The sequence below is a fragment of the Saccopteryx leptura genome, chromosome 2 (genome assembly GCF_036850995.1).
Source record: "Saccopteryx leptura isolate mSacLep1 chromosome 2, mSacLep1_pri_phased_curated, whole genome shotgun sequence".
NCBI classification, from domain to species: Eukaryota; Metazoa; Chordata; class Mammalia; order Chiroptera; family Emballonuridae; genus Saccopteryx; species Saccopteryx leptura.
Window position 1 is genome coordinate 278,141,789 of NC_089504.1, and position 141,780 is coordinate 278,283,568.

General features: G+C 49.6%; 2 protein-coding genes and 1 non-coding gene across 13 annotated transcripts; 1 reads left to right on the forward strand and 2 right to left on the reverse strand.

Annotated features, from left to right (window-relative positions):
- Positions 1-5,085: 5,085 nt before the first annotated feature.
- On the reverse strand, positions 5,086-31,223 carry CDK18 (cyclin dependent kinase 18). 9 transcript variants are annotated; one of them, XM_066361936.1, is made up of 16 exons: positions 31,017-31,223; positions 14,267-14,416; positions 13,968-14,107; positions 13,297-13,422; positions 12,464-12,520; positions 11,549-11,663; positions 11,268-11,362; positions 10,957-11,019; positions 10,146-10,269; positions 9,924-10,044; positions 9,064-9,161; positions 8,732-8,837; positions 8,569-8,611; positions 7,786-7,876; positions 7,354-7,431; positions 5,086-6,706 (listed from the first exon to the last, which is right to left on the reverse strand). In XM_066361936.1, exons 2-16 carry the CDS (start codon positions 14,388-14,390, stop codon positions 6,672-6,674), a joined length of 1,416 nt encoding a protein of 471 aa, XP_066218033.1. In that variant the 5' UTR covers positions 14,391-14,416; positions 31,017-31,223; the 3' UTR covers positions 5,086-6,671. The 9 variants fall into 9 exon arrangements, 4 of the variants coding, with proteins under 4 accessions (XP_066218033.1, XP_066218030.1, XP_066218029.1 ...); XM_066361933.1 differs by lacking the exon at positions 31,017-31,223 and adding an exon at positions 14,970-15,186 and having other exon boundaries at positions 13,968-14,044; XM_066361932.1 differs by lacking the exon at positions 31,017-31,223 and adding an exon at positions 14,970-15,186.
- A 31,491-nt stretch (positions 31,224-62,714) lies between these two features.
- LOC136396503 (U6 spliceosomal RNA) lies at positions 62,715-62,820 on the reverse strand. Its single transcript, XR_010749788.1, has one exon. It is a non-coding gene; the product is annotated as a U6 spliceosomal RNA (small nuclear RNA).
- A 22,678-nt stretch (positions 62,821-85,498) lies between these two features.
- On the forward strand, positions 85,499-106,997 carry BLACAT1 (BLACAT1 overlapping LEMD1 locus). 3 transcript variants are annotated; one of them, XR_010748785.1, is made up of 3 exons: positions 95,595-95,701; positions 100,468-100,726; positions 106,921-106,997. XR_010748785.1 is itself a non-coding variant. In XM_066361937.1 (2 exons), the coding sequence occupies exon 2, from the start codon at positions 100,503-100,505 to the stop codon at positions 100,602-100,604; it is 102 nt and encodes a 33-aa protein (XP_066218034.1). In that variant the 5' UTR covers positions 85,499-85,576; positions 100,468-100,502; the 3' UTR covers positions 100,605-105,116. The 3 variants fall into 3 exon arrangements, 2 of the variants coding, with proteins under 2 accessions (XP_066218034.1, XP_066218035.1); XM_066361937.1 differs by lacking the exons at positions 95,595-95,701; positions 106,921-106,997 and adding an exon at positions 85,499-85,576 and having other exon boundaries at positions 100,468-105,116; XM_066361938.1 differs by lacking the exons at positions 95,595-95,701; positions 106,921-106,997 and adding an exon at positions 96,624-96,762 and having other exon boundaries at positions 100,468-105,116.
- Positions 106,998-141,780: the final 34,783 nt, after the last annotated feature.

The following is a 141,780-nucleotide window of genomic DNA, read 5'->3' on the forward strand; positions in this document are numbered from 1 at the left end:
TGTGCTAACTCACTTAATATCTACGTTAATTCTATGCTCACCTCATTTTCCAGAAGGAGAAACTAAGGCATGTTGTTGCATAACTAGGAGGTGGTGGGGCCAGGATTCAGGCCGAGGCAACCTGGCCCTGGTGATTCTCTGGACCACACAGTGCACTGCCTCTATTGCTTGCGGATCCCAACCCTCCCCCTCCTCTGGTACCGGGAAGCTGGGCAGCCAATTCCATTGCCAAGCGCAGCACTTGCCTGGAGGTGTGGGTCACAGGTGGCTGAGCATAACCTTGCACCTGCCCAAGGTAAGCAGGAAAGAGAATTGGGCCTTAACCCCTGGGCCCAACCCCTCTTCCCCTAAGTAGCCCTCCCTTCCTCATCAGCTCCAGCTGTAGGAATCCCAGGTTAGTTCATTTCTTCACCCTAGTCAGTCCCAGGTCTTGAAAAGCCAATGTAGCCTGATTGCCAAGTGAGCGGCCAGAGCCGGAAGATGCCAGGCATCTGGGACCCAGGGGGAGGGTGTCTGCAAGCCCAGGAGCCCATCCCTCTCGGCTTCTCTGAGGAGCACTTCTTTCCTGTGAGTCATACCCTCCTGCCCTTTTGACAAAGTACAGACCCAAGAAATGGGGTCAGACCAGGTGCAAATGGGGCCGACCTCAAGCAAGCCCCTTTTTCAAAACCTGGAAAGGATCCGCAGTGGCAGTGCAGGCTCCTGGGTTCCCATCAAGTGGTCTCCCAGCCTCTGCTCGAACGTCCCCAGGGACGGAGTGCTCACTGTCTCAGAAGGCAGCAGATACGCTTTGAGTGACACCAGTGACCCAATGCTTTTTATCGTCGACTCTCCATGTTTACTTCCCCGGCTATACTGAAAGTTTTCTGGAGGCAAAACTCTGGGTCAAGGTCATCTTATAGTCTTACAATATCTTATAGTTAGAATATGCTTAATACATTTTTGCTAATTGAGATCTTATCAAGGGTGAAGAAAGCAAGAAAAGAAAAAGACAATTTTAATGCCAGGACTGGGACCCTGGCGAAGCTGGAATTCCCGCCGGTGGAGGAAGGGGTGGGCACATGCAGGGAGATGGGAGGGACCACTTCCTGAGAACGCTGTGGCATGAGCCCTCATATCCCTGTGTGAAAGGTGTTGTCACTGTCTTCACTGTAAATAGAAGGAAGCGGAGGCATGGAGAGCTGAAGTCACATGCTGGGCTGGGATCTGAATCCAGGCCCGTGTGTTCTGGGGCCCTGGATATGCAGGGCTCCTTCCCAGGAACCCAGGACCCGCCAATGCCCCCTCCTGGGAAAACATGGCTGCCGTAAAGAAGGTTTTTTTTTGTGTCTGATTTTTTTCTTTCAAAAAAAATTGGTAAATTTTAAAAGAATGACTAATGGACAGTTCCCTTTCCCCCAAGTAACCAAGTCCTCATGAAAGGAAGTGAGGCCCACGTTGTAACTGACTCTCAGCTCCTGCGAGGAGGGTCTGAGTCAGTCATGTTTGTACTTCAGGCGCGGGCATCAGAGCCTGGCATGGAATCAGGGGTCCCCAGAGAATGGTGAGTGAATGAGGAGGGGAGGAGCCAGGAGAGGGGCGGGTGGGGAACTGGGCCAGGAGCTCCCAGCAGGGAGGAATGCTGACTGCCTCTGGGAGGGCAGAGCCCTTGATCTGCCACAGGCTACTGCCACAGCATCCTAGGAAATGGACCAGATGCAGGAGAGAGGAACGATGCTTGACAAGAGAGCTCTTCCAGGATTTGCGGCTTGGGGTGGACAGGGAGGAGAGGCTGCCAAGTCTTCCACCATAGAAAGAGGCCAGGTGAGCTGACTGATCTCAGGGCTTTGGGGTTACTCAGGGCCACTCAGGGGAGAGGAAGGAGGGGAGGGGCAGAAAAGGGGGGTAACAGTGGGAAAGGCGCAGAGAGACGTAGAGAGGGATGGAGGGTGGGAGGGAGAGGAGGAAAGGTTGGTGAGAAATACAAGGCAATGACCAAACGGCACCTGGCACTCGACCGGAGCTGCCCTCCTCCCCGTCCATCCTGGCTGAGAGAGCTGGTATGCTTTCACCGACGCTGGGCCCTGACCATCAGAAAGGACACCAGCCACAGCATGGACCAGGAACCAGGGCCTCCAGCGCCCAGAGCTGCCCTCCTCCCCGTCCATCCTGGCTGAGAGAGCTGGTATGCTTTCACCGACGCTGGGCCCTGACCATCAGAAAGGACACCAGCCACAGCATGGACCAGGAACCAGGGCCTCCAGCGCCCAGAGCTTCCCTTTGAGTTGGTGGATGGTGGGATGGCTTAGACTCTAGAGGCAGGGGCTGAGTGATGCCAGGGGGCACATTGTGGGGTAAGGGCACAGTGACTTTTGGCTAACCCTCTGGCTGCCTGTCAGCCATGCTTGAAGGAGGGTGAGGGTGCTGCTCCCAGTGCCCAGGAATCCAGCCAACAGTGAGCTGGAGCCTCCTATGCCAGCCACCCATACCTACCTGGAGGCAGGTGGTATAGAAGGCACTGCTCAGGTAGGCAGACCTGGGTTCGAATTCTTACAGTCCCCCTTCCTCTGTGTGGCCAGGCAAGGTACCTCACGCCAGGGCCTCAGTCCCTCACCCGGGAAATGGGACCCTATAGTATCACCCATGAGTGGAGGTGCCTCCCTCTTTCCTTGGCTCCTGGACAGAGCCTCCTCCTAGTGTCTGTAGGGGAGGGGGTCCTCACCCCTTCTCCCAGCACTCTCCTCCAGGGGGCTGACATCTGTCAGCCTCTGAGCCTCTAAAACCAGAAGTCAGCGGCCTCTCATCTCAGAAAGAAATCTGGAGCCCCTCCCAGGCCCACCCCCTAGGCCCCACCTGAGTGGTTCTCAACCCTGGCAACACATTAGGGTCATCTGGGGAGCTTTAAAAACTACTGATGTCTGGTTTTCGCAGCAGAAAACCTGAGCGAATGGATCTGAGCTGGAGCCGGGCATCAGCTCTTCCTAAACGCTCCCGCCCGGGGAGATGAGCCAGCCCTCCTGCCGCCCCTGCCTCCACGGCACTCCGCGTCACTGACTCTTCAAACATGCTCCCCTCTGGGCCTTCCTTGTGACACTCCGTCCTTGGGGGGCCACATGACTCCCCCAATCTCATCAGAGAAGCCAAAGCCCCTTACCCCACGTATCACATCTCCCCTGACACTGCTTGGTTTTGCTTCATCACACTTGGCCCCTGGATAGACCACATGCTCATTTGGGTGGTGTCAGCTCTGTGAGAGTGAGGACATGGCAGGCTTACTCACTGCTCCATCCTAGGTGCCTAGATTTTGAATACTAACCACTATACATCGTGAGCCTGTCTAGCTAAGACCCCTCCTCCTGCCCCCGCCCAGGCTTTCTAGGGCAGACTCTAGAGTGCTTCTGAAGTCCCCCAACCCACGTGAGCTTTCACAAAAGGCCTGAAGCTGAAGCAGCAAGATCAGCTGCCCACCCCTCACCTCAGGAAGACCCGTAAAGGGGCAGAAACCTCTGTAAACTGGTAGGCAGAGACTGTCACTCAGTGGTGGTCTTGCAAGGTGTTCCAGCAAAGCAGCATCTGCCTCCCCACTCCATATCCTTTCAGTTTGTTTCCTTGGCTCCTGGGGCTCCACAGTCTACACCTCCCTTTCTCCAATCCTACTCCTCCTTGAAGCCCAGTAGCTGGAGTGGCTGTGGGAGACTGCAAGTGGCAAAGCCTTTGTAAGTTCCAGGCTTAGCAAAAGGCTAAATCTCCCCCCCACACCATATTAGCTATAAAGCTGAGTATTTGCACTCATCCCAACACCCCATTTTACTTGCTTGCTTAAGTTGCTAGAAGCAATTTACATGCCCTTTCTCTCACCCTTTGTTTGTCCAGATGTTGGTTGATTTCAGTTATGCATGGTGGGGGGATTAAATGGATTCCTGTTTATGCCTAAAATATGTGACTTTGTATCAGAGACTTCCTTATTTGCATATGGCTATATAATAAAGCAAACTGGGGGGCTGTTTTGCTCTGTCTTGCCATCAGATTGCAGAGGCCTCTGGATCCCATCCTATTTCTCTTTAAGTCTATTTTCATTCCCTATCGTTCTCCCTCAGGACCTGGAATTACTAGCTGCATTGGTTCGCAGCAGGTGGCAGACAGACCTGGAATTCTAATTTGCTATGTGACCCTGGACAAGTCTTTTAACCCTGGGAACCTCACTGTTCTCATCTGCAAAATGGGGAGAAATGGGATTGTTGTGAGGATCAAAAGACACTTCCACACAGCGTCTGGTACATAGTAGGGAGCTTAATAAACATTAAGTCCTATCTAGTCTCTTTCCAAACTCAGCTTAAAAGGCCTGATTCCCAGCAATGCGTTTCCTGGCCCCTGCCCTACAGTTTGGTGACTGGCTGTCTGCAAAGGGGTGAGTTCTATACTGGTGAACCGGTGAACTGAGAATCAAGTCCTGGTCCACTTCTTCCTTCCAGGACCTTGGGAGACTTCCCCAACCTCTAAATATCAGCTTCCTCTCTGGAAAGCAGCTGCCACCCCCTCAAACATAACAGCAAACCAGAAAGTTCTTACGGCCAGACAGGAATCCACTGGACAGGGGAGGTCAGGAGGGATGATTTAGGAGCCTCATACTCTGCGTGGTCTTGGGAGAATAAACCAAGACACTGAACTGTAAAACAGAGCAGGATGCTGAGAACTTTGCAAGAGGTGTGTGATAACAAGTGGTACACAGACCCCAGGTAAGAGGCAATCTGGGCAGCAGGAGGTGGTGTCAAGGTTTGTAATAACTACTGCTGGGCCAGCATTACTGTGAGGTTTGCTCCTTAGCCTTGGCCGTCCCCCATGTCAACCCTTTTGAATCTTCCTCCCCCCAAGAGGTCAGGGATCCATTTGGCTGGGAGGGCACAAGGGTTGCCCTTCGCTCTCCTGGCTGGCCCCACTGCTCAGGCCAGACCTGGGCCAAGGACGGATGCAGGCCTCCTCCGTGCCCACTCACAATGCCTAGACGTGACTTCTGGCCCTAAACGCAGCAGCATCCAGAATTAGAGCAGGGAGGGTGCAGGGCACACCTCCTATGGCCCAGGTGGGTTGAGAAACACACACAAACCATACTCCTTCTCCACTTTATATACACATACACACACAGACACACATAGACACATACATAAAACATACACACAAGCCCACCCGCGCTCCTGAGACCGGGAGAAGGCCTCCACCATCTTTGGCATCAATCTGTCAAATTTAGCTTTTCTGCATAAGACTGCTTGCTCCTTTCTGTACATGAATTAAAAATACGTCATCTGTCTGTGCTCAGTCACAGGACATTCACAGTACCGTGGGGGAGGAGTAGAGGGCCTCCAGGGAGGCAAAGACCCTCCGGGGCTGCTCCTCAGGTTGAGGGGGTTGGGATGGGCAGGGGCTGGTATAGAATGGTTGGGACTGGCCTCCCTTGGCTTTCCTATTCAAGATTCAGCCAAGTGTTGAAGTGCCCTTGGGCATACAACAGGCACGCTCTGAAAGGGTGCTGAGGAGTGCCTTCTTCAGGGTCCAAGGTCCCTCACACTCCCAGCCCCCTGGGGCAGGGCTCTCAGGAGCAAAGCCTGTCCCGTCCCATCCCACCTTCCTCTACCTCAGACTGTGACATTTATACCCGTCTTCTTGTGACTATCCTTTGGGGTGGCTGGTGCCAGGATCGAGTAGAGCAAGGACAGGGCCGCAAGTGCTTGGAAGGAGGGAACAGGGGGGGCTGTGCCAGCCCCAAGGAGCCAAGTCCAGCCTGGCACCAGCGTCAGGGTGACCCTGCATATCTGGGTGCCGTCTTCGGGACCCTGACCCAGGGCTGGCTTATCGGCACTCAGACGTGATAAGCATGAGCCACTCTCGAGAAAGGGGGGACAGGTAGGAACTTGGGTCAGAGCTCCAAGGGCAGTAAGTGCTCCACCACCTACCAACTTAAGGCAACGCCATTCAGATGAGGGAGATGGGCGGGGCCAACAAAGGAGCAGGCGTGCAGCTGGAGGTAGGAGGCCACCCCCAACTCAGCCGGGCATCCAGCAGCATATGGGGCCTCTGGGGAGGAGGGGCGATGGGTGGGCTGATGGCTGGAAGTGGGGATGGGGCTACTCTTTCCCCTGTTGCTTTGGGGACACCTGCCCTTCAGGTGGGGGGTGGACTTTGGCACACACACTGGCACTCAGGATTCCAGGGTCCTGGAAAAGGTGCCAGGTCGATTCCGGCTCTCAGAGGGGAAGAAGGTGAAAGATGTGCAGGCTCCAAGGAGCCCATAAAGGGCTCTCTCAAACTGGTGAGATGGCAGGCCCCTGGGGAAGGCATGGGGGCGCCCGTGTCCAGGGCACAGCGCTCACAGTCCAGCTGCTGGATTCTCCTGTCCTGGTGGGTCCCACACTGGTGCCTGAGGACTCTGGGGTGGGTAAGTGTCTGAGGACCCTCCCTGCCCCCTCACCTCGTCTCAGGGCAGGTGATGGAGGAGTTGGTGTCTGGGCCAAGGCCACCGGGGAGACATATGGGGAACAGGGTTAGGGCCCAGCTGTGGCCAGCAGGGCTGCAGGTGTCTTCCAGGCCAGCCTGAGCCCTCATTCCTTAGTCCTCCGAGGGCCACATAAGCCCCATCCTGCCTGCAGTTGTGCTCAGTGTGACTTCTCTTCCCCTGGCCACAGCAGAGTGGGCTCAGCTCAGAAGATGCTCTGTCTCCGGCTCTTCCCTCGTCCTGGAGAAGAGAGGGGAAGAGGGGGACTGCAGGGAGGGGATGGGCGGGAGGAAAGGGCACGCTCCACAACTGCAGACAGAGCGAGCAAGAGCATGCATGTGGGTGCCGGTCGGTCCTGGGTTCAAATCCTGTCTCTGCTCCTTAGGAGCTGCATGAAATTGTGTCTTAACATCTTCACAGCTTCGCCTCAGTTTCGCTGACTGAGAAGCATTAGGGAAGCATTAATAGTACCAACTTCAAGATGCTTTATGGGTTAAATGAGATAATGCATAGGAAGTGCCTATCACTTCCAAGGCCATCAGCTGTCTTGGAGACAGTATAGCTCTCCAGGGTAGAGGCTCCATAGTGGGCTCAGAGCTTGCAGAGAGGGCATGGAGAGAGCATGGCATGCACCCTCATCAGGGCTTTGTCAGATGCAGCCCAGCCCTGTCTGGGGTGGGGGTGGAGGAGGGAGACACTGACAGAGGAGGAAGCCTGGGCCAGAGATAGGGAAACCAGCCCCTCGCCTGTTCCCCATGGGCCCCCGGAAGCGAGGCCAATGTCAAGGAGACCATGCTGACTTCCCATCACCAGAGGGGCTGCTAGGCCCCATCTCTGTTCCTCGAGAGGGAGGAACAGCCTGCCCTGGGGGAGGCACAAGCCCCTACCTGGCTGCTGAAAGGCCAGGCCCCGGTAGCCTGGGTCCTTCTGGAGTTGGATCTCCTTCAGAGAGAAGATGGAGGCAGCTGGAGTGAGAAAGGAGGAAGACAATGAGAAAACTGAGCGGAGCCACCCTGTTCCGTGAGCCAGTGGCCCTCACACCCACTGAGGGCATGGAGCTGGGAGCACCCCTGGCTGGGGAATCCCTCCAGGTAGGACTGGCCCAAGAGCACCTAACTGGGCCTCTCAGGCAGAGTCTCAGACCATGGTTTGGCCCATCCACACATGAGAACCCAAGGAGGAGAAGCCATGTGCCTGAGGCTGCTCAGCTGGACCAAGGGCTTCTGGCCTTTTGTTACAACTCTTTCGCCCATACCTGCTGCCCCTTTTCCTGGTTCTAGGATGGCCCTTCCTCCTCCCCCAACCTCCCTGACACTCACTGTCTTCAAGCTGGTGCACGCGCTCCCCCAGAGACCGGAAGTAGGGGTGATTCAGGGCTGCCTCCGCGGATATGCGACTCTTCGACTCATACTGAAAAGCACAGGGGTCTGTCTATTGGTTCTGGCTGGAGAACTGCAGGGACCCCTTTGAGAAGTGGCACTCCTGTCTTAAGTTACATGGCCAGGACGGGAGGGGGCCTGAGTCTAAGCTGCGAAGTCCCTGGAGTCAACTGCTAGCTCCCACCTCCAACCGAACCCAAGGGAGTCTCGGGGCTCCGGCTCCCACCAGGAGAAAACCAGAAATAGGACTTGGGGAGAGTGACCTCTCGGGAGAGAAATGCAGATGTGAGAGCAACCGCGATCATAACGTTAATAATAGTAATCTCAATATATAATACCAACAAGCACCCTCTATTGTGTGCTTACTTCAAGACGTGCAACTTATTTAGTGTGCTCCATAATGTTAATTTGCCCTCATGGCCATTTTATAAACTGTGAAGGATTAATTCCGTTTTGCCTTTGAGGAAACTGAAGGCCAGCAAAGTTCAGTAACTTTTCCAAGCTACACAGCTAGGAAGCGGGTTTGAATCGCAGTTTGAGTTAAGAGTACGCTCACTCCAAGTCAGTGGGGAAACTGAGCCCCCCTCTGGCTTGGGGGGGGGGGGAGAGTGCTGGGGGAAGGGGCAGTTCAGACTTATGGGCAATGCAGAGGTGGGCCGAGGGTGGCATGGGGTCTCGGGTCTTTGGCTGCCTGTTCCTGGCCCCAGCTGAGGGCACACTCACCAGGAGAAGGCTGGTCAGGAGGTGGATGCCATCAGAGTCCAACCTGCAGGAGGAAGGAGCTGGCACAGGCCTGGCCTGGGCGGGGTGGGGAAGGGGGGGTATGTGACCTCCAGGAGGAACAGTCAGGACCACAAGCAGGAGAGGAGTTGGGAGGCAGGGCTACCTGGGAGCCTGGCTGATCAGCGGCTGCGGGAGGTACCGGGGGAAGCTGTAGGCGCGGAACTCAGAGAGGGCTGTCACTCCAGGCCATGTCTCCTCTGTAGGGGTCCCTGGAGAGACAGAAGGGGGGTGGGGAGGGCATGGTGAGGAGCCAGAGCCAAGGACCACTTGGAGGGGTGCGATGTAGGGGTGGAGGCAGAAAATGGCCAAGGCCACCGGGGTCCTCGCCCTGCTGTGAGCAGGCGCAGACACTCTCCCCAGTCCCTTTATGCGCTCAGGCTGGACAGAGTTCTGCCGCCCCCTGGTGGTTGTATTGGGGGAGCGCAGGAGACTGACCGAGGAGTCGAAAGATGAGGTGCAGCTCCTCCTTGACTGTGGAGCCGGGGAAGAGGGGCCTCCCTGTGGCCATCTCGTAGTGAATGCAGCCCACGCCCCTGCGGGGAGCAATGGGCAGGGGCGCGTCAGGCTGGGCCTCCTCTCGCCCACCCTTCCGTGGGCTGCTCATGGCACCCTGCCCCACGATGGCTCAGATAGGTCCTGGTACTGTGGCCTATCCAGGACGTTGGAGGCTCCTGGCAGAGCACAGTCCCCCACTACAGCCTCTCTCTGGGGTCGTCTCTGGGCTCTAGGACACTCTGACCTCTTCCCTTTCATGCTCTAGGATTTGAGTCTGCAGTCAGCACCCATGTGACAGTTGTTTAAGCAGTGTTGTCTCAAACTATGTCCATGTTGTGTGCCCCCACTGGATGACAGAAGTCATAAATCTGTTCTCTTAAAGAACCCCAGGGCACAGAGCACAGTGGCCATTCACTGGAAACCTGTGTTTTAGTTTTAGTTTTAAAATTCATCTTACAACAAACAATACCCATGTTAATTTTTAAAATATTCTTTCCAAATTTTCCAGTAGAACTGATGCTTGGGAAAGAATCATCACATTCACTGTGGGGCCCTCCTGCACCTTCTGGTAACCCCCTGGGGACTCCTGGGGGACTATTTCAGAAGCATGGCTTGGAGGGTCTATTCAGAGCCAGGAAACCCCAACGTGGCTCAGATTTCATCCTTTAACATCCAGTTCAACAGGGTGCCACATGGCTTCTAATCAGAGGAGGCTCAGCAGTTCAGAGGAACCTGGGGCAGCAAAAGGGAGTCTGGAGGTGGAAGGTGCCCCCGCCCCAGGTCCTGTGACATTCACTCACCACATATCAATGGGGGTGGAGTACTCTGTGGACCCCAGCAGCACGTCAGGTGGCCTGTACCACAGGGTCACCACCTCATTGGAGTAGGTCTTTGTGGGTACCGACTTAGCCCGGGCCAATCCTAGGGACAGACATATCAATGAACCTCTCCCCCTACCGCAGCCACAGTCTGAGGAGACTGTCAAGATCCCCCCCACTGGCCCTGGGGGCTCCGGTTCTCACCAAAGTCAGCCAGCTTCAGCTCCCCCCTCTCGTTGATGAGCAGGTTCTGGGGTTTCAGGTCCCGGTGCAGGATCTTGCGGCGGTGGCAATAGGCAAGGCCCCGGAGCAGCTGGAACATGAAAATCTGGGGCGGGGGGGGGGGGCAGACAGCAGTGAAAAGTAGGAACCTGTCCCATCTGGGAGACCCTGGACCTCTGCCCCATGGCTGGGACCAGGATGGGGACAAGGACCAGGCAGGGGTGAGGTAACTGGAGAGCTACCTGGCTCTCCTGACCACACTGCAGCCCCCTCCTCGCCCAGCCACTCCAGGCAACCTCATCCGGAGGGCAAGGCACCAGGTGTGCGGAGGAAGCAGGAGGAAGGGGGAGGCCAGACACTTCTCTCGCTTGGGAGCTGAGGGGGCCACGAAGGGCCAGGAAGCCCACTATGTGGGGATGTGTGCACTTGCTTCTCTGACGAGCAATGGAAGAGCTCGTTCATCTCTGAGCTTCCCTAGAAGCTTCCCTTCAGCCTGGCAGGTAACTCATGCGTCCATCTTACAGATGGGAAAACTGATGCTCAGAGTTGGGGGTGGGGGTTTTATATTCACAGCGAGATGGTAGCAGAGCGTATGCGTCTGTAAGGTGGGGTTACGGCGCTCAGCACAGTTCCTGGTCCTCTCTGAATGGCACTGCCCCTGCCCTCCATCCTACATTTGAAGGTCTGGGCAACCTCAGCAGCTGTGGCCCTGGCGGTGAGATGCGTTCCCTTGCTGGGCTTGAGAACAGGAGGGTGAAGAAGGACAGGAGCCTGAGTGTGGGGTCCCTCTCACCTTGACATTGTGCATGCTCATGAGGTTCCCACAGTGGTCCAGGTATTGTTTCAGGTCACTGTCCTGGAACACAGAGCCTGGCTCAGCCCCACCCTGTCCTGATCCCTGGCTAAAAACCCCTCCCTAGGTAGGGCCCACAGGAATGGGACAGGTCCCCGGCTCCAAGCTGCCCCTAGGCTGGGGCCTTCGCCCACTCCTCCCTGGGAATATCTGAGAACCTGATTCTAGAACAAGCCTTGGGGCACACACCCTCCTCATGTCGTCCCCCCCCCTTCTTCTCCTCCCACAAGGGGAAGAAACTCCCAACTCACCAGGTACTCAAACACGAGGGTGAGGGACCGCTCCGTATGGATGAGGTCATGCAGGGTGACAATGTTGGCGTGCTTCAGGTTCTTCAGCAGAGATACTGTGGGGAGACAGGCCCGTCTGGGTCCCCGAGGCCCCACGTGGCCCACACCCGCTTGTCTTGAGACCAGCCCCACGAGGCCCCACTCCTGCCGTGAGCCTCCGCCCTCAGGCTCCCACCGAGCTCAGGTGCATGAAGCCCCCCTCCCAGGAGTCTTCAGGGGTCCAGGCCCCGAGGATGCTATACCCTCTCGGATGGCGGTGCAGGGCGCCCCCTCCTCATGCTCCAGCCGGATCTCCTTCAGGGCCACGAGGTTCTCCGTCAGTTTGCTGCGTCCTTTGAAGACTGTGGCATAGGTACCCTGGGAGAAAGAAGCCCAGCAGCCCCAGCAACACTCAGGCCCTGCTCTCCTCTGTCCAGGGCCCCTCTCTGCACCTCTTTTGGGGCTGTGACTGTGGGTGGAGTGCCCTCCTTGCTTCTCCTCTCATGTCTCTGTGATGCTGTCCCTAATGTCTCCAGGTCAGGGTGACCTGTCCTTCCTCGAGCTCCCGGCAGGCCAAGTGCCCCTCTGTTATAACGCAAGTTTGCTCTCCCTGCTGTTGCTGCTTATGTGTAGATCTCTGGGTTTCTGCAGGGAAAGCACCAACTTCTTCCTCTCGGTACCAGCCTTGGACATAAAGCCTGGTACAGTGATAACAGAAATAGCTGACAGTAGTTAACTACATGTGGGCATTGTCTAAGTGCTATGAAAAAAGCTTATTTTAGTAACCTCTTCACTTCTCACAACAACCCTGTAAGGCAGAACAGTTACGATCTCCATTTGACAGAGGAAGAAACTGAGGCACAGAGGCCACATAACATGCCCAAGGCCACAGAGCTAGTAGAGTTGGGATCCAAATCCAGACAAGAAATACTTGCAGGAAAAAAAAAAAATTACTGGATCCTGCCCCAAACCCATGGGCAGCGCCATCCTCACACCCTCCTCCAGGACCTGGGCCCTCCTCAGCAGCTGCCGATGGCGGAGCCTGACTGCCCAGCCAAGATCACGCATCCCTGTGGGGCAGGCGCAGGGGGCGGGCAGCTCAGAGGGGGCGGGGGAAGACGTCGTCCCTCCTCCTTCCCATCCTGCCTGGCTGCCCTGAGATCCAACCAGCCTCTTACCTCCCCCAGTTTGTCCAGTTTCACATACGTTTCCAGTTTCCCAAAGCCGATATCTGACTGAGAGGAAGAGACACAGAATCCTGTGAGCTTGAGGCTCCAGCAGTCCTGAGACCCTACCTCCCCGGCTCCAGCTTCCAGAGGGAAAGGTGATGATGAGACCCCATCGAGATGAGAGAACAACTGAGGCGAGCAGGGGTGAGGTCAAGATAGCCACAGATCCTTCCTCTCCTTTTCTTTCCTGGGGTCGTCTTGGCATACCTCCCTCACCTGTCCGTCTTTGTCTTGCTCAGACCACTATCTCCAGGAACTATGCCCTTTTCTCCACTGCACCTCAGATGTCCAGTTCAGAACCCATCACCTCAACAGCCTCTCTCATCAACACATTTTCTCTAGCTCAGTACTGTCTTACCCAACCCTTAACACAGACTGCTGGGCTCCAGCACCCAGAGTCTGATTCTGTCGGTATCTGAAGTGGGAACCAGAGTCTGTGCTTTGGAAGGTGCTCCCGAGGAAATCTGATAGGCAGCCAGGATTGGAAAGCATTTACCAGCTGTTCTATTGATGTCACCTGGGTGGAGACCCTGAGGCCCAGAGGAGGCTCAGGGCTCAGCCCCAGCCCTCGTGGGACCCTCCTATGGAGTGAATGTTTCCCTGGGACGTAGGTCTCCATGAATCTGCTATGACCAGCAGATGGCACCAAAGGCTCAGGAACAACCCTGGAAACTGCTTCAGGCCTCAGCCAGAATGAGCCAGACCAGGTCTGATGTGTGTGTTTGTCCCCGTTTGGGAGATGGTATTCCATCTTGGTCATCTCTGAGCCTCTTAGGACTCACCAGGGATGCTCGGCGGGACATACGGCTGAGCGGTTTGGGCAGGTCTGGGCTCTCCAGCTGTAGCTTCTGTAGGAATTCCTGAGGCAGGCGGATGTCCATGGGCAGAGAGAGCCTCTTACTGATGTCCTGCAGTGGCCGGGGAGAGACGTGGACACCAATGTTTGCTCTGGGGTAGTTAGTGCTGTGGGACCCTCGCTTCTCACCCTGGGTCTGACTTTCCCTGTAGAGCAACCCTGGCTGCTTCATTGATGTACTCTGAGACATACGCTGCTGTGTGACCTTGGGTCCCTTCCTGTCTCTGGGCCAGTATCACCACCTGGAAACTGAGATCCCTGCAGACACTACGATTCTGTAAGCATATTTTTCGTGTACTTGGGTACCTGTATATGGCTCATAAGAACAACAGTCAAGTTGTCTAGCCCTTGCTATGTACCAGGAATGTTCTAAGCACTTGGCATATATTAATTCATCTAATCTTCACGCTACCCGTTTTAACACAAGGAGACTGTGGTATACAGAGGTTGAGAAACTTGTTCAAGGTCACAGAGCTAAGCAATGGCAGGGCTGGAATGTGAACCCATGAGGCCTGGCTCCAAGGCTATCACTCTCCTGGGCACACATTAGCGCATGTGTCCTGCCACGCCCACAGGATAAAGTCCGGCGCCGCTCACCTCCATGGAGAAGCGGCGCTGGTTCTGCCGCCGGTACTGCATGCCAGGGGACTGCTGCCCGGGCTCCTCCCCACTGTCTGTGGGGGAGAAGGTGCTGGACTCTGGCTGGGGGTCTCTGCCAAGAGGACCAAGCTGCAGGTCTGAGAGGGAGAGGCATCAGCTCCCCTCCCTGCCTCTGCCCCGGGGGAGGAGGGAGAGGAGTCCTGTCCTCCCCCCAGGGCTGGCAGTGAAGGTGTGGTCACGGGGGGCAGGGAGGGCTTTGGGGAAACGCTGGGGTGGGGAGGCCCCAGACCCCTCACCCTCATTGCGCTGGTTGTGGAGCTGGTTGAGCTGCTCCGTGAACTCAGTCAAGGACTCCTCGATGGTCTCGGTGCGCGGCACAGACAGAGAGAAGCGGCGCTTGAAGTTCTTCATCTTATTCATGATCAGCAGGGACCAGGCAGCAGGTCCTGAGACGGGAGAGGCGAGAAGAACCAGCCGTGAGAACAAGGCAACGGGGCCAGTCAACACCGAAAGTGAATTCCGGGTCTTGCTCTTCGTCTTCCCATCAAGCTCGACCGTCCTGCACGGGGAGCCCGAGTTGAGTCTTCTCCACCGAAGTTCAAGCTCCTGGAGGAGAGGTCCCAACCCCCTTCCTCCCTGTGAGCCCCCCCCAGGAGTCCCTGTCCCTGGGGAAATACACTACGGATGAGTTAAAACCATGAAGTATTGTTCAAAGAGCAGCACAATGTACCAAGAGGATCCTGGAGGCCTCTCCAGGGCCAGAGGTAACCTTTTAGCTGCCAGAGGTCTTGACAGTTCCAGAGGAAGGCTGTGCGGCAGGGAGAACACCAGAGCCTGGTGGGCTTCAGGCCGGCAGCTCTTCAACAACGTGTGTATAAGAGCTTGGCATGTCAGCAGCCATAAGCCTCGCTGATTGATGCCTATAAGCTAAGTACCAGCCTGGCTTACACCCTTGTGACAGAGTCTGGTCCAAACCCCATTTCATCCTAATAACAATACCTGGAGGTCCCTCTCTGGCTTGTCCTGGGTCCCCAGGAGGCAGGAAAAGAGAAGAAAAAGACAAGGAGGTGTGTGCATCTGAGCTGGCCCCATCTCTCCAGCTGAAAGGTGGGAGGTCAGGAGCAGCTGAGGGTCTTGGGAAACACAGAAGTCCCCCTGCAAAGGGGTCCCCCGAGGAGCCCCAAGTAGGAAGAGTGTCCATTCAGGAACACAGTGGGGGAGGGGAGGGCCAGTCTGCTAACCCTCAGAGCCTGTCCCCAGGTAGCAGGGGTTCCCTCCCTGCAGCCCCTCAGTCCTCTTGCCCCGGGTGAAGGGACACCTTGCTGGCCTCCCAAGGAGACTTATGCAAATGCTTCTTCCTGCAGACCCTTCTTTCTGTCCTGCCTTAAAAACCCAGAGTGGGGCTGTCCCTCCTCCCCTCCTCCCCTCCATGGTTTTGTAAGTTCCCAGTGTGGCTGCCCCCTCATCCTGCTCTGCCCACATCTTCCTCGGCTGCACGGGGCTGGGACCAAGAGTTCCCACAAGGGCCCCCACCCATCCTGCCAAGAAGGCATCGGGGCCAGTCCTGTGATGGGAGGGGCCACACTGCACCCTCTCCCAGCTTTTACCCAGGCACCAGGCACAGCTCTTTCCTGGAGGATGCTCTCAGTCCTGTCACTGGCCACTACCCAGTTGCCAAGGCAACCAGGACCTTCCTTGAATCCTCCTGGTTTAAAAGATTATGGGTCAGTAACATTTTCGCTTTGCTTAATGACCACATCCTTTGTCCTCCCTGGGCCTGAATGTTCCTGGCTGCCCCCAAGTGCACCTAAGGTTGGCCCCCAGCTGCCCTGAACCCTGAGACTGGGAGAAGCCAGGCTCCCTTCCTCAGGCTTGTGCCTCCCTGGATTCAGGCTGTGGGTGTGTACTGCCAGCTAAGCCTCCCTCCCTCCATCAGTGTGCCCTGGAGTCTTGCTCAGTTCAGCTCAACAAGTGAGGACTGAGTGCCTGCCATATGCCAGGCATTGTGTTAGGCACTGGAGCTACCGTGGTGAGTCAAGTGTGGTCCCTGTTCTCAGGGAACTCAAGCTGGTGAGGCCTCCTCTGATGACAGCTCTTCTTTTCCAGCTGCTCGGCCACTCCCACTGGCCGTGGACTTCCTGACCCTCGAGCCCCAAGCTCACCCTCGCCAGCCAACCTCAGCCGCTCCTCGGTGGCTCTGCCGTGTCACAGGCCTGCCCTCTGCAAGTGTCTCAGACAGGAAGCTCCCCGAGGGCAGCCACCCGCCTCACACTCGGTGTGCAGCCAGCCCAGGGGGACTTACAACGGGGGGGGGGGGGCATATGGGTTCCAGTGACAAGACGACCTACACGTACGCTGCTCCCGTTCCCAGCAGGACAGAAGAGTGGAGGGGCCTCCATTATATGGAGCAATTGTTTACAACATTGGCTGAACTTCAGCATTGCCAGGAAGTTCTGTAAAAAGTTCGGATTACTGGGTCTCACCCTCACATTCTGGAACCGAGGCTCTGAGAATGGCAACAGGCACACTGCAGTTTTAAAAACCATCCCCATTGGTCTGGACATGGAGCCATGGTGGAGAAGCCTTTGAGGTCCAGGGGAGGGAGAGCAACCTGCCCAGGTTTCCAGACTGCCCGACTGGCTGAGGTGGGGGCTGCCGGAGCTGGGGAGGAGCAGGAGGGTAGAGGGCTCAATCCTTGGCTCCCCAAGGTCTGAGCTCTGCCAAGAGGGGCTAGCCACACCCCCTTCTAAAAACAGGGAACTCCCATAAAGCCATTCTGCAGTCTGTGATTTGTAGGATGGAGTGATGGGTTTGTGGTTCTGGAATCTACCAATAACCACATGAAATCTCATGGTCTTGCTCTTTCTTGTCTGTGTAGGAGTGGAAAGGGGGCTCATTAAAAGCCTTTTGGGCCTGACCAGGAATAGAGCAGTGGATAGAACATCGGACTAGGATGCTGAGGACCCAGGTTTGAAACCTTGAAGTTGCCAGCTGGAGCATGGAATCATAGACATGACCCCATGGTTGCTGGCATGAGCCCAGAGGTCGCTGGCTTGAGCCCAAAGGTCACTGGCTTGAGCCCAAAGGTCGCTGGCTTGAGCAAGGGGTCACTGGCTCTGCTGTAGTCCCCCAGTCAAGGCACATATGAGAAAGCAATCAATGAACAACTAAGGTGCCTCAACGAAGAATTGATGCTTCTCATTATGTTCCCTTTCTATCTGTCTTGTCCCTATCTGTCCCTTGACACACACACACACACACACACACACACACACACACATCTTTTGGGAGAAAGGCCCCCAATTTCTACAAGATAAAGGAGACCTATCCCTGAATCATACCTGCTCTCCTCATGTTCAGTTAGAAGCAAGAAGCCACCAGCCTGGGTTGGGGGCAACAGGAAAGGCGGGACAAGGAGCCTGAGGGAGGGTGAAACTGGGGACAGCCAACTCCAGCGGGAATGTGAAGCCAAGCATTGCGGAGGGATGGGGACCAGCTGTTCTCCACTGGCCTGAGAAGAGACCGAGAGGAAGTGGCTGTCATGGCTGCAGGAGCGATGGAGGTCAAATGTAGGGATGAACTTCCAGATGCTGACAGGGGAGCAGGTGGCAGGGGTGGTGACCATAGCAGAGAGGGGCTGCCTATCTCTGTTGGGGACAATCGGGGCATTGAACCCAGCAGTCTTGGGTGTGACACTGCAGAACGGGCAGTGAATGGTCTGTTGTTCCCTAGCTCAAGACACAAGATGCCTCTGTCACTTTTCCCTTGGGAGAGTCAGCTCTTCAGATTTGGGGGGTCGAGGGGGAAGGGAGACAGGAAAATGGCCTGTCACCTTGTGCTGTCTGCTCCTACCCCCATATGGGGACAGAAAGGCTCAGTGTGACCCAGCCTGAGGTCAGCCCAGGGTGGAGCACAGTGTGGCCTTTGTCCCCAGGCCAGGGAGCCATCTGGGGCTGTCCTCGTGCAACTGGTGCCAGGGGAAGAGGGTGACAGGCATCCAGGGATGCTAGTCTGGTTGGGGTGGCATGAGGGACAGTGAAGAAAAGAGCCCTCTGGGGGGCTGCAGGGGTGGGTAGGCAGACTACCCAGCAGGCCTTCCTGCCTGCCCCCCACCCCCGGCCCAGGCGAGTCCTGAAAAGTTCTCAGCCTCTTGCCTGTCACTCCTTCCTGGGCACACATCAGCCAGCTCAGACTTCCCGCTGGTGCCGGAGAAGCGGATGGCACAGGAGGAAGGAGGAGTCCGGCCAGGAGGAGGGTGACACTTGCCCAGAGGCCAGTGTGCACCTAGTGAGAGAGGGCTGCAGTCCTGGAGCCTTGGCAGAAGGCACTTACAGATCCACCACTCCCGCCCCTCGCTGGCCCATGATGACTGGTGTCGCCAAGTGCACATACTCTGAGACCACATCGCTCCCTTCCTCTCCTAACTGGATTGCTCCCCATGTGCCCCCGCCCTTCGGCCAAGGCTGTAAGTGTCCTTTCCTCCTCCAGGTTTCCTCCACCCCGACCCTGAATTAAAACCCAGCCAAGCCCAGGTTTAATTCTGGTGTTACCACTAGCAGGCTGTATGATGGCAATTAAGTCATATACTCTCTCTTCGCTTTGGCTCTGGTCATTCATTTGACAATTATTTATCAAACATACCAGGAATTGTTATTGACCCTGAGATTCTTGTGAACAAAACAGACAGTGGTTCTTGCCTTCATGGTACTTCCGTTCTAATGGAGATGGGGAAGGGGAGCATGGACAATAAAATACATAAAATACACTGAATGTTAGATGGTGAGAAGTGGGAGGAAAGGAAGCAGGAAGGAGGAATGGGGCGTGAGAGGTGGGGGCGTGGCAATTTAAAATAGGGTACTTAGGAAGGCCTCCCAGAGAAAGTGACATCTTGGAAAAGTTCCAAGAAGGCATGGGGAGGAAGCTAGTCGTGCAGAATCTGGGGAAGCAGGTCAGCCAGAGAATGGCAGGAGCAAAGGTCCTGAGGCAGAAGTGCAGAACTGGAGAGGAGGCCAGAAGACAGCCCTGAGCAGAGCAGAGCACAACATGTTGGGGATCCTTGGGACTTGGGGAGCGTTTAAGCGGATTGAGTGATGAGATCCCACTTAGAATTTAAACGGCCCCTCTGGCTGTGGTGTTGAGAACAGACTGAGCGGGCGGCTGGCTACTCAGAGATCCAGAGAGAGATTGTGCTGTCTTGGGCCAGCGTGGGAGCAGCGAGTGGGGAGAGGTGGTAGGTCCTGGAGGTGTCTGCAAGGTGGAGCAAAGGGACTTGCAGAAGGGCTGTATACGGGCCGTGAGAAAGCAGTCAAGCAGGCGCTGAGGGTTTCAGCCTGAGCACCGAGCACCGGGAGGGGCAGGGATGAGGAGCGCTGGAGGGGGGGCAGGCTGGCTGGGGGAGGAGTGGGGTCTGGGCAAGTGTCCGATGTCCAGAGACATCTGAATGGAGATGCTCAGTGAGCTGACATGACAAAGACACCCAGAAAATGTCTGCTTTCTCCTCCAGTTTTCCTTTCTCAAGCACCTGCTCAGACATGAAGGTCCCAGAAAAGAAGCTCATCAGACACAGACATCCTCACAGCCCACGGTGCTTTGAGACCTCAGCATGGAAGGGGGTGGGAAGCAGGGAACATGGTCAGCTATTGGCCGGCCGGAGCCCCCAAAGGGAAAGGCCAAGCAGCCAGGGTTCCCCAACTTAGACAGAGGTGGCTCAGCAAAGCCACACATTCAGGGGACCTGGCCTTCTAGCTGGCAGATCTCATCCTGTCCTTGGAGGGGAGAAGTCTCCACAGAGCAGCCCACGGGGCCACCGTCCGGGTAGTGCAAACACGGGCTGCTGTCCCCACTCCCAGGAGGACCTCTGCCAGGCCCCAGACCTAAGACCTGCACTGGGGCTGGGACACCGGAGGTCCTGACTAGGAGACCAGCGTCAGAGAAGGAGGTTGGCAGGACAGCCAGGGAAAGTGGGCAGCAGCCACCATCGCACAGAAGTTTGGCTGCACTGTGGTGAGTTGTGGGGATCAGCTTCACTTCCTAACCTCCAGGGAGCAGTCCTGGAGATTCCCCAGCAAACCCTCATGAGGAGCCCCTTCGCCTTTCTCCTGAATAAAGCCCCAATTCCCGGCTCTTAAGAGTTCAAGACCAGGCCCCCTCCTCTTTGGCTGTGCTCTGCTCCAGGCCACAGCCTTGCATGCACTTCAGGTCTCAGGTCTTCAGAAGTTCCCTGCAGCTCCGGGACCACTGGGTGCCCCTCCCACAGGCATACTCCATCCAAGTACACGACCTCACGGGACTGCACTGGTCCCCCTGCCCCACGCGGGCGACATGCAGCAGGCACAGCTGTTTGTGTCACAGCCCATGGAGCACGAAAGATGTTCTGACGTTCTGGGCACACGTCAGACATTTCCCCAGGTCCTCTTTTTGTTTTGTTTTGTTTTGTTTTGTTTTAGATCTCAGTGCCTGTGGGCCCAGGGGCGGGGGCTGAAGGTTATAAATCCCATGGCCCACTTCCTGAAGCCCAGAGCGTCTGACCCTTAGTCCTGAAGGCTGGTCACCTGTCAGGACCATTATGGTACCCTCTGCTGCCCACTCCCTGTCCTCACCTCGTCACTCAGTCACACGGAGGCCTTTGGACAGGTTTCAAAAACTAGAGGCCATGGCTGACCAAGTCTGCAGACGTCAGGAGCTGAGACATCAGACAGTCCCTCCTCCCAGTGGGAACTGCGCCTGCAGGGAGCCTGCGGATAGCATCTCTTCCTTCATCCTCTAACTGACCCTGCCTCGCAAGGCTTGGGGCTGTAGTTTCCCAAGCTTGCTACGAACAGAACCTCGGGGAAACCCAGTTATGCCATGGCTTCCGGAGGCTGGGAAAAAAGGGCAGAAGCGGAAGCCCTGAGCCCTCCTCACTGACGCTGCCCGGGCTCAGCCCTGGCCGGGAGGAGACAGGCTGCCAGCCTGGGGCCGTCTGGGTGGCAAGGATCTAGGGAGACAGCTAGGCCTGCAGTCCTCTGCCAGGGAACAGATGCTCTGAACACAGTAACGGAACGCAGGTAAGACTCCCACAGCCTCTGTTCGCAGAGTGGGAAGCAGGCGGGGAGGCATCCAGGAGCAAGCGGGGCTGACCTTCAGGAAGCCTGGTCAGGAAGCAAGAGTCTGAGGCTCAGGGTCACCCCTGCAGCATCCTACCTGATGGAAGGGCCCACAGCGAGGGCCACATGCTGTACGGTCCAGGCTCGCTAGAAACCTCGGCTGTTTGGAGTCACGGAAGAAACCCCAGCTCTCCCACTTACTAGCACTGTGAGCTGGGCAGACACCCACACCTCAGTTTCCTTTTCTGCTAAGTGGGGATTAACCCCTAACCTCCCATCCAACTGCTACCAGTCTGCGAGACTTCACTTTCTCAGCAGCTTTCTGATGACATCACTCCCCGTTCAAAATCTGTCCGTATAACACTGACCTCAGGAAAGAGGCCATCTCGCAGAGGACACGACACCTGGGCCCCCAGCTCTGCGTGTGCCGCTCACTTGGCCTGGGACGCCCCTTCTCACCACCCCTTGGTAAAACCACTCCCAAACCCAACGCCTGTGTCCTTCCTCTGAGGAGCTGCACACAACACCACGTCTTTCCTTGAGGTAAAGTGAGATGCTTTACTCCTGTGGCTTCCAGAGCAGCCAGTACACGTTCACAACTAGACTGTGATGTCCTTCAGGGCAAGAGCGGTGAGGTTTGCTCCCGGGCGCTTACAGGGTGTCAGGAAGCTCCCAGGTGCTCAGTCATGCTTGTGGAACAAACGCACAGATGGCTGAGTTAGGCCTCAGCCACCGTATCATAATGACTTGTTTAAGCCTCTTTCCTCTACAGATGTATAAACATCAGGTCCATGGAGGCCAGACCCATATGTCGTCAGCTGAACCTTCAGGACAGCCCGCCTGCCTGTGTACAATAAATACTGGTTCCCTTCCTTGCACTTCGGGCCTACAAGGGACCCGTGTCTAGGCTTATCTTCTCATTGGGCTAACCTCACCCTTTAGATAGGCCTTGAGCACCGCTAGGGTGGGCCTGGCCCTGCCCTTTCCCTGGACACACTGCAGCAAGCCAACCAACCATCCTTAGACTCCCCGGGATGTGGTTCCGCCCAGTTCTCCTGGCTCTCCGTGGCAAGTGGGGATACCGATAGTGGGCCAGGGACTAGGGGAAAAAGCAGCGAAGTGCTCCCATCATCAACACTCAGTCTCCCTAGACACCTGCTCTGCTGCCCCTTGGGTTTTCTGCAGCCTGAAACCCCACTGGCCCCAGACAGCGGGCCCCCCCCCCCTCTGTGCGCCCACAGCATTTGGATATCCCCAAGCAGAGCCCTTAGCTCCCTGTCCAGTTCACTTGTCTATTTCCCTCGTTTACCTGTGAGCTTGCGAAGCGCAAGGACTGAGTCTGACTCATCATTACACCCCAGTGCTGAGGCAGGGCCCGGCATCGGGCGAACCCTCACGTGATCAGTGAGTGAGTGAGTACACGAAACCTGTGAATTCCTCGTAGCGGGAGCTGTTGGAGGCGAGAGAACTGACAGGAGACCATCAGCAGCTTTGAGTCATCAAAGCCTCAGCCGTTAGCCTAACCCTCCTCCAGCCAGCCCTTGGCCCCAGTGGCAGGGGGAGATGGTGGCCTGGGGCAGACAGAGCAGCTTCCTGCCTGGCAGCAACTTCCTAAGTGAGGCCTGCAGAGGTCTCTGGGCTGGCAGGTGCCACACCACAGTGAGGGGTGGACTAGGGATGGGAAAACTAATGAGAGATTCTAACCAAACATACATCAAGCTGAGGCCCCCAGGGCTCATGGGGAGGGAGGCTGGCAGGCCCCTGGGGCCTTCCTCACGGGCTCCCGTCCCTCAGGGCCAGATTCCCAGGGGCTCACGGGTCAGGCACACTCCTTTGGCCTTGACCCCTCCTGGCTCCCTCACTGCCCCACTTCTAGCCGCTCTTTGTGCTCCCCCCCCCCCCCTTCGGCCATGCTGATACTCACTCTGCTGGTCTCTTTGGCTTCCTAAGGCTCAAGAAATGGAGACACATCGATCATCTTCTAGTATTTCCTTTTTGACCTTTTTTGGAGTCCCAGCTAAAGCTGGTCTGCAATCATCGGGGAGGCTCTGGATTTCCAAATGACAAGATGGGACCAGGCGCCCTTCTGTCTGCTGTGGTCTTGACCATGCAGAACATTCGAGACCAGAGGCTGAAGCAAGACCTCCATCCCCAGGTCTTCATGCCTCCAGGCAAGGCTTGCCTCACCTCCTAGGCAGAGGAGACCCTTTCCCACTCCGTTTAGCAACCCCTATTAAGGACCCTCAAAAAAGGCCCTTCACCTACCACCCTGTGCTTTCAAAATCCCCAAGTCTGGAAACTGTTCTAAGGTCTTCCTTAAATCCCAAAGGGAAGAGCTCACATCTGTTTCCTCTCCGTCGGCCTCAGCACAGATGCTGATGCTCACCATCTTCTACAAATTAGTAGAAGGGGAGTAAAAAGAGCATCGGGTTCACCCACTCTTTGGCCTTCCCTCGACCAGAGATGAGAACCTGCCGTGGGGTCCTTGTTAATGTCTCTGGGTTTCTCACCACGCCCAACTTTAGCAACAGAACTGCTGGGGCTTTCGAGCACTGATGTCGCAGGGGACCCCTCAGTCTCAGGAGCAGGGAGGGCAGGAGGGGAGGGTTTCCCAGCATCTCTAGACTATATTCCTATTTATACTCCCCCCAGCCCCCACCCCTCAGTCTGGCCCACACTACCCCATGCCCGCGTTCCAGCAGCACCCACGGCCAACGTTCCCCAAGCTGCCTCCTCACTCTTGGTCCCTCCCACCAGGCTGGGCCCAGGCCACCGCCTCAGCCTGGGTCACCCCCTGCTCCCCTGTCTCTAAGGCACCCTCTGGGAAGCCTCTTGACGTCTCCCAGTTGCTCAACAGTTCTCTAATTGCCACGTCAGCGGCACCTGCCACCCGGAGCTCAGGCTTCTTGAAGGGAGGCGCTGGTGTCTTCTAGTCACTTTCTAATTCTACAAGTAGCTGCTTAGGCCCAGGCACTGTCCTAGACTCTACACCTTGTCCTCCCTTCGCTGGGCCTCCTGCTCCTCCTCCTACTTCTCTCTCCCTTTGCACCTATCTGGGGGACTCACTTCCTCTCCCTGTCCCTGTCCCTGAATGTCGCCACTGCCCAGAGTTCCCTCTTTGGCCCTTCGTTCCTCCCCCTCTGCACTCTCTTCCTGGTGACCTCATGTTCTCCAGTGCTGGAAACCACCACCCATGTGCTGATGACTCTGGCCCCCCTGACCCCTGAGTCTTACACAGGCAGGGACAACTGCCCACCAGGCACCTCTGGCTGGATGTCCCCCAAGGGTCTGAGATACCAGAATAACCTTACTGGGCCTAGGGCAGTCAGAGACAGCAAATAGTTTGATATGTGTTTTTAAGTAAAAATGGCAGATATGTACAACTTGTAAAAGCTTCATGTGTACACATGTACACACATGTCATACATATACACGTACCCAAGCAAACACTGCATATACAGTCCAGAAAAAGATGTCAGAATGCTAACAGTAGCTATGCCTGGGGAGAGGGGGGCAGAATTGTGGGTGATTTCAAGATCTTCTTTTTGCTTATTTGCATCATCTAATATTTCTTTTTTTACTTTTTTAGCAAGAGAGACAGAGACAGAGAGAGGGACAGACAGACAGGAAGGGAGAGAGATGAGAAGCATCCATTCTTCGTTGCGGCACTTTAGTTGTTCATTGATTGCTTTCTCATATGTGCCTTGACCAGGGGGCTCCAGCCAAGCCAGTGACCCCTTGCTCAAGCCAGAAGCCTTAGGCTCAAGCCAGCAACCTTGGGACTCAAGCCAGCGACCTTGGGCTTCAAGCCAGGGACTTTGGCCTCAAGCCAGCGACCAGAAGGTCATATCTATGATCGCACGCTCAAGCCAGCAACCCTGCACTCAAGCTGGCAACCTCGGAGTTTCGAACCTGGGTCCTCTGCATCCCAGGCCGATGCTCTATCCACTGTGCCAGCGCCTAGTCAGGCACTTCACCTAATATTTCTATAATAAACATTCACTGCTCATGTTAAAAGAAGTAACGCTTCTTTTGAAGTGAAGAGCAAGTATTTTTAGATTGAGATCCCAGAATTGTTTGGTGCAAGCCTTGGGCGAACTATACTTATCCGGAGAGGGGGTCGGCACGTGTTTCCTGTCACAGGCCAGACAGTCGGTATCTCAGGCTGTGCGGGCCCTTGGGTCTCGGCAGCAATCACACAGGGCTACTCTGCAGAAAGCGCCCCGGATGGACGGAAACAAACGAGCGTGGCTGCGCCCCAGCAAACTTTGACTCGTGGACACTACAATTTAAACTTTATACCACTTTCAAGTGTCACAAAATATTATTTTCTTCTGTGGAATTTTCCTGAGCTATTTAAAAATCATAAAAAAAACATCCTTAGCTCATGGGCCACACTAAGACAGGCTGGATGGGGACAAGAGCTGTGGTTGGCCCAGCCTTGCCTTTGAGCCCCAGTGCCTGCGTGGTGTCAGACTCCAGCAGCCACTCGTTTGGGAGGTGCTTTCCTCCTCTCATCTGTCTGCAGGGAGGCCTTCCAGGGTATCCCTGCCCATCTGAGCTGTGGCGGAGATCGGTGACCCGGGACTCAGCTGAGGGAAGAAGCCCCTGCATTCCAGTCTGGAGGAACAGAAGCTGGAGACCTCCCCAGGTCTGACAGCATAGCTCACCTTGTCAGCAGGATTGGCTAAAGTTAGAAGCGCAAACCAGCAGTCGTGGCTGGGGCTTTAGAAATCCTGTGTTCTTCACTCGTGTTTCAGGTGAAGGCGGGAAGACTCAGAAAGGGGAGTGACCTGCCAAAGGCCACTGGACTGACAGGGCAGAGCTGAGACCAGAACTGAGGGCTTGTGACTTCGGGTTCAGTGTTCCTTCTGCTCCCTCGGGGTTGGAGTGAGTCACAAGGACCTGCCCAGAGATAGCACTCCCTCCACCAGGCACTATTACCAGGGAAATCAGCAGCCCACTCGAGAGATGCCTTGCACAGAGAAGGAGCCATGTGAGGTCTGGCATCAGCTCAGAATGTGGCACCCAGCCCAGCGCGGCAGGGGGCTCCACACCAGGCACAGGGAGTGGCTCTGGGACCCCTTTCCTGGCCTCATCCCATGCCCTGCTGGCAGAGGTGGTCCGGAGACCCAGAAGTGATGTCAGGAGTGATACCCTTCAGCACATGACCTTCTGCCTACCTGCTAGCAGGTACTGCCAGGGCAAAGAGAAGGACAGCATGTCGCCCCTGGGCCTGGTCACCCAGCAAAGGTTAGGGCCGGAGGAGAGAAGCAGCCCTGGTTTCTGAGGGGACCCCAAAGGCAAGAAAGGGGAGGCTTCTTTAGGGAAGGTGTGAGGACAGATCATTCCAGTGCTTTGTCTTTGTCAGAATGTCTCATAATATATTATAATAAAATGCAAGGGTGCTCAGGGTGAGGGAGGGTAGAAGTGATCTGCGATTAGAGTTTTCTTCCCAATTTGGGGCCTGAGCCCTGGTTTCTCCTGGGATGGAGCAGAGGCCAGGGTACCGAGGACAGTCAAATGTGGCCACTAACTCCGTTTACTATCACCTGTCAATGATGACCTCAGGTCAGGCCAAAAGCTAGGAGTTTGGACATGACCTCACTGGAATCTGCACAATCCCATGAAGTAACACTGTTACTCTCCCCAACTGCCAAATGAGGAAACAAACATGGTGAGAGCAAGTTCCTTCATCTAGGCAACACTTCCAGGGTGGCAGAGACAGGGCCTGAACTGACCCCAAAGTCCAGACATGGCCTCCACCCGCGGTTGACGGGAGACACGTGTTCAACATGTGAAATATGAATGACTGCCCCAGCCAGTCACTCTAGAGTCATCTTGTCTACCCCCACCTCTCATTTTCAGGGAGGACTTTACTGTTGGTAGGGTAGGGCAGAAACACAGGGTGAGACCATCATCCAGAGTTCCAAGATGGGGGGGGGGGGTTGTTTCATCACTGTTCCTTCAAAGGTTCCGGCCAATGTCTCTGAGATCAGGGTGTCCTGTCTCATCAGGGCCACTCGTGATCAGAGAGCATCAAGACTCTTTTCAGTTCAAAGCCACCCCTCACGCTTGCCTCCCAATCCCTCCTCCTCTGCAGATGGAACCACCACAGAGATTTCAGCAACAGATGGGCTCTCCTCAAACAGGAGTCTGCCTGAGATGTGCCACAGCTCTCTCCCTAATTTGCTGCTGCACCACCGGCCAGCTTCTGCCCGGCCCAGGCTCTGGCTCTGGGTGACCCTGAGTCCGAGACCCTCTATGTCAGTGGTCCCCAACCCCCGGGCTGCGGACCGGTACCAGTCCGTGGGCCATTTGGTGCCGGTCCGCAGAGAAAGAATAAATAACTTACATTATTTCCATTTTACTTATATTTAAGTCTGAACAATGTTTTATTTTTAAAAAATGACCAGATTCCCTCTGTTAATCCGTCTAAGACTCACTCTTGATGCTTGTCTCGGTCACGTGATACATTTATCCGTCCCACCCTAAAGGCCGGTCCGTGAAAATATTTTCTGACATTAAACCAGTCCATGGCCCATAAAAGGTTGGGGACCACTGCTCTATGTGATCTACCATGAGCCAAGCCTTAGAGTGGGTTCTGTATGAGTGTCCACAGCTGTGGGGACCAGGACAAGACAAGACTACCTTTGGTCTGCTCCCACCCCCTGGAGAGGGGAAGTGCCCACTCAGCAGCTAATGGTAGGAGGGCGAAGGTGAAGGGTCCAGAGTGGGGGGGGAAGGGGTTATGGCGGGACACAGAGCTAAGGAAGAGAAATGTGACTCATTCCCAAAGAGTTCGTGAAGCTAATCAGGTGAGTCTGGAGGCAGGCCAGCCACTCCCTCATGGACAACAGAGCAGAACAGGGACTGCAATTAATTAAGTACTGGGGGAGGGGGGTCTTGTTACCCCGGGGAAAGGAGGCCCTGCCAGAGGTCCTTCAGCGGAGGAGGCTGTAGGTTTTCCAGCTCTCAGGGACTGCCTCGCTCATCCTGGAAACTAGAGAGTAGACTCCCCATAGCGTAGATTCCTGGTTCCGTCTTGCAGGTTTCCTTCTAACCTGGCCCCACCACCCTCATTCTCTTACACAGAGCCTTCCTCCCCACCCTGGAGGGGCAAGAAAGACACTGTCTAAGAGCCTGGCCCGATGGGTTTAGGAAAGCCTGCCTCGGTCGCTACCCCAGAGGCAGGCACGGAGCTGTAACTAGGAAGTCCTTTCCCAAATAGCCACCAATAGTCCAGCAGATACTGGTTATTTAGTATCTGCTGTGTGCTAGGCACTATGCATTAGTTCATTTAATTCATGTAACAACCCTCTCTATTATGATCTCTATTTCACAGAAGAGGAAACTGAGGCTGGGAGAAGTTCAGGAGTTTGCCGGGGAGAGGAGTCACATAGCTAGTGTGTGTTGGAGCTGGACTCCATCAAGGCCCTCCGTTTGGGTCTTGAACTCAGGGAAGGAAAAGAGAAATCGGGAGGGGCTAGGGATAGATGGAGTTGCTGGTCAAAAGCCCAAAATGGGGTGTCAGGCTCTGACCAGTTAGCTCAGTACGTTAGCATGTCGTCTGGAAACAGTAAGGTTGCAGGTTTGATCCTCAGTCAGGGTACATATGGGAAGTGGCCAATGAATGTACAACTAAGTGGAGCAACAAATGAATGCTTCTCTTCTCCCCCCCCCCCACCTCTTTCCCTTCCTTTCTCTGTCTCTCTAAAATCAAGCAATAATTTTTTTTTTAAATGCCTCTTCTGAGAGAGAGGCAAGGTGGGATAAGAGCTGGGAGGAGCCAAGCCAAGTTCCTCCCCACAGCATGGGGCCTGTGGGCCTGGGCACAGGCAGAGGACAGAGTCTGGCTCTACAGAGGAAACAAATGCAGCCATAAAGGCAGCTCCATCTCCTCGAGGGCCCAGGGGAGGCTTCCAAGGCAAGCAGCTGATCCCATGAGCTTTCAGACCAGGAACCTACCTTTCCTCAGATTTGGCGTCCTCTCTCCTGTGACCCATGGAAAAGCTGGCTCTGCCTGGCACAGGACAAACGGGAACCTCTCACTTGGAGCACCACCCCCATCTTTCCTTCTCCTGAGAGCCGAGGTGGAACCAGAGAACTCCACAGTGGGCTGGGATCTCCTTTGATGGAGCACGAACTGAGAGCAGGGGGCTGGGGTCAGATGGAAATGGGCTGGATCCCACCTCTGTGCAACTTTCGGAAAGTTGGTCTCCCAGAGCACCTCACCCATAATATGGAGATAGTAACACCTACTTCATAAAGCTGAATGACACACTGCTTGGCACCCAGCAGAGACTGAGTAAATGGTAGACACTAGACAATCAGAAATTAGATGTAACTTACTCAGGCCTACTATGGCTATGGACACCCTAGTAAGTTTGGGTAGAATGAAGACTCTATTTTCCTGGCAGGCTGTGGGCAGCAAGTGGGGAGACCCCCAGGAACCTCATGGGCAGTGAGATGGCAGTGGTGGAGGGAGGTCAGCCTCGCAGGCTCATCAGATACACAGGAGGAGGCTGAAGCAGGGTAACCCTAGACAGGAGCTTTGCTGTAGCAAGGTGACCCTCTCTCCAGCAGGCCTTCAGGATGCAGGAGCCATCCTCATCCTTCCCCCAACCTGAAGCCACTGCTGTCTCTGCTCCCTGCCAAGGCCAGGCTAAAGGAAGGGGACCTCTGAGGACTAGGATACCCTGTCGGCCAGACTTCCCAGGCATCCTCAGGGGTTCTGCTCCCTCGGGCCAGTGTCCAGGAATGTGCTGTGTGCCCAGCTCCAGGAGAAAAAGCCCACCTGAACATGCCTAACCTCACAGGATGCTGACACAGGAGGGGCAAGCCAGCGGTGTCCGTGAGTCGTCCAAGGGCCCGGCCACGGTTGGGGAACTGCTGAGGGCTGGGTTGAGGGTGCGGATAAGGTTCTAAGTTGCTGAGCCCCATTCCTCACTGCCCCAACTCTCCCACCCCTATGCCCAGAAGGGGTTCAGAGAGAACTAGAAAGAGATCACCAGTGCCCAGCAGGATGCTGACCCCACAGCTCAGAAAATCAGTCACTGTCTCAACAGCCTCCACAAAGCCAGCACAGTCCCCAACAGGGACACAACCGAGGTCCCAGACCATTTGGGATTCCCGGTCTCCCCACACACAGCCATCTCTTCAGCCAGCAGGCCACCCACCCTTTCCCGTGGTTGCATTAACCCTTTGCCAGTGGCTACCAGGGCATGGGGGCCTCTACCCCTCTGGACTCCTGGGTGGGCAGAGAGAGAAGAGGCAGCAATCCCCAGAGGCCCACACTCAACCCCTGCTCTCCCCCACCCCTCACTGCTGGAACCTGTAGGGCTTCAGAGGTGTCCTCCCACATTCACCCCAGGCCTCCCGCTCCCACCCCCAGGCTGGGGCTCTGCGAAGTTCACCAGAGCACGGAAAGCCCTTCGAGGCAGCGATCTGGCCCCACACTCTCGGTTCCCTCCTCATCCCCACACTCTCGGTTCTCTCCTCATCGGAGACTCCTGACCCTTGCCCTTCCCAGAAGGAAGGGCTCTTGGAAAGCGCCCGGTTTGCCACCGGGTGGAAAACTTTGCTTCCCAAGGTTCAGACAGGCGCCCGAGGGCCCAAGGGAGTACCGATTTAGACTTGGGGGGGGGGGGGGGAGGCGGTCGGAGAATGCAAAATCGCCCTGCCTCCCAAGCACCTGGGACTAAGGAGTGGCCTCTGCAGGGCATCACCCACCCACCCTCCGGCACACCTCGCGATCCCGTCTCCCACACCGCTCTGGCGGTCGCCTCCAACCCCTCGCCACTGCACCCCACCCACCAACATCCGAATGGCAAAAGCAGCGGCGCCTTTAAGAGCAGCCCGACTTACCTTTGCTCCGTTTAGCCGGCGCCACGGTGCCCCAGCTCCGACCTCCCCGCCTCCCCGGTCCCCTCCGCCCTGGTCCCCCTCCAGCGGGACTCACCGCGCGCGTCCAGGCGCCGCAGGGCTGGGCGCTGTGCCCTGCGCCCTGCCGGGTCCCTGCCCAGGCTCGGAGCGGCTTTCCCTGCTCCGGAAAGGTGAGCGGCTCCCTGGAGAAGCCGCAACCTGAGCTGGAGGAGGTGGTGAAGGAGGAGGTGGAAGAGGAGGAGGAGGAGGAGGAGGTAGAAGGGGAGGGGAGGGGAGGGGTGGAAGAAGGTGGGGAAGAGGAAGGAGGGGGAGGAGGAGGAGGAAGGGGGAAAGCCCGGCCCCCGTTGGAGTTTTTCACGTGTACAAGTTGACTCCTCCCCGTCCCTCCCGAGCTGCCCATAGCAGCTGCCAATCTCCACAGCTCCCTCCGCCTGGGTGCCCACCCCTTTCTTTCACTCTGGGAACCCTGGTGCAAGCACCTCTTCCGGTTTTGGTCCTAGGCCTGGCCTCTGCCAGCCCTCCTCTGGGGCTTGCCCTGAGAGCCTTGACTAAGGGGTGAGACCCTCTGAACTGGTGTACCCCAGCTTTGGGGCCAGGGCACTGGGGAGACTTGCTGAGAGGGCCTGTCTCTAAATGTAGCTCTCCCACCTTCTGACACCCCAGGAGCTAATGTTTACAGACAGGTCCTGTTGGTCATTTTTGCTTTTAGAGTTCTTGACAGCAATAGCTTGGGGCTCTTCCTTTGCCCTCTTCAACTTGGCACTTACCTTTAGGTACAAAGCTCCCGCCTGATTGGCCCCACCTTCGGGTGAATGAGCCCCACCAATAGCCAACACCCCCACTTCCTACCCTGAAGGCTAATTCATTTTGTCGTTTTAGAATGAAATCCTGCAGGCCAACTGAGAATCATCCAAGAATACTTACATACTAGCTAGGGCTGGTCCAGCTTTAATTTTACAGAAGGGGAAACTGAGGTCCAGAAAGGAGGTTGCTCTGGCTCCAACTCACATAAGGAGTTAGTGACAAGTCACCATTAGGACACACACTGACTTCAGGGCTCAAAGGAAAACTGGGAGGGGATGATGGGCCCAGTGGCCCTCTCTGGCCCCTCCCAGCCCTGCTTCCTCAGGAGGGCTGTGAGGGGGGGGTGGTGCCTCAGATCTGATGGGCACCAAATCAAGGATGTCTGTGCCCTCTGCCCTGCCAGTGGGCATGGCCTCTTTGACAGGGGGTGTCTCTTGAGGAGGGGTGGTCCACAGTGTAGATGTGTTTCTGCTTGAACCCTTCCCTAGGATTGAACTGAAGTGACCACCACCCTTTAGGTTCTAGGGGCATTTCCCTGGGGAAAAGGAGTTGTTAAGTAGAACGATTTCCTTTCTAGAAGCCATGGGCCTGAGATCTCACCCTCAGGCCAGCCATCTGCCCTCTAACATCAGCCTGTAGCACAAGACCTCTCTAGACTGTAGGGGATGGGCATGACAGAAAGAAGGAAGTAACTGGGCCTTGCAGGAGAGTGTCGTGTGGGTATTCCACAGGGGCTCCCCACCAAGGGCCTCCCAACACTGCTACTTCTGTCTTTTCTGCCAGGGCACGTAGATTTCCTGGGCACATACATTTTATAAAAATAAAACTGCTGACTGTTGAAGGGATGCAAAGAGGGATGGATTCAGAACCTACAGGTTTGGGAGAGAGGAAGCAACCTGCCTGGTTCCATAATCCATGTCTTTGATAAGAATACCGGAGGCAAGGAGGCCATGCAGGGGCAGGAAAGGGCAGAGAGAAGGGCTATGGCAAAGGAATTGTGTTTTAGAGGATTAGAGAGAATGGGGTCAAAGGGTAGAGTTTCAAGGAACCAGGGAGATGGATGAGGGCAAGAGATTTCAACAAGTTTTGTGAACCTTTCTTATATGCCAAGACAAGTGTCTGGGTTCAGAAGATGAATGAAACAGTTTCTACTCTTAGGGCGCTCACAGTCTAATGGGGCAACTAGGTAGACAGTTGTGATGCTGTAGGAGCGAGGTTAGAGCTGCAGCTGCCTGGAGGGGTCATTCTGCTGTTTGAGCTGAAGGTTGAGATGAGAGGACCATGCAGGAGAGGAAGGGTTTTTCTGTTTTTGTTTTTCCAGGAGGGCTAATACCATGTGCAAAGTGCAGGGACAGTTCTGTGAGGCCAGAGCTTAGAGGCGGTACGGTTGGCGGTGATGCCATAAAGGGAGGCAGGGGCTGGATTCTAAACACCCTTCTACTACATCATGGCTAAGAGCCAGGACCCTGCCTGAAAACATGGCAACATGAAGCACTTCAGGGGAAAGAGACATCACCAGTCTGTGATTTAGGATGAACTCTCTGGCAGCCAAGTGATGGATTGATGGTGGGGGCAAATCTGGAGATGAGAACCCCAATTTGGAGATAAATCCTGGTGAAAAATAAATTCTAGGCTTAGACTAGAGCAGTGGTAGGAAGGTGCAGAGGAGGGAACTTACATCGGAGATAGGAGATGGGGTCACAGCTTTATGCCTGTTTGAGTCTATATTAGAAGATAGGGAGAAAAGAATGTCGAAGTTGGAACCACTGGTATGATAAGCCAGACTGGGAGCTTCTTAAGGATGACTTAGTTCCTTGTATTGGCTCTGTGGCCTGTCCTTGGGCAAGTGACTTAACGTTTCTGGGTCTGGTTTTGCCATTTGTAAAACAGAGATACTAAAATTGATTTTGTGTAGTTGTGTGTGTGTGTGTGTTAAGTGAAAGAAGGGAAGATAGTGAGACAGACTACCACATGAACCCCAACTGGGATCCATGTTGCCACCCCAGTCTGGGGCCAATGCTCAGTACCGAGCTATTTTTAGATCCTGAGACTGACTCTCTCAGACCAACCCGAGCTATCCTCAGCACTTGGGGCAACACTCGAACCAATTTAGCCACTGGCTGTTGGAGGAGAAGAGGAAGAGAAGGGGGAGACGGAGGGGGAGAGAAGCAGATGGTTGCTTCTCCTGTGTGCCCAGACCAGGAATCGAACACAGGATGTCCATATGCCAGGCAGATACTATATCCACTGAGCCACCTGCCAGAGCCTAGTTGTGCATATTAAAAATAATTTATACCAGGGAAGTGGGGGAAGCCACCTGCCAGGAGCCACCTGCCAGAGCCTAGTAGTGTGTATTAAAAATAATTTATACCAGGGAAGCAGGTAAAGGGGGCCAAATATATGGTGATGGAAGATGGTTTGATTTTGGTTAATGGGCACACAACAAAATGTACATATCATGTACCATGGAAATGTATACCTGAAATGTAAATGATACTATTAACCAATGTCACCCCATTAAATTTAATAAAAATAAATATTTTTTAAATAAAAATAACTTACACCAGTCTGATCTGTGGTAGTGTGCAGTGGATAAAGTGTCTACCTGGAATGCTGAGCTCGCCATTTCAAAACCCCAGCGTTGTTCGGTCAAAGCACATATGACAAGCAACTATAAGTTGATGCTTCCCGCTCCTCCCTGCTCCCCTTTCTCTCTCTGTCTCTCTCCTCTCTCTAAAAGTCAATAAATAAAATTTTTGCCTGACCAAGTGGTGGCACAGTGGATAGAGCATTGACCTGATATGCTGAGGATCCAGGTTCAAAACCCCGAGGTCACCGGCTTGAGAGTGGGCTCACTAACTTGATTGCAGGATTGCTGGCTTGAGCATGGGATGATAGACATTACCCCACAGTCACTGGCTTGAGCCCAAGTTCCCTGGCTTGAGCAAGGGGTCACTAGCTCAGCTGGAGTCCCCCAGTCAAGGCACATATGAGAAGCAATCAATGAACAACTAAGGTGTCATAACTATAAGTTGATGCTTTTCATCTCTCTCCCTTCCTGTCTCTGATGTTCTCTCTCTCTCTCTCTCTCTCTCTCTATCGCTCTCTCTCTTGTGTGTGTGTGTGTGTGTGTGTGTGTGTGTGTGTGTGTGCATACATACACTAACTAACTAAATAAAATCTTTTAAAAAATTAATAATGGACACCAAAGCATAGGGCTTGGCTCATCATAAGAACTCAATAAATAATAGATATAATTACCATTGTTTGCCCATTCAGCAAACATTTATTGAGCACCTGCTATGTTCTGGGGCTTGTACTGGATCCTTGAGATATAGGACTGATTTTAAGTTTCCATCCTGTACTCAAGCAGGCCACCATCCAGTGGGAGAGGGACATACAAAGGAACAGGCACATAGCAAGGCAATGTGGCCTGGGGCAGAGGGAGAATCCCTTAACTGTGCCCAAGAGAATCACGGACAGTTTCACAGAGGAAAGATTACGGTATAAACAATGTAGGGCCAAACACCTGCTCAGAGACGACCACACGCTCCCCCCCCCCCCCCATGGGATTGTGTTTCAGACTCTCTGAAATCTTCAGTGTGGAAGGCATTATCTTGCTGCTTGGGGTCGGGGTAAGGGAATGGGCTGCAGATGGGTATCTGTATGGAGCCCAGAGAATAGCAGGTGAAACTTTGGCAGCCCTGGGAAGGGCGTGAACAGATGGATGGTAGAAAGCGGAACCAGGTAAGAATGCCTCTGGGCAGTTGGGCAGAGCTTACTTGCTGGATCGGGAGCCTACTCGTGCTCACTGTGTGAACCATCCTAATATTTCTCTCCCTATCTGTGCTCTTCTAAAACGTTCCCCTGATCCCTCCTCCTATGCCAACTTTTCCCCACACTTCTGTCAACAAGCCCAGCTTAGTAGATGCAGCACTGCCTGGGTCTTTCACTAAGGAGGGATTCCAGTCCTGCTGCCCCTGGAATCAAGATCTTGGACTTCAAAACCCCTTTAAAGCCATGTCGACTGTGTGACCTTGGGCAGCTACTCACATCTCTGGTTTCCTATCTGTAATGTGGAGGTGGTAATAATCCTGCTCTCGTGGGGCAGTGGTGAGGTTGCAGTGAGACGTTCACTTGGTGCCCAATCCACATTTGTTTCCCTTCTCTGCAGCCCAGTAACTGCATCCTGTCAGGGTCAACCAAGAGATGCTCAGCTGGGGGTTTCCCCTGAACCCCTGGCTCCTAGGGCCCCTCTTCTGCAAAACCTACAGGGTCCTCCCTTCTGCCAGCCTGTAGGGTCTGTGGCGTGCTGGGAAGGCTTGGTTCCCTAGCAGCAGGATGCTGGCAGGCCTGAGCAGCTTGACAACAGGGCCCAGCAGCAGCCCAGCCTACGTCCCCACTCTGATCTCGTTTGTCCTCCCCGCTGCCAGTGACAGGCTTAGTGGGGAAGCTGGAAACAGCTCTCGCTCACAGACTGTGTGGGTAGCATATTGGAATAGCTTCTGAAAAACCAAGTTCAAGCGCGCCCCAGTTTCTGTTGGGAGGCACAGCATCCAGACAGGGAGAGTTCAGCGAATACAGATCTCCTTTCTGCACATCGCAGCAGCCTCTCCTCCTTTCTGGCCCCGCCCACATCCTGCAGGGACACCTGGGAGGCCTAAGACCTGACTCTGCCCCTAAGGTGCAGGGTCATTTTGTTTACCTGGGCTTCAGTTTTCCTCCCCTGCAAAATGGGAACATCTGAATGCCTTCCTCTCAAGAGGGTTAAATAAAAGTATGAATATGAAAGTGTAAACCAGGGGTCCCCAAACTACGGCCCGCGGGCCACATGCGGCCCCCTGAGTCCATTTATCCGGCCCCCACCGCACTTCCTGAAGGGGCACCTCTTTCATTGGTGGTCAGTGAGAGGAGCATAGTTCCCATTGAAATACTGGTCAGTTTGTTGATTTAAATTTACTTGTTCTTTATTTTAAATATTGTATTTGCTCCCATTTTGTTTTTTTACTTTAAAATAAGATTTGTGCAGTGTGCATAGGGATTTGTTCATAGTTTTTTTTATAATCCGGCCCTCCCAACGGTCTGAGGGACAGTGAATTGGCCCCCTGTGTAAAAAGTTTGGGGACCCCTGGTGTAAACTGAAAGTGTAAGCTGTAGAAAGATCTGCATGTGTATGAGATTGTTAGTGTTATGTCAAAGGGCCCTTCTTAGGGTTCTAGGAGACAAGTAAAGACAGGAGAAATGGGAAACTAAGTAAGAATGGAGTGAAACTCTTTCCAGGGCAGGCATGTCCTTGGCAGGGAGGAGGGAAAATGGCAGCAGAGACCCGAGCGCATGGACTGACCCCCATGGCCAGGCTTCCTAGGGTGTACTAGTCAGCAGGAACAACAAGACTTGGTTGAACTCAGCCAGTTCTTACTCCTCCTCTGAATAAACCCAGGCATTGTTTTCCAGTGATTTATCACTGCATCAAGCATCATATCCTCTCTTCACTGTTTATGCTAAATGTACACACACACAAACCATGCACATCCACTCCAGGCTTCAGAGGGGGCAATAGCCTCATCCCCAGAGGGTTATGGGACAGGGTGGACATATAAACAGAGTTAGCCAATCACAGCCCTGTTGACCCTAGCAACCATCAAACCAATTAGAACCCTATCCTTGTGTCCAGCAGTGCCTCGCAAATCTATCACACACCATCCTTCAGGTTGCTGCATTGCTACAGCAAGGAAACCACCACACAGAGTAGAGAAAATGGGGCAGTGGCCCTTAGCAACAAGGCTGGACCAGTCACTGGGGTGAGGATGCAGGCAGCGCTGGCTGGGTTTAGGTCACTGACAGGGGACCCTTGTAGGCTGGAGGAGAAGAGTGAAAGCTGGCTCATTTGGGCTTTCTAAGTCCACTTTCTAGCCCTGGGTCTCAGTATGCTCGCCTGCAGATGGGGTCAAAGGCTATTGTATTATAGTATGTGCTGAGTATGTACTTTTCAACTAATAAGTAAGGATAAGAACTACAGATTTTCTTTTTAGAGAAAATTTTAAGAATTTTGAGACTTCTGGATAAAAAAGAGTTGATTGATCCCCAGAAAGATCTAAAATCAAAGCCTAAAATCCAGCTCCTAGTTCATTATATAGAGTGGGATAAATGTAGGGTTACAGTTGTTCATATGGAAAATAATACAATAATTAATAAGTAATGATAGAAGAATAAACTGTATTTCATGTACTCACAACTGCAAATCTACTTTTTCACCACCCTGTACAGGTGGACGTCAGTTCAACTTAAAAACATTAAAATAGACACTCAGACCAATGGAACGGAATAGAAAGCCCAGAAATAAAACGACATGTATATGGTCAAATAATTTATGATAAAGGGGCCAACAACACACAATGGAGAAAAGAAAGCCTCTTCAACAAATGGTGCTGGGAAAACTGGAAAACCACATGCAAAAGAATGAAACTCGACTACAGTTTGTCCTGTTGTACTAAAATTAATTCAAAATGGATCAAAGACCTAAATATAAAACCTGAAACAATAAATTACATAAAAGAAAACATAGGTACTAAACTCACGGACCTTGGTTACAAAGAGCACTTTATAAATTTGACTCCAAAGGCAAGGGAAGTGAAGGCAAAGATAAATGAATGGGACCACATCAGACTAAGAAACTTTTGCTCAGCAAAAGAAACTGACAACAAAACAAACAGACAGCCAACTAAATGGGAGATGATATTTTCAAACAACAACACAGATAAGGGCCTAATATCCAAAATATTCTTTGTATAGAACTCATAAAACTCAACAACAAACAAGCAAACAATCTAATAAAAAAATGGGAAGAGGACATGATCAGACACTTCTCCCAGGAAGAAATACAAATGGCCAACAGATATATGAAGAGATGCTCATCTTCATTAGCTATTAGAGAAATGCAAATCAAAACTACAATGAGATACCACCTCAGACCTGTTAGATTAGCTATTGATATTATCAACAAGACAGGTAATAATAAGTGTTGGAGAGGCTGTGGAGAAAAAGGAACTCTCATTCATTGTTGGTGGGAATGTAAAGTAGTACAACCACTATGAAAGAAAGTATGGTGGTTCCTCAAAAAATTAAAAATAGAACTACCATATGACCCAGCAATTTCTCTACTGGGAATATACCCCCATAACTCAAAAACACTGGTATGTAAAGACACATGCAGTCCCATGTTCATTGCAGCATTGTTCACAGTGGTCAAGACATGGAAACAACCAAAAAGCCCTTCAATAGATGATTGGATAAAGAAGATGTGGTACATATAATATATACTATGGAATACTACTCAGCCATAAGAAATAATGACATTTACAACAGGGGTCAGGAACCTATGGCTTGCGAGCCAGATGTGGCTCTTTTGATGGCTGCATCTGGCTTGCAGACCAATCTTTATTTAAAAAAATAATCATGTTAAAAATATAACACATTCTCTGCCTGACCTGTGGTGGCGCAGTGGATAAAGCGTCGACCTGGGAACACTGAGGTTGCCAGTTCAGAGCTCTGCACTTGTCTGGTCAAGGCATATATGGGAGTTGATGCTTCCTGCTCCTCTTTCCTCTCTTTCTCTCTCCCTCTCCCTCTCTCCTCTCTAAAATGAAGAAAAAAAAACAAAACAAAAATATAACACATTCTCATGTATTACAATCCATTCATTTCCTACCGTTCATGGTTGCGGTTGACTGGAGCCAATCACAGCTGTCCTCCAGGACAACACCAAATTTTTATTGAATAATATGTAACGTACACGGGTCGTTGTGAGGTCAGAAAGTAAACTTCCCTCCTTTTAATCAAGTAGTCAGCTAGCTAATTGCAGAAATCCTTTTGATGAAGTAGATGGCTAAAAGAAAAAAAGATGAAGAGTTTCGTACTTTTCAGTAGGAATGGACAGACGAATTAGCCTTTGTGGAGAGAGCAGGTTCTGCAGTGTGTCTAATATGCAATGATAAAATTGCATTGATGAAACGGTCAAATATAAAGCAGCACTTCGACACACGCCATACTACATTTGCATCGAAATATCCAGCGGGGGACAGCAGGAAGAAAGCATGTCAAGAGCTACTGTGCAGAGTGCAAGCTAGTTAGCAGCAACTTCGTGTTTGGACCCAACAAGGTGACTGGAATTCAGCTAGCTTTGCTGGTGCTTTAGCAATTGTGAGAAACTGAAAGCCATTCACAGATGGGGAGTATGCCAAAACATTCATGCTTGATATCGCCAATGAACTATTTGACAACTTTTCGAATAAAGACAAGATAATCAAATGAATAAAAGACATGCCTCTGTCGGCAAGAACTGTTCACGATCGTACCATCATGATGGCAAATCAAATTGAGGCAACATGAGTGAAGGACATAAATACAGCACCATTCTTTTCTCTCGCTTTGGATGAGTCAACAGACTTAAGCCATTTATTCCAGTTCAGCGTGATTGCAAGGTATGCTGTCGGTGACACACTACGTGAGGAAAGTCTTATTGTTTTGTCTTTGAAAGAGACAACAAGAGGGGAGGATTTATTCAAGTCTTTTACTGAGTTCGCTAAAGAAAAAAATCTACCGATGGATAAACTTATTTCGGTGTGTATTGATGGTGCTCTGTGCATGGTGAGGAAAAACAGGATTCGTAGCACTTCTTCGTGAACATGAAAAGAGACCCATCCTAAGTTTTCACTGCATCCTACATCAGGAGGCGCTATGTGCTCAGATGTGTGGTGAGCAGCCTTGTGAGATGATGTTGCTGGTCATTCGGGTGGTCAACTTTATTGTTGCCTGAGCTTTAAATGATCACCAGTTTAAAACACTGCTGGATGAAATTGGAAATAATTATCCTGGTCTGCTTCTGCACAGTAATGTGCATTGGTTGTCAAGAGGGAAGATGCTCAGCCGTTTCGCAGCTTGTCTGAGCGAAATCTGGACTTTTCTTGAAATGAAAAACGTCGAGCATCCTGAGTTAGCTAACACTGAGTGGCTCCTGAAGTTCTACTATCTCTTGGACATGACTGAACATCTGAACCAGCTCAATGTGAAAATGCAAGGCATTGGAAATACAGTCTTATCTCTTCAACAGCAGTGTTTGCCTTTGAAAACAAGCTGGAACTCTTCATCTCCGACATTGAAACAGGTTGTTTACTACACTTTGAAAAACTGGGAGAGGTTAAAGATACATGCAAAACAAGTGACCCTGCTCAACATCTTGATCTCCAGCAGCTAGCGAGCTTCACATCTAATCTCCTGCAGTCATTCAAAGCGCGCTTTGGAGAATTTCATGAGTGCACTCATCTTTTTAAGTTCATCACCCATCCACACCCACACAAGTGTGCATTGGACAACACCAACCTGAGTTACATCCCCGGTGTCTCTGTCAAAGATTTTGAGCTACAAGCTGCTGACCTGAAGGCCTCAGACATGTGGGTGAGTAAGTTCAAGTCACTGAATGAAGATTTGGAAAGACTTGCACAACAGCAAGCAGAGTTGGCAAGCAAGCACAAATGGGGAGAAATGAAAAAACTTCAACCCATGGACCAGCTGATTGTCAAAACTTGGAATGTGCTTCCTGTCATATACCACACACTGCAGCATGTGAGTATTGCTGTACTGACAATGTTTGGCTCTATGTATGCATGTGAGCAGACTTTCTCACATCTAAAGAACGATAAGACCAACCTACGATCACGTTTAACGGATGGAAGTCTCAACGCCTGCATGAAGTTTAACCTCACCATGTATCAACCAGACTACAAAGCCATCAGCAAAACCATGCAGCACCACAAGTCACATTAATAGTAAGAAGTACTTTATTCATCATTGGTTAGCAACAACATAACAACGTTATTAAAAAGAATTCAGAGACTTATTGTACTTTAAAACTATTGGTCTTGAGGCCCTAGCTGGTTGGCTCAGTGGTAGAGCGTCGGCCTGGAGTGCAGGAGTCCCAGGTTCAATTCCCGGCCAGGGCACACAGGAGAAGCACCCATCTGCTTCTCCACCCCTCCCCCTCTCCTTCCTCTCTGTCTCTCTCTTCCTCTCCTGCAGCCGATGGCTCCATGGCCTCTGCCTCAGGCGCTAGAATGGCTCTGGTCGCAGCAGAGTGACGCCCCAGATGGGCAAAGCATCGCCCCCTGGTGGGCATGCTGGGTGGATCCCAGTCGGGCGCATGCGGGAGTCTGTCTGACTACCTCCCCGTTTCCAACTTCAGAAAAAAAAATACAAAAAAAAAAACTATTGGTCTTACATAAAATGCACACATTTACTTGTATTTAGTGTTAAACATATTGTATGGCTGTCACGGAATTACATTTTAAAATATGTGGCGTTCATGGCTCTCTCAGCCAAAAAGGTTCCCGACCCCTGATTTACAACATGGATGAACTTTGATAACATTATACTGAGTGAAATAAGTAAATAAAAAAAAAGAAGAACTATATGATTCCATACATAGCTGGGACATAAAAATGAGACTCAGGGACATGGACAAGAGTGTGGTGGTTACTGGGAGTAGGGAGGGGAAGAGAGGGGGTGGGGGTGGGGAGGGGCACAAAGAAAACCAGATAGAAGGTGACAGAAGACTTTATGACTTTGGGTGATGGTATACAACGTAATCAAATGTCAAAATAGCCTGACCAGGTGGTGGTGCAGTGGATAGAGCATCAGACTGTGATGCAGAGGACCCGGGTTTGAGACCTCGAGGTCGCCAGCTTGAGTGCGGGCTCATCTGGTTTGAGGAAAAGCCCACCAGCTTGAACCCAGGGTCGCTGGCTCCAGCAAGGGGCTACTCGGTCTGCTGAAGGCCCGCGGTCAAGGCACATATGAGAAAGCAATCAATGAACAACTAAGGTGTTGCAACGCACAATGAAAAACTAATGATTGATGCTTCTCATCTCTCTCCATTCCTGTCTGTCCCTGTCTATCCCTCTCTCTGACTCACTCTGTCTCTGTAAAAAATAAAAAAATAAAAAATAAAAAAAAACAAAAACAAAACAAACAAACAAACAAAAGGTCAAAATAACCTGGAGATGTTTTCTCTGAACCTATGTACCCTGATTGATTAATGTCATCCCATTAAAATAAAATTTTAAAAAACCCCACAAATTCCTTGTGAACCTAAAAAAAACAAAAAACCAAAAAAAACATTTATATGGTTGGAGCATGTGCCTGGCACAGGTGCTGATTTCAGCGGTGGCCAGGCACACTTTGAAGGGCCTGTAGAACATGTTGGTGAAGTGTCTGCCGTTGTTCGGGAGGCCTGTTGAATGGGCCTGGAGGCCAGTGTGTTAGGGAAGGCAGACCACCTCGGGGAGACTTCACTCTGGGCCAAGGCAGAGAGCTGGAGCCTGAATCCTGCGGGCATCTGTAAACAAGCTCCTGGCTTCCTTACCGCATTATCCTCCCTTCAGTCAGCTGCCAGACAGCTCTTAATTAAAAATGAAAACCTGACAATGGGCTCCGCTGCCAGCGGCTTCTGGTAGCTCTCAAACCATGGGACTTTGGGACCTCAAGACATCCTTCAGAGTCTGAGGAAAACTGAGGTCCTCACTCACCAGTATACAAAGTATATTCAGGCCCTGGCAGATAGCTCAGTTGTTTAGAGCGTCATCCTGAAACGACAAGGTTGCAGGTTCAATCCCTGGTCAGGGCACTCACAGGAGACAACCAGTGAATGCACAACTAAGTGGAACAACAAATGAATGCTTACTTTCCCCTTCCCCTCTTTCTCCCTTCCTCTCTCTGTCCCTCTGAAAATCAATCAATAAAACATAAAAAATTAAGCCCAGGTTGGATAGCTCGATTGATTGGAGCGTCCTCCCAGAGTGCGGAGGTTGCCAGTTTGATCCCCACTCAGGGTACATACAGGAACGTCAGATGTTCCTGTCTCTCTATCTCTCTCTCTAAAAAATAATGATTATTATATATAATATATATATGCATATTACCCATTCGTTTTGGGACCTGTGGGCCTCTGGAAGCTCATTCATGGACTCACTTGTGGAGACAGGGCATATGAGGCCCTCAGAATCTGGTCTCTGCCTCCCTTGTCAGCCAAATCAAGCTACACGGACTTTCCTCATGCACACTACTATATTTCACTGCTTCATGCCTTTGCATATGTTATTCCTTCTCTCACCTGGTATCTAGTAAACTCCTATTCATTCTTCAAAGCCCAGTTCAGGAGTTACCACCTCTTTGTCCAAGTCCTCGCTGCTGTCTAGACATGCTTGAGCACGCTGCAATCCGGAGCACTTCTGTTCCAGCTACATAGTTCTCACTGTGTCTCTCAATAAACAGGGGCACCGTGTCTGTCTTCTTTATGGGGCTTTGAGTTTTCTGAGCCCAGAGACCACATCTTTAGCCTTGTAATCCCAGAACCCCTATAGAACCAAAATGGCAGATCTTAATCAGCAGAGGAAAGAAAGCTGAGAAAGGAGGAGGCCAATGAGCAAACTGGAAGACAGGACAGGAACCGGGAGAAGAGAAGGTGCCAAGAAACAAAGAAGCTGCAGGAGGACCCTAGCGGTCAAGATGAGAAGTGTCACCGAATTCGTCAACTAGAGCAGAGTGACCAATTGTCCTGGTTTTCCTGGGACTCCCACAATTCTCGAATTCAAAGCCCCAGGCAAATGAAGATGGTTGGTCACCTGAGATTGAGGACCTTAACAAGGGCACCTCTGGAGGTGAGGGTGGGGCAGAAGCCTGATTGTGGGGGGCTGAGGGGGAGGGGAAGGTGGCAGAGAGCAGCGGGGGTACTGGGGACCGCTGAGCTACTAGGGTGTGCTGGGAAGTGGCAGAGCAGGCAGGAGACTGGGGGTCATGCCAGCATCCCAGCCTGTCTCTCCTGCCCCTACCGCCCTGGAGAGAAAGCAAACAAAGCTGGCGTCAGGAACACAGTGTACACCTTGGTGACTTATTTCTGAAGGGCTCCAAGCCTGTCACTTCTGTCACCCGCCTGGTCCCCCCCCCCCCCAGCACCAGCAGCCTTTGTCCTCTGTGTATTTTGTTCAATAGGTATAGTGGGTTCTGCTTGGACTGGCAGAGGCTCTTCTCTTCTTCTAAGCTGTTATTTAAGTCTTTTTAGTTTGCATATCTTTTTCAACTAATTAGATTCTGAACACTTTTGTTTTAACAGGAAAGACAGAGACAGAGAGGGAGAGAATCAGGAAGAGAGAGAGATGAGAAGCATCAACTCATAGTGACCCTTTGCTCAAGCCAGCGACCATGGGATCATGTTGATGACCCTGTGCTCAAGCCGGTAAGCCTGCGCTCAAACTGGTTACCTCAGGGTTTTGAACCTGGGACCTCAACATTCCAGGTCAATGCGCTATGCACTGCACCACCACTGATCAGGCAGATTCTGAACTTCGTGAAGGTAGGGATCATTAATATCCTTCCTCCCTGTTTCCCTCTTTCCCTCACCTTCCTGTTTCTTCCTTCAGGAAACACTCATTTATCTAACTTCTTGCCCTCAGGTCTCTCAGGTCTGGCTTTGGACTTCCTAAGCCGGCGGGGGGCAGGGGGGGGGGATACCTCTGAGCAGGGGGAAGGCTTCGGTGAGTCTGTGAAGACCGATAACATTGCATGTCAATATTGATTCTGTGTGTGTGTGTGTGTGTGTGTGTGTGTGTGAGAGAGAGAGCGAGAGAGAGAGAGAGACTGCATGTTTCTAAAGAGAGAGTCTCTAGAAATAATCATGTTTGAGTGAAATCAATCTTCTGGATTCAAGTTCTATCTGTGTGATATAGGCAAAGTATTCACCACTCTGTACCTCGATTTCCTTTTTTTTTTTTTTGTACTTTTCTGAAGCTGGAAATGGGGAGGCAGTCAGACTCCCACACGCACCCCACCAGGATCTACCCGGCACGCCCACCAGGGGGCGATGCTCTGCCCACCTGGGGCGTTGCTCTGTCGCGACCAGAGCCACTCTAGCGCCTGAGGCAGAGGCCACAGAGCCATCCCCAGCGCCCAGGCAAACTTTGCTCCAATGGAGCCTTGGCTGCGGGAGGGGAAGAGAGAGACAGAGAGGAAGGAGATGGGGAGGGGTGGAGAAGCAGATGGGCGCCTCTCCTGTGTGCCCTGGCCGGGAATCGAACCCGGGATTTCCGCACACCAGGCCGACACTCTACCACTGAGCCAACCGGCCAGGGCCTGCCTTGATTTCTTAATCTATGAAACGGGGATAATATAGTACCTTTCTCATAGGGGCATGGTAAGGGTTAAATGCATGTAAGTAGCAGTACACTTCTTGGAACATAATCAAAGGACAATTAGTGTTAGCTATTATTCTTTTTGAAAGAGATAGAAGGAGAGATAGATGAACTTTTGTGAGGCTCTCAAAGAGTTCTATGATCCAGAAAAGATGAAGACTCAGTGGTCTGATGATTAGGACCAACCTGTATGCTGACCATGGTAGCGTGCTGTGACAGGTGTTACAGGGACATTAGTCTGAGGTGCAGTCAGGGCACCTTGAACTTTCTCTCTGCATCTCTCAAGCACCAAGCAGATCAGGACTCTGCTCTAAACAGATCACTCAGGGCACCTTGAACTTTCTCTCTGCATCTCTCAAGCACCAAGTGGATCAGGACTCGGCTCTAAACAGATCACTCAGGGCACCTTGAACTTTCTCTCTGCATCTCTCAAGCACCAAGCGGATCAGGACTCGGCTCTAAACAGATTACTCAGGGCACCTTGAACTTTCTCTCTGCATCTCTCAAGTGCCAAGCGGATCAGGACTCTGCTCTAAACAGGTCACTCAGGAGTAATGAGTGTTTGAATGGATGCCCCCCCCCCCCCCTGCCATTGACTAGCATGTCCAGGTTGGAACATCAAGTTAAGAGAGACCATTCCTTCTAGTTGGACAGATCAAAGGAAAAAAGGTGAGGGAAGAGAAGGAGGAGGAAGAGGAAAAAGAGGAGGAGGTGGAGGAGAAGACGGTTTTTGCTCCCGAACAGATTAAAAAGCAATAGCCTCCATGGCCATTAGGCACCCATAAATGACAGAGCCTGCCTTTGTCAGCTGGCCCTGCACCAGCTCATTAGCTAGGGTGCTGAGAGACACTGCGCCCTGCTGGGAGCTGCCTCATTGCCAAGTGCCTACTCTATAATTAAACACGAAATCCCAGTCTCTTCAAGGCACTGCCTGCCCCTCTTCGGGAGACCCGGTCTCAGTGGGGAGGGGCAGAGCAAAGATGAAGCCTTGCTCCAAGTCCTGCTGTGGGGGAACTAACGGGGTGTGATTGTGAGTGACCTCCCATGACCTTGGGAGGAGATTTGGGAAGTGCTCAGGAAAAGAAAGTGGAAGAGCATGGAATGAGAGGGCCCTGCCTTCTCCCTACCTGGACACCCAAGACCAACTGAGAGCAAACAGGCCGCATTGGCTTCTCCAGGACATTCTGAGCTGGGCTTCAGGAAGTGAGGTCCTGAAAGAAGCAGGTTAAGAAGCCTTTTCTTCAGGTTTGTCTGAGAACATCTAAGCAGCCCCCTCCTACACACACACCATTGTTTTGCAACTAGGTGGGAGCTAATCAGAGGGGGGGGGGGGTGCTGGCATGGGTGGGGGGACAAGACAGCTCCCAGAGGCTCTTGTAGCTACAGCTGGAGTAAGGGCTGGGCTAGCTGCCGGTGGAAATGTAAGACGATACGTGTAGGAGAAATCATTGGACAAGTCTCATAGCTCCCCTATGGCCGTGACTGCTCTAGTGACAGATGCTGGGGTTGGTTAAATAGCAGAGCTTTTGCTTTGCCGAATGGGAACACAAAAAAATCGGGAAGGCAAGAGGGGCCAAGGCCAGCCCCAGTAGTCCTCTGCCCACCCCCACCAAGCCCTTGGCCACTCTTCTAAATCCAATCTGAGCAAAGATATTAAAAAAAGATATCCTGCTGAAGAGTCGCCACGTGATTGGCCTGCCCTGGTTGCCCACGTCTGCAGCCAACCATGACCACTAGCCACAGGCTAGAGAAGATGCTCCTGGGCTTCTGCCTCCTACCTCACTGCTGCTGCCCGGGGCCCAGGGGCCCAGTGAGGGTGGGGCAGGAGGAGAGCGGGCAGAGGAGAGGCGGCACCGCCTGGGGCCTGGGGAGGTGCACGGAGCAGTCGGCATGTGCACGAGAACAGACTGTCCTGTAGAGCCGCCATACCAGTCCAGAGTTCTCTGGGACCCCCGGCCCTCCCCTCCCCTGAGCGGCCTGGGCTGGATGATGGTGCTGTGCTCTGAGCTCCCGCTCCAGCAGCCGGATCTTGATGGAGAAGGACAAAACCACAGGGAAAATCATGCAGCACAGACAAGGCAAGTTCACTGGGGGCAGAGACAGGGACACCTAGAGGCCACAGCCTCTAAAGCCAGGGCATGCATGGAAGAGGTGGATGCTGTTTGGCACACATTTGCAAGGCATTTTATGTTTACACTTTGCAGTGGGAGTAGTGGCCAGCGCCCAGCGAGAGCCCAGGGAACTAACTTTGCTGACAGAGTCAGGAAAGTGCACAGAAACCCCTGTGACTCCTGCCCTCTCCCCTGAGTTATGCTGGCTCTGACTGGCTCCAGGCCAATACTGCTCCCCCTCCAGTCTCCCCCAGTCGGGGCGGGAAGAGGACAGTCGGACCGCGGTGACTCAGTGCTGGCCCCTGAGGTTAGCACAGCCCACAGAAATGCCGAGCAGGCTGAGCTCCTCGCACCCTCTCTCTAAATCCCAGCTCTTCAGCAGCCCTCAGCCGGCTTGCGCATGTGTCCAGGGTGCAGGGAAGGCAGCTGTCCCTCTCCCCCCCAGCCTGGAGGATGCAGGTTCCCAGGCCCAGATCTATGGCCTTTGCCACCACATCTTGTGAACCCAACTCTGGGGACCATTGTTCCCTCGAGTCACAGCTAATTTCCTGGGGGCTCCTCCCAGACCAGCTTCCCCGTTTCCTGCCTCCTGGGAGGGGCTGGGACCCAGAGTAGCCAAGTGTTGTGGCCTGAATGATGGAAGTAGGGCCTGGCAGGTGGGAGGGCTCAGAAACCAGAAGCAATCTGAACAGGCCCAGGGATCGGGTCACATCTGGAGGCGTGAGGAAGAAGCAGGGGGTTATAGTCACAATCGCTTTTTCTCTGGGACGAGCCTAGGACCGGAGCACTGTGGAGCACCAGGGCTTCCAAGAAACACCTTGTCTGAATGATGGTGCAGATACCGGATCTGTTTAGCTCAAACACACCTGAATGATCAGCTAGGTACAGGGACCCCACACCTGAATGAACAGGTATGCCCAATCAAAATACCTCTGAACGTGCAGGTACGACCGGGCGAAAATGCACCCGAGTGTCCAGGCAATAGTGGTGAGTCTGTACAGGTGGGGCCAGGTACAATTCCTGAATACACCAGGCTGCCCCAAATCAGACCATCTTGCCAAATGAAAGCCCTGGCAAGAAAAACCCATTCCAGGGGACCAGCTGCTCCAGGTGAGCCCAGCCTCACAGGTTGGTGTCTGGCAGTGCCTGGTGCAGCTAGGGGAAGGGGAGGAACAGACCCCGGACCCCAGGTGTACTGTTTGCCCAGCGGGTTTGCCCAGGGTCCCTCTGGGGCGTTCATGCTGTTCAGCACTTCTTTCCTAGGATCTCAGCCTTTCAGGAACCCGCGACTTTGCTCTTAGTTAAACAGCTGGTGACTGAACCTGATCTAATATTTACTCCCCGAGAGAGGGCAAAGGGGCAGGCGTCACCCCGGCAGCCTGAGGCTGCGGTTGGCCGGTCTCTGGGGGAGGGAGAGCGAGGGGAGAAGTTGCACTCTTCTCTCTGATACCAGAGGGTTTCTCAGGCCTTCCTTACACCTCTGCGGAAATATCTACCTCCGCTTCCTGGCATGGGCTGGGAGGGACTGGAAGGGAACTTTGTTCCCAGGGAACTGTTCCTGAGAAGGGTGAAAGTGCACTAGAGGGACCTCAGTCAGGAGCCCTCAGAAACCCAGAACCCCGACTTGAGACAAGAAGGCACCAACCGGGTCCTGCCCAGGTGCCCCGGGGGAGGCTTCCAGGGGCGTGGCCTTCTGACAGGAAGGGGACAGCCTGCTCTTTCCTGAAGGGAAAAGTGGTGAGATCCCTCAGGAGTGAAAGCCCGTGGGGCGTGAGCATGAGCACCGGGTTAGCGGCTACACTTCAGAAAAGATTCACCCACATTGACTCTAAGAATTCAGAAACTTGGCCATTTCCCCACGTTTGACATTTTAATTCTCCCTGGGGGGATTAGTATTAAACCTTGACCCCCAATGTACCCTGCTTAGTTATTTGAAAGATAGGTTGCTGGGGGAAAAGCTCTGGGGAGAGAGTGAACTTGGGCTGCTTCAAAGGAGGGCGGAGAGTAGGTGCAGAGTGGGGCTTGCCAGAGACAGAACCTGTGGCCGGTGGGGTGGAAGCCAGTGTGTGTGAGAGTGAGAGAGACAAAGAGGGACAGACAGGAAGGGAGAGAGATGAGAAGCATCAATTCATAGTTGTGACACCTTAGTTGTTCACTGATTGCCTTTCCATTCGTGCCTTGACCTGGGGGCTCCAGGCAAACCCCTGCTCAAGACAGCAACCTTGGGCTTCAAGCCAGTGACCTTTGGGCTCAAACCAGCGACCATGGGGTCACATCTATGATCCCACGCTCAAGCCAGCGACCCGGTGCTCAAGCTGGTGAGCTTGCACCCAAGCTGGCAGCCTTGGGGTTTTTTGAACCTGGGTCCTCAGCATCCCAGGCCGACACTCTATCCATTGTGCCACTGCCTAGTCAGGCTGTTTTTCTGATAAGAATGGACTTTACTGGGTGCCTTCCATGTGTCGGATACTTTATGTAGGTCATAGTTAATCTTCATGATAAGATAAAGTAGATATGGTTATCCCATTTCACAGATGAGGAAGAGGAGGCTTAATGAGGTCAAGTGACTTTCCTAGTCACTTAGTGAGGCAGAGCTGAACGCAGTCCAGGGGGCTGTCTGAATCCAGATCATGTGTGGTTTTTTTAAAATTTTTATTATTTTTATTTTTTTTTTTTTTTGTATTTTTCTGAAGCTGGAAACGGGGAGGTAGTCAGACAGACTCCCGCATGCGCCCGACTGGGATCCACCCGGCACGCCCACCAGGGGGCGATGCTCTGCCCATCCAGGGCGTCGCTCTGTTGCGACCAGAGCCATTCTAGCACCTGAGGCAGAGGCCATGGAGCCATCCTCAGCGCCCAGGCCAACTTTGCTCCAATGGAGCCTTGGCTGCGGGAGGGGAAGAGAGAGAGAGAGAGAGAGAGGAAGGAGAGGGGGAGGGGTGGAGAAGCAGATGGGCGCTTCTCCTGTGTGCCCTGGCCGGGAATCGAACCCGGGACTTCCGCACGCCATGCCGACGCTCTACCAGTGAGTCAACCGGCCAGGGCCTCATGTGTGTTTTTGTATCACTTGGATGCTCAAGTGGTGCCAGGCCCCCTCCCTATGCCTGCAGCCCAGCATTGGGCAGGTCAGATGGGGAGGGAGTCTCTGCTACAACCTTAGAGTGTCCGCGCTCAGTTGCCATGCTTCCTGGTAGACCCTGGAGACCAGAGAACAGAGACAGCATCAATCAGAAGAACACAGGCATTGGCCTCAGAAGGCTCTGGCTTCAGATAGCACTCACTAGCACGTGTGACCTTGGGCAAGTGGTTTAATTACTCAAGGTTAGCTCATCCATAAAGAGAACCTAATAATGCCTACTTCATAAGGTTATTTGAGAATTTTTTTTTTAATCAAGTGAGAGAGGTAGGGAGGCGAGACAGACTCCTATATGTTCCTCGACCGGGATCCACCTGACACCCCCCATCTAGGGCTGATGTTCTGCCCACCTGGGGCCACTGCTCCGTTCCTTTGCAACTGAGCTATTTTAGTACCTGAGGCAAGGCCATGGAGCCATCCCCAGCACCCAGGGCCAACTCATTCTAATTGAGCCATGGCTGCAGGAGGTGAGAGAGAGAGAGAAAGAGAGAGAGAGAGAGAGAGAGAGAAGGGGGAGGGGAAGGGATGGAGAAGCAGATGGTCGCTTCTCCTGTGTGTGTGCCCTGACCAAGAATCAAACCCAGGATTTCCACACATGGGGCTGACACTCTACCAACTGAGCCAACCGGCCAGGGCCTGTTCGAGAATTAAATGAGATAATGCATATAACATGTCTAGCATGTCTAGCACATAGCAGGTGCTTAATAAATGATAGCTCTTGGCAGGGCTGGCTTCATGGGCATCTGATCATGCAGCCTCACAGGGCCCTGTGCTCGGAAGGGCCCTACGTTCAGAAGGTCCCACAGTTGGTTTAATGTTTTATTGTTGACTTCTTGAAATTCTGAATACTTCTTGAACAGGAATCCTGCATTTTCAGTTTGCTTTGGGTCACAAATTGCCTATTAGTTCAGGTTCCATTCCTGGACGAGAGAGGATGAGCAGCCACCGTGTCATCATTCCATGATGTTCTGTGCCCAGGAAGGTTTCCCTGCCCCTCCCCTCTGCCCCTGGCTGCTACCTACAGAAATCAGAGAGGGCAAGACAGAACCACATCTTTCTTTGGCTTCCAGCACCTGCACAGTGGCAGGGAAGGTCATACTGCTCATACTGAGGAGAGGTGCTTTGGGGGTAGAACTGTGAGTTCTGGCTCCTGGCAGTTGAGGGTGGTCTCCCTGGTGCCACCAGCCCCGTTAGGTTTTAACCACCCTTCCCGCCTCTCCCATACATTTGTTCCTTTGGGCCCATCTATGTCATGACGCCCCCTGCTCACCCATTAGGGCGAGGGCTGCAGGCCAGAGCAGAGACAGGGCTCTGAGCAATGAAGTCAGGTAACGGTGGCCAGGGCAGGCGCTCCAGAGGCTGCGTGTCCCGGGACTGGCACCGAGGCGACTGGATGCCACACCCCCTCCCATGCAGACTGTTCTCAGGCATCTGACCTCCACAGCTCTGCCCCTTTGCTATTTTTAGACACTAGTTCCCAGGGACTCGGTTGGCAGTCTGAACCCACCCACTGAATCCTGAGAAGCATCCTGTAGGCGGAGGAAATGAGAACTGATAGGCTGGGAGGCGGTCTGTCTTCTCTCATTCACTCTCAAAAGAAGACAACCCACATTTAGGTCTAAGAGCCTTTTCCTAGGAAGCTGGAGTGCCATGGGGGAGGATGAGGGAGGGGACAGTGGAGGGGGGGTCTGAGGTGGAGCAGCAGGACTGGCAGAGGAATCACAGCCCCGCCCAAAGACTAGGCAATATCAGAGCCACAAGGGACCTTTTTTTTATTTATTCATTTTAGAGAGGGGAAGGAGGGAAAGGAAGAGAGAGAGAAGGGGGGAGGAGCAGGAAGCATCAACTCCCATATGTGCCTTGACCGGGAAAGCCTGGGGTTTTGAACTGGCGACCTCAGTGTTCCAGGCCGATGCTTTATCCACTGCCACCACCACAGGTCAGGCCCAGAAGGTACCTTTATGGTCAGAGAGGGAACTAAGTCACTCAACCTCACATAGTCAGGACTGGAACCTGGGTTACCTAAAGCCCAGCCCAGAGGTCTTTCCATCTCATCATTTCAGTTCAGGATCAGAGACTAACTAGAGCAGAGGGAGAAGAGAGTCTCCCCCATCCCTCTCCACTTTTGAGCACGCATACAGAGTTGAGTCTGTTTTAGCTCTAATTCCTCCTGGAGACTGATAAAGGGAGAGGTTAGACCAGGGGTCCTCAAACTAAGGCCCCATGGGCCACATGCGGCCTCCTAAGGCCATTTATCCGGCCCCCACCGCACTTCCGGAAGGGACACTTCTTTCATTGGTAGTCAGTGAGAGGAGCATAGTTCTCATTGAAATATACTGGTCAGTTTGTTGATTTAAATTTACTTGTTCTTTATTTTAAATATTGTATTTGCTCCCGTTTTGTTTTTTTACTTTAAAATAAGATATGTGCAGTGTGCATAGGAATTTGTTCATAGTTTTTTTTATAGTCCGGCCCTCCAACGGTCTGAGGGACAGTGAACTGGCCCCCTGGGTAAAAAGTTTGGGGACCCCTGGGTTGGACCCCAGTCAGTTAAAAAGGGTATTAGGGTAAGGGGGTATGTGCCCTTTGACCCCAGTGATGGCATGGGCTCTGAAATCAGAGACTCTTGGGGTGGTATGCCATGTTATGCTTCTGCCAGGATACTTTTCCCAGTGGCTGATGGAACATGGCAGCTACCTTCCTGAGTCGCTGGTTGAGATCTTAAGGCCTCTTCCTGGGAAGGAGTAACCCGGAGGGTTTCCTGTTCAGTATGGGATCTTAACGATAATAGAATTAATTGCTAATATTTATTATGCATTTTCTACATGACAAGCACTGTATCAATTAATCTAATACTCACACAATCCTATGGAGACAAATATTATCATTGTCTCTATTTTATAGTTAAAGAAACTGAAACACAGAGAGGTTAAGTAACTTGCTTAAGGTCACACAGCTAGAAAACAGTAGAGCTGGGATTTGAACCTAGGCAGCCTGGGAGTAGGTAACCTGTACTCCTCTACTTTTCCTACATGAGTGCTACTCTTTGGGCTTCTAGTCCAATGCTCTTGGAACTATAACACCTTCTCGATCCCCATCCAGGGAGCTTTTAGTTGGAAAAAATCTGTGTATATCCCCATATACCCCCTGATTCAGCTCCCCTTTCCTCCCACATTTAGTGTCAAACACTGTTGCTTAAGCAGGAGGTTATTAAAAGTTTGAAGGTCCCACCTCTTTTCCCTGAGCCCCTCTTTCCTGCCCCTCAGAACACCCCCTAATGGCCTATGCTGCCACCTCCTGGCCACAGAGGGTTAAGACTGGCCCTGCAAGTGTCTTTCAGGATTCTTCCCTCCATACCCCTCTCTCATGGACGTTGTCCTCTCCAAGGGCTGTGTATGTGGTCATCTAAGTGCTGTTGATTCCCATATACACATTTTTGTTATTCTAGTTTTTTCCAGATTTATTTAGGTGTAACTGACATGTAACATTGTATAAATAGAAGGTGTACAATGTGATGATTTGAAATATGTATATATTGCAAAATGATCACAAAAAGTTTAGTTACATATTTATTACTTCATATAGTTGGGATATTTGGGGAGGGTGAGAAGTCTCTGCCTAAATCTTTTTTAAAAATTTTTAATTGTGAGGAGTAGAGATAGAGAGACAGAATCCCTCATGTACCCTGACCGGGATCCACTTGGCAACCTCTGTCTGGGAATGACACTCGAATCAACTGAGCTGTCCTTAGTGCCTGAGGCTGATGCTCAGACTGACCAAGCTATCTTCAGCACCCAGGGCGACACTCAAACCAATCAAACCGCTGGTTGTGAGAGGGGGAGAGAAGTAGATGGTCACTTCTCATGTGTGCCCTGACTGGGGATTGAACCTGGGACGTCTGCATGCTGGGCTGATGCTGTATCCACTGAGCCAACCAGCCAGGGCTCTGCCTAGGTCTTTATCTCTTCTGAGATCCAGGTCTGTGTATCCCGATGCAAATGGCTCTCGCTGCCCAGAACCCATCACTCCTGTCAGTTCAGAGCTGGAACCAGAGCCCGAGTGTCCTGGCTCCTAATTTAGTTTTCATGTCACAGCATTGCTGCTTTTCCACCAACACAGCATAGGGCAGGGGTAGTCACCCTTTTATGCCTACTGCCCACTTTTGTATCTCTGTTAGTAGTAAGATTCTCTAACTGCCCACCTGTTCCACAGTAATGGTGATTTAGAAAGTAGGGAAGTAACTTTACTTTATAAAATTTATAAAGCAGAGTTACAGCAAGTTAAAGCATATAATAATAATTACTTACCAAGTACTTTATGTCGGGTTTTCGCTAAGTTTGGCAGAATAAATCTTTATAAAACAACTTACTATAGTTAAATCTATCTTTTTATTTATACTTTGGTTGCTCTGCTACCGCCCACCATGAAAGCTGGAACGCCCACTAGTGGGCAGTAGGGACCAGGTTGACTACCACTGGCATAAAGCATGGACCAAATGAACGCCTGGAGAAAGACAAGATAGAAATCACATGCTGTCTGTGCCGGAATCAGGATTTAGACCCAAGTCAGAGTGGTGGCAACACAAGTAAGCTCTCTGGAACGTGCCATGTCCTTCTTGGGGCTGGGAGAAGGGAAATGGCTTCTAAAGCACACAGATAAGGCAATGTAAGACCAGGTGAAGGGCTCGTGAGCTGTCTGGGCGGCTGGACAAAGGCTTCGTGGCTGAGGAGTAGAGGAAGGGGAGAGGGCGCGTGCTGGGATACCCTGCGCGGGAGCAGAAGCGCTGTGTGAATGAGTGCCCACGAAGGAGAGGTGAAGAAAACAGAGAGCTGAGGGCAGGGCCTCAGGTTCCGGCCACATTAAGGGGCCTGGAAGAGGAACCAGTACAAGGGACAAAGAAGGATCAGCCAGAGAGAGGAGCTGAAGCCACAGCACTGTACAGACAGACTCCTACATCTAGAGGAAGGGTTGGCCTGTGGCAGCCCATTTGCCTGCCTCTTTTTGTGCTGTCCATAAGCTCAGAACAGTTTTCACATATTTTAAATGCTTGAAAAATTCAAAAGAATAGTATTTCATGACATCTGAAAATTATATGAAATTTAAATCTCAGCATCTATAACATTTTATGGGAACACAGCTATGGTCATTTGCGTATGTATTCGCTACTACCAATGCCTGCCACGATGGCAGGGTGGAGTTGTTGCATCAGAGACCATATGGCCCACAAAACTTAAAATATTTATTATCTGGCCCTTTGCAGAAAAGTTTGAAGACCGCTACCATAGAGGAACAGGGTCCTGGGCCACAGGCTCGTCCCGTGTTGGAGAAGAAGCAGCCTGGGGGAACTCTAAAGGAGCCCACGGGCCTGACCTGTGGTGGCGCAGTGGGATAAAGCGTCGATCTGGAACACTGAGGTCGCCGGTTTGAAACCCTGGGCTTGCCCGGTCAAGGAACATATGGGAGTTGATGCTTCCTGCTCCCCCCCTTCTCTCTCTCTCTCTCTCTCTCTCTCTCTCTCTCTCTCCCCTCTCTCTCCCTCTCTCCTCTCTGAAAATTGAATAAATAAAGTAAAAAAAAAAAAAAAAAAGAAGAAGAAGAAGAAGATAAAGGAGCCCACGGAGGGGATGGGCTCTCCAGAGGCCTTTGCCAGAGCCAGCTGCCCGGATTTTCCCATGACAAGACTGCCCCAACAATGAACCTACATCTTCCCAGCCCTGAACTAGCTTTGCAGGGGGATCCTTAAGGGACCTAAAACCCTGCACACAACCTCTGGCCTGGGAGTCCCAGTTCCACCGTTGTGAACTATGTGAGCATATGCAATTGCATAATCTCTAAACCTGAGGACCTCCATTTATAAGACAAGGATGCTATCACCAACCTGGAAAGACTGTTGAGAATTCTATAAGAGGACAAGTTTCATGGGTACCAGGCGGCATTCTGAAATCGCTAACCTTGTTGCTGTTACAGAAGTGGGTGCATCTCCTAACTGTGCCCACTAGAGGGCAGGAAGGATCTGCTAGCAACTACCAGGGTGTCAGATGGAGTTGGTCTACAGGTTCCCACCTGGGGAGAGATGCCGCCCTGCTGTTCACAACCCTGGCCTTTGTGATCAGCTCCTGTTGTCCCTGAAGCCTGCTGGGGGCCAGACTGGTGCACAGCTTCCCGCTGGAGGCTGGCCAGGCTTCCTTCTTACCCTTTGTCAGCCCAGAGACAAGCCAGACAGAGGCCAGGTCACCGGGCACATTCTCTTTCTCCAGTCTATTTGCACATCGTCTCAAGTCATCCTCCAGTGACTCTGGATACAGAGCAGAGCAGGTGGGATGGATAAAGCCTCTCATCTGGGTAAGGGAGCCACAGCCCAGAGAGGTTAAGTGATTTGTCCTAGGCTCTGCAGCTAGTTAGCAGGGTGTCTGGGATTGTAGCTTGTAGCCTGTCTTTTGCTACCAGGTGTAGCTCTTTCCTGGTCCTTTTGGTCCTTAACTGTCCTCAACAACCCCATCTCCCCAAGGCTCCACCTATCTTCCTAGCTGGTGAAACCCAAAACCACCCCTCTATCCCCACGAAACTCAGACTTTTCCAGGTGCTTCCACACACATGAGCTCATTTCTACCAAGAACAGGCTTCCCAGGATATCTAAAGACAGCGACTGTTCTGTACACACACACACACACACAGATGTGACAGGGACAAAGAGGTTGCCAGGTGGAAGTGGTCAGGGAAGGCTGCCGGGGATGGCCTTTGGGAGGCTGCAGGGAGGAGAGAGAAGAGGCAGGAATGCTCATGGCTTCTCAGGCACTGTCTACAAAACCAGACAGGGCTCTGCAACAGCAGAGCAGAGGGCAAAATGGGAGCCCGTGAAGGTAGGAGGCTCCTTCACAAGGAGCTTCGAATGCCAGCCTTTGGTCACGTGGGCAATGCGGAGACATGAGAAGCTTTTGAAGATGGGTGTGACAGGAAACAATGGAGTTTCAGCATGTCCCCAGAGAGGCTGCTATGAAAGTGATGAGGTGTGGATTGCAGCATGGGAAATATAGTCAGTATGTTGAGATACCTGGATATGGGACTGGGTGGATGTTTGGAGCAGTGTGTGGGGGGGCATTCTGTACATAGAGTGCATGGTTTTCTGGTCACTTTGCTATCCATTTGAAATTGGTGCAAATGGTATTGAATGTAAACTATGGTTGAAAAAAATTTTAATGTACATATTTTTATTTTTTAATGTATATCTTTTAAAGATTTTGGCCCTGGCTGGTTGGCTCAGTGGATAAAATATTGTGCAGACATCCCAGGTTTGATCCCCAGTCAGGGCACACAAGAGAAGTGACCATCTTCTTCTCTTCTCCTCCCTCTCTCCTTTCTCTCTTTCTTCTTCTCTGGTAGTCAGTGACTCGATTGGCCCAAATGTTGGTCCTAGGCGCTGAGGATAGCTGGGTTGATTTGAGCATTAGCCCCAGACAGGGGTTGCCAGGTGAATCCCTGTAGGACACACATGGGAGTTTGTTTCTCTATCTTTCCTCCTCTCACATAAAAAAAAAAAAGATTTTATTTATTGATTTTACAGCGAGAGGAGAGAGAGGGATGGGAATCAAGAAGCATTAACTCATAGTTGCTTCACTTTAGTTATTTATTGATTAATTCCTCGTCATATGTGCCTTGACCAGGCAAGCCCAGTGTTTTGAACCAGCGACCTCAGCGTTCTGGGTCAATGCTTTATCCACGGTGCCACCACAGGCCAAGCAAATGTACATATTTTTAAAATGACATATTTCCAACACACACAAAACTCATCCCCACACACAAAGAAAGTAATGAGGAAACAGAGCACATTGGGAAGGAAGCAGAGGGGGTTTCTGTGGTCCAGGCTTAGGGTAACTTTAGACACAATGGAGAAGGCCTGGGCTCTGGAGAACAGCAGGGTGTCGGGCCCAATGTGATGTGGGCAGGTGGGAGGAAAGGGCTAGCCCAAGCTGGGGACTAGCTGGAGAGTCCAGCAGCGTGCGTCTGTGTGAGGGGGAATGTCAGGCGAAAGATGACTATTCTTTTTACATGAGGATGAATTTGGAGACATCAAGTAGGAACGCTCTGCAAACACATCAGGGTACAGATGGGATGTTAGAAGAAAGTCAGGGTTTGGGACCCAAAAAAGGAAGGACTCAGCCACAAGGACCTGATCTCTGAAGCCGTGAGAGGGAGTGAAGATGTAAGGGGAGCTGTGTGGAGAGAGGCTGAGGAAGGGGAGGGCCCCTGGCAGGGGCCCCGGAGAAGGGTGTGCATAGGAGCCCCTCCAGCAGTCAAGCCCCTTCACCACCCAGCGCTCCCAGGGGGAGCATGTGGCACCCCCAGCAACATGATTGGTTGGGTGGGGGGCATTTGTCTTAAGTCAGGCCGATGAGAATTACAGCACTTACCACGGCCATGCTGGGGGAAAAGCTCTTTCCATCAGTAAGTGAACAAAGAGGCAGGGAGGGCTAAGAACCTTGATGCCCACCTGGGAGCCCACCTTAGGCTGAGGAAGACAGAGCAGGAGATGGCGAGAAACTTGGCCCTTGGTGACGTCCAAGTTGGTTCATCAATCCTGGCCTGAACCGGGGGTGAACAAATAGGTGGCCTTTATTGTTTAAGGCAGTTAGGTAGAGTTTTCTGTTTCTTGCAAATGTAAAAACTCCTGATTCATCCTGAGGAAAAGGCAGAACCTGAAGAATTTGGTAATTGAAGATTTCAAAATGGAGGGAGGGGTAAATGGTATCAAATGCTAAGAGTATCAGGCCAAAGGCTTTTTACTGAGCAAAAACTGTGACTGAAGAGGAAACTGGCACAGAGAGGTTCCCATAGTCAGACAGCCCCAAAGCCAGGAGTCAGTCAAATCCATTACTTCAAGGGGAAAGGGCAGCTGAGCCTTGGAGACCCTCACCCATGGCTCAGGTACAGCCTCCCCTCCCTCAGCCCCTCTCAACTCCATTCCAGAAAGTTCTGGAGGCTTAAGCCCTGCATGCCAAATCTCAACTCATCTTCTATCTCAGACAAGAAAATCTTTGAAAATGTTTTTTTGTTTGTTTGTTTTGTATTTTTCTAAAGTGAGAAGCTGGGAGGCAGACAGACAGACTCCCGCATATGCCCACCCGGCATGCCCACCAGGGGGCGATGCTCCAATGCAACTGGAGCCATTCTAGTGCCTGCGGCAGAGGCCATGGAGCCATCCTCAGCGCCCGAGCCAACTTTGCTCCAGTGGAGCCTTGACTGCAGGAGTGGAAGAGAGAGACAGAGAGGAAGGAGAGGGGGAGGGGTGGAGAAGCAGATGGGTGCTTCTCCTGTGTGCCCTGACCGGGAATTGAACCCGGGACTTCCACATGCTGGGCCGACGCTCTACCGCTGAGCCAACTTGCCAGGACCGAAAATGTTTAATATTTAAAAACTCTTTAGACAAAGAGAGACCACATTCTTCCTTACTTAACCACCCAACACTGGGATAGTTTTTCCTAGTATCTAACTTGATTCCTTTCCATTGAGAGTGACCTCTGTGCCCTCCCAGGGTCTGGTGCTGGTTGGTGGGCCTGTAAGCCATCTGGAGATGGCACACTGGGTGAGTGAGGGGGGCAAGCAGGTAGGGGTGGGCGCAGGGGCAGGCAGTGCCCTGCCCCAAACACAGCCCCTCAGGCTGAGGCAGGGCCAGGCTATCCCTGAGCAGATTACCTTTGTGATCTAAGTGCCTGAAGCTGCCGAGAATGCTATTGTAGCAAGAGGCTTATGGAAATGTAGACACCCAGCCCTGGCATGTCCCGACATACAGACGGAGAATGAGCAGAGTAAGCTCCCAGCACTAAGCCACTCTATTGTCCTGTTTGTTGCTAAAACACCTTGCTGAGCTTTCCGCCAAGTGCCCCTCTTCCTCCAGCACTGTACTCCCTGCACCCGGAGTGCGCACCCCCTCTCCTAATGCTACCATCAGGGGGTAAGGTCAAGCTCACAGCTGAGAACTCCTGTCATTCAGCTAAATGTTACAGAGGAGACCCATGCAAGCAGGTCAGTTGCCCAAGGTCACATGGCAAGTCAGCAGCAGGGCCAGGATTAGCCCTGCGGTCTCCTGATCCCCTGTGAAAGGTCACTCCTGTGCGCCTTGAGCCCCTCCCATCCCAAGCCACACCCAGTTCTCCCTCTCTCACCACACACACGTGGTGGTGGTGCTGCGCTCTGGGAACCTAAGGGGCTGCCTTGCAGCTCCTGTGTGTGGACTGGCACAGGGCCTTCTTCAGTTTGGTTCTGGTTTACTTATTGGGGGTAGAGTCACAGGTCATGTCACTGGAAAGGGACCAGGCCTGGAGTGGCTCTGCCTTGGGCCGGCATTAGTATGTGGGTTCTTGACTTCATGCAGGAAAGATGCCGCAGCATGAGTCCAGGTGGTTTTGAGAATATGTTTATTGAAGCTGAAACAAAGGAACGGCTTAGAGTAGAAGAAGCAACAGGAGAGAACCCAGGCGGGCTGCTTTGGCTCGCTCTCTAGGAACCTTACAGAAAAGAAGTGAGCCACAGTGGGGGTGCTGTTGCTCACTGAGGAGTCACAGAAAAAGGGGCTTTGGAGACAGTTTGGCGGGGTGGGGGTGGGGGTGGGGCTAGGCCAGGACTAGTGTGCTGCCTGCTGCTTCTCTGATTGCAGGTCTCGTGGGGACCCTTAGAGCTTAGGCAGAGGCAGGCTAAGGTTGGTTGAGGCCCCTGACACAAAAGAAAATATTGGGCCCCTTAAAAAAAGGAGGGAGACAGGGAAAATAAAAATACATGTTAACCATATTTTTATTTTATTATTATTTTTGATTAACTTTAATGGGCAGACATTGATAAATCAGGGTACATATGTTCAGAGAAAACATCTCTAGGTTATTTTGACATTTGCTTATGCTGCATTCCCATCACCCAAAGTCCAATTGTCTTTCGTCACCTTCTAACTGGTTTTCTTTGTGCCCCTCCCCTCCCCCAGCCCCCTCCCTTCCCTCCCCCCCACCCTGTAACCCCCACACTCTTGTCCATGTCTCTGAGTCTCATTTTTATGTCCCACCTATGTATGGAATCATATAGTTCTTAGGTTTTTCTGATTTACTTAATTTCGCTCAGTATAATGTTTTTAAATAAAAAATATTATGTACTATTCATGTTAAAAGTGCACATATGAAACCAAACTTGTTGTCATTAGAAAGAAATATAAAGTTGGGGTTTTGTGGGGCCCTTCAGAAGTTGGGGCCCAGGGCACACGCCCGGTGCGCCTGCCGTTAACCCGCCCTGAGTGTAGGAGAGAACAGAAAGACGCGCACCTGAGAGGGAAGAAAGGCGTGGGCGTGCCCACAGAGCCCGTGCCGAGCCTTTGTCTTAAGGGTTCTCATCTGTGTTCTATTTTCTTTTACTTATTTAGAAATTAAATTTAATGGGGTGACATTGATCAATAAGAGTACATAGCTTTCAGGTAAACATCTCTATCTGTTTTCTTTCTTCTTTTTTTTATAAATACAAAATGCTTCACAAATTTGCGCATCATCCTTGCAAGGGGACATGCTAATCTTCTCTGTATCATTCCAGTTTTAGTGTATGTGCTGCCCGAGGAAGCACTTTTTTCTGTTTTCTAAAGGTGGGAATTTTAGGGAAGATCTTTGGGGAGGCTCTCAATAGAATATTCACCAGGTTTATGCTGATGAGCCAAAGTGAGGGTTATTCCCCTGACTTCATCATCCTTGCGTGTGGCTGGCACAAACGGCACTAACTGGGTTTCTGCTGTCTCTCCCAAGTGGATGATTTAAGCTCTTTACTCTTCGATTGGGGAGCAGAAGTATAAACCAGTGGTTTTCAATCGCTGGTCTGCAGACCAGTGCTGGTCCTTCACAAGTTCTGTAGAGTCTGCAAAAGAGTTAACCACTGGTGTAAACCATTTACTCTTAAGCGTCCTTGATTAGGGAAGCTAGGATGTTGCGATTTACTAGATGGCTGTAAGCTGCCTGGCCGTTTAACTTTCCGTCTCAGTTTCGCTGTTGCACTTGTCCTGGCTTACCAGCCTGTCTCAATGCTGTGTCACACTGAAGAAGACACCTTTCCCACACCTAGCAGGGGAAACCAGAGCAGAAATGTCCCGTCCCCCCTTAAGGGCAGGCTGGAAGTGGGCAGGGTCTGTGATGGCCTCTCCCTAGGTGGCAGACCACTGCTGCTGGAGGGGACTGGGAATCCAGAATAAGCACTGGAACTCTCCAGAGGCTGGTGGCTCTGGGGTGAGTGTGGAAGACGGGCCCAGGTGGTGGTTAGCTGGGGAGAGGGAGGGTGGGCCGGGGGAAGGGGGACCCTGAGGGAGCAGTGCTGGGGGGCTCTTATGTAACTGCCACGCTTCTCTGTCTGGGTCCCATGGCACCACCAAGGCAACATGTTCCAACTCAAAGTCGGCATCACTCCTGACAGCGTATCTTGGCTGGTGAGAACTCCTAACCAGGCACTTAGTCAGATATCAGGAAGTCCTCCTTCATAACCCCTGTTTCCAACTAACTCTTTACATCTTGCCAGTCAGCACATTTTGACAAGTTTACCGCTTCAGTTTTTCTCAAACCCATCCCCTCCTCTCCAACCAGCTCACCTGGGTCTTCTCACCTGGGTCACAATAATAGCCTCCTAACAGTTCTCCTTGCCTTGCCCCTAAAACCCATCTTCCATGGGTGCTCCAGCTGGTCCTCCATGGGTCAGTCTGAGCAGCTGTCTCTCCCATTTAAACCATTAGGGTCTGCCCACCCCCGTGGGATCACCTTGGGCTCCTTAGCATGACCAGAAAGGTGGCTATGGGTTTCTCCTGCTTGCCAAGGTAGTGCAGTGTGTAATCTGAAGCACTCATGCTGGAGCCTGACTTCCTGGGTTCCCCAATCCTGCCTGTTACTTTCTTGCTGTGTGAACAAGAGCATGTGACTAAGCCTCTCTGTGCCACTGTTTCCTCATCTATAAAATCAGAATTTTTTCCTGGCAAGTTGACTCAGTGGTAGAGCATAGGACCAGCATGTGGAAATCCCAGATTTGATTCCCAGTCAGGGCACACAGGAGAAGTACCCATCTGCTTTCTCTTCACCTCCTGCAGCCATGGCTTGATTGGAGCAAGTTGGCCCTGGGCACTGATGATGGCTCCATGGCCTCCACCTCAGGCACTAAGAAGAGCTGGGTTGCTGAGCCACAGAGCAACTCCCCTGGTGGGCACAGTATCACCCCTAGTAGGCGTCCCGGTCGAGGTGCATGTGGGAGTCTGTCTCTCTGCCTCCCCTCTTCTCACTAAATAATAATAATAATAATAAAGCATACCTGCCTCATAGACTTGTGAGGATTAAAAGAGTTTTCTGTAAAAAGCAGTTAGAACTAGGATTGTTACTACCTTCCCTTCCTGCTTCCTCTCCCGCCCCTCCCTGCCTCACACATTTGCTTCAGCAGCTTGGCCTTCCTTGTGATTCCCCCACCCAACCTGTGCTGTTTCTCACCTAATTGTCTGGGCCTCTCAAAGTGGTAACTTCCTGTCTCCTCAGCTAGACTAAGAGCCCCGTGAGGGCAGGCCTGGGTCCCTGGTACTGAGAACTCTACATAGTACATGGCATGTACTCTATAATTATATGTTGAATGAATAAAGAATGAACAAATGAGAGTATTGGGTTGAGTCTTCATTGCAGTGGGTGTGCTTATGTGGAAGATTTTGTGGGTGTCACTATGGTTCCAAGGATACATGTTAATATTTGTGTCCCTTTCCTATGCACATGTCCAGTTCCCTACAATAAGCATCGAGAACACACACACACACACACACACACACACACACACACACACACACACAGAACACAGTGATGGCCAAACCAGAGGATGGGACTGGAACGTGCTATTGCAAGGGACCCACAGAGGGAGGAGGCAAAGAAAAGGAAAAGAGAACTTGGGTGGCGAGAAGTCTGCTGTTTCTTAACTTTCTTTGGGTCTTCAGTGATTCTTGTGACCTTGGGGCCCTGTCCCTAGTGTGAACCAACAAAGTTTCCTGGGCTGGAGTCAAAGCTCTCATAGCTGTGCCATGCCACTGCCCTGAGGCCGTAAGTGGGGATGATAACACCTCTTCTATCTTCCGTAAGTAATTGTAAGGCTCAGGCCTATCTACTTACCCATCAATCACCGATCATTCACCAATCCATCCATTCATTCAATAACTTTAGTGTTTCCATGTCAGGCATGGCACTGGTTGCAAGGGGCACAGCCTAGGTCTAGATACATGCAATCCCTGCTCCCAGGGGACTTGCAGAGACAGACAGACAATGAAACTGTGAAGTTGAAGTGAGGTGAGTTATGACCAAGTAAGTACAGAGTGCAATGGGAGTGAATGACATAAAGGGGAGACAGACCTCATTGGGACTCTGAGGGCTGCCCTCTGCTCATGCAGTCCAGGGGCCAAAAACATGGTGGTTAGTGGTCTCTCCTGCTCACAGATTCTTGGCACCATGACCCAACTCCCTCCTTGCCTTCCCAAGCCAACGACCTACATTACTGTCCTTAGGTACATGAAAGGGCTTTGGCTATTAAGGACTTAATACTGTGAGGCTTGAAGGCCCCTGCCAGTCCCTGGTGTTTAAAGCTGAGTTGAACATAGTTCATGGTGTCTGGGAAGAAAGCATGGATGGTCCAGCAACCTTTCACTCTCCCTCTGAGAAGCTGAGATGCCCTGGCCCTTGCATTTTTTTCTCCTGTACTCATGCGGAAGCAACCTATAATTCTTCCTTATCCCCTTCACTAGCTGGTTGACCTTGAACAAGTTACCTAGCTCTTTGAGCCTCAGCTTCTGTATTTGTTAATATCCATGCTATGGGGTTGTTGTGAAATTACATGACTTAATAGAAGTAAATTGCTTAAAATGGTAATTTCACAAAACCAAGCAAACGCACAATGATTGCATGTGGTGATCTCTGTGTTTTATGAGTACTGCCCTTGCTTTCATCACAATGTGTTATTGCTACCTCTTCCGAACTCCTTGAGGGCAGGAACTCTCCAACTTCCTAATTCATCTTGATATCCCCAGGGCTTGGCCCAGTGCCTGGCTCAGAGCAGACAGGCCAAAAATATTTGTTGAATGACGACTGGCTGCAACGTCAGTGGGAGCAGTGAGACTGGCGGGGGCAGACACTCTGTACGTAGGTGTAGGCGGGGCTTTCTGTTGGGGAGGGGTCTGAGAGAGGATGCCAGGGTTGCAGCAGGCACTGCCAGGGGATGCCTGGTCTGGATGCCATGCTTTTACTTTTCTTCTTGTAGCTCCCAAAGGCGCTGTGGCCATCTGCCGGGGGTGGGAAAGGCAGGTGCCCGGGGAGGGAGAGTCCAGGGCCAGCCGGAGGATTTCCTCTTCTGCCACTGAGCTCCTGGACTGGGAACAGCTAAAGGGAGAGTCCACATGGTCCTGCAGAGTGGAGGGAACAGCTGGCAGGTATCCCTGAAACTGCCGGGGTGTGAGAAAGGAGGGGTGGTCCTGGTGGCCAAAAGACAGAGGTGCTGTGAAGCTGTCCCATGTCAGAATGGAATGTCATCACACTAAGGAAACGGGGGAGAGGGAAGCGGGGAATACCTCCCAAGGGTTAGTGCAGGGCCAGGCTTCACACCGGTCACCAGTGTGTTTCCCCCCCTTGCACAGCCTCGCAGAACGCACGTGGGCCACTTGGATCCCAGCCCTTGAAGTTCAGCAGAGGCAGGGCCAGCAGGGCAGGGACGCTGCAGCCTCACACAGTTGAGTAAAATGATAAGTCAAGATAATCGAAGCACATTCTAACAGGAATTATGTTCTAAATCGATTAAGAACTGGTTTTATTGTTAGTGGACAAGAGAAGGTCTGGGATATTGGATGGTGGGAAAGGGGGCATCCCTCTGCTCTCTAAATCTGCTCAGAGTTTGGCTCCTTTTCTTCCTCAATCTTGTAGATGTCACCAGCCAAGCAATGAATGGCTGAGAGTGTTGGCCAACCTGCCACAAGTAGAAACATCTTGCAGAAGTAACAGTGATCTGCTACTGTAGAGACCCCAACAGTCAGGAACTCCAATAGGAGGGTCTTTGTGAGCAAAAGGGGACATGAAGGGGGCTGGGAAGATGCTGGTTGCTCTGAGATATCAGGAGACGGTCTACTGCTCAGGACTGCCCTCACCACCACCCGCAGTTCTGTTGTTAGGTTTCTGATGACTCCTGCATACCACACATGCATGCACACACACACACTCTCATATACCACACATGCAGACTCACACACACATTCGCATGCACAAATGCATACCCACCACTCACACATACAAATGTGCACATGCATGCACAAACACAAGCACACATGTATCCCTTCCCCGCCCTCACCATCTCCTTGACACACATATGCAAACCACCCTGCTCCCTTCATACTCTAAGACAGTTCCAGAGACACCTGTGAGATCTGGGATTTGTTTTCTTTTTTGTTTTTTGTTTTTTGTAATTTTTCTGAAGTTGGAAACGGGGATGCAGTTAAACAGACTTCCGCATGCGCCCGACCGGGATCCACCAGGCATGCCCACCAGTGGGCGATGCTCTGTCCATCTGGGGTGTTGCTCTGCCACAATCAGAGCCATTCTAACGCCTGAAGCAGAGGCCACAGAGCCATCAGCGCCCCAGCAAACTTTGCTCCAATGGAGCCTTGGCTGCAGGAGGGGAAGAGAGAGACAGAGAGGAAGGAGAGGGGGAGGGGTGGAGAAGCAGATGGGCGCTTCTCCTGTGTGCCCTGGCTGGGAATCAAACCCGAGACACCAGCATGCCAGGCCGACGCTCTACCACTGAGCCAACCGGCCAGGGCCTGGGATTTGTTTTCATTGAGGAATGAGGTGATGGTCGAGGACAAGCTTGGCCAATTGGTAGTTGTAGTTCTTTTTGAAGTTGTTTGTGTAAATATCATCAAGTCTATGTTTGTAGTTATTTTCCATTCATGTAGTCATTCAATATGTATTTCCATTTTGACGGAACACCTACTATGTGCTAGGCACAGCTCTAGGTTCTAGGGATCTTAGTTTGGGTTCCCCAAGAAGTAGATCTTGAGATAAAGGGCTTTAAAAAAATCAAAAGGCTTTATTGAGATATCACTCACATACCATACAATTCACCTATTCAAAATGTGTATTTCCAGGTTAGCATATCCACAGAGCTGGGCAGCATCCCCACCATCAGTTAGAACATTCGTATTGCCCCATAATGGAACCCATACTCGTTAGCAGTCAGTCTCAATTTTTCTCTCCCCTTGCCAACCAAAAGCCAGGAATCTACTTTTTGTCTATAGAATTCCCTGTTCTGGACATTTCTTATAAATAGAATTATACAATATGTAACCTTTTATGACTGGCTTCTCTCACTTAGCATGTTTTCAAGGTTCACCCATGTTGTAGCATATATCAGTACCTCATTCCTTTTTATGGCCGAATAGTCTGCCGGTGTATGGATATACCACATTCTGCTTACCCAGTGATCAACTGGTGGACATGGTGGTGTTTCCAATTTTTTACCATTATAAACTATGCTATTATACACATTTGTGTACCAGTTTTTGTGTGGACATATGTTTTCAATTCTTTTAGATATATACCTAGGATGGAATTGCTGGGTCACATGGTAACTCTGTGCTGAGCATTTAGAGCAGGGGTCCCCAAACTACGGCCCACTGGCCGCATGAGGCCCCCCGAGGCCATTTATCCGGCCCCCGCCGCACTTCCGGAAGGGGCACCTCTTTCATTGGTGGTCAGTGAGAGGAGCACATTGACCATCTTATTAGCCAAAAACAGGCCCATAGTTCCCATTGAAATACTGGTCAGTTTGTTGGTTTAAATTTACTTGTTCTTTATTTTAAATATTGTATTTGTTTTCATTTTGTTTTTTTACTTTAAAATAAGATATGTGCAGTGTGCCTAGGGATTTGTTCATAGTTTTCTTTATAGTCCAGCCCTCCAACGGTCTGAGGGGCAGTGAACCGGCCCCCTGTGTAAAAAGTTTGGGGACCTCTGCTTTAGAGAAACTGCTGCTGCCCCATTTTACGTCCCCACCAGCAGTGTGTGGGCTGTCCAAACTGAGGGGAGATTTTAACCATGAATTTGACTTGGGAAATGATCCCAGGAAACACCGGTAGGAGAATAGGGGAGGGAGAAAGAGAAGGGAAACAGCCAATAAAGAATCATTATTAAGCAAATTACCCTGAAGAGGAATTGAAGCTCAAGGCCATTTGTAACTCTGGGAGCCAGTACAGTATAGAACTTGCACTTCAGAATTAATCGCCCCCCCAAAGGAGCACGGGGGTGGGGGTTGTGGGGGTGGGGGTGGGGCTGGGGGATGTATACTCTGATTCCCAACAGTTGAATATGTGAATTTCCAGTTAAACAGCTGTCTCCTCCCCTTTTCTTTTTGCTTGAGGCAAATGCAAGCAAAGCTGGCACAGCAGGAGAAAGCCTTGTGCAGAGAAGGGTACAGGCTGGCTGCCAGGGTCCAGCCCGTGTGCACTGGCTACAGCCTGACAGAGGAGGTGAGCCATGCCAAGGCACCTGCTAGTCGGGGTGAACCAAAGTCCCTGCCCTCGCGGGGGCTCACACTCTAATGAGAGAGAGAAATATTTGTCTTAGATAACCAGGTAGCACCATGAGGAAGATAGAGCTGCGTGGGGGGCGGGGGCGACACGGAGGGTGCTGTGTGTGCTCAGGTGGTCAGGGCAAGCATCTGGGGGAGATGATTTCAGCTGAGGCCTGAATGAAGTGAGGGACAGGCTAGGGGAAGGCCAGCTGAGTGTCCCGTGGGGAGCGTTGGACTCTGGACTGTGGGAACGGGCAGTGCTGTGGCCCTGAGCAGGGACGGCTGTGGGGTGCTGGAGGAAAGGCAAGGGGCCCAGAGTGGCCTTAGGGATGACTGAAGCAGACGGCGCCAGAAAGAACAGAGACACAGCCAGAGCCCAGCCTGGAAATAAGTTTGGATTTTTGTTCTAAGGAGGCCACTGGACAGGTGCAAGCAGAGGCATTCCATCTGATTTCCCCTTCTATTTCTTGCTGTCTAAGCCATCGGGAACCGAACGCTTAGTGAGCCTATTAGGCTCCCAAAGGTGCTGGTACTTTGCTGCTGGGTCTCCCAGTCATTCACTCCACTTAGTCCCAGGCACTGGTCTAGGTTCTGGGTGTACAGTGTGAGCACATCAGACATAATGCCTGCACACGTGGAGTGTGTATTCTAACAGGAGACAAGAAAACAACATCAATATGAACTGTGGGCTATAAACATTATAACTCATATTAGAAAATGATCAGTGCTTCATATTAGAGAAAAGTGAAGTCAACACAGTAAGTATGGAGTGTTGGGGGGTGCTCAGAAATTTCAAATAGAGGGGTCAGGTGGCTTCTCAAAGGGGCTGACACCTCTCATCCTGGCTAGCTCCCGGAAGCCCCACCCCACCTCCAGGGAATGTAACCAGGAGCCCTGCAGCCAGAGAGGGGAGAGCAGGAACCCCAGACTGGAGGGCTGGGGGGCTCAACCTGGAAGAAAGAGGAGGAGAATGAGGAGAATGAGGAGAATGAGGAGGATGAGGAGGGGGTGGGGGCAGGGCTGGGTCTGCCAAGCCACAGGGGAATATTGATGAGTTTTCTGGCAAGAAGTGACGAAGGTGGTGGGGATGGTGTAATGAAGACAGATGACCCCAGACCAGCTCTGCTCACCTTCCTGGAGAAAAGTCACAACTGGGTGGGGTGCGGGGTGTGAGTGCTTGCCCAGGGCCTGGATGTCTTCTCCTGGTGCCATGGCTCTCCCGGGTGCCGCTGGCACCCCCCACACCCCCATCCTCTCCCCTTCTTCCCTGCCTCTCCTCCTCCCTCCTCTCACCTTAGGGCTCCCTCTTCCCTTCCTCCTGCCCTGCTTTCTCGGGACTGGGCCCTTTCCCCTTCCTCTGCCTCTGTCTTCTTTCTGCCCCGCCCCTCCCTTTGCTCATTTCTGTGGTCCTCCCTCTTCGTTTCTCTTTTTCTTTGCCCCTCTTCACCCCCAGCCATCCTGACTGTGACCTCTAGAGCAGTGTGCAGTCCTTCTGCTGGGGACTTCCTGTCCCCTGGCAACTCCTGAAACAACAGCCACACCCTGTTCTCATTCTCTCAACAAGTTACTGAGCGTACACGGTGGCATTGGCCATGCCAGCCTGTAGACTGCCTACAGCAGTAGGGACAGAATTTTTTTTCCTGAGTCTTTCTTTTTAATTGAGGTAAAATACACATAACATGAAGTTTACCGTCAGTGACGTTTGGTACACTCACAAGATTGTGCACCATTACCACTATTTAATTCTAAAACATTTCATCACCTCAAATGGAAAACCCATATTCATGAACAGTCACCTCCCCTCCCTAGCCCCTAGCAATCATCAATCTGCTTTCTGTGTCTATAGATCTACTTATTCTGGACATTTCATATAAATGAGGTCATACAATATATGGCTTTTTTTGTCTGGCTTGTTTCACTTAACGTAATGTTATAAAGGTTCATCCATGTTGTAGCATGTATCAGTACTTTATTCCTTTTGCTGGCTGAATAATATTCCTCTGTACTGCCTTGTGTTGATCCATTCATCAGCTGATAGGCCTTTGGTTAAGCACTGAACTTTGAAATAGAAGCCCTAGCATTAAGTCCCACACCACACTCCTACTTATGTGGCTTTGAGCAGCCAGATAATGTCTTTGAATCTTGACAATTTCACCTATAAAATGAAACTAGAAAAATTTTCATCTCTAGGGCCCTTTTAAAGCACAAGAAAAGTGAGCTGTGTTCACTCTTCTAGCTTGATAAACTGGAAACTGCATCTCACCTCCTCTTATTTCCTCTTCCCATTCGCTATTGAATTGGGCATAAACATTCAATGAAAAGATTCACATGCCAAAGCCGTTCACTGTCATTTTATACCATTTCACGCATTATTTTTCAGATTTTAATATCTTTGTAATTGGCATGCATTGTACAACTGGGGGTTGCATAGTAAGTAACAATGCGCTTTGTTTTCTTAGTGGTTGGGAAAATAATTGTGCTTATTACAACCAAAGATTTAAGTTTGGTGTCGTATGCTAGGCAGATAGTAGTGACTATCACTATGAACAATAAAAGAAATTAAAAAACTGACTCTGTCATGAAACAGTTTGGATGGTGGGATCATATAAATTAACTTATATCCTAGTAAGTAAACTCCCAGCTAAATGAGTTGGTTGAGGTGGAAAGACTGATTGACTCGAACTTATATAATAATGTCAACATCATTGTAAAAACCATGTGGGCACGTCTTGCTGGTACCAATAGTTCTAACTAAAATGCATGGTCACAGTCATAGTGTGGTGAAGTCAATGAGAAAATATGTGTGAATGGGTCTTGTGAACTGAGGTGCTTCATGAAAGTGTGAGGTGACATTATTACGCTCTCATTCTTCCCAGGAACTGCCACCCTGCCCTGTCCCCTCCAACCATCTTCAGCACAAAAGAAACCACCTGCAAATACTGAAATGTTTGCATTTATTAATACAGGTCGGGTATTGTAATTATGTCCTAGGGAGCAGAGAGCTGTATCTGAAGGGAGGAGGGGGAGGTGAATGAATGTCAGTTAGACATGCAGAATTCACGAGGGGCTGATTGAGCACCTCCACGGTGGAGCATATCCTCGCTGCTTGGGGAAGAAAAGCTGTGGCGGTTGTCCTCAACGCTTGCCTTCTCTCTCCATGAGCCTTCTCCAGCTGGGCCAGCCCTCCTCTGCACGCTCACGACCCACGGCATCCGTCAGCACCCTAGCACTGATCACTCCTGTGGGTGTCTTCTTTCTCTAGCTGGCCTGTAAACTATTTGAGGGCAGGGTACTTTACAAGTGTCTTATAGTCTCCCCCTTGGTCCAGGTGCATAGTAGGAATGTATAGAGGAGTCACAAACAAACCAGAAGAGTGCTTCTCAAAGTGTCTGCCCGGACTACCTGCACAAGCCGTCATCTGCTGGAACAGGTCACCAACGCCATTCCCAGCTATCCTAGCAATCTCTGCTATGCTATGGAGGATGCCTTGTTTGGATTATAATCTCTTATATGGATTGTATTTCAATGGGTCTGGGAAGGGGCCAGGAATCTGCATTTTAACAAGCTCCCTAAATAATTCTGCAGTCAATGTAGCTGGAAAACTACTGAGGCTAAAGATTAAACGAGGTGGTCTCATAGGTGCTTTCCAATCCCAACAGCCTGTAATAAACATTCTTGTCTTCCAAGCATTCAGTCTCCATCCTCCCAGTCATTAAAAGCCTACTACTGTGTGCCTCACTCAGTCTAAAAGGCTGAAGCTCAGCCAGGGATCAGGGAAATAGTCAAAGTGAAGACTAGCATTATTGTTCCTGCTCCCAGTCAGAAAGCAGAGAGGTGGAGGAGAGGCTGAGTGGGGCAGTGGCCTGGGGAGGGGGAGGGACCAGGGCAAGAAGGGGCTGAGTGTGCAAGTAGGAGGTATACTTATTGTTGGTAGTCACTGGGTCCCTGCTGGTCCCAGGCCTCCCACTGTTCTGCCCACCCAACCAGCCTGCGAGGGGAGAAGGGAGCATTGCCGCCTAGACACCTCTCCGCTTTGATCACCAAGAGGGCTCCATGAGCCACCGAGATGGGTGGACTGATAAGGTTTAGCAGGACTAATGTCAGAGCATGAGGAACAAGTCCCAGGGCCTTTGGATGCACTCACCTTCTCCACAAAGCTGGTGGCTCTAGACAGATTGATGACAGGGAGAGCCCTGTCATTACCCCTCCAGCATGTCTCTGATGATTCCCCTTGTCTGAGGTGACCATGCTCGGTGATTAATAATAGCTACTGCAACTAACATTTATTGTGTCCAGCCTTGAGCTAAGCACTAACTCGTTTATTCTTGATGCCAACTCTACTATGAAATCCTTTGGACAGACGAGAAAACCGATGTTGTCCTATATCACATAACCTGAGCAGGGTCACCTAGCTCTTTCAACTGGTGAATGTTTCACCTCTTCCCCAGATGCCTGTCTCAGTCCCAGATGTTCTCCTCTTTATTTTCTATAGCCTGTCCTGCCCTTCTCATAGCAAGTGCCCTGGTACTCAACCCAGCATGGCTGTCCCAGGGGACTCTCATCTCTCTGACTCAAGACACCACCTCTTGTTGATGCAGTTCTGTGGTGGGCTTTTCTGGAAACCTCACCACACAGGTGACTCAACCTGCGCTTGCTGTCAGGTGAAACCCCTGAAGTGATGCTTTTGGTCCTAACTTTCCCTCGTATTCTATGTAATGGGGATTCTGTGCCTAGCTACGGGAGTTGCCATTTATTCCTGGATATTTTCACCAGTGTGCTTTGTGCTTTTTGGTTCTATCTGCCACATCCCCTACAGAAAGACACATGCACTGCCACACACACACTCCTCTCCTCCAGAACACAGGTATACATTTTGGACAGTTCACTCCTCGGGAACCATCTGTGTTCCATCCCTTTCTTGCAAAGTGGAGAAACAGGAGTGGTGACATGCTTCGCTTCTTCCAGTGTTGTCCTCATCACATCTCCCAGCTTTGTGCCCAAGAGGAGAGGCTGCGGGCTAGAATTTGAGCCTGAGCACTTGGTTCTGTATCTTTGGGAAATTAGTTCAGCCTCTGTGCCTCAGTGTTCTCCCCTGTAAAATGGAGATAACTGTATCAACCGTACTCATTGTTCTGAGCATTCCATGTGATGGTGATCTGTCAGTGAATGTCTCTCCTCCTTTCTGCCTCCTCTTGGCTTCTCTGGGTCCCCCAATGCTGCTTTCCTGCCCTGATATTTCTTACATCTGCTACATCATGCTTGGCCTTAGTTACAAAGTGGAACCCAGAATTTTTGTGATGAAAGGCCCCAGACTCAGTCTAATCTGACCTCTTTGCTGTACAGATAAAAAGACAACCACAACCCGCAGTTCCCTCCCGCCATCCCTCCGTTGCTTCATTTTGTTCCAAAGCGGTTGTATTGGTTGTATTTCGGGCACTCTAGTTACCGCCGTTTCCCTCTCCAGCTCATACAGCAATCAGATCAGGCCGCTACTGCCCGGCTGTCAGGGAGCTCCCAGCCTCCAGCTGGCTGGATTTATGGCTCTCTGTCATCTAGCAGGGTCCACAGGGGTCTGTGCGGCTCGGGAGTTATGGGTGCACAGAGACGCGGCCTTCAGTGCACGTGGCCCAACTCGTCAGTCACCTCCAGGGGCCAGTTGCATGGAAATAAAAAACTAAAATACCAGGGTCCATATGCTGATCACATTTTTATCATCCTCATTCAGATCCCAAATTTTCCTCATGGGGCACACCGGGAATTATTCTGAGGAAAAGGCAGAGAGCATTCTAGAGCCGGCCAGGGAAGGGGGACCACAGGGAGGTTGCAGCGTGCCTGAGCAATTCAGTGGCCCCTCTCAGAAGGGGCTGTGTCTGTGGACCAGGACACTGCAACAGTGGAGGGTGGCTGGGCTGAGGCTCTCCTTCCTCCAAAATCTCCCTCAAGCCTTCCAGGCCAAAGTTAATATGTAGTTATGCAATCAGTTTCGCCTCAATTCCCCAACCTCTTCCTTCCAACCGAACCACCACCTTCGGCCTCGGTGGTGAGGGATTCCGGGGCCTGCCCTCCACTGGAGCAAGTGAGCAGCTGCCTGTTGGGATATTTGAGGCAGTTCTGTAACAGCGGAGATGGGGATGGATGTTGTGCAGTTAGCTTTCTTCCCGAGTGAGGAAAAAATACAACAATCATTTCTTTATTAAAGATAAAGGACAGCCTAACACTAGGAGAGAGGGAGAGGGAGAAGGAGAGAAGGAACAAAATGTCAGGCTGAATGAAGGACAATCCTTTAAACTGAACTAATTTTGCTTTATTAAAAATTCACTAGATTATCGTTGTGTTTGTTTTCTTGCAGCTGTGCAAGAAGCCATGGGCCCGGAGTTCAAAATTCAAGATTTAATTTGTGGTATGCCACTTAGCAGCGTGTGGCTTTGGGTAAATGAACCAGCAGACTTGGACATCAGAAGACTTGCTTTCAGCTTCTCCTCTGTAAAACAGGAACGATAACACTTACAGGGTGAGGGGAGAGAGGGGTGCAAGGAAGGAAACGAAACACGTCCTGAGCATCTATGAAAAGACAGACATGTGACACAGAACGTCTTGTTTAATTCTCAGGGCAATGTAATGAGGTAGGTGTCATCACGGCCATTTCACAGGTTAGAAAACAGATTCGGAAGTCCAAGGTCACTCACAGACCCAGGGTTGGCACCCACATCTGCCTGGATGCAAAGCCCACACTCTTTCCAGGAGGAAAGGCAGAGGGAGAAAGGGGGAGGAAAGAGGAGGAGGGCCAGTTCCTAGTCAAGCCTCAATTTTCTCTTGTGAAATAGAGAACAAGGTCATCTAACTGAGCTGAAGAGGAAGAGAAGCGTCAGAAGTGCTGTACATTTGGAGCTGCTTCTCTGGCTGGAGAGAGGGGCTTACCCGTCTGTAGAGAGCGTGTTGCTAAGAAGTTGTTGAAGAGCTGGTTATCTCTGTGACACGCTCTTCTCGGGGAGGGTTGCTGTCTGATGCACGAAGAAGGGACAGATTTTGGTTTTTGCTCATTGCTGAATCCCCAGACCCTAGCACAGTGTCTGGCATATAGCTGTGATTTGTTTATTTAATAAAATGCTGGACACCTACTATGTGCTGGCTCTGTTGTAGGTGCTGGGGATGAAGCAGTGACAAAGGCAGATTGTCAGTGCTTCACCCTTATGGTATTTGTGGTCTAATAGAAGAATCAGATTGTAAACACAGAAACAGATAAAGCCAACAAAACAATCTCAGATAGCATTAAGTTACAAATAGAAAAATAAGAGTAATGGAAGAGAGTGCGGGTTGCAGTGGGGGTTTTCTCAGGAGGTAACATCGAATGAGAGAACAAGTTATTCACACCAAGATGGGGAAAGGGTATTCCAGGCAAAAGGAGGGCAAATGCAAAGCCCGAGGCAAGAGCAAGCTCGGAGAATTCAAGGGAGACAGAAAGAAGGCGGTGCCACTGAAGATGAGGCGAGTGTGGGGAGAACTGCAGGAAATGAGGGGAGAGGGGTCTGATCATATAAAACCTCATAAGCCGAGTTAAGAAGCTTGGCTTTTTTTCTAATTCCAATAAGAAGTCTTTGGAAGGTTTTAAGCAGTGGGAGGGAATGTGATCTGATTTATGTACTGGCTTTTAGACAGAAAGCAGACTGTCGTCGGTAGGGTGAGTGGAGGCAGAGAGACCAGTTAGGAGGTTGGTGCAGAGAGAGGTGAGATTACGACTCAAGTGGTAGCAGGGGAGACAGGAAGAGGGGCTAGATTTGGGCAATGGGCCTTGCTGATAGATTCTATGTAGACAGTGAGGAAAAGAGGGGAATCAAGGATGTTCTCTAGGCTTCTGGAAAAAGCTGATGGTGCAGTTAACTAAGATGGGGAAAAAGGAGGAGAAACAGGTTAAGGGCAAGAGGTATAAAAATCAAGAATTCTATTAAGAACATGTTAAGTTTAAAATACCTAGTTAACATCTGTTATGAGCCAACTTGTGTTTTCTCTCAAAAAGGTATGTTGAAATCCTTATCCCCAATACCTATGAATGCAACCTTATTTGGAAATAGGGCTTTTGCAGATATAATCAAGTTAAGATGAAATCATTAGGGTGGCCCTAATCCAATATTACTAGTGTCCTTAAAAGAAGAGGAAAATTTGGGACACACTCTCAGAGAGAACACTGAGCGAAGACACAGAGACAGAGGGAAGCTGGCCACGTGAAGATGGAGGCAGAGAAAGGAGTGATGCTGCTACAAGCCAAGGAGCTCCTGGGGCTGCCAGACAGAAGAGGAAGCAAGGGAGGCTCCTCCCCTAGAGGGTTCAGTGGGAGTGTGGCCCTACCAATACCTTGTTTTTGGACTTCTGGCCTGCAGAATTATGAGACAATATATTTCTGTTGCTTCAAGCTATCCAGTTTGTGATATTTTGTCACATTAGCCCTAAGAAACTGATACAGTGACCTAGTGGAGAGGTCAAATGGGCATTTGAATAGCAGGCCCAGAGGTTGGTTTTTAAACCAACCCATAGGACTAGATGAGGTTGACTGGAGTGTGACTTAGAGAGAGTGCTGAGGAGAAGAGAAGCCATGGAGAGATGAGGGCATGGCCCATAAGGTGGGGGTGGGGAGGTTTTTCAAGGGAGGAGAGTGTTTCAGGAAGGAGATTAGTCATTTGTGTCAAACACTGATGATAGTTCAAATCAGACTGGCTTTGTTTGGCATTTGGATTTGGTATGAGGGAAGCTGTTAAAAAAAAAAAACAATGGAGGGAGGTTACCAAAGACCTTGACAAGACAGATGTCAGCAGGTGGTGGAGACAAATCAAACAGGAGTGAATTGAGGAGAGAATGTAGGTAAGGACATGTAGAATAATTACAGAGCACTGTTTTGAGTTTTGTTATAACGTGACAAAGAAATGGAGTCATATCTAAAAAAAAATGTGGAGGTCAAGGCATATTTTTATGTCAGTAGGTATGACCTAAAGAAAGACCAATAATTCAGGAGGGAGAAGAGAATTGCAAGGAGCAAAGTCATGGAAGAAGCAAAAGTGGGCCTAGTGCACATCTGGAGGAACTGGCCCCAGGTAAGAACAGAGCCTCTTCACCTGTTATAAGTGCAGGGATGGCAGAGAATATGAGTGGAGATGATGCAGATGGGTTGGTGGAGAGATGAAATCATTCCCAGTTGTTTGCATGTCTTCATATTTATGATATCAGTGAAGGATGAGGCAGAGCTATATGGAAGGATGGTGCTAGAGGTCTGAAGAAAGAGAGGGAAGGTATGAAACAGACCTTTGAGAGGAAGGGATGATGAACACACCATGGAAACATAGGTTTGCTGGGTAGATTTGAGGGCTCTTTTGAGATTTAAAGTCATTAGGTAAGAGTGAGACCCGTAGATAAGCGTGGTTGTGTGGTTTTTTCTTCAGTAATGTTCAGCTGCTTGGGTAGGTGGCTAGCTGGGTTTAAAGAGAATTGGGGTTTTGCCAGATAAATACAACAAAGGAAAAGAGAGACAAAGAAGATGAGGGTGTTTGTAAAAGAGATAGCATAGTAATAAAATATAAAAGATAAGCTAGAGAAGGGAAGAAGTGGTCCTCTGTAGGACATTGTGAACAAAACAACATGCTTACTGGATTCAGTCCCTCTGAGATCAAAGAATAGTTTGAATGGAGGTCTAGTAGAGAGTGAGTTGGAAGGGGAGAAAGCATCAGTGACTAAGATGCTCGAAAATGAGCTTATTGGAGGTACAGATGAATCTATTTAAATTTTTAAAAGTTTATTTATGGATTTTAGAGAGAGAGAGAGGAAGGGTGAGAGAGGGAGAGAGAGACAGGAACATCAATCTGTTCCTGTATGTGCCCTGACAGGGGACTGAACTCACAACTTTTGCTTATTGGGATGACGCTCTAACCAACTGAGCTATCTAGCCAAGGTGGTATGGATATTGGTAAGAACAAGATTTAGGGTATGAACATGTGAGTGGGTGGAGAAGATAGCAAAAAGTTAGCAAGTGATGAGATCTAATCCCATTGATATAAAAGATGTTACAGTTTTTGCAGAAGGAAGTAGTTTGGAAGCTCTTCTCCAGACCCTAAGTGTGTGGATCTTCACACTTGATCCTTGAATGTAGGCAGGTCCGGGGAGAAAGTGTCTTCAGGGGCCAGCCAGGTGTCATGGAGCATGTCAGTGATGGGAATGCTGTGGGGTAGGTTTAAGGATAGAAGAACATTGGCTGGTGGCAGACTGAGTTCCAAAGGATACAGTGGAAAGGTTTACAAGAATAGGGAGAGGTGGGAGATAAAATTCAATTAGTAGCTGGTTTGGGGATTCCAGTCTACAGGATTATAGATGCTGTGACACGATTTGTGATATGAGGCATGATGGGGCATGCCCTGACATTGCCATTGAGAAAGGTGGATGGTCAGTTCAAGCTGCATACAGTCCAGAGTATTTAGCTGGCAAGTGTGAGGACGCTACTGAATGAACAGACTAATGAAACGAATCCTGCCTGTATGCCCGAGTTGTCCAGTGCTGTGCCAGGCACATGGCATAATCATTGGTTAAAACTGCATCTATCTGATGCTCTGATAACTGTAATAGGAGCAGGCCATAACCCAGTGCACTGCATACAACAGATCTCACAATGTGTGATCGGGTGATGATAATCTCAAAGTACCTTTGATGCCTTGATATGAAAATAGTTTGCACTTTGTCCCCTCTGATGGTCATCTCTATGCTCAAGACTAACCAGGGGCTGGATTGTAGTTGTGTTCTTCCTTAATTAGGAATAGGAGGGCAGTAGGCAAAGGCGGGAGTCAGGAAGGTGACCTGTCGAAGGTTGAAACTGTAGAATGTCCTTGTGCCCCAGGCCCTGACCCAGATGAAAACTCCACACCCTCACCAGGCCCTCTTTAGAAACTTAGAGCAGAAAAAGGAGTGGCCACCTTAATCCCTTAGACCAAAAGGTGGCCATTCCAGCACTGGTCTTTAACTTAGCTTCTTTTTCTCCTTTAACTATTTATTGCTCTTCTAGAAGAAATGATTTCCATTTCTTTGGATTCCTATTTTTCTAGTCTTTCTGATCCTGTTTGCCCTACCGCTTGTTTCACTGAGGCTGGGGCCACTAGCTCCCTTTTTCTTCCCAGAATAAACCAGAAAATGCTTCCTTCCTGTCTCAGTCCCTCCCCCAATACCACTAGATGTGAGAGTCCAAAGCTTTTTTAAAGAGGCTCTAAAGTTCCCACTGATGTTATGCCCCAGTGTCTGGGGTGACCTGGCCTGGTCTCTGTGTGGCTGAGAGAGTGTCTCTTTGTGCTAGCTGATGAATGGCTGCCCTGTCCTGTCCAGGACCTCAATGCCTGGAGGGTAACAAGAGAAAGCCCACTCTCCTCCTTGGGCTTTGCACCTGCTGCTCTCAGCTTTCCTTAGGGGCCACGGAGTGCTCAGGCAGGTAGCTCACTTGCTAAGCCTTAGAAGACTGACACTAAGTGGGTCCAGGAGTCTTTCCTGCCCTATATTCTCTGGACAGAATGGGGCCTGCTGAGGGGCTGCCCAGACACCTGGCCTTTCCTCCCCGTCACCTCTGTTCCATCCCCATCTGTCTCATGTTACTTCCAGGAATCTGGTCTCTCAGTAGAACAATGAGCTTGCTGGGATGCTGTTACTCTCTGTGACAGTGGGTTTGAACTATAGAATTTCTGGGTTAGAAAATATCTCACCTGGTTGGACATCTCCACCTTTGCCTGTATACAGAGCAGTGTGCAATCTTCAGGCCAGGGGCACCTCTGAAGGAGACTGTGTGATTTTCTCATCTTACCCCAGTGCCCCATCCACTCAGATCCCCTTCCCAGTGGTAAATGCTATTACCAATGTGTTGTGCATATTTCCACAGATACTCCACACACGTATCATTTAACTTAAATCTTCTCAGGTGGGTACTGTGAATTCCACTCAGTAGATTAGAAAGTCTGTCTCAGAAAGGCTGGGTAAAGTGCACGGTGTGTTAGTAACAGCGACAGTTTCAGTCAAGGTGTAAATCCAAAGCCTTTGCAGTTTCTGCCATTGAATCATTTCCTTCCCTTCCATGACAGCCCCTCACTCAGCAGGGTTGGCTTGAGAGCCTGGGTGTGCAGGCCCTGTCCTAGGTGCTGAAGGTGCTCCTAGAGGAAGGGAATCCCTTAGTTCCTACCCTCATGGGGCTCCCCAGTGAGCTGGGGAGGCCAGCAACACCAGGAAGTCTGGAGGAGAGAAGGCAGGGAGCCACAAACTTGGTTTGGCCAAGGAATTTGTGTGTGGCACTGGGTAGGGCACTCCTCATTTCTGAATTTCAGTTTCCCCATCTGTCGGAGGGAGATAAACTTAACTCACAGGGTTGGTGTGCGAATCTAGGGATAATCAATGTGAAAATGCTTGGAAATTATACCATCCCAGCATGGGAAAGGAGTCTAGGCTGGTCCTTGGGACAGCTTCCCTGTGTGAGGACCAAGTGTCACTTAATGACGAGGTAAACAGAGTGATACAGCTGCTGGGAAGTGATAAGACGGAGCAGGAACGTCATCAGCTATATTCTTTGTTTTAGGGTTATCTTTAGCAGGCACTGAGTTAGTCTATTTGCAACAAACAGTGACTAGAAGTAAAATGGGGGTAGAGTGTGGGGTTAGCCTATAGTGACAGATAACACACAAGTGAGCCTCTTGCAAAATGTTTAACTGTAAGACCTGGAAAAGTCTGCCCTGGGTTATACTTGTAAATATTACTCTGGGTGCCTGACTGGTGGTGCAGTGGATAGAGCGATCACCTGGGATAGTGAGGGCCCAGCTTTGAAACCCCGAGGCTGCTGGCTTGAGCACAGGCTCATCTGGCTTGAGGGCAGGCTTGCCAGCTTGAGCATGGGGTCATCGGCTTGAGAGTGGGAACATGGAAATGGTCCTATGATCTCTGGCTTGAGCCCAAAGTTGCTGGCTTGATGAAAGGATCACTGGCTTGGCTTGACCCCACCCACCCAGGACAAGGATGTATGAGAAGCAATTATTGAACAACTAAAAAGTGATACAACTACGAGTTGATACTTCTTATGTATCTCTTTCCTCTCTCTCTCTCTCTCTCTCTCTCTCTCTCTCCCCCCCTCTCTCTGTCTCTCTCTTGTCTCTGTCTCTCCCACTTACACACACAAAATATACTACTCTGGGCATTTCTCTTAGTTCCCCTCCTGACAAGGGCATGGGCCTTCCCAGCCCTCCCTCCCTCCTTGCAAGGTGAATATTTACTTGCTTCTGAAGTCAGTTACCAGCAGCTCAAAGTCCTTTCTACAAGTTTCTTCTGCTCAGAGCTCTTCCCTTCCCTTCTCCAACCCATCTTCACCTAGCTATATCTTACCCATTTAGGCCTTCACTTAGATCTCATTTTCTCCAAGAAGCCTTTCTGGACTCCCCAGAGTAGCTTAAGAACCTCTCCTATTCACCATCACCCCTCCCCCTATGTCCACTGATTAGCTCATATCACACCAGTTAGTGCCCATCTTATCCACCAGACTGTCCACTTCAGGGGGGTGGGCACCATGCCCACCAGTTCAACTATGTATTCTTAATGCCCAACAAAGAGCCTGGCACTTAAGACATTCTAAATCATTTGTTGAATGAATGGCTAAGTTAGTCACCCCTACCCGAGTTCAAAACTTGCCTGTACCTTGGTGTAACACCTTTCACACAGTTGTAATTTTATTGTATATATTTTTGCATGACTGCTCATCTGAATCTTTTCCTTTCATATTCCTGGTGCCCAGCCCAGGTCCTGGCATGGGGAGGGGGGGTCCAGCATATTACTTACTTACTTGCTGAATGAATGAATGACTAAATAAATTCTTCACTGGGAACTGCTTTGAACCTGAAGGTATTAACTTTGCAGGCAGTTAATGAGCTGTCTTCCAGGTGGGCCATGGAAAGGCCCAGGATATAGGGAACGAGACTGGGCTGGAGCTGATGGAACTGGAGAAAGCAAAGAGCCTTAGTGTCATCTCCTCTTTGTCATTGCAACCTTGTGGAGGGCAGATGACCCAAAGGGAGGGGCCTTGGCCACTAAATGTATCACTTCCCTCTCAAGCCATCTCTAACTGAGGTGGGCTTGGCTCAGTGGACTGACCCCAGCTGCCCTCGCCTTTCTCCTTCTTGGCGAGGGGGTGAAACGAGAGGTACGGGGAGAGATTCTGAGATCTCCATCCTCTGGGCTTCTTTTTCCCAGTCTCTACGTTCCCAAGGCAGAATTGGAAGGGGCGAAGGGTCAGGCCGAGCCAGGCGGCAGGGGAGGGGTGGCGCGGACAGCCGGCTGGTGTCCTCTGGTGTCTGGAGCTAAGGCCCCGGGCTCTTGGCCCCCGCGAAGCTAGGCGAGCCGGAGCTGTGCGGTGAATGCAAAGAGCCGGGCGGGCTCCCAGCCCGGCGCCGCCGACGGCGGCTTCAGCCACAGCCCAATGAGAAGAGAGCAGATAATTTATTCTCTAATCCGGGTTCGGGTGCCCGGCACGGGCGAGTGGCTGGGCTGGGGGGTGGGTCTCTTCTTCTCCTCCCCCCTCCTGCCGGCGCCCCCTCCCCGCCCCCCGGCTCCCGGCGCGCACACACACATTTCCTGACAATTAGCGAGCACACCTTGGCCGCGCGGCCTCCGGCAGCGCCGCAGCTTTTGTCTCCCGCCCGCCGGGCTGCGTGGCGCGGGCGCCTGGGCGCGAAGTTGCCGCTCCGACGCGCTGCTCCGGAATGCCGCGGCCCGCCGCCGTCGCGGGGCGCGGAGGGCGGGGGGGGTGTGTGGGGCCGCGCACGCCGGCGCGGGGCTGGGGGGCTGCAAAAGAGAGGAGAAAGAAAAGTAAGGCAGCGCTGGCCCCTCTTCCTTTGTTACACCCTGAGTGTGTGCGGGCGCGAGCGCGCGCGGGAGTGTCTGTGCAGATATGTACGCGCGCGTGTGCAAATGCGTGATGTGTGCGCGCGCGCGTGTGCAAATGCGTGCATGTGTGTCGGGTCGGGACCGACCGGGGGCGGCGGGACCCTCAGGCGCCAGGCGTCTTGGCCCTCGGCGGAGTCGCGTCCCAGGTCCTTCTCGCTTTGCCCGGAACTCTGGCGCGCGGGCAGGTCGCGGTCCCGCTCTCGCCAGCTTCTCCAGGCACTGAGCTCGGAGTTTGTTCCCAGATAGGTACCATGCGAGGGTCGCGGTGGCTCTGGCCCCGCTTGCGGCATGGGAGCAGTGGAGGCGCCCGTTGAGGGTTTGCCCCGACCGCAGGGGGCGCGCGAGGGGTCTCTGGGTACAGAGCACTACGCGGAGGCCGCCGGCGCCCCCAGATACCCCCATAGGAGTTCGCGATGGCCACTGCCAGGCCGTGGAGGTGGCTTGTGAGGCTATGGAGGGAATGTGGTGTGTGTGTGTGCAGCGAGAAGTCTGTCTAAACGCCAAATCCCTGAAGTTCGGTGCATCGGTTGTCATTTCATACCTTAATGCATATTTATGCTGCGCCGAAATAGGCTTCGTAATTAACTCCCGGAATCATCCGCAGAGGTTAAAGGGACCCCGAAGATTTGTGCATTGATTGGGTACCACGGTGGGGTGTGTGTGTGTGCGCGCGCGTGTGTGCGTGCGCCCCGTGCGAACCCATTGAGAAGAATAATTATTTTTCTCCACTGGAAGCTACTGCAGAGACTCAGACAAGGAGGGAAGAGAGAGGGAGCTGAGAGAGGGAGAGAGAAAGAGACAAAGGAAGTGAGTGCGAGAGAGGAACCGTCTCAGCATCCGAACTGTGAGTACTGAGCGAAAACAAATAGGCAGAAAGTGCTGGGACTCGGGGGCCCCTCGGCCGGGTTAAGGGCCGGGAGCGGCCGAGGAGGGCTTGCCTCTCCGCGGGGGTTTTGGCTGGGCGGTGCGGGGTTCGTGAGACATTGGCGGACTCCAGGATGCGGTTCAGACACTCACCTGAAAGCCGGCGCTGACGGGCCCCGGGCTGCGTCAACCGCCGCCCCATGTCGGCCAAATGGACCGACCCCCATTGCCTTTGTTCCCTTTAAAGGTTTTTGCAGCTGGTGGAATTCACGGGGGAAGTGTGAGAGGGAGCTGGGGCCCTGGCTCAGGAGGTCTCCCAGTCTCGCACTCCTGGCAGGAGAGACTAGCTTTGGGTGCCTCCGCCCTTGCCTTCACCCCACGGTGTGGGTGGGAGGGTGGAAAGGGATATCTATGAGGCTGGGACCAGGACTCTGTGACACCTGTGCATGTGTTTGGCACTAAGAAGGGAAATGCAGAGGTGTCTGGTATCCCTGGGGCAGAGGTCCTCAGGGGACCCCAGCATGGGAGGCTAGGAGAAACCATTTTTCTGGGCAGAACCACCAACTTGTGGCCCTGGGCTGGCCTCCCATCTCCCTCCTCAAACCCAGGGCCCTGGTACACCTCAGAGGGGCTGGAGCTGCGGGTCAGCAGCAAGGCAGCAGACCCTGGCCAGGGTGGGGCCGGGAGGCTGCTCTGGACAGGGGAGCTGCTCCCTTTTCCTGAGAAAGGGTCCCTGACAGAGTGACCAGAGAGAACCTGGCTGGCCACCAGCCCCCTGCCTCTACCCAGCTGGTCAGGAGAGGGCGCCTGAGGGCCCAGGGGAGTGCCCCCCCTCCTGACGGACATTCTGCAGCCGTCCTTTGGAAGCACTAGAATCCTGCCCTCTTCCCCTCAACCCTCATTAACAAATTCTTCTTCAGGTTTGATTTTACTTTTTTCTGGTGATTTTCCAATGTACCTTCATCCGCCAGTGAACAGCTTAGCTCAACTTAAGCCTTGATAAGGGCTGACTTTGGAGGGAAATTTGGCTTGCTTGAGGCTGGGCTGGGAACCTCAAAATCAGAGAGCTCTGAATTGATTGTTTTCTAAGAAGTCCCCTTGGGGGGGGGCAGTTTTGGTGGCCTGAAAATCCTGCTTATATCCTATAGGAGGACACAGCTGAGGCCCAGGGCTGGGGACAGGGTCTATGTCTCTCCTTCAGTTCCAGCTCCCATTGCCCCATTGGGGCGGTCTCAGTCAGGAGAAAGAGGAAGATCTATCTCCCTTACACACACACACACACACACACACACACACACACACACACACACACACTCTAGCTGAGACAACTCATCTAAAGGCATGAAGAGGGAAAGAGAGGAGGGACCCTCAAGTAGGGGGGAGAGAAGTTCAGTTTAACCCCCCCCCCCAAGACAGCGTGAAGGCCCTAGGTGGTGGGGAAGACTAGGGGTAGGAATCAGGGTGCTAAAACTGCTCTGAATGCGATCATATGCCTATGGGCTTGTCTTCCCATCCTACTGCCTGCTTGGTGGCTGTGCCTTATTGAGTGCTGTCTCCTAGTGCCCCCAGCACAGTACCTGTAGCATTGTATGTGCTCAGTGCATGTTTACTTAATGAGTAGCTGCCCCTGCAGACCCTCTCCCTGCCCGCAATCCCCACATCTCTGCCTGCCTCCTCTGAGACATACTGCACTGGGGCTTGGGAGAGCCCAGCGTGTCATTCTTTAGGCTTGGCTACTATCGCCCAATGTGGGTTGAGGGAGGCACGGGAGGAAAGGAGTGGGGTTGGGGGAGGAATAGGGCCTGGGCCGTCATTGGAACATTTTGATATTCATGAATTGCTTAGGTTGAAATGCATGTGAGTTTGCCAATGACCCGTTATTGTATTTTTCTTTAACAGCTTGACTGCTCTGAAAGGCAAAACTGTGGCCAGGTCCTGTGCTTGGGGAGGCTGGATTCTGGTGACACAAGCACTTCCCTGTCTTCTCCCTCCCACAGTCCAGCCCTGGGAGCTTAGGAGAAATCAGATGCAGGGGCTGAAAGTGTCAGGGCTGTAAGCGCCCCCAACCTTCTGTCTGCTGGCTCTGTTCCCTGGTTTCTCTGCATTTACGGTATGAGGCTAGTCCAGGTCTCCCTTCTCTTCCCATCCCTATGAGCCCAGGGACCCTGCCAGGCTGGGAACTCACTCTGTTTGCCTGGGAAAGCTCAGAACTGAGGCTCCTGTGACAACTAAACAAAGCCCTTGGGAAAAAGAAAATTCATGCCTGACCGCTCTGTTTTCTTGCTCAGTGGAGAGCACCCTTCCCCTGGGGGGCTCTGAAGGCAGTGACTGGGAAGGCACCTGAGCTGATCTTGCTTTGGAGTAGAATGGAGCCGAGAAGCAATGGACGTTTGTGTCAGAGGGAAGGGGAAGGCTATTAGGGGTCCAGAGAGAGGGAGGTCACCTTGTTCTTGGTAGCAAGCTCACCGCTGGTGTGGGTCAGGTCTAGAGGACAATGTAGAGCAGATTGCCAGGTCTATCTGGAATTAGTCTCCTGGGTCAGTTCTGGACCAAGGACTCCTTCCACAGACCCATCCCAATGACAACTCCAAATCTGGAGGCCTGTTTGGGGCAGAGGCAGCAGAGTCAAACCCCTGGCATTTCTCCGAAGTGTCTGCAGTACTCCTCTTCCCCTCCCCCCCCCCCATGACGGGTGGAATCAGATACCCCTAATCACAGCCTGCTCCAGCACAGGGACTCTCTTCCCAGAGAGTACAGACCTGAGGAAGTCCAGGTGCACACCAAGCCTGAAATACAGGAGATCCTAGATCTTTGCGCTTGTTTCCAAGCTTCATCAGCCATTCATTCATTCATTCATTCATTCATTCAACAGATACATACCTATATCTTTCATCCAACATCCTTAGAATAATGTGGTATGCTTCCAGTTTAATCTCCATGTTAGGGTGTTGAGATTGTGAAAGAAAGTGCGTCACCTTCCTAATTCAGTATCTTTCTAATGTCCTGGTTTCCTGCCACCATGGGCAAGGAAGCAGGGCTGCTGGGCTCTAAGCCCCTCAAAAGGCACTTAAGTCTATGAAAAGCTTTGAGAAGTCAGCAACAATGAGACTCATGAAATCTTGGAGGTGATGGGACCTTAACGTTTGATTTGAGTTCCTTGCACATGCAGGAATCCCTTCTACACTAGCTTACCATTCATTGAGCACCCACTGTGTGCCTGGCACTAGTTCTGTACCCTGTGCTTGACTCTGATGCCAGGGAGCACACTGGCTCCTATAGGAGCACTTCTAGTTCTTCAGTCCTGTCCCTGGCTGAACCCAGTCTGTGCCCCTGGCCCCTTCTATGGCTTTCTCTCCTACAGAGGGTGAATGGCTCTCCCATTCCTCTCCTTGCAAAAGAGTGCTCTCCAATCTGACTTATTTTCAGGTGGAACCACCTCCAACCCCAGTGCTTAGATGTAGGCTGAGGGTTCAGGGTGACCGGGTGCCCTGGGAGGCAATGGTAGGACTGGGGCTGCTGAAAAAAGGAGTTGCTTCAGCCTTTCCTCTTTCTCCAGTGAAACTCACTTTGGTTTCCAGGTTGGGGCCTGGCTTCTCTAGCAGGTATGGGCACTAAGGGACTTATTACTGGAGAACGGATGGCACCGCAGGGCCCTTAGAGTGTGTGCTTTCTAGTGAGGCAGCTGGACCCTGAGGGGAATGGTAGGAGGTCAGGAATACCTCAAGTCCATGGCTATCCCCTCTCTCCTCCCCTCTGCCTCTTCCTGTTCTGTTCATTTCCCACATCATCAGCCCTCCTTCCTCGTTGTCATCATTCTTCCTTTAAAGGCTCTCTCCTTTCTCAAGCTGCCCCTGCCCCGCTCTATAAGCAGAACTGTCCACCAGCCTCTGTAAGCCTCCGTTTTCTCATCGACCACACGAGAGGAATAATAGTATTTGTGTTATTGAAGGGCCTAGCATTTGTATGACATAGTTTTTGCTCAATAAAATATTAGTTCTTTTCTCCCCTTCCCTTTTCTCCTATATAAGTTATCTTCAAGTCTCCCCAGTTCTGTCTCCTCCCCTCATCTGTTTTGTTTCCCACCTCCATTTACCTCCTCCTGATTGATTGTCCCCTGCCTCCCTCCCTCAACCTCTGCCACAGGCAGGTGGCTGGGCCCAGGCTCTGCTGACTGGAGCAGGGCGGGAAGGGCTGGGCTGTGACATCTCAGCTTCTCATTAGAGGCCCAAGAATGTGTGGAGTCATGAGGGACAATGAGAGCCAACTGCAGGAAGAATGGGGCCTCTGTCAGGGCAGAAGTTTCTCCAGTCCTCAGCTCAGCTGAATGGAGTACCTGGGGGCAGGGAGGGTAGAAGCCCGGAGGCGGGGCGGAGGCTACAGGTGGTGCACGGGGGAACTGGCAGGGCTCTTGCAGACTGCCATGGGAACTCAGAGCATCTGTTGGCATTTCTGGGGAGAGCCCAGATCTCAAAGGTGGCTGACTGTCTCTCTTCCCACACTGGCCTGCCCTGCCCTGGGGACAGGGCCAGGGAAGCCAGAGAGTATACACAGCTCCTTGAGCTGTCCCCTGCCCCGCCCAGTTCACTCCCAGCAGAGCTGCAGCAGCTTTGGGGGTGGCCGCAGCTTGAGGAGGGTGCCTTTCACTAGAAAGCAGATTCTCAGGGTTGGAGGAAGCAGGGCTTCCTTAGAAAAGGAGGTAAGACCTAGGTGACCTGCCTCCCCTTCCTCCACGGTCCAAGGAGGTCTGAACAGGCCGTCGCCTGAGACCTGGTAGCTGTTTCCCCCTCACTCCCTAGTGCTTCTTGGAAACACCTTGGAGAGGGACTGCCCCTTCTGGGGATTCCTGGGGGCTTGTCAGGTGAGCTGGGGCTGGCAGGCAGACCAGGGGCTGAGTATGTGCCCAGGGCAGGGAATCCATGATCTGAGAGAAGGACCGGGTGAGGGTGAGTGGAGGGGCTAGACGCGAGCTGGTCGGAGGATCTTTGAGCTAGGAGTACAGTACAGGAGTAGAGGCTGTGCAGGGACAGAGAGGCGGGTCTGGGTGAGGAGAGGAGCTAGGGCTGAGAGGTAGGGAGGGGCACTCGGGCAGGAGAGGGGCCTCTGGGCAGCTGCCTCGGGTCTTCTGCCAAAAATCAAACCATAAAAAAGCTGGAGGGGAGCTGCAGGGGCAGGAAGGAGAGAAAAGAGATGGGGAGAGAGGGAGGGGACAAAACAGCCCCTCCACACCAGTAGCCTGGCAGGGGGATGTGAGTAATACATGGCTGGTTCAGAGGGAGTGAGATCAAAAGCAAGCCAGATACAAGAGGTTTGTGCTTCACCGACCAGACAGCCAGAGGCTCAATGAAACCTTTGTTACCCAGGCCCAAGTCAGGGTTGAAGGAATACCTGACCTCCCTGCCTGCCCAGCACGCCCCCACACCCACCCACCACTGGGCTGGGGGAGGGGCGGGTCAGGTCTTCACAAGTGAGTCTAGATGTGTTGGGCACAGCACAGAATAGGCAGTGGGAGAGAGAAGGCCTGCCCGGGTTCCTGGGGTGTGGAGCTTCTGGGAGTGAGCAGAGCAGTGGCTGCCTGGAGGCAGGAAGTGGCTTTGCAGGAATTGTGAGGGCGAGGGCAAGAGGGTGCCTGCTGGGCCCACCAGGTGAGCAGCCCCTTGGACCCCAGCCCCTGGCTCTGTGCTTCTTGGGAGAGGACTTAGGCCATTCTGATTGGAGCGCACAAAGTTTGCAGGTCCTAAGTCTGGGATTTGGGGGCTTGTGGGAGAGAAAGGAAAAGCTTCAGCTGTTGGGACCAATGACCCAAAGTTCAGGTGGGAAGTTGGAGGGTGTCCAGTGTGGCCCTTAATATTGGGCAGGGTGTGGGTGTGGGTGTGGGTGCAAACCCACGAGAACACTGTCGGGGAGTGTGGGGAGCCAACTAGGGTCCTGCAGGGAGCCAGGGAGCCTCCCCTGAGTCTGGGAGTAGGGCTGAGGTGCAGGTCACCTGCTCCCTGGCAGAGACAGGGCCTGATCTGTGCCTAAGGCCTCTTACCATCCTATTTGGGGTCCCTGAGAGAGATCAAGGCCAAGCTTGGGGATCTGAATTCCCTGGATCCTTCCTGAACTCTCCTCCAAGGCTGATGCATGCGCACAACTGACCCATCACTGGAGAGGGAAGAGACTATCCTGTGTTTAAAACACATCTTTTCCAGGGTCCAGAGAGCTTGGTTTCCTTTGATTCAGCCCTTCCCCCTAGTCCTGCAGATGCCTGTGCCAGCTGCCACCTGCTGCCAGCGAGGGGGGCAGAGCACCATGCGACCCTCCGCGGCATCACCCAGGGGTTGCTCCAAGGCTAGCAGCCCTCCGTCAGGGGGGGTTTCAAGCTCTGGCCCTTTTCCTGCCTCCATCTAGGTCTGAAGACAGAGGTCCCACTTCCCTCTAAACCACACAAGAATGGGAACAGTTTGTAACTACCAGGACTAGTCTAGGAAGTGTGGGCTATCCCCCAACCTTGGGGGTGCCCAAGAAACTTGTTCATCCCTCTAAAGAAAGCAGGCGCTTGTCTACCCAGACCCTGTTACCCTCTCTGCTTCCTGTGGTTGGACTCGAAAGGGTTAAACTTTGTAAGGAGAGAGCCTAATAGGGGCTGATCCAGGGCACTGGCAGCCCTAGCATTGAAAAGATCCGGCCTTATTCTCTAGGAGAAGGAGTAGTTAAGGACCCTGGGCAGGGGGCTGGAGGCTAATTAAAGGAATTTGAGGAGGTCCTTTATGGCCAGGAAACCACCCCTCATACCAAGAGTGAGGCCCATTGTGTGGGGACTTTTGTGGAGCAAGAACTGGAAACTCATTACTGGGATGGCTTTAATGCTCTGGGCCCAGGTGGTGGGGGATGGTGAGAATGTGACCTGGGGGGCCCAGTACCTTGAAGGAGGCAGCGTGGGTGGATGGGGTTGGTGGGAAGGGACATGAGGGCACCCAGGTACCTTCAGCTCCCTGAGTCTTTTAGAGATTCCTGCTGCTGGACCCCCTCAGCTCTGCTGTGGCCTATGGCTTTTCATTCCTATGTGATTGCTGTTCCAAACTCATGTAGGGCTAAAAGCCATGGGCTACAGTGAGGGGCCTGCTCCTTCTCCTGCAGCACCTGCACCTCCCCTCAGGACCAGGCTGGGAGACAGCACGAAGGGGCACTGCGTGGGCGGCAGGGCATGCAGGGGGTCTGGGACTAGGCTGTGTGACCTTGGCCAAGTCACCTCCCCTCTCTGGTCTTTCACTCTGAGATAAAGAGGCTGGACACAGCTGATCCTAATAGGGAGTTTTCCTGAGGCTGGAAAGAGATAAGCAGGGGTGCTGGGGTCTCTGAGTCAGTTCCTCCCCCCTTGCCAAGTTACCGAGGCCTGGCCTGGGCTCAGGGGTGTGGGGGCAGGAGTCAGAAATGTTGTACTTGAACCTTTGCTCAGTAGCTCCAGGGCATCTGCGTATCAATCTCACTCACTTGTCTGTTGTCAGCTCAAATCATCAGCCTTTTTCTGTGTAAGAGAGACCTTGGGAGCTGTCAGTGCTTCCGCCAACCACTGGGGAAATGAGGTTCAGGAGAATGGAAGTCGGAAGGCAGCTACTCCCCACAGGCTGCTAGTTGGAGCCCAGGGTCCCAGCTCCTGGCTTGCTACCCTGTCTAGGCATTTCCTCCCTCCCTCTTTGGTCTATGACATACCTGCTCTCCCAATTCCCTCCAAGCCTGGTTCTCCATACCTCGTCCTCTCCCACAGTTTGCCTAACTCCATCCCAGCTATCCTGGAAGACTCCAGCGGATGGAAACAGTGCAGGAAGTCTGGCTGGAGCGGCAGAGGAAGCACCCCGCCTCCCCTCCCCTTCTAGCCCCCAGTCTGTGTAAGACAGACCACTGAAGAATCAGAGTACTGTATTTGGTGTTGAGAATCAGAAGGCAAGTTACTTATAACATCTCAAAGCTTTTAATTTTCCCAGCCAACATCTACCTAGTTCCTGCTAGGCATAATTCTATCCATCTTACCTGTACTAACTCCTTTAACCCTGGAAACAACCCTTGAAAAGGGTACTATTATTGTTCCACTTTGCTTATGGAAGATCTGAGACACAAGGGAGCGAAGATGCTGGCTCAAGTTTATATAGCTAGTGAGGGGCAGAGCTGGGATTTGAACCTGTGCCCTTACCACATCACGCTGGATTAAAGGTTGGGAGCAGCAACAAGCCAGCGCCTGGTGAAGTACTCCGAGAACTGGAAAGTGCTGTTTCCACCTGAGGAGTTCTTCTCACCATGTTCCTATTGTGTGCAAGTCTACAGATTGACCCCCACGGCCCAACTCGAACACTCTTTGTCTATCACTGATTTTCCTTTTGGTGGGCTGGATCAAAACAATAAGAGAAGCAAAGAGAAAACCCAAGCCAGCTGGGTTTTTGCAGAGACTAATCCAAGCCACTCCCCCTCTACCCCCAATTTAGGTGGTGCGGGTAAAAACAAGATAATTTGCCAGGGTTTTTCACTTGCCCTCTGAATTTTCTGGCCCACAGATCAGAGGTGGGAAGCACCTTCACCCACCTCCCTCCTTGTCCATCTGCCCTGGCTCAGAATCTACCTACCCTCTTCCCTACCTTGCCATGAGGACATGTGAGACCTGATTTGCCTCCCTTAACTCCTGATCTGGTTGAAAAGTAGGGTTGGGGCAGTACCCCTTCCTGCAACTGCAATCCTGTTGCACAGTTTGCCGAGAAGGCCCCAGCATGGGGACAGATGACTTTTCCAGGGATTAAAGCTCTAGTAAGGCAAGGCTCAGTAGGGGCTGTGAACCTGGAGAAAGGGAAAGGGGTAAAAGCAGTAAATTGCCCCAAGCAGGGACAAAGAGCAAGCCCACAGCTCAGCAAAACTCACCTGGGACAGTCCCACCTCGATGGGCCTGGGCAGCTTCTGGGGTCATAGAGTTGCAGCTTTTTCTGTTCTTTGTCTCGTGGCCACTGCCAGTGGGCAGACCTGGAGGAGATACACAATTTATTTCACATAATTGTTGAAGTGAATTGAATAGGCAGGCTGGCTGCATGCCCTCTCTTTCCCAACTCGTGGATCAGAGGGCTGCGTCTGTCCTGCTTGCAGACAGCTGAAACCTAACATTTTTCCGTCCTCAGAGACAGCCAGCAGAAGGCCTCCCTTGGGAAAGTGCATCCATGTTCAACACTGAGATTGAAGTGAATCTCTGGTTGTACTGGTCCCCTTTGTAGTGGAAATGGAGTTTGACTGCTAAAACTTCCCCTTTCTATGGAAAAAAGGTCTATCTTTAGAAAGGGGTGGCTCTAACATTTCACTTCTGGGGGCCCTTCTGGCCGACAGTTTGGACCACCAGGGGTTCCAAGCTGCCATTGCAGGTCAAGCTGATGCCCCCATGCTTGTGATGACTCTTAGGTGGGCCAGCCTCTGCCAAGCAGGCCTGGAAGACCCCGGGGGCTAGGGCATAAGGACATTTCAAGACTTTTGGTGTTCTGACACCTCCAGCTCCCACGGCCTTCAAGTCCCTCAGACCACCAGTCAATGGGTGGCTGCACTTGTAGTCATGATGGAGGGTGTGGGGAGCATCCCCTCTCTGCATAGGTGGGCAAGGAGGAAACAAGGAGGGCTTGCCCGGGGCAAGCCATGGAAGGCAGCAAGGACCCTGGCCACAGATCCCAGGGTGCTCAGCTAGCCAGAGGGTGAAACAGTCTCCAGCAGGCCAAGAAGGAGTTAATCTTTAAGGAGAAGTCGGGCTTCTCCCAGACTGGAGGCCTGTGCCCAGCTTTACCGCTGCCAACTTTAAGAAGAAGTCCTGGGATCTGTAGTTTGTGTCACCACCCACCCCTGGCCTGCCTGTTTATCAACACAGTGGTGGAGACTACAGTTCCCAGAAACCTACAGAGGCCAGGCTTTGGGGGAAGGGGTGGGGTGCGAGGCTGGGTGGCAGCGGGAGAGGGAGGGAGGAGGTGGGGAGAGAAAACCCAATTCACCCCCTTTCTAATTCTTCCTCCTGGTGTGTCTGCTCCAGCGCCCGAGTTAATCCCCCAAATCCGGTCTCCCGGGCCGCAGCTGCTTCCCTTCGCTGTGATGAATGGCTCGGGGAGGGAAGGTGAATTCATATTTTAATTACTGAGGCCCGGTGCTAAGGGGGTTGGGGAGGGGCGGAGGGCTCAGTATTGTTCTGGAAGCTGAGGTTGCCCCTCCTCACTGGGTCACTTCTCTTTGGCCCTTTACCTGGGGCAGGAGGTGGAGTAGATTGAAGATGGGGGGTGCCTTGCTGGAAGCTACTCTGCTTTTGCTTTGGGAGGTGAGGGGATGGGGGGTGGGAGGGACAATACCCTTTTCTTGTTTATCAGAATTCCTAGCATGTCCCCAACACTTGTAATTATCTTCCTACCCTTCCAACCCCCGCTGCCGCCCACTTTGATAGAGGACATGCCAAAATTTGAATCATCCACGAGTTTGTGAGCTGCAATCCTGGAGCCCTGGCTTTTTCCTCTTGGTGTCTAGCCTGTTCTGAGTCCCTTCTTCCTTTTCCTTCTTCCACGTGTGTAAGCGGTCTCTGACCCAGTGCCCCATTTTCCACTGGAGGTTCTAGGGCTGAAGGACCCCGGGAGGCTGTCTGGCAAAGAGAGGAGATGTGAGGGTGAGGGCCAAGGGAAGGGGCCGGCAGGGAGGCTTGGGAGTCTCCTGGTGGTTTGGGAGGACGCTCTGGGTTGGCAGCTCTTCTGCTTGACTCCCTCCAAGTCGGCTGGGCAGAGGATCCTCCATGCCCCACACCCCAGGCCCTCCTGGACCTGAGCTGGGAAAAGGCCAGAGAGGAGGCTGCGGGAGAAATCAGGAAACAACAGCTTGCAGTCAGATGCAGCCAACTGTAGGATAGCACGAGTTTATCCAGCGTCCACCTCCCCTTCCTCCCTCCTGTTTTTCCATCTCAGCCTCTGAAAATCGAGGTTGGAGGGGAAGTTTCTATCATGAGCACAGATGAGTTGGGAGTACACCTGGGCGCTGGTCCACTTGCTTCATTGAGACTCCCGGACTCTGTCCATTTCAACAGTTGGACCCCTTTCCCCTCAAGTAGACACAGCAAGAGAAAGTTGATCAGGACCTGACTTCCCCAGGGAGCCCTTCAGCTAGTGCTGGAACATCCTGCCAAGTGAAGGGACAAAGGTAGGAGGGCAAAGCAGAGAGGAGCAGAGACCACAGCCCTGGCAAAGGGGCTCCCCCGGTGCCTGCTGGTGGGGCCGAGGGATTCCGAGGGAGGAGACAGGGACCCACAGCACAGGAACTAAAATGGGATGGGGTCTTCTGCTCCAAGTCTCCCCACTTCCGGCACTGGCCAGGGCCTGTGAGCCACAGACAGCCCGGACTGCCTCCGGAGCGTGGAGTCCTGCCCCTTGCAGGGAAGACCTTGGCAGGCCCTGGCGGAGAAGGGAGAGGACACCCAGAGCGGTTTGGATCAAAGACCTGAGTGGAACAACCAGGCTCTCCTACTCTCTGTCCTTAGAAACTGTTAGAATTCATTGGAGTCCAAAAAGACCAGTGTAACAGGCTTTGTTGAAAGGAAGAAAGGAACCCTGCCGGGTTGACTCGGTTGCGCCAGGCACAGACTAGGACGTGCTTTTTTAAGGGTTTAGGGGAGGAGGAGTAGGAAGGGCTGTGGGGTTTTCAATCATCCGGGACTTCTTGGCTTGTGACGTCAGACATTCCTTTGCTGTTGGTCATCTGCTGCGAGCCCTGAAATGAGACTTACTGGCAGGTTAAAGAAACGAAACCTAAGAGAAACAAGGGTGCAGGAATCCCTGTGAGGCGGTCAGCTTTGGAGCCAGACTGCAGCCCCCCTTGGCTTAATGAACCTCTCTTTACCTGCTCTGTGGGTCCTGGGCTGCTCCTCCTCTTCCCCCAAACTTCCCTACAGTAAGTCAAAATCCTCAGATGTTCTCACCTTCCCAAAGGAGCCCCGTAAGAACTGTCACATAAGGAAGCACATTTTGCTGTTTTGAAGAAAGCTGACCGTGGAGGGGACATGGGGGGGGGGGTGTGGATCTCTGTACCCTGGGACCAGATGCCTTGAGCTGCCCTCGTTGGCAGTGGCAGCAGATATAGTGACAGGTGATAGACCAGTGGAGTCAGACCGGACCTTGGTTCATCAACCTCGGTACTTGAGTTCTAACTTAGAAAGAATTCAGACATAAGACTCAAAAAATAAGAGAATGTTTATTTAGAAAATCAGAGAGGTAGAAGTGAGCCGCAGAAGGAATGGGCTCAGGAAACAAGTTACTGAGGCAAAAGAAAGGGCCTTTGGCACTTGAGAGAGAAGGGTAAAGGTAACTCCTGGGGGGGACAGCAGAGGGGAGGGGTAAGGGGTTGGGTTCTCCACCCTAAGGGCTTTTAAGGGGGGAGATTTTAGGAGAGGTCCCAGGAAAGGAGCTAAATAGAATATGCATTAGCTTTCCAGGTGTCTCCAGGTTGTGGTCTCTACTGATTGGTCAGCACCAGGGTCATAAGTCAATGCAACTGATCACAGCTCTGGTTCTGCTGCTTTTCTGGGCTTGGAGCGGAAACAACTGAGGCCTAGATGTTATTCCTAGGGGTTCATGCTTAAGGGAGTGGTTGTGCCTGGGAGTTGCATGAAGCCACTCTTCCACCCCTTGTTTCTTCTCCAAGGGGGTCAACTGCATGACTAGTGATGACATGGGAGGAAATGTCGGGGGAACGTCCAAACTGCATGACCAGTGATATGCTAGGGGAGGAAAGGTTACCCTGGGGGCAAGGTCCTTAATTTCCCAGTTTCACCCATTGCTCTGAGCCTTGGGCTTTCTGCTCTGTGACCTTTTGCCCTTGGCCCATCGTCCTTGCTCTGATTTTGGCTGTCTACCACACTCTGAGCTCCCAGGGCGGGGTGCCTGTGAGTAGGGAGTGATGGTCTGAGCAGTTTGCCTGGCTTGTTTTGATACCAGTTCCTTCCCCTAATCTGCTTTGTTGATAGTGTCCTTGACACACATCTCCTGGCAAAGGAGTACAATCACTCATTACAAGGAAACCCACCTGTTCTCCTTTGCTTCTTCCTGATCAGGCGAGGATTCCCAGTGGGTTGGGGTCTAAGTGTTAAACCTTGATTAGCTGAACGCCCACAGGGATACAGCCACTTGCGCAGGGTGACATAGCATGCCAGTATCAGAGCCAAGAATAGAACCCAGGCCACCTAAGCCCCAGTTTAGATGCCTGTCTCTCTAGGTTTGTCGTGGAAGGGATCCAGAGATAGCTGCAGCAGACAGATCTAGAAATATTGTAGTTGTGTCTCAGCTCTGTCTATATATATCCTGCAGATTGCTCCTGCTCTCTATATATACTCCAGAAGAGTGGGTGTGTGGGTGGTGCTGGAAAGCGAGTGATTAAACCAGTCTACCCACCCGTGCTGACTCAAGCTGGGCCTCCTGCCCACCCAGCTGGCCATTGGAAATGCACTGCGCCTAAAAATTCCAGTCAATAGCTCTATGACCAGGTCCCTGAGAGGGTGAGGGGAAGAGAATCCTGACAGCACCTGTGGAACCAGCCTGCCCGCTGGGCCCTCTGCTGTACCTGAGAAACATGAAGGAAGTTTGTCCAAGGGAACTAGGTTGGCCAGGCCTGTGGAACTGTTCAGAGAGTCACGCCCTGGCCCATGAAAGGTTCCTCAAACATGGTGGGAGCACTTTGCAGGTGTGCCTAGCCTTTGGGGGCAAGGACATGCCTCATGCTTCTGTATTCCACAGCCCCCTGCCTCCCTCCATCCTCTCAGTATTTGACCTGCCTGCTGTGTTCTTCCTAGAGAGGAAGGTCATTCCAACCAGGACCAGGATGGATGCAGGCCTCAGGTCCACCCGCACAGAGGCTTTCCTTGGGTCTCTGCTGCTCTGCTTGAGCTGACAGAAGCCCTCTGCTCCCTCCGGGGCAGGCGGAAGGGCAGGGAAGTGAACTGGAGGAGGTGGTGGAGGCTGGGGAGACCTAAATGAGTGTTTGGAGAAAGGGATCCACTCACGGACTGGATCTCCTGAAGCCCTTCGTCTGGGACAGACTGCTGCAGACACGGGAGGGCCCCTGCCTCCGTGCTGAGAGCCATGTCAGCCAGAGGTGGGGGACAATGTACCCAGCTGGGGCAAACCCAGCATCAGCCTCTACCTCAGACTTACTTTGTGGCAAGGAAGAACCTATACTTTTACCCTTGGGGTCCCAGCTCCCAACCCTTTTTTCCAGTGTATGTGCTCAATAAAATAGCCTGTTGACCAAAAGAACACTGCTATCTGTTCTCTGCATGAGGATGGGGATATGTGCTGCCCTGAGTGGTCAAAGAAAGTACATTATGTTCCTTTCAGACTTCCCTATGGTATCAGACACAAGGGGGCTGCTAGGGAAGGGAGGAAGGCGAGACAGTTCCAGGTGTCAAGGTCCACAGAGTCCTGCATTTAGATCATCAGACCCTGTGAGCTAAAGGAGTGAATGTACCCCCCCCAACCTGTGTCCAATTGCATAAGCCAGAACTTATTTTGAGTCAGCCTGCTTTGTTCCCCAAACACAGGTGCATGGTGGAGAGGTGAGGCAGAGGGGGGCAGGCCAGGAACAAAAGGGTCAGCAGTCAGTTTCTCTTTCCTGACTCACCCAGGCTCCAACTTGATGAGTGACACCAGCCCCACACAGATCAGGAAACGGGTTTCAAAGCTGCAGTTGTTTGGTGGCATTACCCCTCCCCCAGCAGGTGTGACAGTCTAGCAGGGTCTGGGCAACCCCGGGAGTAGCCGTGACTGGCAAGACCTGGAGGTCTCTGAGAACATTAACCCCAGCTTGCTTCTCTCCCCTGCCTTTCTTCTGCCCCCTCGTCCCTGCCTTTCCCTGCAGATTTCTGGTGAGCAGCCCCCAGCCTGGCCTAGGGCATGCCCCAGTTCACTTTCGCCTGCTTCTGTGGCCTCCACGGCTTCTGCAAGATGAAGAGGAAGAAGGAGGAAGTTCACAGAAAGCGGGAGACGGCAGTGTGAGCAGGACCAAGGCCCCTTCTGCAGCCCCTAGCAGATGCCAGGCCTCGGGCACCCATTTCCAGCTGAGGCCTGGAGCAGGATTTGACCGCTGCTCTTCTCAGCTTGGCCTGACTGGACCTAACGTGAGGGCATCAGCCTTCTGTGTGCTTTGGCATCCTCATGCCCATGCCCTTGTGCCTCTAATCCCTGGAGAGAGGTCCCAAGCACCAGGGGAAGCCCAGGACCTGGCAAGAGGCCCCAGGAGTGAAACTTCTTTCCTGCCCCGAGGGCTTCAGGACCCTGCTCAGGGGAACTTCTCCGCTGAGAGACAGACACATTGCTGTTGCTAAATAAGAAACTACTGCCCCAGAGGCTCCCAGCAGCCCTGGGGGAGGCCAGCTCGCTGGGCCCACTGGAGGTAGAGACGAAGCCCTCCGAGCCCAGGATAGAGTTTCTCCTGGGACCCAAGACCCGAGGCAGGAGCCTCCGTGGTTCGGGGAGATGAGTCCTTTCCCATCCTCCCCAGCGTCCCCATGGGCCAGGTGGAGCTAGGTCTGTGGGGGCGGGCTGGCTCGGACAGGATGGCCGAGTGTGGACAGTGCCAAACAGGTGGCCCGCTGTGTCTCCCTGTACCCCACTGCCCCCACACACCGCAGAACAGCCTCCCCTCTGGCCAGGCCTCTCCCACCCACTCCCTTCCTTCATGCTCCTCGGCAGCAGCACAGATGGGGGGGGTGCTGCTCCCCAGGCCCTGACTCCCCTCCTCAGGGACTGTCCTTTCGGAGCCAGACTGAGAGGCCCTTTCTTGGGCTGAGCTGTGCCCTTCCTTAATTCTGGCCCCTTGTCTCCCCCACCTGCTTCCCTCTCGGGAGCCATGGAGGGGGGGATGCTTCTATGTGGTGCCTCTAGGCTAGGGAAAACTCTGGGGCAAGGGGGCCCTCCAGGACTTTTCTTGACATTTCCCTTAATCCCCCCAACCCCCCTTGGGAGTCAGTTTCTGCCCCCACTCCTAGCCTATTTCCACGAGGAGGTGGGAACAAACAGAAACACATTTCCTTCCTTCTTTTCTTCCCCTCTCCTTCTCCCCATTTTGATATAACTTAGCCTGTCATTGTGCCTGGGCCTCTCAGGTGCTAGAGGGGTCATGCAGACAACAGCCAGCCACAGAGACACTAGCAGATTCTGTAGCTTTAGCAAGTCTGCCCTCTACTTCATCACAGGAACAGTGCGGCCCAGGAACACAATCAGGACTCCTCTGCTCAGGGACAGAAGACACTTTCTGACAGATCACAGGTGACCTGGGTAGGGGAGATCAGGGCCCCAGGACAGAGGGAGGGGCTGTGTGCCCCTGTCCTTGGACTGTGGACCTCCCTGGGCAGGTAGGGAGGGCAGGAGATCTCTCTGTGGTTCAGCCGGAACCTGGGAGAGCCCAGGGCGCACTCCGTCATGGCAGCCTCTGCCTGTCGGCGCATGCTCAGGGCATGTCCTGGGCCTCTGGCAGACTTGGTGGGATCCAGGTCGTCTTTGTGAAGCCAGAGCACAATTTAAGCTTTCTCCCCTTCTACCCTTGCCCTCCCCGCTCCCAACCCCAGCCTTCTAAAAATCTGTTATTTCATTTTATATCCAAAGAATTATAAACAGAAGTCCTCTCAAGAAAACAGCAATAAAGGCCAGTGGGGTGACAAGGGACAGAAGAAGAACTCCTTGGCTCTTCAGCCTGTTGGACAGCAAAGGCCTTGGATGGGGTAAAGAGATGGGAGAAAGGCCTTCAAGGGTACCCTGACACAGCAGGACAGCGGCCGCGAGGGCGTGCGTGTCCCTGGTGGCTGCCTGCACGACTGAAGCCCCAGAGAAGTCACTCCTGTGGTGGAGGATGAAATCGTATCCCTGAGACTCAGAGGTGTTGGGTGTTATGTCCTGACCACACAGGCTCACCCGGAGGAAAGGTCAGAAGAGTGGGGAGAGAGAGCTGAGCCCCGCGGTCTCTCAGACCTTGGCAGGGGTGTCAGCCGCAGGGCCTGGCAGGGAGCCTGTGCGGAGAGCTCCTCCCCCCTGGAGAACTCCCTGGGCTCGGGAGGGCTACTGGATATCTTGAGCCCCGAACATGGGCGGGTGAGGTCTCAAGGTCAAGGTATTTCTGAGTGGAAGCCCAGCTGTGCCTGCAGACAGCTGCCCTTATCCTCCAAACTGTTGGTCTTGCCTTCATCCAAGGCTAATGTTGGGGCCAAGACTGTAGCTGAAATGGCCTGAGTAGGAGGTAGTAAGTAGCAGCTTCTAGACAGACACCCCACATTGTACTGTCCCTGTTTCCTTTCCAGTGTCGCAGGAGGCAGTCCGGAGACCTGTCTGCACCTCTCTGCCCCTGGGCTCACCCAGGGGAGAGGCCTAATCCAGAGAGGCAGGTGCTGCCCCACTGTCTACAGACCATGTGCCTCTGGGCCTCTGACTCTATCTAGTCTAGGTTTTTCTTCCTCCTGTTCTTTTGAAGAGAGACATAGGGCCCAGCCACCTGGTTTCCTGCCCTGCCCTGAGTCCCACCGCTTCCTGGGGGTGTGGTTGGATTGTCTTCCTCCTGTTAATTCCCTCTATTCTACTATTCCTCCTAGACTCCACCTGGAGGGGGGGACTGGGAACTTCTGGCATGAGGCAGGAGTGGGGGCGCCTGAGTAGATGATTCTGCCTTTTGTTTTCTCGACCAGGCACCCGAGTCCTTGTAGAAAGGCAGAACCCTTAGCCTCCTGGACCTCACTTTTCTCACCTGTAAAAGGGAAAACACCCCATGCCCATTTTCCTCTTGTGCTCTGGGCTGTTGAATGGGGGATAAAGAAATATGAAGGCTACTTAAGGCTCTTGTGACTTGAATGTGGTCAGGGACCCTGGCCCAGGAAACCCTGAGACCCTGAGGGGCTTCTTGTCTGAGTTTAAAGTCTTTTTAAAATTAGAATGTCATTTCTTTCTCCCCTGGGTGAGGAGAGGGAGGCTTTTGAATGTAGCATATGGGTCAATAGATATATCTATAGGGAGAGATTATTTTTTGGGGGGGGGAGCAATAATTTAATTAATGGAAATTAACTGAAATACTCATGAGGCAGCACAGTGGGATAGGCAGAGCCTTGAAATGGGAACCAGGCCCCCAGGAGCCTCGCTTGCTTGGACACGGATGATGGGATGACCTTAAGAAACTCACGTCCTATTTCTGGGTCAGTTTCCTCAACTCTAAAGAGGGGATTGCATTTATGTTCTCTAGGTCCCTTCCAGAGACCAGGTCTCTGTGGTTCTGGGAAGTTGAGCCTCAGTGGGATTAGGGTTATGGGAGCAGCGAGCTCACAGGCTTCCTGTGCCCCAGTTGGTGTACATTGTGCAGGCGGCAAAGGGAGAGGGGTGGTGGATCTCAGAATTGGGGATGAATAAGAGAAAAAGCCAAAGCCCCCAGACCTTCGCCAGAATCCGCCCCCAGCATTCCCTGCCCAGGACTCCCTGAACCTCTGCTGCTCCTCATTCCTACGGCCAGGCCCCAGGAATAAGTCTCGGCCTGGATGCCAGCCCGAGGACCTGTATAGACCATCACAAGTGCCACTTTTGTTTGTTCTCTCTCTCTCTCTCTCTCTCTCTCTCTCTCTCTCTCTCTCTCTCGTGCGCGCGCGCACACACACACACACACACACACCACCCCTTGTAGATGGGATCTCAAGGATGGACTTCCTATCCCAATTATGTAACCCATGGGCTCCCCTTTGCATAGCTGCTGTAAGCCCATCTCCAAGCTGACTGACCCACCCCGCCTCATTACCTTGCCATCTGCAAGGGGAAGTGCCTCAGGCTGCAATCTGCCCCATCTACAGACAATGTGCATCTTGCCCAGTGGTTTGGGATGTGCTGCTGGTGGTGGGCTAATGACCACCTTTGGATAAAGAGCTGCAGCCCCTGGTTTCCCAGTGCTCCTCCATGGCTGACGCCTGACCTCGGTGATTGCTTCCTCTCCCAGCCTCTAGAAAAAGGTGGCGACAAGACCCATTCTCTCCCCACCTCACTGGAAAGCATGCAATACAAGAGCACGTTATAGCAGATACGCCAGATGTGGCTTGAAATCTGGGAGACATTTGGTTCATAACCACGAAGATGGGCTTTCACCAGAGAAGGAAATCTCTGGCTCCTACATTTGGTGAGCTCCATGCAGGCTGGTCCAGAAAATGTGGTCACCCTGAAGGTAGCTGCTGTACCCATGGATGACGGGACTGACAACACCACCAGAACCAAGAACCAGAATCTTTCCAAAGAATGAGCACCCCATTCCTCTGACTCAAGAACAAAGATAGCCCTCACCACCATGACCCCATTTCCAATACAAACAGCTCCCTAAGGCCATGCTGCTAAACAGCCTAGGAGCAGAGTGTGGCTTGTCAGAATGAAGCTATTGCCCAGGCCGTAGCCCCAGATCAGTGCCTACTGTGTCATGCTTCTGGCCAGTCCTGCCTGGGCTCACTTCTCTAAATTCCCGTGGGATCAGAACCAGAGACCACAAAGAAAATACAAAAAGCTTGGCTGTTCATGGGGGGTGGGGGTGGGGGCAGGAGGTCAGGACCACCCACAGGAGGATGAGGCAGGGGGCTCAGGTCATCCCTGGAAAAAACTCATTATGCTGAGGGAGAAATTCCAAAAGCGGGGAACCCCCAAACGGCAGCCCAGGGTCTGAAGTCCCAGGGTTTCCTAGCGGACAGCCTCCCTCCTCTCAGCTCATTCCTGTGTTCCATTCCACAAGCAGGGGAAAGCTGGAGGGGGAGATGGCAGGACCCAGACCAGATCCTCAGGACTCTCCCAGCCTTCGTTGCCATGGCAATGTTGCTATTTTTATCTCGTTCATGATGCTCAAAGCTCTCACTTTCTCTGTTCCAGAGAAGCCAGGCTGGCTTCTGCCCTCATCCTTCAATGCAGCATCTTCTCCCAGAGGCCGGAGGATGAAAAAAGAGTAATGGAGGAAAGGGGGACCCACTGGGTCACCCCTCCATGAGGGGAACTGTTTGACAGTGGTTTGCCTCTGCACTTTTGAGCCTTTAGGTTACCAGCTGGCTTAAGCACTCAGTTTTATATTTCCAAGGAGATCACAGCTCCCCACAGGCCCTCAGAGAGGCTGCTCCAGAGAAAAGAGAGGATCTGCTCAAGAGGAGTTCTCCACGCAGCCGTGACTGGGCTGCTGCCCTTGGGGAAACCAGACTTGGCTTGAAGAATGTCCTCTTAGCACAACTAACTGGCCCCATGAAAGGGGATGGAGAGCTAAGTTTGCGTTAACAATCAAATACACTTATCATCACTGGGGGATCTAAACCAGCACTTCTCTTTCCTCTGCCTCTCCACCAGAGAACTGGGGCACCCAGGCTTCATGTCTTTGTCCAGTCTTCATGCCCAAAGCAAGTTAGCATGTACTCTCCAGGGGCTTGAGGGGACGCCATAGTTTAATAGAAGGATTTCTTGAAGCTATTCAGTTTCTGTCCCAGCCTCTGGTCCTCTCCTTATAGCCCCACTTTTACCCCAGTAACAAGGTACCCCTGAGAGCCAATGGTACTAACTAATGTTCCCCACCTAAATGCTCAGTGAAATTTGAACCCAGCAGCTGGGGTGCTTGGGTTAGAGAGGGGGCATTTTACGTACATCCTCAAGACCATGACCCTGGAGACAAGTCCACATCTTAACCCAGTAAAGTAGCAATTATTGCATAGTACTAGACTCCTGCTTAGAGGTCCTACCTCAGCTGAACTGACTCCCGCGTGGCTAATTTTCTAGGGTAGCTGGGACCCATTTACTCAGCCTCTACTTGGTTTCATTTTGGCTCAAGTTGCACGGTTTCCCAAATCCATGCACCTGGAGTAAGCACTTTTCTGGTTGCCTCTGAAAAGCATGCCGGCAAATGCTGCTCTTTTAATTGCTGTAATAAACAGACTTTATTATATCCCTTTGCAGTAAATGAATTATGTTGTCAGAGTAGATGGGGCATCGTGCTTCTTTCACACTGGGATATACTGCAGCAGCAGAAGCGAGACATTTCCGCCAGCTCGGCGGAGCAGAGGGGGGAGAAGGAGACTGGGAAGAAGTCAGGAGCATAAACATAAAGGGAGGCGGTGGGGCCTGGCAGGAGCTTTGGGAGACACACAGCCCCCGCTCCCCAGTGGAGCAGCGAGCCTCCCTCGTGTGACCCCTACGGTGAGGGAAGGCAGGCCTCCTTTCCTAGCCTTGCAGAGAAAGAGTGACTAAAGCTGCCTGGAGGAGATGGGGGTGACCAGGGAAGGCGGGTGAGGACTACAATATGATCACACAGACGTAAATGTGCCTTTATTTTTTGCAGAAAGAATAAAGACCTTTGGTTGGGCTTCCAGGATTATTGACAGACAAATGGGAATTTTCAGACTTACAGGAGAGAAAGATGTTACAAGATGGCACAGTATTAAGAACGAGAGTTATCCTACCATGGTACGTGAACACATTATCAATAAAATTATTTTAAAAAAAGAATTATTATATAACTGCACTTTGATTGGAGAGACAGAAATGCCAGATTGTCACTGAGAGGGGCCAGAGAGCGAGGGGCCAGCTGCTCCTGAGAGGGGTGGCTGCCTCTCTCCCAGCTCAGACACCGCGTGCCTAGCATGGAAGCACTCGAGAAGAGTTTGTAGATGGTCAGGCAGATAAGTGGCCCACACCTGTCAGTCTTCAGGCATCAGTTGGGGTGCCTGCCCCTGGCCCTTCTGCTGTCAGCACCCCAGTCCTTGCCTCCCTGTGTGGGGGAAATGTGTGCTGTGTACTCTTGTCAACTCAATCCATTCAATCAATATTGAGTCCTGACTGCACTAAGCCCTGTGGGAGGAGCTGCAGGAGAAACGGGAAAATCAAACATTGATTTCCCCTTGAGGAACTCACAATTTAATAAAAAGCAACATGCCAAGGCCCAAAGAATGCAAGATGGCTGAGAGGACGAGCAGAGTGCTTTGAGGCTGCAGTGGCCTGGGAGCACAACGAGTTAGCGAGAGGGGAGATATCAGGAAAGGCTTCACGGAGGAGGTAGAATTTGAGCTGAGCCTTGAAGGGTGGAGAGGAAAGTGTGTTCAAAGCACAGATCCTGGGACTCATCTTCTCTTTGCCAATATCTACAGATGCCAGACAGAGCTAGAAGCGACTCACAAACAGGTACAACGTGCGGCCTCTTCTGTCACAGGCGGGCCCTCTGGCTTCCAAATTTCCCTCTTCTCCAGGAGTCTGGCACCTGAAATTTCATGAGTGCTTCCTCTCTTTTACTTTAGGCTTTGATCCCCTGGGATTCATAATCCGGGAGAGAGGCAAATACTGGGCAGTCATCAGGCATTTGCCCCACAGCATCAGTGCCTCCATCTGATTCCCTCCCTGGAGCAGAGGAGCAGATTTCATTAGGGTGGAGAAAGAAAAGCATAAGAGCAGCAGTGGGAATCTGGCGGGGGTGGGGAACCTTGCAGGGCAAAGGGGCAAAGAAAGGGGTGGCCGGGAGGCCCAACAATGAACTTCCCTGTCTCACAGCTCTGCCTGGCCGGGACTGTGCATACTTATGCTCCTTCACCCTCAGACTCCTCCCTCCTTTTCTCTTCCTTTCCCTTTCTCCAACTACGTTTCCCCCTCGCCTCCATCCAAACAGACAGTCAGGAAACAAAGACATCATATGATGTCCCATCATGGAGATTGGGAACAAAAGCCTGGCAGTCCTAAAGCTGCTGTGTTTCCATCCTGGCTCTGCCCCAGCTAAGATTCTTGTTGGTGGCCAGATAGACGTGTGACTTTGTCTAGACCTTCGTTCCCCTCCTTGTAGAATGGATGACTCTCTGTCTCCACCTCCCTTCCTCTCCACTGGCTATGGCAGGGAGAGCACAAGGCTTGGGTTCTGATCTCAGTTCTCTTCAGTAGCAGTGGCAGCCTAGAGAACTCTCTGATCTCCCCAAACCTCTGTCTTCCATGTGTAAAATACAGACAATCCTACCCACCCTACAAGTTTTTGTGAGGATCAAATAATATACGCTGAAGCGCTTACTGTGCTCATGCCTGGCACAAAGCGGGGCTTCAATACAGGTTCACTGACAGGGTTAGTTGAAAGAACTACAAATGGCTAGAGATTCTGCACGTCTCACACACCGACTGCACTGCCTCTAGCACTGTGCTGGGTACAGGATAGAGATTTGCAAAACAAGTCAAATTGAACTGGAGACAGGTATAATTTGAGGACAGGTATGAAGATGTCAGGAATTATTAAATTAGCTCACCTGTGTCCTAGGTAACTTCTCCTTTCTCAGGTAGTAGACAAGAAATAGTGCCTCGAGAGGATTGCCCTGAATGCAGCGTAGTGTGGCGAGGTGACAGTGAAGGGGGGCGTCCTCTAACTTCTGATTCTCCTTTCCTTCTTCCCCACACCCTGCCCCCTCAACCGGCTGAACACTAGTCCCTTTCCTCCGCCACGTTTTGGGGAGCATCCTGCAGGCGGCGCTCTCCCATCATCTCAGCCTCAGCAGAGCTGGGGCTGGGGTAGGGAGCGAGAGGGGAGAATTGTGAAAGAAAAAACAGGCCCACGCGTCGCTCACATATTTACATCGGAACTGTCAAAATAGTTATTTTTAAGTCGAGTTCCGTCTGTTGCGGATTTACAATCGGCCGAGCGGGGGTGGGGGCTCCTTGCTGCGGAGCGCAGGCTGCACGGGGGCTCTGTGTGCAGTTGGTGTACTCTGGCTATGTGCGCTTGCGTGGGCCCCTGCCTCTTCCTACTGCCACTTTGCACCTAGCTTTGGGATCTGCAGAAACCGTTGGCGCCAGACTGCCTGCCATTCATTGCTTTCCTTGTCTCCAGGGCAGCGCGCATTCCTTTCCAGCTAGTATAGATCTGTCCTGTGCTTCCCGTCCACCGAAAAGGAGATTCCATGACGTTGGTTGTCTACCTGGCCCGGTCCCTGTCCCTGATCCCCCTCAGTATGGAAGTTCTCAGTAGCCTGCCTCCACACCTCCTAGCTACAACTTGGGCCTTCCGTCTCTAAAGCAAGATTTCATGGGCTCCAGATCCAGATTTGATTTTGAGGACCAGCTTTCCACCGCCACACAGCCATCCACAGCACCAGCCCTTTCTGGGAGGGCAGGAGCTGGCGTTCTTCAGGAGCTGGTCAACATTCACTGGGTCTGAAGCCGAGGACCCTTGGGTCTGCAAGTAGTGGTGAGAATGACTTAGCTCGAAATATCAGGAATGTCAAGAATTAACTTTTCCTAACAAAGTGAGTGGCCTGCGAGTTTGACACTCATGGTGCGTCTTTCTGGCTCTCCCGCCGGCTCTCTCAGGGGCACTGGGATTTGAGACAGACGCTGGCTGGCCCTGATGCCATCAATATGTGTCCCAGCCCTGTCCAATGTCTGCTCTGTAATGAGTAGTGTTTCGGAATGTCACCTCCGTTAATGGGGAAGCGGCACCTGTGCACAGCCGGAACCGCCTCTCTGTCTTCATTAGGCAGTCCACAGCCTGGCTGCCGGCAGCCCTCGCTGGGTGACAGATGACGGGACGAGGAGCGAGAGCAGCAGCCTCCTGCTCTCCAGGATTCAATCCCAGGCGATGACCCCGAATGCCGTCCCTGCCCCCCTTCCCACTACAACCCCCCTGCCACCCCATCAATGGACTGCTGGGGGAAAAAAATGCTCTTCTAGATCAAGGTGTTGCAAGGACAGATAATCACTAAAACAGGCGAAGGAGAGTGGAAGGGACATTTCTAGAAACAGACACCCGCCCTAGCCACTGTGGTCTCCTGTCTAGATTGCACTTTGAGGTATCTTCCTCCTCCCCACCTCAACTGTCTTCACAGGCCACCTTTTATGTCCCTTCCAACAACAATAGTGTTCTAATTCTTGCTCCTTTTAAATCTCAGCCCTCCTGTCCACCTGAGACAAGGGGACATTGAGATGAGCCAATCCCCAAAATGGCATGAGACACCGACGTGGCTTCAGAGGACCACTGCTATCATGAGAAAAACATCACTATGGAAACCATATTCCTCTGACTTGCTCAAGGTTGTTTTAAATATTGTGGCATCTCCTTATCTTTTCCATTGCCCCAGCTGGACCCACAAGTGGCCTTCCATACTATCTACTTGACTGGAGGGGCTGTGGTGCCAGTTTTAGGGAGTTAGGGACAGTGGTGACGATCACTTGGAATTGCCCCAGGCAGCAACTGCCTGATCTGGAAGCTGCATAGAGAATCGGTTTCTGGACTGAAGCCAGGGGTCGAAGTGGATTCCCTTGGCCAGCTCTCACTTTGAAAGGCTGTGAGGGGCCACCCGGGGGTTTGGGCTTTTCCCATTACCCCTCTTTCTTGTTTCAGCGCAAGATTCTCTTGTCCACTTAATCATCCTTTGATTCAAGCCAGAGAGTCATCCTGAACACCCCCCATTCTCCACCTCACATTTGATCTATCACTAAATCTTGGTTCTCCCTCCTAAATCTCTCTCAAATCTGTTTATCTCCATCTTCACTGCCACCACCTCAGTCAAGCAGTCACCTTTCTCACCTTGCCTCGCCAGTCCTGTCCCTACTATGCTGTCACTCATGCCGTTCCAGCCGGCCCGACTTCCTTGTTGATCCAGGAACATAAATCTGACCCTCCCTGACAACCCAATCTAAATTAGATCCTTGCCTCCCAAGTTCTTCTCTGTCACATTATCCCACTCTGAAATTTTTTCATTCACTTCATTTGCTTGTTTGTCTGCTTTCCCTTCCAAAGATAGACGCTGTAGAAGGAAGTAATCCCATCTGCTTTATTTTCTCTTAAATCCATAGCACTATGAACAGTGCCAGGCCCTGGCCAGGTAGCTTAGTTGGTAATAGCATCATCCCATCGTTCCAAGGTGTGGGTTCGCTCTCCCGTCAGGGCACATACGAGAGCCAACCAATGAATGCATGGATAAGTGAAACAACAGGTCATTGTTTCTCTCTCTCTCTTTCTCCCTTCCCCTCTTTCTAAGATCAATAAATAAAAATTTAAAAAGAAAAGAACAATACCAGGTATGTGATAAGACTCAGGAGATAATTTGTTGGACGAATGAATGCATGGTTTGCTACAACCTAATGATGTCTTTGTTCCCAGTCCTGCACTGCCATCATTCTTTTTATAGCATCTAGAGGTGTCTTTCTCAAATGCAAAGATTGTCTTGTAACCCTCTCCCCTCAAAGCCCTTTGGTGACAGGCAAATGTTGACAATTGTTGAAGTAGAGTGTGGATTTCATTATATTTCCACTTCACTTGATAATTTACTTCAGCTTGAAACTGTTTAAAATAAATTGAGTTTTAAAATAATGGAGACAAAAACACACACACACACACACACACACACACACATACACACAGAGCATAAAATCTTCAGTGGCTCCCACTGTCCTCAGGATAAAGTTTGAGAGCTCCTTCTCATGCTCTCAGACCCTCCACCGACTGGCCCCCGGCCCTCACCAGTTACCCCATTGCTTTGCACACACAGAGGATCCCCAGGAAACAGCCAGGCCTCAAGTACCAGGAGGAGTTCGAGTCTCTGGATCCGTTGCTTTGTTTCCAGTTTACAAGTATGAAATTGCAGGTTGTTTTGTGTGGTCGCTAGAACGCCAGGTTGCACTGGAGATCCTCCTGCACGTCCAGTAAGGTCTGTGTTGGCCACTAGGTTTCTGTCTCTTGTAGCTTCGTCCTTAGCTCCATTTAATGCTTTCACTTTTTCCTTTTCTGTGTGTGCGCACTTCTACTTTGGATATCCTTCTGTGGCTGTCTTCAGCCCTTGCTGGTACAGCATCTCCTTTAAGCCGTGGGAATTCACCAATCCTGGATTAAGAACAGGAATGGATGTCCCATCATGCCCTCTCCATCTTGGTTTGCTAGTCTCTCATTAAATTTTGTTACTCCTTCTACTGAACAACCCTCACCCCCTTTTACTGTGAGTAAAAGCCTGCTCCCTCCGGTACTTTCTCTCTCCTCCACGTGTTCCTTAGAAGAAAAGCAGATCCCTGACTGGTCCTTATAATAGGACAAGCTACTCTCAGTTTCCCTGAGCTCGCAGGGGAAGGTGGACTATGGTACCTGTGTCCTCTCCCCACCAAAAACTTTAGGATAAAACCCTAGTTCATGACATCAAAATGGGGCTTGATTTCCTATGGGCACTTACTGAATATAGTGTTTTAAGCACTTGGGATACATTAACTCAGTCCTCAATAATTCTGGGAAGAATGTATTATTATTATTATTATTATTATTATTATCATATGCCCCTTTTACAGATGTGAAAGCCAGGGCCCAGGGTTGCAGAGCTGATAGTAAGTGACAAGTCTGGGATACAAATGGAGGCAGTCTGGCTCCAGAGTCTGTGCTCCTAACTGCTCTGCACTTGCTTCTCAAAATTCTGTGGTGGGTCCTGAACTCTTGGTTGAGAATCTGACCGTGTAAAACGCCCCTGCATTCCCTCTGCTTCTGTTCATCTCACAGAGGGAGGAAAGCAAGGCTTCCAGCCCCCCTGCAGTCATCCTCGACACCCCCCAACCCCTCCTCCAGCCATGCCTTTGCCCTGCAGGTCGGATTAGTCTTCCTGATAGCCTTGCTGTCACCCCTGAGCACCCTTTGTCTGAGTGGTGGTGGGGGACCCATTGCTGGCATCAGAGGGCCCAGAATGGGAGGTTTCTGGAGGCAGAAGGGACCAGGAGGCCTACCCATCAACATGGTTTAACCATGTCCATCCACCTCCTTAAAGCAAATCCTTTGCAGAAGCCTGCTCTCACCCCTGTTTCTCCCTCTCCAAGCTTTTGTTCCTGATGTGCCCTTACCTAGAAGGCCCATCCTCCTGCTTCCTGCCTAACCGGACCTTACCTGTTCTTTAGGCCCCACTCTGACTTTCACCTCGTCCAGGAAGCTTTTCCTGGACACCTCCAGCCCCCAGGCAGGGGTGAGTTTTTTTCCCCTCTGCTTCGGAACTTTGGCATCATTTCTGGGTTCACAGTGTTGGTATTTGATTTTGAACTTTGACTTCTTACCTTTTCCCTTGCGTGTTTCTGGTTTATTTCTCCCTCTAGCACATAATCTCTTTGAGCGTAGAAACTATGTTTTTAATGTCTTTCTGTCATCCACAGACTATCCAAATGTGGTTTATGCACAATAAATTTCATGTGCAGAACCTACAGGACTCGGAAAGGGAGCCCTCAAGGTCATCATTTGTCAGCACCTGAGGTTTGGTTTGTCTTCAGAACAGGACTAGAGGCTGGACCCACTTTGGTTTTAAGAAGCAGCACAGAAGACGGTAAATGGGTAGCTTCCTAACTATGTATAGAAGAGAAATTCTTCCTTCCTAGGAACACAATAGGTAAAAGCAGGCAGGGATGAGTTGTTCTGGCTGTCCGAAATGAGGGCTGCTCCATGCTCCCCACCCAGCCAGAGAAAATCTTGGAGATGGACTGTCACAGTTTGAAAATCATTAGGGAAGATCACGTCTTACTTCACATAAGAAGAATTTCCTGAAAGAAGAAATGACATGCTCTTATATTATTGAAAGCTTATTTGCTGCTGTGTTTATAAAACGGCAGTTAAGTGATTTCCCTTCTTTGTTTTCTACAAATTTGTTTTTCCTCCATTAACCTTGTTCGTGCCTTATTCTCTTGAAGAGAAGCTTCTTCCAGAGCCCTCATTGTGTTTGATTAAATGACCCGTTCCCTCCTCCACGGTCCGGTCCGCATCACACCGGGGGCTCATGAAGAGCGGACACCGTTTTATTCACCTTCTGTTCAGTCCTGGCAGAGTGCTTGGTGCGTGGTAGGTGCTCAGAAACTGAACACCCAAGAGACCTCAGCTTCTAGTTATGCAGCCTCCCCTCAGGGAGCTGACCCGGCTCGTGGCCTCCGTGGATGGTCCATATTGAATTGCAGTGTGGAGTGGCTTTACCTTGCCCTCCCCTCCCCTGCTCCTCCTTTCCCCTGCCCAGCTGCCATGGGCTTAGAGAATATTAGTTAATTTTCATATTAGCCTAAGAAAGATTAATTAAGAAGGCAAATTTGCTCTAAAAGGTGTAATTAATTCCAGAGCCAAGTAGAAGAACATTATGGATTATCTGCATTGCTGCCGCCTTCAAATAGTATGCATAATCAAGGGCTGACTAGACGAGGACAGAATAATTTTTAAGTGTCAGTGTTGTGTAGACCAAACTCCGTATGGTTCCTTATGTAAGTGGCCTTATGGCTATGACAAAAGATTTAGGCCTAGGTGGGGCCTATGGAAGTGAAGTAAAGAAGAACCATCCAATCAGACATCTTGGCTTGGCTGTTCCAGCTCCTAAATCAATTGTGAATTGTGTGTCTTCCTCTCCAGTCCTTCTCCAAACTGGCCTGGTCCAAGTCTGAGTCAACTCTTTTCTGGACTGTGTAATAATGCCCCCAAGTGGTTTCCAGACTTTGTCTTACCAACTCACTCTCCATTCAGAATCAAACCTAAACTGTATCAAATGTATAAACACATAATTCTCCACCCAGTGTCAAACGTAAATTTAGTCATGTCATTTCTCACTTACAAACTTTGAAATGTGTCCAAAGGTAAAGGGTTAACTCCTTAGCATGGCCCACAGGATCCTGCGCAAATTGGCCGCAACCTACTCACCTGGCTCATTTCTTTTCTTGCTGACCACACTTCTAGAATGGATGTCCCCAGCCCAACCCTAACTTCCCCCTGCCCTTTATAGGGCAAACCACTGCCCATTCTGGAAGTCTCAGCCTAAATGAAACTTTCAAGCCTGAAGGGCTTCTAATTCTGGGCTCCTGTTTAACAACTTATCTTATTTTCTTGGATTTGTTTTCTTTTCTCTTTCAGAAGACAATGAGCTCCTTGGTAGAACTGATCTTTTGCACCTTTGTATTCTCGTCTACCTTGTCCTAATTTAGGCAGAGTGTAACATCTGCTACACAGGAGATGATCAATCAATATTTGTTGGAAGCAATCGGTCCGTTGATGATTTCAACAAAGAGGCCAACCAGATTAGCTCATTGAAACCCTAACTTTCTCTTTTCTCCCAGTCAATAGTCAATGCACCTTGAAATATGGGGAAAGTGCCTCAATTCTCCACTTCCTTTGCCTGCCTATCCAAGGCTCTGGGGCAGGTGGCCTTAAGGAGGAAAGTTGCAGGAGAATGGCGAGAGATGCAGACTTCAGCCTGACAGCTGCCGATCTTTGCTTTAGTTGATTTCCCCCTTTGCAAATGGTTTATTGGCAATTGAAACTGCAAATCTACTATCTGCTCCCCTATGTAAATTACATTTACATTTAAATTGTGCATTCTTCCAAAGGATGGGGTTAGTAAATAACCGCAGATTAAACTTGAGGAGAGGAAATTGTGCCCCACGTCAAACCTGAGACTGAAGTGACATCTGGCTTTTACTATTTCTGTTATTTCAGTTTAATAACAGCATGTGGCATTAAGGGAAAAGAAATTGGATCTACATTTTAATGAAAAGAGGAAGCTCTCAGGGTTTAGATACCTTATCATGTTGAATACCCAGTAGATTGGCAATTAAAACTTACTTCCCTCAAGAACTGGAATAAAATATCTTTGCAGCCATGGAGGGAATAAAAAACAAAACCAAAAACGAGCTAATGCTCAAGATTTCACAGATAAAACCAAGGGAAATGTGTTGTAAACCTCAAAACCAAATATTTCAGGTTAGTGCAGAGTACAGGAATTCTTAAACAGAAAAATGCTGAGAATGGAATCGTGGATGTGCTGGTGGGATCTTCAAGAGAATAAATAACCTCAAAGTATCTGCACATGATAGTGGGCTCAATCCAATCTGAACACCTGATTAAATCTTTTGTCAGCTTGCTTGTGTTAATTCCAAGGTCTGACCGAAACCATATTTTAGAAATGCCTGCTTCATTCCAATAATTTAACTGCTTAAACGGAAATTGTTCCACTTACTGTCTGCTTTTTTTTGTGTAAAGCAATTCTGGGAAATGTAAACAAAATGCTGGTGCATCCTAATAACTCAAGCCTATCATTTATTTGCTTTCATTGAAACAAATGTGTCAATTCCAATGTTTGGATGTTGGCAAATGTATGTATTACATGTTTGTTTGGAAACTGATGCTCTATTCAGAAACCCAGCCACAGCTCTTGGAACTGTTGGCAGCAAAATGGCACCAGGTGTGAGACCAGTAGAGTCACACCAGTTCAATAACCTCAGTACTTGAGTTCTGGCTAAGAAAGAATTCAAAGGCAAGACTCAAACTGTAAGAGAAAGTTTATTTAGAAAGTCACAGAGGTAGAGGTGATTGTAGAAGAAATGGGCCCAGGAAACAAGTTATTGAAGAAACAGAAGGGGCCCTTGGAGCTTGTAAGAGAGAAAGATAAAGGTAAGGCGCCTAGGGGGTGGGGAGAAACGAGGAATGGGAAAGGTATAGGCATGCTTGAGAGAGACAGAGTAGGCTGGACCCTCCAGGGGTCGTCAAACTTTTTATAAAAACCGCCCACTTTTGCAGTGCTGGTCAACCTGGTCCCTACCGTGCAACCAAACAGCGCCGCGATTGGCCCATCATGAAAGCTAGAACGCCCACTAGTGGGCGGTAGGGACCAGGTCTACCAGCACTGCAAAAGTGGGCGGTTTTTATAAAAAGTTTGACGACCCCTGACAGGGGAGTCAGTAGAATGTTTATCAGCTTTCCAGGTGTATCCTTTCAGAGTCGTGGTCTCCACTGATTGGTCAGCACCAGGATCATTAGCCAATGCAGCTCATCCTGATGTCAGCCATGGCATCGCTACTCTGTTTTTGCTGCTTTTCTGGGCCTGGAGCTGAAACACAACTGAGGCCTAGATGTTATTCCTAGGAGTTCATGCTTAAGGGAGTGGTTGTGCCTGGGAGTTGCATGAAGCCACTCTTCCACCCCTTGTTTCTTCTCCAAGGCAGTCAACCGCATGACTAGTGATGACATGGGAGGAAATGTCGGGGAAGGGTCCAAACCGCATGACCACTGATATGCTAGGGGAGGAAAGGTTACTCTAAGGCAAGGACCTTGTTTTCCCAGTTTTGCCTGTTTCTAGGCACCTGGGGCTTTCTGCCCTGATGACCTTCTGTACCCAGTCCAAAATCCTTGCTCTGGTCATGTCTGTCTGCCTACCACAGATCACTTAATGAGCCTCCCTGATCATACATCCAGAGGTGCTCGGTCCTTTTCCAGCATCAGGAGAGTGTTGGGCCCCATGGACATGTATAAATAGAGCCTCCTGAGGAAGAGACTAGATGTGGAAACTGAGGACAGGGTGTGTGAATAATTAGAACAATAGAAAACATTCATATAGTGCTTACTGTGTGTTATAATCATTAGATGCTCATAACAGCCCTGTGAGATAGGTACCCTTGTCATCCCCATTACAGATGAAGGAGACACAGTGAGTTAGTAATGTTCCCCGCCTGACATCACCCCACTGGAAAGAGACAGTCTGGGATTTGACTCCAATCAGGCTGGCTCCACTGTTCCCTTAACCCCTTGCAGGTGACTCCTTCCTATCCTTGGTATTTAATTAGGCATGTGTTTTCCCAAAGTTACATTTTGTCTTGCATAATTGTTTCAGCATAATTTGTCTCACATGATTGTCTCAGCAGACTCAAGCTACTAGTCTAAGGGATCTTTCCTTAAACAAAATGAAGCAACAACAAAAACGAGTCTTCTGCTACGTAGACACTTGTCCCAGAGTTTTTACAGCAGTGTGCAGAGGATGAAACGAGATGTGAAAGTGCTTTGAAAAGGCCAAAACCATCCAAATTCTACAATGTGTTTTTATCTGCACTATACCCTGATTCTTATTATTAAATGAGTAATTTCTTAACAAGTTCATATAGGGTTCTTTCCCATCTACTACTGTGAGTCTTATTATGATGGTCTAGACACTTGATATTTGATTTCTCCTTTATCTCCCAGTTTCTTGGCATTGTTTGGTTTGGTAGCAGTTCCTTCTCACTTCCTGTGCATAATGTCAACTTCTCTGCATCCGTTGACATTTAATCATGGCAGTCAGCCTATGAAGTCAACTAGTGCCTCCTTCTGTTGGAATTTAGGTTAAATTAATCATCTGACTTTCACATTAGTCTGTTGCTATGGCAGTTACTGATGTCACATTGTCAGTATTATGATTATCATAATATCTAACAGGTTAAAAGGGACCGGTTGCTAGTAGGAACCCTTGGGTGAAATTCACCCAACTTTAGTAACCAACCCAACTGTATAGACTTTAGACAACCATGTAAAGGGGTAAGTGGATTAATCATCCAGTTGGATTCATTTGAATATTTTTCTTCCATATGTGTGTTTCCTCTAGGCAATTGTCTAGTGTCACTTGAAATTGATGAGGGCTCTTTTGGAGGTTATTTTTGGGAAGGCGGTGAAACAACAGACAGCTGTTCTCTGGAAGAAATGTCACAAGATCTGCCTAAGCTAGCTTCCAGTAAAAAAAAAAAAAAAAAAAAGGAAGTGCATTGTTCTTTTCCTTCCTATCACTAGGTTGTTTACTAGTGATTCTAAAGTGTTAATTCAGCTTCTCAAACACGTAGAAGAGAGGGAAACACGTTTACTAAGCACCTTCTGTCCATCAAAATGTGACCTTGGTCAAAGTAAAGCATTAAAAGTGCAGACCTATTAAGCTAAGAGTTCTTAAACAACCTTGGTATACATGACAATGCACAGCTCTTTCTAGCTTGTGTACAACCTTCTTCCTAATTGGACATTGACTGATCACCAATAAAGGCAAAGTCATTACTTAAAATTGGTCCAGAAACCTCCAATGCTGAGTAATTGTTTTGCAGTCATTTTCACTGTAATATTAAAAAGCCTGGAAACATGATAGAAATGAGATTCAATAAGTAAACCCCTAAATAAAAAGTCTCTGTCAAAAGTTTTGACAAATGGGCCTGTCTTTTCTCAGGATTTTGTTAAGTAGGTGAAGGGGTCCATTTGGGGGATAGAGGGTATCAACTGAATAAACTGAACGTGAGACTGCAGGTTTTGAAGGCTGCGTTGAGAAGACTGCAGGTTTTGAAGGCTGCATCGAGACTTGCGTAAATCTATATAAATCATTTGTGTGCCAGAGAATGAACAGCTGACTTTTTTCTTTTTTTTTCAAATGCCAATGCAGCAATTACAAAGTCTGCTGGCGGTTAATTTAAAAATAACTCTCATCTTGTTATATTCAGAGTTAAATTACAAGTGTGAAAACTACTACTGGTTGCAGTTTCTGAATGCCCAGTACTCTCTGTACTCTCATCAAAAGGAGAGCAGGGATAAATAACTTTTATTTAACTCCCGAAAAAATCTCTCTCAGCTCTTTCATATTTAATTAACTTCTTATCTTCTCAGAGCTGAGTCTTACACACAGTTCCTAAGCAGTAATAGAAATATGTGTTCATTTGTTCACTTTGTGCTGAAGATTTTCTCACATTAGCTGAGTAGAGAAGTTACAAATAATTGAACCCCAACATGAGGGAGAATGACAGCCATCCAAAGCTTTGCAAGAAGGCAACTAACCCTGGATGAGGTTTGGTGCAGAATATAGCAAGAAATAGTGATTTTTTTTCTTTATTGCCTTTGTAGCTACAAGAGCCCAGAAATCGGTTTGTACACACTTCTGTGGAAGTGTGGTAAATACATACTTTTGGTAAAGTTTTAGTTCTTATGTATCAGACTGTCTTAATGAATTTAATGTTTTACTATTTCAGAAATTCTGCCAACAGAAAAGAGAACAAACTTCTATCACCATGGTGGACGTGAAATGTCTGAGTGATTCTGAATTATGGAATGAACTTAATAAACTTGGATTTTCACCTGGCCCAATACTATGTATGTATGCAGCAAATATAAGAGACTAGTCATTTATTACTTATAAACGACCTCCAAAGATTTAAAATTAATTATACTGGTATAAATATATATAATACAAATTAATAAAATAGAAAGAGAAAATTAAAAATCAGTAAAAACATTAAGAAGGGAAGAAGCGATAAATATACTTAGATTCTTCTTCCAGATTAGTATGGTGCCAGACAGAAAAAAAATCTTTTTTCCCCCACTGTGAAAAACCAGCTACTATTGATTATATCACCCTGGGTTATTTTTCATTTCTAGTATGTGCACTGTGTCAACTATTTATGTATTTATTGTTCATATTCCCTGTAGATAGGATTACAACTTTGTCAGTCTTGTTCTCAGAAGTATCCCGTGCCTGACTCCGTGACTAACTCCTAGAGGCCTCACCTTAAGTGTTTGTGGAAAGGATAGAGTGAGTTGAGTAACTGTTGGGTCCACCTCATTGTAAAAACCAAAATTAATAATATGAACTACAAGAATAGGATCTGAGTTGTAAAATACCTTGAATCCATTAAGATCCCATACACAAACAGAACAACTTAACCTATTCTCCACATTCTTCTTCAGCTTCCACCAGAAAACTGTATGAAAACAAGTTAATACAATTGTTGGTCTCACCTCCCTGTGCATCACCCATGATGAATGGACCCGCAAAGCAAGGCAGAGCTCAAAACCACAGTAAGTTACCATCAAAAGCTAAACTGCTCAATAGCGATGCTGCCTGGAAATAGGCCCCTGGGCTATAAAAGAAATGGTTAACTCTGTGTATATGTTCACACCAGTGACTCTATTGGGTGGTAAGTGGGCGGCGGGGGGGGGGGGGGGGGGCGAGGTGAAGGACTGGCCCATCTGCACTATGTCTTCTTAGTAACCAGAGTCAAATCTGTGTTTGATTTCTAACACCAGAAGTGCCTACAGGTAATTTCTGAGTCTCCCTTGACACTCTATTTTGCCTCAGTCAATACATTTAACAATTATTTTCTTTTCATGAAATAATTTCACATCCATTAAAAAAAATGAACCAAATTGTACCTTCCTGTGCCTATTTCCCTCCTGACTTAATGGGAGCTGGCCCCAGCTGGTCTCTTCTAGGTCCAGGGTGGGTGGGGATTGGTGGTTTCTGGGATCCAAGGGCTTCCACTGCCCAGGTTCACCATTCTTCTGCAGGGGTGTCTAGTTTAGGCTCTTAGGAAGTGGACTTAAAGATTCCCACAACCTATTTCAAGATTCTTTTATTCAATAAATATATATTAGGAGTTCTTTATGAGGTACAGTAAAATAATAGGAAGTACCGTTCATTAAAGTCTACCCATGTATTCCCAGCCTAACTTGAATTATCTCATTTAAGCCTCACAACACTTAGCTAAAGTTCAGAGACCAAATGATGGGCTCAACATCATAGAGCTAGGAAGTAGCCCCAGAAGATAAGCATCTATTAGAATGTGCCCTGAAGGATGACCTGTGGTGGTGCAGTGGATAAAGCATCAACCTAGAATGCTGAGGTCGCCGGTTCAAAACCCTGGGCTTGCCTGGTCAAGGCACATATGGGAGTTGATGCTTCCTGCTCCTCCCCCCTTCTCTCTCTCTTACTTCTTGCTAAAATGAATAAAAAAGAAAAGAAAAGAATGAAGAACAAGGCCCATTTGTCTTCACCTCTTCCACACCTTCAGCTGCTAGGTCCACACCTCCAGCAGCTAGGACAAGACCACCCCTCGCAGGAATTCAGTATATGTTTATTGAATGAAAAAGATATAGAACAGAACTGAGATTTGAACCCAGGTCTGGCTCTCATAACTGTGCTCTTTCCACTACATACCCTATACTTTTCTCATAATTTCTATTGTGAGGATAAACACATTACATTTTTTACCATGTTTGATCTACAAATAATTGGCAATTTCATATAGTTCAAATTAATAAACTGCTCACAAAAATTAGGGGATATTTTATTGCTTAATATTCATTTTGTCATATCCCCTAATTTTTGTGAGCAGTATAGCTCAACAAACAATATGAGTGCCTGGGGCCCTCGGAGAAGTCCCTTTTGATGCCTGAAGGTAGCATAGGCGCTGAGAGGCCCCCCCCCCCTCCCCCGAGTCTGAAGTGGCTGTTCTTATTGAGAGAGGGCAGCAAGTTTAGGGAGGGATCCCACCGCTCCTGAGCAAGACAGTTAGCATGAGGGCGCCTCAGGGCAAGTAGCTGCTCCAGACCCTTTCTGGTTGTAGGATGTGTTCACAGTCCTGTCCCAGACCTGAGGCTGCCTTTGTTTCCTGCCCTGGAAAGAAGCAGAAGGGTCCAGACCGGCCCTCTGATGAAATGCAGTGCTAGGCTTGAGGATTCCAGAGAGGAAAGCTTGTGAACTCAAGGCTCATGATGGCTGAGGACAGCAGGTCACAGCTGCAAAGTCAAGCTGTCATGGTCTCAGTCCTGGCTGCCCTAGTTCCCAGCATACAACCCACCACAGAGCCCCCCACAAAGGTACATTTATGCTAGGGCCAGAAGAAAACTGGTCCTTTGATTTGTAAGCTTTGCTTTACACCGTGTCCACCTGATGACAGGCAACCATGGGCGATCGAGTCAGAGGCAGAAGCTCTGGTTCAGTCGTACCCCTTGTAATGCAGCTCTGTGATGTCAATGGCCAGTGGTGGGTACAAGTAGGAAACCTGCTTCTCCAGGTCAGGTCCGAATCAGACATTTGAGTTTGCTAAATGGAGCAGCCTCATAGACTCTAGTGCCATTAGAGGGAGAGGTTAACATGAAACCAGTGGGGTGGGTCTTTTGGAGGTTCAGCCTTGAGCATTTCATAGAAATACCGACTCCTGGGTGGGGTTGCTGTGAGGAGTCGAAGGTGGGTAGCGTACCAGACCCGAGGCTGGGCATTCAGGCATCCAAACAATGGGTGAATTAGATTATTTTTTTCATTTTCCCTCATGGTTCTAGCACTAGGTGAATATAGCTTTAGTCTTCTTCCTTCTTTTCAACCTTCCCAAATATTTTTGACTTGGGGAGCTCATTTAAAACCCCCTCTACTAAAAGCTCACTGAAGTGTAAGAGTACAGGATTGCTCCAAGTTTATAGGGCTGATCACCAACAGCCGTTTCTGCCCTGGCTGGCCCCTGATTTTAAAGCCTTTTAGTACAGGTCTGGCCTTCCCTCCCCTGAATGCTTCTTTGGATACAGAAGGAGAAATTCTCCTGCCCTATCTTGACATTCAGAGATACACAAGGCTTACAGCTGGCGCAAGAGGCAATGACCAGACTGCAAACAGTGCCCAGACGAGCAGCCAGCTCAGGCTCAGCAATGGATTGCTCTTGGAAGGACATGTACATAACAGCCCCCTACCAGGAGCCCTCCCTGTCCCCCGGGGAAGGCCTACATTTGTCCACAAAGGCCACTGCAGAAAATATTCCTTTCCCTCAGAAGAATGAAGTGAATTGTCTTCCCCTCCCAAATATCCTCTGCCCTGCGATTGATAGAATTCACCCCGATGCTTGGTGCTGGTTTGTATGTTCTCATGGCCTATTTTCCTTTTGTTTCCTACAATCCAGAGTTTAGTGCCATTATCATTTTGAAAGGAAAAATCATATTCTCATCAGAACAAAACAAGGAACCCCAAAAAGTATGTACAATTCTAATAAATGAATACTTTTACACATGTTAAATACAAGAAATAGCACTTTTCATATGTATTAAGTAAGGAAATAATAAGTCACTACATTCTGTTATAGTGGGAAAATACTAGTTTAAGAAAATTCATTTTAATGCAGGTTTCTGGTTTGTGAAACTATTACTATGTTCTAGTAAAGGAACCACAACAACAGCCCCTCCCTAAAATAGTAGCCACTTGTTTTCCTCTCCAGCCATTCTGGCCTCTCTCTCTTTTCATCACCAGTAGCACTGAGCACAGCTCTAGACCACAGGGAGCACAGAATAGATGTGAGTCCCCATTCCCTTCTCTCTCCCAGACTCTGAGGTCTGGTTCTACCCTCACCACCATATTGGAGCACTTGGCCGAGTGTGTGAGACAAACACATTTTGGGGTGAGGCCCAGCTGGTTTGGAGTCCCTGCCCTTCCATTTGCCAGCTGTGTGACTCTGGGGAGGTCACTGAACAGTTCGGAAGCTCCTCTCACCGTTTAGTTCACAGCACCTACCACAGATGGTGGGTGTGAAGAGAAAGGCGGGTGAAGCTCTTAACAGAACACAGCACATAATTTGTTCACGTAACAAACTCCAAGATATCAAAGCTAGTGACTTTTTCTTGATCCCTTTGTTTAAAGACACCTTGCTTCCTTAGATTTTGGCAACTCTGCTGTCTCTAGGTTCTCAACTCTGCCCCGCTCCAACTGTTTCCATTCCGACTGTGTTCTGGACCCTAAATACACGCTGTCCGGAGATCTGTCTTCAGCCCCCTCTTCCTGCTCTGCATCCTTTCCTTTGTTGTCTCATGCACTTACCACCCCTGTGTTGTGACTCCACATAGAGCCCTCCACACAGGACCTCTCCTGACCACAGGCCTACCTCCTGGAAGCTCCTTCCTCCTTCCTGCATTCATCCAACAACTGGTTATTTATCATTCTAAACATTTCATAGTTTATACAGATGTATTTGACTTCTCCTGTGGTTATCCTCAGCACCTCACTCAGGATATCCAGGACCACCTGCTTTTGCGGTCTCTGTTTATCTTGACGATTCCACCACCTTCCCACTCCCCAGGCTCAAAGTCACTGTTACCTTGGAACGCCCACTCCCCACACTCCTCACCTATAAACAGTTGCCAAGTCCTACCGATTTGAATTATAATTTTCACAAGTCTATCCCTTCTTTCTCTTCCCACTGCTGCTATCATAGCTTGCACCCATATTACTCTGTGTGTGTGTGTGTGTGTGTGTGTGTGTATTTTGAACAATTTGCAATACCCTTCTAACTGGTCTCTGCCTCCAACCTTTACCAATTCCAGTTCAGATATACAAGCAGAGATTTAATCATGTCATTTATTTCCCTGGAAACTTACTGTATCCCATGAAAAGACACCAGTGTCTCCTATAAATTTATCTCCCTTACCATCCAACCCAAAGGATACCTAACTTGTTTCTCCACCTTTCACATCTCTTCTTGTGCTCCTTTGCCTCACTGTTCTTTATGCCTAGAATTACTTTTATTTTTTTCTATCCCCACCCCTTTTTCTTTCTGTTAAAATTCTGTGATAACATAAGGAATGTCTCAAAGGCTATTCTGTGCATCCCTTTAAAATTGCATTTTAGTTTGACCAGTGGTGGGTCAGTGGTTGAAATGTTGACCATTGACCAGGAACACTGAGGTGACTGGTTCAAAGCCCCAAGGTCGCTGGCTCAGCACAGGCTCATTAGCACAGGATCACTGGCTTGAGCAGGGGAGGGGGGTCATCCACACGATTCCAAAGCTCACCAGCTTGAGCCCAAAGGTCACTGGCATGAAAAGTCCAATGTCATTGGCTTGAGCAAAGGGACACTGGCATGGCCCTGGTCAAGGTACTTATGAGAAGCAATCAATGCACAACTAAAGTGAAGCAACTACGAGTGAATGCTTCTCACCCTCTCTCTCCATTCCTCTCTCTCTCAATAACAACAACAATTTTATTTTATCCCATTAAGTGGCTGTCACAGAGGTTTGCACATAAGGAGGAGCCCAAAGATCAGTTTATCAAGTCTACCCAACCGCTCAAGTGACACATAGGTTAATTTGCAAATATGGTCTAGTATTTAAAATACTTACTGAACCTAAACAAATGAAAGAGAACCCTCGGTCAACGTTCCTGGAGTAAGCTGCAACTTTAGCTTTCCATTCAAACGTAATTTAAAAAATATATACTTTTTTTATGATTTGACTTTGGGTCGTGGGCATACAATGCAATATACAGATCATGTATCATAAAAATGTACACTTGAAACCTGTGTAATCTTAACCAATGTCGCCCCCAATAAATTTAACAAAATAAATAATCAAATAAAAAAGTTAACACAAACACCAATGTTTTCACTCATGGTAGTTTAAAAGCTCTTTAACATACTACACCTCTGACAGCACAGTGAGCTTCTTTAGTAATTTTCTGCCTTGGATTATAAAGCAGTGTTTAGAATTTTGGTATTTATACCCACATATTTGCATGTTTCTGAGTTCTCTATAGTTCAAATTTGATGAAGTAATTCTGACACCAAATTTGCTAAAAGGATTTTTAAGATCTTTCACATGTTACCTTGTTTTTGCACAAAAGCCTTTTGTACAGTTCCTGCAAAGATATTTACAGGAGAAAAGACAGCTTGAGTATTTAAAATGCATCGGGTGGGGCCAATGCCCTTCAGGCTTTGCTTTACATAAACCTGAAGTAAAACCACATCAATATTTTGAATTGGCAATAGAATTAAATAGAAAGTTTGTGATGGCATAAAGTGTTTTGAGCTAAAGAATTTATATAAGTCATTTTGATTCTCAAAAGAGCCTCAAGACATCTGTTCAATTTGAAACCCGAAAGTAAATGTAAATAAGCATTTTCATTTCCATGTAAAAGGTAGTAGAAAGGGTGTTTATTGAGACAGTTGTCTAACACGGTAGACTTGAATTACTTAAGAGCAGTGGTCTGTACCTAAGAGTCCTCTAAGTACCGGAAAGGTGGTATTCACATTGCTTTGAAACACCAATGAACACATATCTTCTCATTGTAATGTGTTTCTAGTGGAATACAGACAGCCTTGAGATGTGAATTGTGTTCATTTATGGACACTTTTAAACACTGTACGTGTGTGTTTTATTAAATTACATATGCAGCCCATTTGATTTGGTGATTAAGACCATTTAGAAAGCCAGGGCAGTATTATTATTATTATTATATATATATTTTTTTCATTGAGAAGAAGGGGGGGGGGACAGACAGGAATAGACAGACAGGAAGGGAGAGAGATGAAAAGCATTAACTCATAGTTGTGGCACCTTAGTTGTTCATTAATTGCTTTCTCATATGTGCCTGGACTGAGGAGCTCCAGCCAAGCCAGTGACCACTTGCTCAAGCCAGCGTCCTTGTGGTCATGTCTATAATCTCACGCTCAAACCAGCAACCTCATGCTCAAGCCAGGTGAGCTGGTGCTCAAGCTGGCAACCTCAGGGTTTTGAATCTAGGTCCTCAGTGTCCCAGGCCATTCTTTTAATTGGCGGTTTTCTCATCCGACAGACTCTAGACAGAGCCTAACCTTCCATTGATGGAGTAGGAAGTGAAGCCAATGTGTGTAAATCAGGCTCTAAATCTTCTAAAGAGGAGAGACGGAATTCAAGGATGGCAGGGAGGCGGAATAATCTACAATGTCAAGCTGCATAAAGTGGGGTTTGATACGATGACCATGTCATTTATCACTACAAACAGGATGCTTTTGAGAATGAAAGGGGACACTTACCAGAAGGGATGCTGGAATAATAGGAGTAAAGCAGGACTATCCTGGCAAACCAAGGCATAGGTCATCCTGGGTTTGGGAGTGGTTCCAAAGGCTGAAGTGTTTGCATGTGCAAACTCGTCCGCGGAAGGCTGCTGCATCCAGTACCAGAGGGTGGCTAGCCCTGGAGGGGTGCTCCTAAGTGCCTCTGGCCCTCTGGGTGTTTCCTTACTCTTCCCCAGGCAGAACACGTTCTTTCTTGCCAGAATCAACATTCATTCTGTTCTCCCAGCGTGGAATGCTCTCTTTTCATCTGGTCACTTATCTTACATATTCTCCCAGGATTTCTCAAAACGTGTTTTGTTGGTCTGGCCCGAGGAATCTGCCTTTTCCATCAGCCCCTACTCCTACCTTCTCCAAGAGCTTTTACTCTAGGTTGTAAAATTTTGATGGTAAACCTATGTTTTTGAACCCTCTCCATTTCATTCAATGCCAGGTATATGGAGGGGGGTCATTCAGTTCCTGCTGGCTAAACTGAAAGGAGCTTTTGTCCTATATCAATGTTGACGATCTCTCTTTTTCTGATTTCTTATTCTGTACTATCTCTTTTGTCTCTTGGACATACCTTAATGTGTTCTCTTGAGAGACAATGCTTAGGTCATAGTAAGTTGATGACCATCCAGGGAAAGGTTACAACAGAGCTTCCACCCCTGGGTCTCACTCAACCTGTGAGTCAACAACTAATTATCAAATACAGCATTGTACTTGACATTTTTGTTCCTTTTCTGAAGAAACTTAAAAATATGAGCTCTGGAAACACAGAATATGTATATCAAAACTATGGACTCTCGCCCAACCAGGTGGTGGCATAGCAGATAGAGTGTAAGACTGGGACACAAAGGACCCAGATTCGAAACTCTGATGTTGCCAGCTTGAGCACAGGTTCATATGACTTGCACGCGGGGTTGCTGGCTTGAGTGTGGGATCATAGACATGATCCCATAGTTGCTGGCTTATGCCCAAAGGTCTCTGGTTTGAAGCCCAAGGTTGCTGGCTTGAGCCCAAGGTCACTGGTTTAAGCAAGGGGTCACTCGCTCTGCTGCTGGAGCCCCCTGGTCAAGGTACATATGAAAAAGCAATCAGTGAACAACTGAAGAGACTAATGAGCTGCAAGAAAGAATTGATGCTTCTCATCTTTCTCCCTTCCTGTCTGTCTGTCCCTCTCTGTGTCTCTCTCTCTGTCTCTGTCACAATCCCCCCCCCCAAAAAAAACCCCCACTATGGACTCTCACTGCCTGGGTTCAAATCCCAGTTCTATCAATAACTTGGACAAGACACTTCAAGACACTTGACATCTCTATCTCTTAGCTCCTCATCTATAAATGAAAATAGTTATAGTCTCAACCTGATAAAGTGTTGTGAGGATTAAGTTAAAGTATGTAAAACAGTAGAAATGGCACGTAAGAGCTGTCTAGTACAAGTAAAAACTATTACTATCAATATTACATAAAAAGCATGCTATTTAATTATATGCAATACAAAGCAACATACTTAAATAAAGACTAATATAATAATGGAAGCTGAATTTTTAGAATTGAACTCTTAAGTGCTATAGAATATGATTTGTCAGAGTGCCTGCAGATATACTTATATAATTAAATATATAGATGCAATTAAAGATTATTCTCTGTAAACGCTGTGTATTTAATGAAGCGGATCAAGCTTTAAAATGTCATATGGCCTGGCCAGGCAGTGCCGCAGTGGATAGAGCGTTGGACTGGGATGCAGAGGACCCAGGTTCGAGACCCTGAGGTCACCAGCTTGAGCATGGGCTCATCTGGTTTGAGCAAAGCTCACCAGCTTGGACCCAAGGTTGCTGGCTCGAGCAAGGGGTTACTCGGTCTGCTGAAGGCCCATGGTCAAGGCACATATGAGAAAGCAATCAATGAACAACTAAGGTGTCGCAATGAAAAACTGATAATTGATGCTTCTCACTTCTCTCCATTCCTGTCTGTCTATCCCTCTCTCTGACTCTCTCTCTGTCTCTGTAAAAAATAAAATAAAAAATTTTAAAAGTCATATGGCCCTGGCCAGTTTGCTCAGTGGATAGAACACTGGCCCAGTATGTGGATGTTCTGGGTTCGATCCCTGGTCAGGGCACACATGAGAAGTGACCATCTGCTTCTCTTCCTTTCCCTCTCCTCCCACTCTCTCTCTTCCCCTCTTGCAACCAGTGGCTCAGTTGATTTGAGTGTCAGCCTTGGGCACTGAGGATAGCTCAGCTGATTTGAGCATCAGCCCTAGATGGGGGTTTCCGGGTGGATCCCGATAGGGGCACATGTGAGAGTCTGTCTCTCTATATCCCCTCCTCTCACTTAAAAATAAATAAGGCCTGACCTGTGGTGGCGCAATGGGTAAAGTGTCATCCTGGGAATGCTGAGGCGCTGGTTCAAAACCCTGGGCTTGCCTGGTCAAGACACATTTGAGAATTGATGCTTCCTGCTCCTCTCCCTTCTTTCTCTCTCTCTCTCTAAAAAAAATAAAAATAAAAAACCTGAATAAAGTTAAAATAAATAAATAAATAAATAAATATAAATAAGCCATATGTGCCCTCCCATTATATAGGACTCTTTCTTTCTTAATCTGATACTTAAATCCTTCTGCCTCTTTAAACATTTTAAAAAATAATATCACATTTAGAATAAGTTATAAGAAATAGTACAGGCCTGACCTGTGGTGTCACAGTGGATAAAGCGTTGACCTGGAAAGGCTGAGATCGCCGGTTCGAGGCCCTGGGCTTGCCTGGTCAAGGCACATATGGGAGTTGATGCTTTCAGCTCCTCCCCCCTTCTCTCTCTCTATCTCTCCTCTCTCTCTCTCCCTCTCCTCTCTAAAATGAATGAATAAAAAAAATAAAAAATTTAAAAAAATTAAAAATTAAGAAATAGTACACTTTTCATATTCCTTTTACCCAAATTATTTAATTGTTATTGTTACTTTTGACCACATTTGCTGTGTATGTGTATGTGTGTATTTACTGTGTTCTTCTGAACTATTTGAGAGCAAACTTGAGACATGAAGCCCTCAGTGCTTCATGCTCTGGCAAGAATTCTGCCCCACTCCAAGACACCTTCCTACATGTCTACTGAATAACACTCCAGAAAGGAAATCCACACTGATTCAGTGTTAGCATCCAATACCCAGAGCCCATGTAAATATCACCAACTGTCCCAATAATGTTTTTGCTTTCTGGTCCGCCACTGACCCAGGAACTCTTGTTGCCTTTAATTGTTAGGGCTCTTCAGTCTCCTTCAATCTTGAACAACAGTTCCTCAATCTTTCCCTAACATTCATAACCTTGACCATTTTAAAGAATACTCACCTTCCATTCTGTAGGGTAATTTTTATGTCGGATTTTTTTTTTTTTTTTTTTGACCATTCATAGAGGCCATGCTTCTGGGCAGGAAATTCTCAGAAATGATCTTCTTTGCAGCTCATCACACCAGGGAAAAATACCATCTTGTTCCACCACTGGTAACGTTACCTTAATCACCTGGAAAAGCAAGTGTCTGTCAGGTTTCTCCATAAACCATCATTTTTCCATTTGTAATCAAACAGTATTTTGTGGGGAAATATTCTGAAATGACACCAACACAGTGTTCCCATCCAAACCTCATCCATTAGCCCTAGCTCCCATCCATGACTGCCTGAATCAACTTCCATTGTAATGATAGCCCACTGAGACTTTCTATTTCTATTATTGCCTCTGCATTTATTAGTTGGTAGTTTACTGTAAGGAAAACCTTTTATTTTCCCCCATTTTATCTATCTATCTATCTATCTATCTATCTATCTATCTATCTATCTATCTATCATCTATCTATCTATCTATCTATCTATTCTTTGTTTCATTTGTTCTTTTCATTAGTATGGACTCATTGATTTTTTTAATTGAATGGACTTTATCTGTTGACATCATTATTTATTTCAATGCTCAACTTGTCCCAGATTTGGTCAGTGGGGGCCCCTTCAATATGGATACTGTGTCCTTTTGACATATCCTCATTGCTCCTTGAGCATTTCCTGAAATTCTGGCACAAAAAGATGATTCAGATCCATCTTATGCTTTTCTGCTCCAAGAGCCTTGGTTCCTTTCATTGCAGAATGATATTTAAAAACCAAGATCAAGACCTTCAGTGAGCTCACTGCTACTGGGAGTCACTGCTTCTAGGTCCTCTCAGTGGATAGAGCAGGAAAATAAATGTGAGTGCATATATATACATGCACATATGAATCTATCATATTTCCCCACGTATAAGACGCACCTTAATTTTGGGGCCCGAAATTTGAAAGAAAAAATGTATTACATAAAGTTTATGAACTCCAGTTTTATTCATCATAAAATTTACACAACTCCTCATATGCACGGAAAAGCGGGAAATGCAAGTAGAAGAATCTACAACCACTGTATAAGATGCACCCGGTTTTTAGACCCCAAATTTTTCAAAAAAAAGTGTATCTTATACATGGGGAAATACAATCTCTTTCTCTCTCTCTCTCTCTCTCTCTCTCTCTCTATATATATATATATATATATATATATGTATATATATATATATATATATATTTATTTATTTAAAAACCAAGAGTTCATATTGATCTCCAATCACAATCCAACATTTCAGTGTTCTTTATAACCTTTCTCTTTTCTATGTTTGCAATCCCTTTTGTGACAGTGAAAAACCTGGTTTCCATTATCCTCAATATATTTACATTTTCCTTAACTTTCTAATTTCCTCAGTGTAACCCATCTTTCTATCATAATATAATCTCATCACAATCTCCTCAACCACTGGACACGGTAACACCTTCCCATTGCTGTCTCCCTTCCTTGGACAGATGACACACTAAAGCCTCCATGTTGTCCCTTCCCCTACCACTGCCATTCTTCTACCATCAGGAACCCCAATATACACAGCTCCTCTACTCTGTTCTTTGGCCTCCAGGTATTCTTTTTCTGTTTTTTTTTTAAACTTTTTAAAATTGATTTGAGAGAGAGAGAGAGAGAGAGAGAGGGGAAGGGAGAGAGAGGGAGAAGAGAGATAAGAAGCATCAACACGTAGTTGCTTCACTTTAGTTGTTCATTTGATTGCTCCTCGTAAGTGCCTTGACCGGAAGCTCAAACCAATGACCCCTTGCTCAAGCCAGCAACCTTGGGCTCAAGCCAGCACTTTGGGATTTTGAGCTGGGAACCTCAGCATCCCAGGTCAATACTCCATCCACTGCACCACCACTGCTCATGGCCTCCTGGCATTCTGACCCTTCATTCATGCCCCTGCTGCTCCACTTGTACAGGACCCATTGACATCCCACGGAAGGACAAAGAAGGAAAGGAAAGCTTCATATCTCTTTTCTGCTTCCAGTTCTGAGGTTGGTTTCAATGTCTTTGTGCCAAAATTTTAGTAGGATTTTTACTCTTGTGTCTCAATCACTGTTGTTGCTGGTAAGACACCTTATAGGCCGACAGTTAGCAAGTGCAGGGCCTAGCCTAAGTGCTACAATCAGAAGATCCAATGTATCAAGGGAATATATGGTTAAAGACTACCATTAAAAAAAAAAGACTACCATTAAGTGTGTGGTTTGAGTTGCATCTTTTTAGGAGTCTTCGGTTAAATATCTTCTATAATGGTTTCTTAATTAATTGAATAACATCCTCATTCCCAAAAGTAGTTGTATATTCCAGTTGGGCCAATGTGAAGAGCAAATTACATATTCTATAATTATTTAATAAGCCCTCAGTTCTTACCTTTGACAGGTACCAATGGGAGCTTAATAATGCAATTTAGCATTATTTCTGTAAAAATACTAACCTCTTAGAAGATATGCTTAAATATGCTAATAATCAATGTGTCTCTCTTATTGATTACATGCTGATTCTTTTGTGTAATAGAACCCACTTTTTAAAATACAAGAGCATCAGGAAGAGTTAGTGAAACCAAACTATACTCTGATTACAATGACTCTAAGGTGATAATAAAGGTAAACTTATTTGTGTTCATAAAACAGAACCATGAGCAGTGGTATTCTCTTTCTATAGGAAAAAAATATTAATTTGTTTAGAAAACTCAGTTTTTCTTTTCTTTTCATTTAAGAATATATAATCAAACTGACTTTATCTAGTTTATAATTTGCATTATGGGTATAGACACATGTATCCATTTTAGGGAGAAGACTTTCCTATTTACCTCCCCTGTGTGCACCCCTGAGTTATTTTGATATTTTGGGATTTAGTAGGGCTTCATTAGTACCAGGCACTATTCATCACAATACATGCGTGAGTCCAGGCACAATTTATTATAATTATTGATCATGGAATTTTCTATCTGAAAGGCTTCTTGGAGGAGCTACATGGTTCTTCAGATGTAGAAACAGGCAAAGAGGGGATATGACTTGCCTATGACCACACAGACATAGAAAAAAAATTGGAAATGGAATTCCAGTCTCCTCATTTCCATTCTATTGCCCTTTCCATATCAAGCTGCCAAAGGAAGAGGAAAAACTCCCAGGCACCCGAATGGTGAAATAGCTCCCTCCAGTGTCCCTCTTCGTGGTTTCCCAGGACGTCAGGACATCTTTTCACCTATGGAAGCAAAGCTTTTCTTTCTGGTGATTGCTTTGCAATGAGAGTCCATTGTGTTTTTCGATGACCCTCCTGTCTGCACATTAAAGCCATGGCACAGATATCAATCAGCACAGTTCAAGTGGGCTGACTGATATGCATATGATACCTGGAATTTGCCCAAGTAGACAAGACAATCCAAACCTGAAAGTATTTTTTGATATTTTATTGTAACATATTTTATGCATTTAGAAAGGTGTAAAGAATTATGTAATAAGAAATTATAAATTCACCCTAGAGATTAAAAATTAAGTCATTACTACAGGGGATCCTCGGGTTACAACAGTCTCGACAAACAACATTTTGAGATTACAACACTCACTCCCATAAAAACTTTAAAAAATTGAGATGTGAATGTTTCAGCTTACACCTTTAGCATCTTACTTACGGACTACATGGGCAAATTAGTTAGGTTGCACGCGGTAAAAAAATATGCAGTAACACCGCATAAGAGTGAGGTAATTGGTGTCCCCCAGAACAATTTCTTACACCATTTTGGACTGTTACGAGCGCAAATGTTCCATTTGTGTTGCTTTTTGGGTAACTTTTTGTCCCTTGTCATGGCTCCTAAACGAAAGTCAGAGTCTTCAGATGGCAGTGCTTTGAAGAAGAGGAAGGCCGTCACAATGGATGTCACAGAGCTACTGGCATCACATGGAGAGGAGCTGTCTGCTGAGGACCTCATTCAGCTGGAGAAGCAGCTGATTGAAGAGGAAGAGATAGAAACCCCAGAACCCAAGAGATTTACTACCAAGGGTTTGGCAGAAGTTTATTCTATGGTAGAGGATGGATTGGCAAAATTACGGGCTGAGGACCCCAGCGACGACAGATTCTGTAACGTCTACAGAGCTGTCATGAATACCCTGCAATGCTATAAGAGGATTTTGGAAGAGAAGAAGTCATCAACCCCCCAAAGTAGCCTGGAACAATCCTTTAAGAAGGTAGAGAGGCCTGCAACAGATTCTGTACCCTCTATATCAGCTGCTTCTCGAGATCAAACACCTGTAGTACAGGTAGAATCATCTCCGGCATATTCTGCATGTTCCTTAGGCAATCCTGATTCACCTGACCCAGTATCTCCAGCACCTTCTGCAGGTTCTCCTGCCTCTCCAGCTTCCTGCTCCCAATAAGTCATTCTCTCCTACCTTGCAATGCCCTTTCCAGTGTGTGAGCCAACCATAGGAATAAAAGGATTTTTTATACTATTTTTTGTCATTTTTTTCTGTTACTACAGTACAGTGTACAGTACAGTATATTTATGTCCTTTTCCTTTTTCTGTGGCTTAGTTGTGTTTTTATGTTTTAGATTATGATTTAGATAAATGACTTAGGCTACTGTGCAGTGGTCGACAAACTCATTAGTCAACATAGCCAAATATCCACAATACAATGATTGAAATTTCTTTTGAGAGCCAAATTTTTAAAATTATATAGGTAGGTACATTCCTTAACGTGGTAGTGCCCGCACGGGGTATTTTGTGGAAGAGCCACACTCAAGGGGCCAAAGAGCCACATATGGCTCACGAGCCTCAGTTTGCTGACCACTGGTAGGGTGTTTCGACTTACTCCAAAATTCAGGTTATATTGCTGTCGTAGGAGCGGAACTGTGTCATAACCCGAGGACCGCCTGTATTCAGTTGATCATACAATACATCGAGCAATGTATTGCTCCTGATCATATTCCTCTACTTTCATTTCCCCCAAAGTAACCACTATCCTGAACTTTCTACTTATTATTTTTTCTTTTTTCTTTACAGTATCCACAAACTTTAATTTCTCATGATTTTGGATTTTATTTAAATGATATCATAGTGTAAGTATTCCTCTGAAACTTTCCTTTACCATTCACCATCATGCTATAAACTTCATCTAATATTTGTAGCTCTCATTCATTCATTTTAACTACTATATAATTATGTAAATATATATTTGTATATGTTTTTAACTTATTCATTTTAGTAAGAGAGGAAAGGAGAATGAAAGAGAGAGAAACATCGATTTGTTGCTCCGCTTATTCATGCTTTCATTGGTTGATTTTGTATGTGCCCTGACAGGGATTGGACCCACAATTTTGGTGTATTAGGATGATGTTCTAACCAACAGAGCTACCCGGTCAGGGCTATACAAATATATTTATCCATTCCTTATTTATGGGGCATTTGAATTGTTGCTAAGTTTTCCTAATATAAGCATGCTTCTACAAACATTGTGGAACATAATCCATTGTGTACATGTGCAAGAATTTTTTTCTGATTGAACAAATACATCTAGAAATAGAACTGCTGACTTGAAGGATATATACCTCTTCAGCTTAAGAGATCACGCGAAATTGCTCTGCAGAGTGACTGTACCATTTTACATTCCTACTAGCAATATACTAACAGCTCCATTGTTTTGAATCTTCTTCAAAATTTAATATTGTCAGATTTCATTTTTGTCAATGTAGTGGGTGTAAGATGGTATTTCATTATGATTATAATTTGTATTGTTCTTATGCTAATGAGGTCAGGCATCTTCTAACATGTTTGTTGGTTATTTATATTTTGTTGTCTGTGAAATGTCTGTTCATTTTTTTTTGCCCATTTTTCTATTAGGTTATCTTTTTCTTGTTAATTTATAGGAGCTCTTTATATATTTTGGATACTAGCCATGACTGGTTGGTTCAGCAGTAGAGCATCTGCCTGGTGTGTGGAAGTCCCAGGATCAACTCCCAGTCAGGGCACACAGAAAAAACAACCATTTGCTTCTCCATCCCACACCTCCCCCTTCTCTCTCTCTCTTCCCCTCCCACAGCTATGGCTCAAATGGTTTGAGCAAGTTGGCCCTGGGCACTGAGGATGGCTCCATGGCCTTGCCTCAGGTGCTAAAATAGCTCAGTTGCTGAGCAATGGAACAGCAGCCCCAGCTGGGCAGAGCTTTCTGGCTGGATCCCAGTTGGAGCTCATGTGGGAACCTCTCTCTCTGCCTCCCTACCTCTCACTTAATAAAAAAAAATTTTTTTTTTAATATTTTGGATACTAGTCCTTTGTCAGCCATAATTGTAGCATAGATTTCCTAGTAGTTTCAGCTTGTCTTTTTTTTTCCACCGGCATAACTGAGAGTAAGGGTCAGAGACTTCCCATACAACCCTGCCCCCTGCCACATGCATAGCCTCCCCCATTATTAACATCTCCCACCAATGAGCTTGTCTTTTCACATTTTTCTGCTTGCATTCTAAAAAACGTAATTAAAGCCCTGGCTGGATAGCTTAGTTGGTTAGAGTGTCATCCTGATACACAAAGGCTATGGATTTGATCCCCGGTCAGGGCACAGACAGGAACAAATTGATGTTTCTTTCTCTCTCTCTCTAAAATTAATAAGTAATTTTAATGTAATTTTTAAAAATTTCAAACTTACAGCAAGTTTCCAACAAAGAATTCCTATATGGCTTCACCCAGATTTACCAATTGTTAACATTTTACCAAACTTGTTTCATAATTTTCTCTATTATTTTTTTCTTGAACTAAATTATTACATCATGATCTTTTACTCTCCCCAAAACTTCAGTATATATTTTCTTAGCCTAAAGACATAAAGATATTCATATTATAATGATAAGAATCAGAAATTTTTTGTTGCGGTTAAATTCGTATACTGTAACATTAAATTTACTATTTTAAAGTGTATAATTCAACAGCATATAGAACATTCAGAATGCTACCTCTATCTAGTTTTAAAACATTTTCATCACCCTAAAATAAAATTCAGTACCCACTAAGCAGTTACTCCACAACCTTCTGCTGGCCACTACTAATCTGCTCTCTGTTTCAATGGATTTTTTCTTCTGTATATTTCATATAAATTGAATCATTCAATATGTGATGTCTTGTGACTTTTAAAATTGTTTTTATTGATTTTAATTTATTGTGTTTACATAGATTCAAGTGTCCCACTGAATATATCTCCCCACCCACTCCCATGTTTCCCTCGACACCCCCTTTGCGCCCCCACAACGCATTCCTCCCTTCCCTCCAGGATTTACTGTCCTGCTCTCTATAATGCTGTGTTATGTGTATATAATTTCACTAATCTCTTTCCCTTCTCTGACCCCATCCTCTCATCCCCTTTCCCTCTGACCACTTTCCTTCTGGTCCCTTTGATCCCATCTCTGTCTCTATTCCATTCCTCAGTTCACATTGTTCATTAGATTCCTCAAATGAGTGAGGTCATATGATATTTTTCTTTCTCTGCCTGGCTTATTTCACTTAATATAATAGTTACTAGGTCCATCTATGTTGAAGCAAAAGGTAAGATTTCCTTCTTTTTCACAGCCACATAGTATTCCATTGTGTATAAGTACCACTGCTTTTTAATCCATTCGTCCACTGACGAACACTTGGGCTATTTCCACATCGTCACTACTGTATACAATGCTGCAATAAAAGGTGCATTTCTTCTTTTGAATCAGTGATTTGGTATTCTTAGGATATATTCCTAAAAGTGGGATAGCTGGGTCAAAAGGCAGTTCCATTTTTAATTTTTTGAGGAATCTCCATACTGTTTTCCACAGTGACTGAAACAGTCTGCATTCCCACCAGCAGTGCAGGAGGGTTCCCTTTTCTCCACACCCTTGCCAGAACTTATTATGTGTTGTTTTGTTAATGAGCACCATTCTGACTGGTGTGAGGTGGTATCTCATTGTGGTTTTAATTTGCATTTCTCTAATGATTAGTGATGTTGAGCATTTTTTCATATGCCTATTGGCCATCTGTATGTCCTCTTTGGAGAAGTGTCTATTCATTTCTTTTGCCCATTTTTGATTGGATTGTTTACCTTCCTGGTGTTGAGTTTTATAAGTTCTTTATAAATTTTGGTTATTAACTCCTTATCAGACGTATTGTCAAATATATCCTCCCATTGTGTGGTTTATCTTTTTATTTTGTTCATACTCTCTTTACTGTGCAAAAGCTTTTTAGTTTGATAAGTACCATTTGTTTATCCTGTCTTTTATTTCACTTACTTGCCCATGGAGATAAATCAGCAAATACATTGCTGCGAAAGATGTCGGAGAGCTTGCTGCCTATGTTTTCTTCTAAGATGCTTATGGTTTCACGACTTACATTTAAGTCTTTCATCCATTTTGAGTTTATGTTTGTGAACGGTGTAAGTTGGTTTTACTTTTTTGCAGGTAACTGTCCAATTTTCCTAACACCATTTGTTAAAGAGACTGTTTTTACTCCATTGTATGCTCTTATCTCCTTCGTCAAATATCAATTGTTCATAAAGGTGTGGGTTTATTTCTGGGTTCTCTGTTCTGTTCCATTGATCTGTATGCCTGTTCTTATGCCAGTACCAAGCTGTTTTGAGTACAATGGCCTTGTAGCATAACTTGATATCAGGAAGTGTGATATCTCCCACTTTATTCTTCTTTTTCAAGATTGCTGAGGCTATTCGAGTTCTTTTTTGGTTCCGTATAAATTTTTGGAATATTTGTTCTATATCTTTTAAGTATGTCATTGATATTTTAATTGGTTTGCATTGATTTATAAATTGCTTTGGGTAATATAGACATTTTAATAATGTTTATTCTTCCTATCCATGAACATGATATATGCTTCCACTTGTTTGTATCTTCCTTGATTTCTTTTATCAATGTTTTATAATTTTCTGAGTACAAGTCTTTAATCCCCTTGATTAAATTTACTCCGAAGTACTTAATTTTTTTTGTTGCAATAGTAAAGGGAATTGTTTCCTTAATTTCTCTTTCTGACAGTTCATTGTTGGTATATAAAAATGCCTCTGATTTATGAATATTAATTTTATATCCTGCCACCTTGCTGAATTCATTTATCAGATCCAATAGTTTTTTGACTGAGACTTTAGGGTTTTCCATATACAGTATCATATTATCTGCAAATAATGATAGTTTTACTTCTTCTTTTCCAATTTGGATGCCTTTTATTTTTTCTTCTTGTCTGATTGCTGTGGCTAGAACTTTCAGTACTATGTTGAATAAGAGTGGTGAAAGGGGGCACCCCTGCCTTGTTCCTGATCTTAAGGGGATTGCTTTTAATTTTTTCCCATTGAGTATGATGTTGGCTGTGGGTTTGTCTTAGATGGCCTTTATCATGTTGAAGTATGTTCCCTGTATTCCCACTTTGCTAAGAGTTTTGATCATAAATGGGTGTTGGATTTCATCAAATGCTTTTTCTGCATCTATTGAAATTATCATGTGGTTTTTCTCCTTCCTTTTGTTTATGTAATGATACACATTGATTGATTTGCAAATATTGTACCATCCTTGCCTCCCCAGAATAAATCTCACTTGATCATGATGTATGATTTTTTTCATGTATTGCTGGATCTGGTTTTGTTGAGAATTTTAGCATATAAATTCATCAGGAATATTGGCCTATAGTTTTTTTTCTTTGTAGTGTTTTTGCCTTGTTTTGGAATGAGGATTATGCTCACCTCATAAAAAGAGCTTGGAAGTCTTCTCTCCTCTTGAATTTTTTGAAATAGCTTGAGAAGGATAGGATTTAATTCTTCTTTGAATATTTGGTAGAATTTGCCTGTGAAGCCATCTAGCTCAGGACTTTTGTTTGTTGGGAGTTTTTTTGATAACTGTTTCAATCTCATTTGTTGCAATCGGTTCGTTTAGGTTTTCTGATTCTTCTAGATTGATTTTTGAAAGATTATATGTTTCAAGGAATTTTTCCATTTCACCTAGATTGTCTAGTTTTTTGGCATATAGTTCTTCATAGTATTTTCTGACAATCCTTTGTATTTCTGTTGTGTCAGCTACTTCTCCACTCTCATTTCTAATTTTATTTATTTGAGTCCTCTCTTTTTTTCTTGGTGAGTCTGGTTAAAGGTTCATCACTCTTGTTTACCTTTTCAAAGAATCAGCTCTTGGTTTCATTGATCTCCTGTATTGTTTTTATAGCCTCTATGTCATTTATTTCCTCTCTGATCTTTATTATTTCCTTCCTTCTACTTCCTCTGGGCTTTACTTGCTGTTCTTTTTCTAGTTCTTTTAGATACAGGATTATGTTGTTTATTTGAACTTTTTCTAGCTTCTTAAGATATGCCTATAATGCTATGAACTTTCCTCTTGGGACTGCTTTTGTTGTGTCCCATAAATTTTGAGTTGTTGTATATTCATTTTCATTTGTTCCAAGGAAAATTTTGATTTCTTCCTTGATCTCATTGTTAACCCATTTGTTATTTAATAACATGCTATT

Bases quoted from the DNA above. Each gene is read 5' to 3' on its own strand.
- CDK18 (XM_066361932.1), bottom strand. From the start codon at position 15,171: ATGGACACTCTTCCTACTTGGGGCTCCTCGGGGGACCCCTTTGCAGGG. The intron at 11,020-11,267 runs GTGAGTTGGGAG...TCTGTGTTCCAG, and splicing joins CCCTCGTGTTTGAGTACCTG to GACAGTGACCTGAAACAATA. The intron at 6,707-7,353 runs GTAGGGGCTTGT...TCTCTTCTCCAG, and splicing joins CCTGGCCTTTCAGCAGCCAG to GACGAGGGAAGAGCCGGAGA.
- BLACAT1 (XM_066361937.1), top strand. From the start codon at position 100,503: ATGCCCCAGTTCACTTTCGCCTGCTTCTGTGGCCTCCACGGCTTCTGC.